Raw genomic sequence first — 144,179 nt, 5'->3', positions numbered from 1 at the left:
CTCAAGATCTATTTCCTCTAGAAGCATTTACTATTTAAACTGTATTACTTTGTGGCCATTCCAAATATTGTTTGAAACAACTTGTGGTAGAAAGTTTTAAAAAATCACCTGATATATGTATGTTCTCAATTCTGTTTGCATATATGTAAACCAATTATTTCAGATTAGAGTGCAGACGTATCTTACTATTCTTTTTTACCTTCTTAACAAATATAGACTTACTCTCTAAATAATTGAACACATAAAAATTAGCATAAGTATATAATACATGCACAGAAATGTTTTAGGTAAATTTCAGAAAAGTGATGTTCCTTCTAAATGACATTGAAAATCATTAAATATGAATTTATATTGAATTTGACATGTTGGAAGTCATACAGAGGAAAGCTAGGTGATATATAATATGTTTTTAATAGATTACTATTGCTATATATATGAATACATTGAGTTGAAAGAATAAAGGATTAAAGTAATGACAGTTATTTGATTCTCCACTTGATCCATTCCAATATTTAGAGTAGTATTCCATGGCATAATTGTATAAATTATTAAACTATTCCAGCAAGGTCATATAATTCTTTTCCACCCTCCCAAGCTCTCCTCCCACTCATACTTTTTCCCTTTTATGTACTTTAGCATATATATCATCAGCATATTTTTTAATAGTGGTAAATAGAGCTTGCAAAAACTATTATACCCCCCAAAAATGATAACATATAGAAGGAATGTGAGAAATGAAATGCGAAAGATGTGAGAAAAAAACATAATATTGAAAGATTAAAAAAAAAAATTTAATTAATCTTCCGCCGTAATGAGTCTCCTTTGAGCTTGCAAAACCTTTGTTTTCTTCTTTTGTTCTTGCTAGTGTTTCTTCCATTGCTCCTCCCTGGTCTGGAGATGAGTTTGTGTAAGTTTTCTTGTGGACGCTAACTCTGTTTACATGTTCATTCAGGGAATTTTCTTTAGATGGTCCCCATGGTTTCATCTTTCCTTTGTGCGTGGTTCATAGTTCAGGAAACTAGACAAACTTGCTTTGAGATCAAACACAGGTTTCCCATGGGAGACCAGAGTGTGCACTGCCTTGAATGTTTCAAAGATAGACTCAAATATAGATGCTCTCGATTGTCTACGTGATCTCTATTTCATCCTTCCTCTGCCACATTTGAATTCCTTTTTCTGTTTAAGTTCAATCTCTATCCCATGTGACTAATGGGAAAGTGATCTCCATTCCTAACCTCAGGGAGATTTTCTCATAAATCAAAGCTAATCCTACAAATCTCATTTTCTTAACCACTATGGTCTTACAATTGGACATTTTACCAAATTCTGGCCAATGACCTGCACGCAAAGTCGATGACGAATTCTGGGAATAGTTCCCTCTGTTTTTCCCTCTGGACTCATATCTGAATATGGTACCTGTAATGGCTGAAAATTCCCTAATATAGCCTGAAATAGCCCTCTGGTGAAGGGCAGAGCCAAGTAAACCACCACTCCTGGATACCACACTTCCTCTGGACTATTTTTACGCAAAAGACTATCCTTCTCACTCTTGAAGTCATATAAAAATAGTGTTTTTGTCTGTTACAAGCAGTAGAGGGCATTTTAACTGACACAAATGAACAACCTAGTAATTCCAAACCTATATAGTAAATTTTCAGAGTTTTTATTCTTATCCAAATCGTAGTGGCAAGAATTCCCAGGAATCTAATTTCTGAAAATTAGAACCTCTCAAAGTGTCCTTATTTTTTCTGGTTGTTCCCGAATAGCTTTCTCACATGATGGATTAACATGTCAGTCTTTCAACTACAGTCACGACACAGCCTTTGCTCAGGACTTATTCTTCTTCTCCCCTTTCTGCTTGTCTCATTCCTCTTCCTGCTAAGTTGCACAGAGAAGCATCCACATTGATGGTGCCCATCCGGAAATCAACAATATTCATGCAAAGCTTACCATCATTGAATGTTGCCAAAGTTTTCAATTCTCCAGCTGCATGCTGTGTTCCATACAGAGAGGCAAAAAATCATTCTCCTCCTCAATTCTGTAACATACTTGGTGTCCTTGTTCCCATGCAGTTCTGATTTTGCCCAGAATTATTCTACATGTTTCTGCCTTTAACTTCTCCCTCAATCAGGGCTCAAAAGCTGGCCACGTAGGGAAACAGAATGCATCACATCACTGCTGCCATGATCTCACTTCTCTACTTTCCTTATTCAAAAGGAAAAGTTGCAATGGATTCAAGCAGATACCATGAGGAGGGAAAGGGTGCTGATGCTGGCTGTTGGTTGTAGTAACTGTGAATAGATCCCATCCAAACATGCTCTGTTACAATCAAAAATTAGAAAAATAGTCTTCATGGCTGAGTGTTTTTCCCATTAAAATAGCTATTTGCTTTTAATACTGCTTGCATAAGTACCTTAAGGCAATTTCCAAATCTGTCTTGAATTTAATTAGATTTTTAAAACACTCAAAATAACAATACTCATGGAGATAATTTCAATTTTGGACACATTCTGAATTAAAAGCTGACCACAAACTTCATGTTTATAGACCTAAAATGGTCATAACAACTGAAATATAGTCATTTCACTCATCCTACTCAATTTCTCTTTATGCCCTAAGTCAATTATTGTCATCTCAACACAATGGCAGTTGAACATCAGAATATTTATGGACTAAATCCAGCTGAAAGTGTATATTGTCTAGGATGCCTGATGACAGGGAAGATGAACATACTATTTACAGGAGCTATGAAAATATGAGTGCACCATGTAGGGTGGCCTGGGAAAAAGTGATCTACTTGGTATAGGAAAGCATACGTCCTATCTAAAGGTGGCTACCACGTCTCAGCTCCAGCTCATAGCTGCTAGGGAGAACTGTTTATTATCACAACTTCTAGTTTTTCCAAAGAAGCTACAATCCTAGGTTTCCATGTAAAATCTTTAGATTTTTCAATGTTGGCTACTTTTTTAAATGTTTCAAAACATTATGTAGGAATGCAAGTCAAAACCACAATTAGATAAAACTTCAAATTCATTAGGATGGCTCTTATAAAAAAAAATACAGAAAATAACAAGTGGTATATACATACAATGGCATATTACTCAGTCTTAAAAAGGAATGAAATTCTGATACATGCTACAACATGGATGAACCTTGAAAACATTATGCTAATTGACATAACCCAAACACAAAAGGACAAATATTATATGATTTCACTTACATGAGGTATCTAGAGTAGTCAAATTCCTAGAGACAGAAAAGTAAATGGTGGTCTTCAGGGGCTGTGTTGGGGATAATGGGGAATTATTGTTTAATGGGTAGACTTCCCTTGTGGGATAATGAAAAAGTTTTGGAGATAGATAGTGGTGATGGTTGTACAACAATGTGAATATACCTAATACCAGTGAATAGTACATTTTAAAATGATCTAAATGGTAAACTGTATGTTGCTATGTGTATTTTACCACACAGAAAAAGTTATGTGTGCCTAACAAAACACATCTGCAAGTTGGATTTGGTCTAGGGTCTGTTCTTTTCAGAAACAGAATTGTAGCAAAAGATGTAACATACAACTATTTGTTTGTGGAAGATTAAACAGTGAAAGAATAATGAGGACATAAAGAACCAAATTGTCATATACCAAATATATGGAATATTTTCTCTGTAGAAAATTTGCTTTTTTAAGGTATTCAATACACATTTGCAGAAATTGACTCTCTAATAGTATTGGATCTTGGACAAAACTAGTTAAACTAGTTCAAAATCAGCTCCTAACTCTGATATAACATACTTGAGGTGATATATATCATATATATATATATCTCTCTCTCCTCTCTTGAAGGAAACGGAGATCTGATGTATGGAGCAGACTCCAACTTCTGATGTTAGGCTCAGAATGTGCAGGGATGGGAAATGAAACAGTAAGAGGATGGGACTCCAACTTCAAGGTAGTGCCGCTGTAGTTGGCACATCACTTCTTTCAACCTTTTCTGATGACGTAGGACCTGATCCTTTGACTTTCCTAGGGCAGGAGTCTTCATGGGGAACCCAAGAAGTTATGGTCTAAAAGGTGTTACTAATATTACATCTACAATATTAGTATCAGCTACATTGTTCCAGAGCTGGCATAATCAGAGAATCTCTTCTGGGAATCGGAAATTTGGAATCACTTACAAGCCACAGAGTGGATGAGTCAAAATCTAATTAAAGCTTTGACTGACTTTCAGAATGGCAAGTCTGAATATCTTGAGGCTGACTTATCAACAGCTTTCCTGTGTCTTGATTGTCCAAAACTCTGAATTCTGAGAGAGACTCTACTCAACCATTAAATTATGCATATCTTTTTTTTTTTCTATGAAACTCCTGTTTTTTTCCTTAAAATAGCTCAGTTCTGTTTTTGCTCCTTGGAACTGAAGAAAGACTGCTAACATTAAGTTAAAATAGAATTCTTAGCTGAATTGTTTTTCACCTTGACAATGACTTCAAATTTTATTAGGATTCAAAAAGGAGAAGTAGCATAATTTAGTATCTTTAATGTTACACAACTAAATACAATTGAGCCTCCACATCCATGGGTTCTGCATCCTCGAATTCAACCAACCACAGATCAAAAATAATTGGGAAAAAGAATCCAGAAAGTTTCAAAAGGCAAAAGTTGAATTTGCCATGTGTCAGCAACTATTTAATAGCATTTACATTGTATTAGGTATTGTAAGTAATCTAGAGATAATTTAAAGTATAAGGGGGGATATGTGTAGGTTATATGGAAATAATATGCCATTTTATATAAGGGACTTGAGCATTCTCAGATTTTGGTATCGTCAGGAGTCCTGGAATCTATCCCCCACAGACTCCAAGGGATGACTGTATTAACATTTGTTAGGTCACAGTAACTAAAACTTAAACAGATATTACAATTATTTTCAAATAGAATAAAAATATATGAAAATATAAATTTTATGATTAATCGGAGATACGAATATATGGTTTTTTCAAACATCTCAGACAGATGTCTAAACTTAGATATTTCATAGAATAAATTAAAATCAAGTAAAATGCCCTTTTTTTCCTATTACATTAACGAAGATTTAAAATACGATAATACAAATCCACACAAATGTTCAAGGAAAGAAACATACTCAAATATGTTGTAACCAGCAGAACCCTTTTGGAAGCAATTGAACAACTCCTACACAGATTCTTTTAAAATGTCTGTAACTTCTACCCATCATGTCAATTTTAAGAACTCTATCTTAAGGATATAATATAAAGTATGAAAAAAGCTGCATTCCCAAGTGTATTCATTCCCCAAACAATATAAAAATCATCAATAAGAAAACAATCTAACTAATCTCTTCCCAAAATGTGTTCCATGGTACGTTAATTAATGTTATTTGAACAAAGGGTTCTATGACCAAGAATATTTAACAGATTCTTTTAAACAGGCAACTTCACTCTAAGCCTTCTAAAACATTAAATGCTAATATGCACTATAAGTCCCCAAGGGAGACATGTCTTCAAAAATCTTATCCCTAGGGCATTAAAAAATGGTGTCTATGAAGAGTAACTAATTCTGTGGAAATTGCTTATAATTAATTTTCTATTGGAAAAAGGGATGATAGAGTTGGAAAGAGAAAATGTTAAAGGTAAGACAGGAATGTTTCAGTAAGATAATGTTTTTCTGTTTTTTGGACTTTCTGTGTTTACAAAGCTATCTGAAGAAAGCAATAAATAAAAAATTTAAATGAACCTTTATTATGAATTTTAATAAAAAATGATAATTACTTAAAATGATCCTTCAATATAATCTTAATTCTGGAAATGGCTGAAAAAACATTCCAAATGAAACAATGTTAACCAGCACTATTTTCTGTATATACCGTGTGTGTGTTTTGTGTATGTGTATTGTGTGTGTGTGTGTTCATGTAAGTGTGAAAGAGAGAGAAGGTAAAATATATTCATATGCATGTATCAACTAAATAAAGGAAGACATGTGATTTCCTGATCCTGACATATCAACCATTTTGATTCCTTCATGAGGCAGAAACTATTTGAATTTCATTAAGGATGGCAATGTACTATAATGAAAATAATGATTTTTTTTGCATCAAGATGTATGAAATTTACCACAATTTAGTCCTCTCCCCAGGAGAAAAGGTGTAAGACATTTCATATTTAAATAGATGCAAAGAAACATGTGTTCTGGAGTGCATGTGAGTAGACTGATTCTCAAACTGCTCATGAATCTAGACTCATTAATTTGCAGTCACACTTTCATGTTGTACTGATGACCCAGAGTTAGTTTTATCTTTTTGTTTTTGTCTCAGTTATAAACCCACTTTGTCTCAGACTGAGAAAGAAGGAGGTAAGTCACTGGAATAGAGGATATTTCAAACCACAAAGATTCCTCCTTCATCCATCTTTTAGGACAGTTGCAAGAGAAAAGCTGAGGTATCATTTGAACACATTAAAATTATTAAATTAATTGCTACATTAGTGAATCATTAATTGTTATTAATTATTTAATCATTAAATTAAATTAACCATTAAAACACATTAAAACCCATCAGGTTTCTTTTTAAGGTGATGAAACTGTTCTAAAATTGACTGTGGTGATAGTTGCAAATATCTGTGAATATACTAAAATCCATTGAGTTGTACACTGTAAATGGGTGGATTTTATCTGAAAAAAGCTGTTTGAAAGAAAAAACATGATTAGAGCATTGAATCTTGAGAGTCATTCCTGAAGTTTTGTGAACAGAAAAATCTCAACCTTGGAAACAAAGGCACAGCAGCATTAAAACTATTTATTTTACTCACTGGCTTGTTTACTGAGAAGCTAACTCTAAAATCACCCACCAGTGAGACATCTGCTCGGAGTGGTCCTAAACAGTTTTGTCCAAGTTTGTTGGTCTTTTATTTGAAACCAAAGAACAATTTTGTGGGTACATGTACGCAGTCTTTAAATAAAACTTTGTCTTCTGCTCATACTAAAGTAACTTTATTATATTAAGGCATGAGATACTTTAAAAATCACTTTTAAGGGAGATTGTTTAAATTTTATAATTGGCCTGTAGCATCATACTTCTCAGATACTTTTCTCTTATATCACATACCTAAAATGCTTCCAAAAATCTCATATTCTTAGTTATCTCATTTCATGTACAGCCTGCCCATCCAATCCTCAGCATACATGGAAACAGCTGCCCTGACAAATAAGTTATTATGTTGTTATCCTTCTTTTGTTATATTAAATATATCCATTTTATATATTTATTTTATATATATTTATTTACATATATATATATACATATTTATAAAATATAAAATTTATTTAAATATATATACATATTTATAAAATAAAATATATTTATTTTATATATATATAAATATATTTATATATATAAAAAATATATACATTTTTTTAACCTGTGTATTGATAATCTTATCAAGTAACAATTATGTACTTCTATTAGGAGAAATCAACTTCTTATTTGTAAGAAAACCACATTCTAAAATAAAGAAAATATATTTTATGATTTAAAAATATGAATCATAGTCTATAGTTTTTGAGACTCTGAGTATTCAAATCTACTTAATAGAGACAGTAGGCAGAAAATATGCTGAAATAAGGTAAGTATTTTGGTTAAGAGATAGTTTGACCTCTCTAAGTCTGTTACTCCATATCCTAAATTTTATGAAATTACTACATAAAATCCTGGATTTCATAGTAATTAAATCAATCAATATTAACTTTTTGTCAAAAGTAAGTGTCTTTATTAATAACTTGGTTCCCAAATTTAGCTGCATTTTACAACTTTTAGAAATCAAATCAATCATAGGGCAAAACCAATATATGAATGTATATTTTCAAAAGATTGTATGATTTAACACTGTTTTCTTAAAGAGATATATTCTGAATCTTTGCTAAAATAAAAAATATATATATAATTATTTATGATCTAACCTAGAGTTTTAAAATTACAGAAATGTGTGCTTTGCTGGTAGTAAAATGATTTTACAGCCAGAAGAATGTACAGCTGTCTTGATAATGGCAGTTCTCACCAAAGAAAACTTTGGGTCTCATAAATCCTAAGGAGTCATGATAGGTCTATTTCATGGAGCTTCAAATGATGACAAATTCAGCTTGTTAATAACTAGACTTAACTTGAGTGTTCTAGAGCCAGTCTATCCAGGGCTCACCCGTTCTTTCTGTGTCTACATTCTTAGGTGGTCTTCAGCCCTACTTAGAATTTCATGCACACTTAGAAAAAATCCATTCTATCAGCAAAAAGTGTAACCACCTGTGATGGTTAATTTTTATGTGTCAACTTGACTGGGCTAAGCGATGCCCAGATAGCTGGTAAACCATAATTTCTGGGCATTTCTGTGAAGGTGTTTCTGGAAGAGATTAACATTTGAATAGGTAGACTAAGAAATAAAGGTCAACTTCACCAATGAGATTTGCCATCACCCAATCTGTTGAGGGCACAAATAGAACAAAAAGATAAGGATGGGTGAATTTGTTCTCTTTGCTTGAGTTGGGACATCCATCTTCTCTTGCCCTCAGACATCAACACTCGTGGTTCCTGAGCTTTCAGACTCAGACTGAGACTTACATCATTGGCTTCCCTTGTTCTTAGGCCTTCAGGCTTGGACTGGAACTACACCACCAATTTTCCTGGGCCTCCAGCTTGCAGATGGTAGATTACATAATCTCAGCCTTCCATAACTGTGTGAGCCAATCCCTCATAATAAATCTCTATCTATCTTTATCTCTTTCTCTATCTCTTTATCCCTTTGCTTCTGTTTCTCTGGAGAACCCTGATTAATACAGCACCTAACAGATACAAGGCATGCTAGCAGTAAACATGACCAATAGGGCATCAGGAATCTTACATTCTAAGGTGGTGAAGCAAGGTGGACAAACAAGTAAACTAACACATGTACAACAGTGTGTCAGAAAACTTGAGGAAGTTATGTGTAGTGAACGAGGCTGTGTTTAGGTAAGGAAGGTTGCTTCAGCTAGGATGTCAGGGAAGACATTTCTGAATGAAGTAAAAGTGTTAAGTTAGGCAAGTCTGGGAGAATAGCTTTCCAAGCAAGAGGACAAACAGCAAAAGCTTTAAGGTAGCATTTTTTTAAGAATGAGAACTGCAATCCAGGCAGAGAATAGTGAGCTAAACAGAGAGAGTTTAGGGAATGAGGGGTATTATGGGCTGCATGTATCCTCCAAAATCCATATGTTGAAGTCCTAAACACTAGTACCACAAAATGTAATTGTTGTTGGCAGTAGAGTCTGAAAAGATAAGTAGTTAAAAGGAAGGAAACAAGGAAGGAAAGAAGGGAGAAAGGATAGAAGACAGGAAGGAAGAGAGAGAGAGAGAGAGGAAGGGAGGGAGAGAGGGCGGAAGGAAGGAAGGGAAAGAAAGAAGAAAAGAAAGAAAGATAAGAGGCAAAGCCATTAAAAGCATGACCTTCATACGTATTTTTATGTATATTTAAGACATTTCAGTTTATTTTAAGTGATCCTAAATTGGGAAATCATCTTCTACTCAGTGTTTGAAATTACTACTAGAGAAATATGAACAATCTTTCTTAAGTAGTATTTTATTTAAACCTTTTTAATGCCATTTTCATGGAAATAGATAGTTAGAGATTGTTTACAAACATTTACTAGGCATAAAAAAGCAAAATATGATTTTGTTATTTAATATGAGCTTTCATTAATAGGCAAATTTCTCAAAAATTACATAGAATTGGAAGTATTCTATTAAAATAAAATGACACTGAACAAAACATGCAAACAGAAGCTGATTTTATTTTGATACGTTGACAACAATAGGAGAGAAAGCGCAGATCAAGTTCGGATAGCCTGCTTTGTCTTGAGACAAAGAGCTTGGAGAGTTTTTGAGTTCTGGGCTGGGCTAATAGAAAAGTACTAGAGAACAGAGGTTGTTAGACGAGAGGATAATCAATAGGATATGTTGAGTACATTGAGTTATTCTTGAGTTTGCAAATATTTGGGGGGGGGGTCGGTGATCAGGCCATTTGTGTTTGCTAATTGGTGTGCATGGAAGTTAGGCTCCTCCCCTCTCAAAGACACCAGGAGATAGGGGCTCTCTCTTCCTTGATGATTACATTTCAAAGGAATGACTCCTAGGTCCTTGAGGAAGAGGTTTCTGGGTTATAAAACTGGCAAGAGTCTGGGAGAAGATATATATACATTTCAGAAAGGGTGGAGAAAGAGTTTACAATCACAAGTTTTCTAAAGTCAATATTCTAAGGAGAAGGAGGTCAGGGACATATAGTCAGTTAGAAACCTGTCTAAACTTAAGTCAAACTGATGGGAACATTAAGGCTGTCTTGGTCAATTGTAAGTTGAGTCAGATTAAGTGCTTTAATTGAGCTTATTATTTAAAATATTCTATATTTAATATTCTATAACTGTATAATTTTAGGTTATGGTATGTAATTTTCCTAAAATTAGATATATCTGATAATTCTATATGCTTCCCAATTCTTAATATAGAACTATTCGGAAGGGAGTATCTTCAGATAAGAGTCTTCAGGTAAGGGATTCATGGGCTTCAAAGCTCAGGCTGCTTGTGACCCAAATCTGACATTTAATAGCTATGTGACCTTAAGTGAATGACTTAGTTCTTTCTTGTAAAATGGAGATAAGAATAGCCACCTTCTACAGTCTTTAGATAGATCTGACAAGGTACTACTGTAAAACGCCTAACACAGTGACTAGCACACAGAAGACTGCCACCAAATACCAGTCCCCTCCTCTTAGTATCCATGAAACTATTGTAAATAAAGATTAGAATAGAAAATATAACAATTTTCTGACAAGGAAAAAACAGCTGTATTCTCCCCTCTTTTTCCCCTCAAACCCATATAATTATATCCTGTACAACTGAATGTTTAGAGCAAGGGCCTTGGGGTCATCAGTTTGGGAATTCCATGTCTTAGCACACTTCTGTGACTGTGACTTCTTGTGACAAATGACTCCTCCATTTGTCAATTAGATATAATGTTGGAAAACATCTCTCCTTCACAAGGGTGCTTTTAGCATTACTGAAAAAAAAGAATCTTTTTAAAGCACACAAAATGAAAGCACCGTTGTTATTAAATATGTGATGAATTGTTGATAATTCATAGTCTGTGATGTTGTAAGAGTCCGTAGCTTTAGGAAGCAAAGACTCTCTTGAGAATCTTAGCCAGAAGAAACTGTTTAATGGCAATTGAATTACCTGTAAAATTGGAAAAAATCATAGAGAAAACTCAGTATCCCTATGGAGAGAGAAGAAGCTATTATATTACACCTTAGTAGAATACATATAACACTGGAAGGGAATTCAGATACAATCTCATTTCTTGGCCATAAGCACTACACTGGGACATAGCCAAGACATTGCCTTGTCTGAGCAATACACTGTCAAAGAATATATTTTAAAAAGCATTTAATTTAGTGTTTGGAAAGTCAGGACCTTTACCCACATTAAGAAGTTAACACTTACTAATTAATTTGTGGCATGCATATTTTATACATTGATAACTTATGCAATCTATAAATGTTTTAAAATATACAAGTGGTCAACTGAATATTGAATAAAAGCTTTCCAACATTTACATGGTTCCCTTTTAAGCTATAAAATTTCAACTTGAGAAGATATGGACTTTTTGTCTAGGATGCAACAGGTTTTGATATGAAAATTCATGTTTTAAATAAGATCAATACTTACTGAAAAGAGAATGAAGTTTAAAATCTTTGTAGCAGGTTATAGTTGAAATACTGAAGGCATTAATTATAAATGATCCTTAAAAATTCTTCATGGTGTCATAAATTTTAAAAAGCTGGATACTTTCACCTAAAAGTGATAAGGACAGATTTTAATCTCACTTAAAAGTGATAAGGACAGATTTTAATCAGTAATAAATATTTCGATAGAGAAAAGAGTACAACAGGAACTGAACTCAACTTCTATTTGTACAGAGTTGACTGGGTGCTCTACAGGGAGAATGTTTCTACAGGAAAGGGGTTAAACAGAAATTTAGCAGAGTTAGGCCGATTCCCCCCTAATTTTTCACTTACCTATGTGAAACACATCTGGGTTTGCTAAGTGACATTTATTGAAGTTAGGCTCCTAACATCCCACAGAAATTGGGAGATAGGGGCCCTATCTTCAGATGTTGGCTGAAACCAACAGTTAAATTATGCTGGCAGCCTTGACTTTTCTCAGGCAAGCACCTTAAGGAGGATTAGGGGCATCCTATAGATTCAGCCTTGAGCTTTTAGATGTGGTTTTGCCTCTTGATCAAGGAGTCTACAGTCTAGATGAAAGTAAAAGCCATAAAGAAAGAGTTAAACTAATGTAGCTGCTATGATAGAAGTCTGTACAATGTAAAGTGCAAGCATAAATAGAAGTCAACTCTACCTGGGCAGTGAATATTAATAAAAGAGGTAATATTAGAGGTGAACTTTGATGATGAGGCAGGTGTTCTTCAGGTAGACAGGGACAGGAAGAGTAGTGCTTGTAAAGGAATCAGAATGAGAAAAACTACAGATGTATAAAACCTTCCAGCATATCTGAGAAATGAAAGTGGAAAAAAATAGAGTCCATGAGTGGAATGGAGGCTCAAAGGGAGGGGAGACAGTTTTTAAGTTAAGCAAATAAAAGTAGATGATGAAGAAAAAAATATGCCACTTGTGTCACAGTACCCAAACTGTGCACCAAGTCACCCCAGGGTGCCACAGAAAACTCACAGGAGTGTCATAGGACACTTTAAATTTCAGGAGGAAACACTGCAATATCTATATCATACCACACAGATTACCATTATTAAGTTGTCAGAATTAACTACTTAATAAATCATACTGTTGTATATTTATTTTACCTGAAGAGTGCTTTGAAGAAAATAACTGCGATATGAAGGGTTCCAAGAGTCAAGAAAGTTTAGGCAATAGCCATAATGACTTTTTTTTTAATTAATTAATTAATTTATTTATTTATTTTTGTCTGTGTTGGGTCTTCGTTTCTGTACGAGGGCTTTCTCTAGCTGTGGCGAGCGGGGGCCACTCTTCATCGCGGTGCGCGGGCCTCTCACTATCGCGGCCTCTCCTGTTGCGGAGCACAGGCTCCAGACGCGCAGGCTCAGCAGTTGTGGCTCATGGGCCCAGTTGCTCCGCGGCATGTGGGATCTTCCCAGACCAGGGCTCGAGCCCGTGTCCCCTGCATTGGCAGGCAGACTCTCAACCACTGCGCCACCAGGGAAGCCCCTGACTTTTAATTTTATTTTATAAGAAACAGAAAACTAGAAGAATTTTAAGGGGAACCAAATGGACAAACTTGTATTTTGGGAAGATTGTTCTAATAGCTGTGGGAAGCATACGTTAGAGAGTTGCCATTTTGGAGTCATGGAGACAATTTTGATATTATTGTAATTAGACAAGAAAGAGTCAGTGAGATGTCTAGTGAATGGGGGATCCATAACTAAAGGAATAACTACTATTACTTAGGCAATTGGCTCTTTGCTTCCTTGTTGTTCCTTTAAAATGCTAGAAGTCTTTGGCAACATTCTTGTAATCATTAAATTATATTAACTATTGCTTAGCTGTTCTTTTAGTCACATTTCTTTTTTATGTTTTTTTAAAATTTATATTTCATTCTCTGATAGATATTTGAACAAAATCATTTACAGTCTTACACAAAGCAGTGGTCTGACACAGAGGGACATTCTTACTTGCATGTCCTAGTAAATACGGTATATTTAAAATGCTTGGTTGACATCATACTACACCTTTAACTTACTTTACAAAGAAAGCTAATATTCTACTAATTAAGAACCACTGACCTTGGCTGATCAGCCAAATGGAAGCCAGTACCAGAAGTATTTCCTTAGTACATATGACTCATAAAATGTTTTCATTTCTGAGCACAATTCCTGGTTGCTTACACACTGAATCTTCCCTTCCCTCTGAGGACATTTTTTTGCAAGATCATTTTATGCCCTTAGTAACTTGAGTCCTATTTTAAAAGAGAGAGTTCAAAATATGTTATGGCTGGTATTTATTGAGTGCTTTCCATGATCCAGGCACACTTTTCAACACCTAACATGCATTATTTTACTTAATTCCTACACCGACCCTACGATGAAGGTGTCATCATTATTATCCCCAGTTTACACACGAGGAAACTGAAACATAGATTCAAGTGTGCCAGGTCACATGGGTATCATGGTGAATCTAAGATACAAACTTAGATTTTATGACTCCACAGTCTGTAGTCTTAACTACACTATAACTCTTCCATGTGGGAGCAATAATTACAGTTTTTGTTTCTTTGTATTGATTTTTAAAGAATATTTAGTTTTAGGTTCACAAGATAATTGAAGGGAAGGTAGAGTTTTACCACGTACCCCTGCCCTGTCCTATGCATAGATTCCTTCATTATAACATCCCCCACAAGAGTAGTACATTTGTTATATTTGATGACCCCACATTGACCCATCCTAACTACCCAAAGTTCATAGTTTACCTTAGAGTTCACTCCTGGTGTTGAACATTCTATAAGTTTGGACAAATGTAGTGATGTGTATTCACCATTAGTATCATACATAGTTTCACAACCCTAAAAATCCTCTGTGGTCCTCTTCTTCATCCTTCCCTCCCCCTAAGCCCTGGCGAACAGTAATCTTTTTATTGTCTCCATGGTTTTGCCTTTTCCAGAATGTCATATAGTTGGAATCATACAGCATGTAGCTTTTTCAAATGGGCTTTTTTTTCACTTAATAATATACATTTAAGGTTCCTCCATGTCTTTTCGTGGCTTGATAACTCATTTATTTCAGTTCTGAATGATACTCTATTGTCTGGGTATACCAAGGTTTATTTATTCATTCACCTATTGAAGGACATCTTGGTTGCTTCCAAGTTTTGGCACTTACTAATAAAGTGGCTATAAACATTCTTGTTCATGTTTTTTGTGGACATAAGTTTTCACCCCCTTTGGGTAAATACCAAGGAGCAGGATTGCTGGGTTTTATGGTTAGAGTATGGTCAGTTGTTTTTTTTTTTTTTTGGTCAGTTTTACAAAAAAATAAAAGCCAAACTCTCTTTCAAATTGGCTGTACCATTTTGAAATCCCACCAACAGTGTATGAGTGTTCTTGTTGCTCCTCATGCTCACCAAAATTTGGTGTCATCAGTGTTCTGGATTTTGACCATTCTAATAGATGTATAGCAGTATCTCATTGTTACTTTAATTTGTATTTCCCTGATGATATATGACGTGGAATATCTTTCCATATGCTTATTTGCCATCTGTATATCTTCTTTGGTGAGGTGTCTGTTAAGGTCTTTGGGCCCATTTTTTAATGGTGCTGTTTGTTTTCTTAGTCTTGAGTTTTAGAAATCTTCATATATTTTGGATAACAGTCCTTTATCAGATGTATCTTTGGCAAATGTTTTCTCCCCATCTTGTGATTTATCTTCTCATTCTCTTGAGTAATCATATATTTTAGCATCAAGTCATATGTATCAATTTACAAAGCTCTCTTTGGCCTAGGTTGATTGGATAAAACATTATTAGTTTTGTTTTAGAGAAAATATTGTTGTGACCGTGGAGAGATACATTAATAAAAACAAGCTTGATGACTGCAGTTAGAGGAAGATCACATGAGAAAGGCAGCCTCACTAGATGCAATGCTTTGGTGTCAGTTGCATAGTCCTTAGGTTTATGGATAAAAGAAACTTGAATTTCTCAGTTCTTTCATATTTATAATGTCCTATGGTTCTGACTGACATTAATAAAGTCATGAAACACTGATGTGAGCTTGGAATGTTACTGCATAGACACTGATATACTAACCTAGTCACCAGAACTCAAGTACCCACCATCTGGGTTCTTCTTTATTACATCAAGGTGCTCAGGACAAAGATTTGAAAAATAAATAAAAAATAAATTAGAAGATTACATGATGACCATATAATTAGATCGAAGAGAAACAGAGGGTCTTGGGATATAATTCATTCATGCCATGATAAGGCCTGAATAATTGTCACTGTCTTATAACAAAGTACATCCTTTAAGACTGAGGTGAACAGGGGTGGGGTGAGGTTCACGGGTAATTGTAAACAAAGGAGAAAATGTGGCAAATATTCAGGGATAAGAGAAAATTACTTCTTGGAAGTACAAGTATTTTAAAATATCTATCTAGCTATGGTTAGTAGGTATGCAAAGATTAGGAATGAGAAGTGTAAGAGAGGATGAAGCAGGGTCATTTAATGAATGGACGTCTCGCTAAAGAGTCTGGACGTTTTCCTGAAAACATCAATAGGTTTCATGTTTATTTAGCTTTATGACAGGATACAGGCCAGGAAATACAGAGCTATAGCATCTTCAACTCATCTTTTCTTTCAGCAACTCCATGTACATAGGTTCTTTTGTCTATCTCACCACAAGGATGTTTGGGTTCCACTAATGAGAGCCAAGGTGTATGTGGGTCTCCTTGTCACATAGAAGCTACAAGCTGTATTTTCTGCCAGTTCTTTATACTGTTTCATCCCTGGGCCCCAAACCTGCCTGGCAACATTTTGTTCTCCCACCCCAGGGCTGACTGACTTCACACAACAAACAGAAGTACCATTTCTCATTTTTCTCAGCTCCACTCCTTCCAAGGAAAGAGTGCTGTGGGAAACTGAGATCATTCTCTGAGAGGCTGCATCAGATCAGGCTGATGTTAAATTCTTTCTTGAATTTTCACCCCCATGATCTCAAGTCCATATTTTCACAAAACGTATTCCTTAAATGTTCTGTGATATTTTTTCTGACAGACACATCTAATGTTTTTATGCAGGAAAAAGCAAGCTAGCACATCTGCAGCCATCAAGATTTGTGCTATCCAATAAAGTGTAGGTACCATTTTCCTAAAACATGTTAGTCTTGAGCAATGTGCTTCATAAATCTTTAGATACTTTTTTATCAGTTACATGTTGCCCTCACGTTCACTAGCACTTGTATCTTTCAAAAATTGTTGGAGACATTTGTACGTGTGTTTAGTTTCTCTAAGGCCTAATTTACTATTTTGTCTGGACAATCAGTTTCCAAGGGGGTAATGTCAATTAAGGGTTTTAAACCAGTTTCCCAAAATATCTTTTTACCCTGGGGGTCATCATCAGTATCCATTTCATTTTCTTGGATTTCCATATGTGAGCCCATAAAATACTTTATTATGCCAAATAGCAGTAGATGAGGCATTAAAGTAATGTTTAGCACGCAAACCACTTGTTAATATTACACCAAATAGTAGTCGATAAGATATTACAGTAATACTTAGCACACCAAATATTTGTTTTTAACGCAGTGTAATTTCCCCAGCCTTCCCAGCAAAATCATCTCTTACCCATAGACTATATATTTTCAGTGACAGGGATGGTCACTAGAGTGTTCAATAAATTCAGGATTCCTTCTGGCCTGGAGACCTAATCATACTCAGCTGTGAAGGAATAGGTTTTTATTGACACTGATTCCCACATATTAATGTAGAGTACAACTCATTTACCCTATAGAGAGAATACAGTGTTGGTCTTTTATCTACTCAATACCCACTAACTGTATAGCAAGAAATGGCACCTCTTTTTAAATTCATGGTACACAGGCAACAAGGGAATGATAAAGAGCACGTGTTCCAGTGACATCCTACTATAATTTAGATGGCCTTTAGCATTTCAATAGGTGCAGCTCTCTGGCTTGGACTCTAAAACACCCTGACATTGCCCTTTAAACACAATAACCATCAATCACAGTATAGAGCCCTTCCTGGGTGAAGATACAGCCTCTTCCCAGAGTTGTTGCTACGCCTAACACCCCAAGTGGCTTTTTCTTCCCTTCAGGTAACAGTAGAACCTAACCAGGTCCTTCTTTCCCCATTCCTGGAAGTAGATGGTAGATTTGCAGAGATAAAAGATAACAGGTCAGTCTCTACTACTGGGCAATAAGGCTTTATTTAGGGTGAGTCTTAGCTTGGTCACATTAGGCAAATTGACCATCTAATCTAGGATTACCTTAGGAATAAATATAATTAAATTCAAAGGAATACAGTATCTTAAGGAGTAATGCTCCACTCACCTGGAAGGATAAATGCAATCCTAATCTAAACCAGTAGATCAGATAAGCCAAAAGAAAGGAAAGCCTTATGAGGTGTGAAAGACAAAGATTAGTGCCACAGCTTCATTTCCCACCACCTTATTCCCAGTACACAGTAACCTTCCCTAAGGCCGTTCTTCCCTCAATCCTTCTCATATTCCGATGAAGCGCATACCCACTGAGCTGCTAGCCATGCTTTCTCATCCTTCTTATCCTTTGCACCCTCTGTCATTCAAACCTAAATGTTTTAATTGCCTATTCTAATTTTCGATTAAGCCACTCCTGTGTAACGGATAGGAAAACATGTCCATTGTATATTGTACTTTTTGGCCCCATTTTGTTAAACTGGCTACGGTGAAGTGCATTCCCTATGAAACATATGAAGGGTACCCCAAACACTTATCTATTCCTGAAAGACTCATTGGAATACTCCAGGGGCCATGAGCAGCGTTCTATGTAATCCATTTGTCACTGACGCCCTTGATCCCATGGAATTCTCCCAATGCCATTTTGGACATTTCTTTTTCTCTTGCTATCATTTAGGACAGTCTGTCACCATACTAGTGACTTTTCTGGGTGACACTGGTATATGCCATTGTTTCATCCACCACGGCATTGCTTGAGCACTACTGTGCCCTGCTCAGCTCATGTACCCAACTGTTTTTCCCCAGGGGCAGACCAGGTCATCTGCCTTGGCTTTCCAGTGCCATAAATGGGTCCTCTTGGTGAGCATCTACAAAGGCAGTTCTCCCTAGGAGTTTCTGTAAGGTCATCCACAAATGCACCCTTTCACACCAGGCTTCTCTTATGCATGTGTTCATCAAGGAACCATTTGCCTGCCTGATTATGCAGTACAGCCCTGGGCTGTATATGCATCTGTATAGTCAAACATGTCTCTGAGGCCAAGAACCCAGTTTTTCCTGCACTGTCACATATACAACTCTCAATTCAGCCCACTGTGTATACTTATTCTGCAACTAGGACTTTTATAGACCACTCTCAGATAGCAACAGCCTTCCATACAAAGTTCCACCATTCAGTACGAGAACTCCCATCATTGAATCTGGCAGACGTTTTGCCTCAGCAGATTTCAGACCCTATGGCAATGAGTGGGTAGAGCTTCAGGAGCTCCACCGTAGAGGCAGAAATACTACCTGCTTGTGAATGTAATGCACTTTGTATATCCCAAATTGTATATCCCAAATATACCATTTATATATTATCAGGAAGCTTGTACAGCTCCTTCTTACTGGAATCTCTTTCTGATATCACCCATAGCATCATAGGTAACTCAAGCCTCAGTATAATCTGATGCTCTTCAGGTGTGAGGGCTGTTTCTGCTGGAGCCAAATAGTGTGCATTAGCTCATGTCTCTCACATGAGCTGGTTTTAGACATAGTATCAGGGAGTATGTTGGTCTGGAAGTCTAACAATCACCTTTAAGCAGCGTTCTAAGGCTTTTGTCAGGAACTCGAGTCTGTGTGTGTTTTAGTAGTGGCCTTCTCTAAAAATCCTGGCACTTGTTATGACAGGATTATAAATCCCAGAGGGGCAACTTGGGCTACCCTCTGCTCTGGACCACATTCAAACCCATTTCTTTCACTAGTCTCTTTGTATATCAAGGCCAACAGGATTCCCAAATATGGTATATGTGTCCTCCAGAATTCAAACAACGCTTTGAGGCTTTGCACCTCTCTCTGACTAGTAAAGACCAGAAGGGATAGCAGTTTGCTCTTTACTCTTTGTGAAATGCCTCTGGTAGTCCTAGCCCAGATCATTCCTAGAAAAAGGACTGACTGACCTGGGCCCTGAATCTTAGCCAGATTATTCAGGCATTCTCGGTGAGTCTCATCACAACTACAGCTTTTAAATTACCCTCCCTCCAGTCACAGCTTCCTTTCTGAGAAGGAAAATATACTATATTATCAACTTCATGAATCAACAGAGAGGGCAGTAACTGAATCCTGCAGAATGTGAGTAACCTTAAAGGAAGACAGTAAAAGTATATATAATGGAATCTCTCTGGTGGAGATACACACTGTGCTTGACATTTTTTTGGAGATTCTGAGTCCATGACCACATGCCATCACCATTGGCCTGCTTAACTTCCTGATAGTTTTTACCATGTCTGGCACAGTAGAAGCTTTGGGGAGAATTGTTTTCTTTATTTCTGGATTTTCTCACAGGCCAGACAGGACTAAGTTGGCAAGAACTGGTGTTCAGTAAGGACACTTGATTTTAAGACTTCTTTAATCAGGACAGAGACTTCCTGTTGCTCTCCTGGAAGATGGTACAGTTTAGCCTTTACTACAAAAGAAGGTTAGGGGCATTGTAAAGGCTCCCAATGAGCTGGTCCAAATAAAACCTGGCAAAGGGCAGATGTCCCCAACATTCAGCTATAGACCAGTAAGGGCAAGACCTCTGTTCATGTATCACATCCTTTCTATTTATAGATTCAAGCAAAGGGGATGGCACTACTGGATATCTCTTCCTTTATCATGTTCCTATGCGGAGTTTACCAGGACCATGGTACCTCCTATCACAGCATCTTCATCTCCCCTTAGCTTACTTTTTGGCCTCTTAATATTGTCCTCTTGCTCCCTGGAGATTGACAGTACATTATGTAGCAATGCCCACTTATCTCAGAAAGTTTTACCAACCCTAGGATATTCTCCTTTAACCAAAGCACATGGCCTTGGAAATTCCACTGGGGGTAGGGCAAATTGTCCTTGGCTTCAAGTCAATCCTCTCTGGTTTCTACTGCTTCAACCTACAGAGTACATTTAGCAGCATGAGTCAACACATTTTGTTATTGTTTCCTAACAGCATCATTGGATTTAAATTCATCCAGGCTCGGTTAAAGAGAGCATATCTCATGGGATTTATTAAGGAAGGCAGCTGCCAGGTATGGAGCAGATTTCCCTCTTTCCAAATACTGTTAATGAGCTAGTAAGTCTTTTGAAAGAATACCTTAAATTTCTTCACTTTTTATCCCTTATCCTAACTGCCACCTAATAATAGGTCTATCCAGTTTACCTTTCCTTAATTCTTTAGATGCTACTCTCTCAACCTGTCCCATTTTGCCTTTCTTGACTATTTTACCAGTAATCCAGGAGATAAATCTATGTAATTCAGCCACCCAGGCACCAAATTCTCAACAGAATCTCTTCCCCACTTGTACCCAGTTCTCTTTCCTGCATCACAGTGTTTTGACTCAAGGGTCTGAAAGCCAAACCTACTTCCAACACCATTCTCTAGCACCACAGTTGTGGTTGTGGGTATGAGTTGGCAACCAGACTCAAGAGACATAGGATTTAGCACAGTACCATGCTTGCTTGGTATTAAACAAGGAACTAAAGCAGCACATGCAGTAAGTTCAACATCTTTATCTCACGCTCACCTCATCTCAGCAGCTACTCAAGTACACAGAAGAAGGGGTTTCATCTGCAGCCTCAGCCACATGGACCTGCACAGGCAACAGATGTGAGCCAAGGTCCATGTGGGTCACCTTGACACAAGGAAACCTCAGCCTCTATTCCCACCAAACTTTAGATCATAGTTATCACATAGCCCTATACGAAATCATAGCCCCCCTAACTCAAGGCAGATGTGTGTTCCACACAACAAATGAGGCAGACAAAATATTCCTCATTTATCTTAACTCTACTGTTTCCAAGGAAACAGTGTTATGAGAATTAGAGATCTCTCTGAAACAGGCCTGATATTCAGGCCTGTTAGTAACCTTTATTCATAAAAATTACAAATATATATATGTATATATATATATATATAATACATACTTATATATAATATATTGTCAATGTGTTATTCATATTTTCCTATTTCTGTGCCTACATTTAGTTTTCATTTATTACATTCATTTTATTTAAACTTTTCTAATTTGTAAAATGTAATTATCATACAAAAATACATAAAATAATAATCCACACTATAATAGATAGCAGTTATATAGAAATACACATGCAACCACCTCCCAGATTGAGAAAACAAACACTGTCAGCACCTCAAAAGCCTCCAGATCATCACTTCCCAAACCAACCTTCCTCAGTATTTATTTCCTGGCCCCATTGACTTCTATGGTAGTTACAACCGTGGGTTTCCCTATGATTTTACCACTATGTATACATCACTAAACAGTACAGTTAAGATTTCCCTGTTTTAAGTTTTATATAAATAAATAAATGCTGTATGTATTGTGTCTTACCTTTTTGTGTGTGAAGGGGCTCAATACTATCTTTCTAAGATTCAATCATGTTGAAGTGTGCAGTTGTAGTTTCCTTATTTTCATTGCTATGTAGTCTATTACATGAAAATATCAATATTGCAATTTACTTAATTCAGTCTGTTATTAATGGTTGTTTGTGTTATTTTAAGTTGAGGATAATACAAAAAATGCTTCTCTTGTAATATTCTTTGCAATCCTCTAAGGTAAGCATGATCATTTTTGTTTTTCAGACTGAAAAATGATGGATAGAGAGAGGAAATGTAATTTAGCCAATATCATTCACCAGGGAGAATTGAGGTTCTACCCAGCTCTCTGTGACCCCGTAGTTCATGTTCTTCGTTTCTTAACTAGGCTCTTGTAATTAGAGATATGGGATTAAACTAAGAGTGGCAACTGAGATGAAATTGAACACATTCAACCAATTCTAAGAACACAGATTCACTATGATTGGGTGATTAATTTGAAGTGGTCACTGTAGGAGATGGAAAAATCAATGATAACATCAATTAGTTTGGATTTGAACCTACTCTTTTTGGTAACTGGCAAGATAGCCTAGTGATTAATAGTAATAGCTAACATTTATTGAGAACTTACAATATGCTAGGAACTGTTGTAAATTCTTTACATGCATTAACTCATTTAATTCCCACACAAATCTACGAGGTAGACCCTATCCTTGTATCCATTTTGCAGATGTGGAAACTTAAACAAAGAGAGAGATTCGGGGTGGTATTGTTGCAGGAAGGGGGCCCAAGATTGGGCTCTTATCTAACACTCAAAAATGAATTATCTGAGGAGACACAAGTGCTGACATAGCAAGAGACTTTATTGGGAAGGGGCACCCGGGCAGAGAGCAGTAGGGTAGGGGACCCAGGAGAACTGCTCTGCCACGTGGCTCGCAGTCTCAAGTTTTATGGTAATCGTGTTAGTTTCCGGGTTGTCTCTGGCCAATCACTCTGACTCAGGGTTCTTCCTGGTGGCTTGCACATTTCTTAGCCAAGATGGATTCCAGAGAGTAGGATTCTGGGAGGTTGGTAGGACGTATGGACTGGCGTCTCCTCTCTCCTTTTGACCTTTCCCGAATTCTTCCAGCTGGTGGTAGCTTGTTAGTTCCACTTTCCTTACCAGGACCTCATGTTTTAAGACAACACATGCAGGTGGTTGTTATCATGCCTGGCCAGGGTGGGCACTTTTGGTCAGTGGTTCCCTAACAGTATCCCAACATTACAAAGTGGCCAGGTGAGTCAAAGTACTTACATAAGCTGCTGCTTCCAGAGCTCATGTTCTTACACACAAAAATAAAATGTCTCCTGATAAAAGGATCCAGCCAATAGGCAGCTAATTATAGAGATTTGATGCTTAGGCAAGAGATCTGGGCTGGAAATATGAATCTGAAAACTGTCAGTATATGCATGCCCATGAATGCTTAGAAATGAATGAGTTAACCCTGGAGGAGTGGGTAGCATGACCAGGGTTATGGGCATCATATGGAACTCAGTGGGATATGAGGAAGAAAGAATGACATGTTAGAGCTGTCCAGACAGAATTAGGATGAGTGGGTGAGGCTTTACACTCTTAGGTCAGTATTTTTTAGCCAGAGGTAATTTTGCCCCCTCCTGGACCCCACCCGAGGACATTTGGCAGTGTCTGGAGACAGTTTTGATTACCATGACTGAGGATACTACTGGTGACTAGTGGGTAGAAACCAGGAATGCTGCTAAACATCCTACAAAGCACAGAACAGACCTCCATGATAAAGAATTATCTTGTCCAAAAGGTCAATAATACATACCAAGGTTAAAAAACTCTGTGCTGGATCACAGATCAGTCATTGGATGTGGGCCAGCCTAGAAAGGGAGAGCCATTCAGGTGAGGAAACTCTTCAGCTAAGAGGTGTCTGCTGGCAGCACTTCCAGTAGCTGGGATAAGTCATTTATTTCTAACTAGGAATGCAGCAGTGCATCACAGCATCTGCCATGGCTGTGGAAGGGAGATAAGGAAGCCTGTTTTTGAGCACCTGCTGGGATCAGCAGTGTATTACTCATGCCTTTTTATTTTTTGTAGTTCCAGTGCTTTGACATCTTAGAGTCTTGCTGACCCTGAAGAGATTGCCCTTTGTAGGTACTAGCCAGTTCTTAGAGATGGTAAATGATTAGCCCAGGAGCACACCTTTCATAAGCAAACCAACCAATCCAGAGCTCTCACACCTCACCACACCTCTTTCACTCTCAGGGACTATCCCCCAGCCCTAATCACCCCAAAGTTAAGTACTAGACAGTTTAGGATAGCCCCTACACAAAAGACCCTGCTGAAATTATTCAAACTAGTCAATCCTAAGCCTGTTTACCCTGCCATGCCCATTTCTTCCCACAGACACCACAGTAAAGGCTCTTGCCCAGGTTTTCCCCTTGTAACCTCTGCATCCAGACAAACCCTGGTGCTTCCCCATGTGGCCCTGTATGTCATGGCGTGTGCCCTCTTCTTGGGAACGGAGAGTAACAAACTATCTTTTCCATGGTAATCATCTCCTTTTCTGTTGACCTCAGCATAACTAAATAATAAAACCTACATTTTAAAACAAGCAGGTAATTAGAATGATTAATGTATTTTTATTCATTTTTTTTGGTGTATTTTCTTTCTTTTCCTGTTTTATTTATTTTTTTGTAGTGAAAGCATTTAAAAAACAACTTGGCTTTGGCCGCAAACAGAGTATTACAGTTTTTACTATACCCACGCACATTTTTCTCTTAAAATCTGCTTATTGTCCATGATAAAAGTATATTCACACCTGGTTTTTGGCCATAAATATTATAGTTGAATTGCCCTAGTGTTACTGACTGCCTATGTAGTTGCTAATACTTCCCATCTTCTGATTTTAAGCCAAAGAGTTTATGGACATAGAGCGTCTATCAAATATTTAATAACATATACTCATTAGTATTGCCTTGTAAACAATCAGTAATCCCCCTTGATACATATTAATGAGCCATGCATTGTTTTTTTCCAAATAATTAGTTTTCAACATTTGTTATTAATGGCTATTTTTGTATTGTGATCTAATATCATAATATGAACAATTTCAGCTTTTCTGTAATTTAACTTTTTTGTGGCCTATTATATGTCCAGTTTTTTGTAAGTGATACATTAGCTTTTAGAAGAAAGTGTATATGCTGCTTATTTGGAACATACTTGGTCTGTCATTTAAATAAATTATAAATTAAAGTGTTATGTAGCCTTTATATTTTAACCTTTTTTTTCTACATGGTTCTTTAAAACCTGGAAGCTGTTTCTCCAAAGCTGCATTATTTTTTTCTTTTCCAATTTTTCCTTATAAAGTTTTATTGCATAGTTTTTACTTTAAATATTTTGTAGCTATGTATTTGTCATATAAAAGTTTATGCCTCTAATATCTTCATGGTGAATGTATCATTTTCCAATATAAAATGGCAGTCAATTTTATCTGATCCTGTGATGATTTATTTGCCTCAAAATCTAATAGAGCTGATTTTAATATTATACTCTTTCTTTTGTTTGCCTTTATACAATATATCTAATATATCTTTGGCAGTTTTTTTTTTTCCATTGTTCTTGTCTTTTTATTATTATTATTTTTACTTTCCTAAGTCATATTCCCTGAGGTATGTCTTTTGGACATGACTTCTAATTGGACTTTGGACTTTGTCTTTAATAGGAGAGTTTAACCCATCCAACTTCAAAACTTTTAAGCCTGTTTTACCTGAAAAGTTTGTCCACTTGCCCTTTCAGTTTCAATTAGTTTTGTTTTTTTCTTTATCTTTCTCTCTCCTCCTTTTCTGATTCTTCAAGGACTATAATTTTATTACCCTTTTTGCAATTTTTTTGTAAAACATCTTAGTTTCAAATTGAACAGATACATACAAGTTAAAAAATAAATTCCAATAATCAATTTCATAAATAAAATAGTGTTTTGATACTACCCGATGTAATTCTGAATATTAGTATTATTTTACTTTGCTTCCTTCATCCCTCATTCACTTCTCAGCTGGATAATAGGGGATTGTTATAATCTGGAATTTGAGGCCTAGATTATTATTATTATTTTTACATGTTATATATTTTATTTCAATAATTACTTTTGTATGTTGTCTCATAACATATTTATAACATTTTATTCAACTTATTTTGTACCAATTTTTTTTTGTTTTTTTTAACATCTTTATTGGAGTATAATTGCTTTACATTGTTGTGTTAGTTGCTGCTGTATAACAAAGTGAATCAGCTTTAGTCTTTTATTTGAATTCATCTCAGCTGGATTTATGCATATCTTTGAATAATATTTTTTCATGGAGACTCTTTGTTATTGCATTTTTATTTTAAATTCTACTTTCCTACTTTCCTTTAAGTTAGCGTCCCTCCCTTGTCAATCTGTTGAATTTTCACCTCATATATATTTTTTTGCACCAGAGTCAATATTTTCTTAAGTTATATTAAGGACACAAAACAAATGCTTTAAAAGAAAGTGCTTTAAATTTCTAACAATAAACTTTTCCAAAAATACGTCCTTGCAGCTTAACTACTGTTATTTTTCTCTTATGTAGCATTTGTTACAATACCCACATATTTTTCTATCTGCTTATCCTGATAAGGAAACTGTATCCAAACATGGTATTTGTCCATGAACATTGTGAACCATCTGACTCTATTACAGTCTCCCCTCAGATGGGTTTTGAGCCAGAGGAATTATGTATGGGCAGAGCCAAGCCTCTATCAAAATTTCTTACGTCCAAAAGACATTTATCTTTTGTGGCTATCTTGTCTTTCGAAAAGGATCATTGAAAATATTCAATCTTCCCTTGGTAGACACAGTGCAAGCAACAACAACAACAGCATGCAGCGTACAATGCTCCATGGCTTCTGATCACAATTCCTCCCCACTGGTACTTCCATATCCCTGGAGGGCACCAGCACCTTCCATGTCTGCCACTGGCTGGCATGGAATAATAATCATGTTATTTCTAGAATGAACAGAGAGAAAGAAAATGGGAGAAATTGGAGGATTGAGTGGTCTTGTACGTTCTAGAAAGCAGCTCTTTCCTTCACATTACAGGAAAAGAAGTTTAGTGCTGTAGTTGGTACAGACATTGGGCATTGAGGACTAGAGGCTCTCTCTGGCAGAACAGCGAAGGCTAATGACCTTTAGGTTTCCATGTTAGTTATCCCTTGTGGTAGTTAATTATATGTGTCAACCTGCCTGGATCAGGGGATGCCCATTTATTTCTGGGTGTGTTTGTGAGGTTGTTTCCAGATATGATTAGCATTTGAATGTGTGAACTCAGTAGAGTAGATGGACTTCCCCACAGTGGGCATCATTCAATCCATAGAAGGCCTGAATAGAACATAAAATCGGAAAGAGAAATTTGCCCCTTCTTTTCTGCCTCAGTGCTTGAGCTGGGACATCTCATCTCATCTTTTCCTACTCTTGGATTGGGATTTACATCACCAGCTTCCCTTGAGTCTTAGGTCTTCAGACTTAGACCAAATTACACCACTTACTTTGCTGGGTCTCCACCTTGTAAGATGACTGATTGTGAGTTTTCTCCACCTTTGCAATCTCCTGAGTTTCCTACAATCAATCTATGTATCTACATCTATCTAACCTACTGGTTCTATTTCTCTGGAGAATACTTCCCTCAAAAGGCAAAGTATCACTCATTAATTATATTTCCTATTTCAGTTCAAAGAAACCTGTAATTTGTGTAGATAATACTGGTTGTCTTGATTTGGGGGGTTATGAATGCCCACATTTTAATATTTTTGTGGATATCATACTTGGAAGTTGGGAAGACTTGATCAAGTACTGCTAACAGAGGTGATTCTGATGCTTGTACTCATCACTTTTACGTGCAGCACAAATCCTAGGCATGTTTTAGGTTTCTATAGTAACACTCACTCCATAGTTCACATTGCACTATCATCATCCAGTGCTTTAAAATGGGATGTGTTTTTTACCTATTGGTACCTACCAGCTTCTGGTCCCTGTTTTCCCACAGCTGGTGTTCCTTAACCCCCACCCACAGCACAGCAGATTCTAGGACAAGCCGGATCTAATGAATTCTAGCCCAACCTTCTGACAGTAAGCTTTGTCACCTGTGCCACTGGTCTTGCTATAGTTTTGAAAAATTTGCCTTTGTTTCATTCTCACATGTGAGTTATGGCAACTGGGCCTCTGCCTTTTCCTCCGTGGCTTCAAATCCCTCTCTTGGTTACCTACCCAGTACTTTAAATCCTCTGGGTTTACTTATCTCCTAAAACAAGGAAGGGATTGTAATTCTGCTCTGTTCAAAGCCTGCTCCTTGGTCTAAGGAGGACATTCAGCTGCTGCCTGGTTGCCCCTCTTCCTCTGCCTTCCTGCTGGAACTTCTAAACCTGGCCCTCTCAGCAAGCTTCCTCTGACACCGCAGCATCTAAAACTACCGTCTATCATGATTTCTTTTCAACATTGTACTCTACTCCCAAAGTCCACTTTTCCTAATTTCTGGCAGCAAGCTCTATTTCAAGATTATGGTTAGACATGGGTCAAGGTCAAGATTTTTCCAGGATTATCCAAACCCTATTTCCTGGGCCATACCTGGTCATATTAAAAAATGAGAACATAAAAAAAATGAGAACATATGTGTCACATAAACAAGACATTCTTATCTCTGGGTTATGCTTGATGTTTCCTTCCGTCTCATTCCAACCAAATCCACAGCTAATCCATCCCTAACGTGGTGGTTGCACATCTAAAATATATTTCTAATTTCACTAGAAGACCATAGATGAAGTCACCATTACCTTCTACCTAGAATAAAATAGCCTCTAATGTGCTCCCCAAGTCTACTATTGTCTGTGCCCCCATATCTTCTCCAGGGAGCAGCCAAGAGGATCCAGTCACTCCCCTGCTTCAAACCCTTCAGGCCTCCCCCAGCCCATTGTTTTAGCATATGCTTCTAAGCCTTTGCTTTGACTCATGTCTTCAGCTTCAACTTCTTTGCCAGTTTCTCTCCCTCTCTCATTCATTACGTTCCAGCCATACTGGACTGCTTTCTAGATTTTGAAGATATGATTTATATCTCTGTCTGGAACTCTTTCACCTTCACTCTTGTGGACAAATGGCAGCAAATTTATCATTTAGGCAACAGTACCTCCTCAAATAGGATGCCCTCAAAGACATCCTTACTGACCTCCCTGTTAGATTACTGTTATATTCTCTGAGAGCATCCTGTGCTTTTTGTTGGTAGTATTTCTAACTTTAAAAAAATGTATTAGTTTAAATACTTATCTGATATTTGGTTCCTCCATTATCCTGTAAACTTCACGATGGTGTCTATTTGGTTCATCACTCCCTGACTAAGGCCTAGCAGTATCTTGTACAAGTAGAGACTCAAACGTATTTGGTCAATGAATGAAGAAAAATAGGTGAACATGAAATGTAAATGAAATATCAGCAATTTACCAATAATATTAACTATTTCTTATTAATAAATTATATGCTTAGTGACAATGCTAGGTTAAAATGTTAGTCCACAAGGAAGTCTAACAATATTTTCTTCATATACAGAAAGAAAGGGGGAGAGGGTTGGGGGTGCGATGTAGTTTAGAAACAATGATTTTTTTGAATTTTTTTTTTAACATCTCTATTGGAGTATAATTGCTTTACAATGGTGTGTTAGTTTCTGTTTTATAACAAAGTGACTCAGCTATACATATACGTGTATCCCCATATCTCCTCCTTCTTGTGTCTCCCTCCCACCCTCCCTATCTCACCCCTCTAGGTGGTCACAAAGCACTGAGCTGATCTCCCTGTGCTATGCGGCTTTTCCCACTAGCTATCTATTTTACATTTGGTAGTATATATAAGTCCATGCTACTCTCTCACTTCGTCCCAGCTTACCCTTCCCCCTCCCCGTGTCTTCAAGTCCATTCTCTACATCTGTGTCTTTGTTCCTGTCCTGCCTTCTTCATAACCATTTTTTTTTTTTAGATTCCATATACATGTGTTAGCATACAGTATTTGTTTTTCTCTTTCTGACTTACTTCACTCTGTATGACAGACTCTAGGTCCATCCACCTCACTACAGATAACTCAGTTTCGTTTCTTTTTATGGCTGAGTAATATTCTATTTTATATATGTGCCACGTCTTCTTTATCCATTCATCTGTCGATGGACACTTAGGGTGCTTCCATGTCCTGGCTATTGTAAATAGAGCTTCAATGAACATTGTGATACATGACTCTTTGAATTATGGTTTTCTCAGGATATATGCCCAGTAATGGGATTGCTGGGTCGTATGGTAGTTCAATTTTTAGTTTTTTAAGGAACCTCCTTGGGAAGCAGCCGCATAGCACAGGGAGATCAGCTCGGTGCTTTGTGACCACCTAGAGGGGTGAGATGGGGAGGGTGGGAGGGAGGGAGATGCAAGAGGGAAGAGAAATGGGAACATATTGTATATGTATAACTGATTCACTTTGTTATAAAGCAGAAGCTAACACACCATTGTAAGGCAATTATACTTCAATAAAGATGTTTAAAAAAAAAAAAAAAAAAGGAACCTCCATACTGTTCTCCATAGTGGCTATATCAATTTACATTCCCACCAACAGTGCAAGAGGGTTCCCTTTTCTCCACACCCTCTCCAGCATTTTTTGTTTGTAGATTTTTTGATGATGGCCATTCTGACTGGTGTGAGGTGATACCTCATTGCAGTTTTGATTTGCCTTTCTCTAATGATTAGTCATGTTGAGCATTCTTTCATGTGTTTGTTGGCTATCTGTATATCTTCTTTAGAGAAATGTCTATTTAGGTCTTCTGCCTAATTTTGGATTGGGTTGTTTGTTTTTTTGATATTGAGCTGCATGAGCTGCTTGTAAATTTTGGAGATTAATCCTTTGTCAGTTGCTTCATTTGCAAATATTTTCTCCCATTCTGAGGGCTGTCTTTTCATCTTGTTTGTAGTTTCCTTTGCTGTGCAAAAGCTTTTAAGTTTCATTAGGTCCCATTTGTTTATTTTTGTTTTTATTTCCATTTCTCTAGGAGGTGGGTCCAAAAGGATCTTGCTGTGATTTATGTAATAGAGTGTTCTGCCTATGTTTTCCTCTAAGAGTTTTATAGTGTTTGGCCTTACATTTATGTCTTGAATCCATTTTGAGTTTATTTTTGTGTATGGTGTTAGGGAGTGTTCTAATTTCATTCTTTTACATGTAGCTGTCCAGTTTTCTCAGCACCACTTATTGAAGAGGCTGTCTTTTCTCCATTGTATATTCTTGCCTCCTTTATCAATAATAAGGTGACCATGTGCGTGGGTTTATCTCTGAGCTTTCTATCCTGTTCCATTGGTCTATATTTCTGTTTTTGTGCCAGTACCATACTGTCTTGATTACTGTAGCTTTGTAGTATAGTCTGAAGTCAGGGAGCCTGATTCCTCCAGCTCCGTTTTTCTTTCTCAAGATTGCTTTGGCTATTCGGGGTCCTTTGTGTTTCCATGCAATTGAATGATAAGTAGTGGGCCTAGTTAAGAGAGTATCAGCTCTGTAGACATACCAAAGCTTCTTGAAACATTTAATTGTTCATATAAATGTTTTTCTGAGTTTGGAAGGGTGCAAACATCATTTTTATTCCTTTATACATGATGGTGAAATAGATGTAAAACCGTATTTTACCAAAATTCATATAGCAGGTAGGGAGATGCAGTTTCCAAAGAACCTATGGAACTATGCATCATGACTCATGAGACCTATAAATTCAGCTGCTCACAGAGAACCAACTAGTGACCCCTGTTTGGCTCCCTGTGCTTTTCCTTTTCCCCTACCATAGATTCTTGCTTCTCATCCTGTAAACACTGGTTGAGACTTCTTGAAGGTATTAGTATGGCTTTGTCAAAATGCAAATTCCTGGGTTTTACCTCAGAAATTTGGATTTGGTCATTCTGAACCAGGGCCTAAATATCTGAATTCTTACAAAAATCACAGCAGGTCCTCCTTATGCTGATGGCCTACAGAAAACACATTGAAGATTCATCAGCTACTTTTGTTGTTTTTCATCTGGCCACCTATTATCTGAAGTTAGCACAAGCATTCCTTTGCCTAAGGTCACCAGATTTTGTCACTGAAGCAGTTGCCTCTGTATAGTGTCAGCCTTATTTAAAAGAAACAATGTTTTCCACAAATTAGCATTCATTAATTTAGTATTACTTTTGAGAACTTCATAATATATGCATTTTTTATTTAATTTTTAAAAAGGCTTAAATTCTTTAATTATTTTATTTATTTAGCTATTAATTTAATGAATATAGACAATATGGATTCAATTTTTTGATTTTTATATAAATTTTTTATTCTACCACTTCGATAGTACAGGTTAAAATGCTTCCAAAGAATGAAAAGAAAACATGACTTAATAAACTTTAAATGAATTTGGCAAGAAAAGTAAATGTCCATTAATTTGTTCTTTAAAATGGTTTTAATAGTTCAAATATACAGATAAAATTAGCATTATGTTATCGTTTCATGGCCATATTGTGCTGGATTACCTCCAAGAATCCCCTTTCCAATCAAAAATGATGATAGAAATGTGGTTTTACATCAGCCACTTGACTAAAATATCTTTACTCATCAGACTTCTAAGAGCCAAACTGCAGGTGGTCCTGAATTTACTTTAGATGTCTGCTACTATTCTCCATTTGAAATCTCTTTCAAGCAAAACAACTTAAAGGAATATCAGGAAGCAATTTGTTGGAGATTATGTCTTTATTTTAATCAACATAGAGAATTAACTCAATGACTGTAATACATCATCTGGATTCAGCTACATTCTGTGTGTTTTCTTTTTAGATGAAAGATTGAAATTTTTGGCAGTTCATTATGTGGTATGTTTTATTCTGTTTTTAATTAAATTGAATCTAAATCAATTATTATTTTTCACATTAAGTGCTATTCTTTTCTCCAATTCAAGACATACAACCTTATGTTGTATCTCATAATCATGTACTGTCTGGTACAATTTTTCATACTTCTAAAAATCCTTATAAATTATTCTACATTTATGCTTTGCAAAAACAAAATTCAACCTATATTTCTTTAATTATCTATGTCAAAACTAAAGCAGTGTATATTTATTTACTTCCTTTCAAGATGAGGAAATAAATATAGTTTTGGCTCTACCTTCCAATTTTTAATTTTATAATCTGCATGTTTGGAACAACTTATAACTTTTAAACATTGTCTATCTTTTCTTTCAAAATGTTTTATGTCATTTTCCTTGTTTTACACCAAATTAGAATTATTTTTGCAGTTTATATTTAAATGCTTAATGATCCCAGACACAATTAAATGGCCTAATTCTTATTCATTTAAAATAAAATGTTTTTCTTGATTTTAATAGAACTAAAAGCTCATTGTTAAAAAAAAATCAAAAGATGTAATAACAAAATGAAAATTTTCTGTAATCCAGAGAAAAATATCTTTGTGTTTTTCTTTTCAGACTTTTTTTTTTTTACCATATATGTAAAAAGTGTTCTAGAGGTAACTGCAGCATTTCACTCCCTTTGTAGTTACATAGCCTGCTTTTCACTTAGCAATGAATCAAGGCTATCTTTCCAGATCATTATATATCCTTACATAGCATACAAATGTCTTTATATGTACATACAATATACCTAACATTCAATTAAAGCATAATATGCAATTATATAAATGTATCTTTCTGTTTATAATCAATAATTTTATGCACATTTAGATTTGCTGATGGTTTTTGCTATTATAACCAATACTGTGATAAACATCCTTAGTTTTACATATTGGTTCAATTAATTCCCATACCTTTAATTCTGGAGGAAAAATTGGACCAAAGTTATTCATTTTAAATTGTGGTATATGGCTCTAGAAAGTTTGCAAATGGTTGAAAAAGAATGTAGGAGAGTGCTGCTTCGTCTACACTATGGATGCTGTATGATATAAAGTTTTTTATCTTTTAAAATCTGAAAACAATTTTTTAATTTGGAGTTTGATTGGTATTTTGTTGATTATATGTGAAGATTAATTGGGATTGACTACATAATATGCAGGACTTGGTGCAGAATGAAAGTCCAGGGACTTTGTTGCAAAAAATATTAAGAATTTCAAGATTTTGACAGCAGAATATTATACCAAGCATGGTGCCTTTATAAGCTTGTGTGATTCAGACTTATGAATCTGGTCCCAGCCTTAGCTTTTTAAATGCATGTTAGCCCTTTTAATTTGATTTTTGACTACTGTTTATGAGTGGTTTTCACCCAGTTTTTAAAATTCTAGTATATCTTTTTAGTGATTTGTAAGAACTTTTTATAAAACCCCATGCCCAAATTATTGAAGCATTATCTAATTTTTCTTATGTGTTTATGATTTTTTGTTAACATTTAAATTACATTTAAATATTTAATCTTCTTATAATGTTTCTTAGTTCAGGTCAGATTTTAACTATTTTCTTTTCACCAAACTGGTTATTCAATTGAGTTGATATCATTTACCTTTTAATCGATTTTTTACCCAGTGATTAGACATGCCACATTTTTCATGTGCCAATAGGAACATAGGAACAAATTTCTAGATTTTCTATTCAGTTTCATTGATCTAACAGACTGTACTTTCCTCCAAACCACACCATGTTAATTACTGTGGCTCTATGATTCTTTTCATTTGTCTTCCTTCAAAAATTTTCTCCTATTTTCTTACTGGTTAATTTTCTAACCTGTATTTTTTAATTGTTTCATCAAGTGGGGAAATGGAACCATTGGGATTCTGATTGCAAAAACAATGAATATGTTGATCCAACTGAATAAATCAATGTTTTTAAACGTTAACTTTTCACACATGGAACAAGGTGTAGACCTCCATTTATTTAAGTCTTTATTCATGTAATTCAGTAAAAATGTATCTTTTTTCTTATGGGCCTGGCACACTCTTAAGTTTATTCTGCTTTTAGATTTGATCTTTTCAAAGGGGGAAAAAAAAAAAACAGGTTGTTTTGCCTTTTAATTTTGTCGGTGGTCACCATGCTGTTTGCTTCTGGAGGTCTGTTTTTCACCTTTACCCACACTATGCCAAATGGGAAAGTCCACTGTGGACCAAATCACGTTCCCTTGTATTCTGGCTGCCAGTTGAGTTCATAAGGAAAGGATAGCTTCCAGTACTTTGACAGCCCAGAGAGAATGTCATTTACAATTTGTAGATGAGTGACTTATCTGCTACAAGAATTTGGTTGAATTTTCCTTAAATCTTCTTCTATTTAGTGGGCCGCATTTGATCATTCACTCAGAACCTAAATTTAAGGGATTGGCAGTGTGTAAGGTTTTATTACCTATTCAATTGTTTAACTGCCTGAAGAGAGAGGAGGAGAGCTATACTCGAAGACCACCAGAGCCTAGGGAATTTTATTTTTAATATTACTTCATCTGGTACTGTATCCACTACCTACTGCAGAAATGTTTAATATAGGTTACTCTTTCATTTTGTTGTGAACTTGCCATATTGGTAAGAATTTTGAAAAGATTAAAAACAAAAACAAAAAACAAGACAAAACAAAAACCTCTCTGCTGGCTCTCTCTTTGTTGCATGGATGCATATTTTCTCTGCACTTGTACCTTTTTATCTGTAGGCCTTCATTTATGGACTCGGGTCTAAGCAATTTGGATGTACTCTTGCATTGAGGCTTTATATCCTTCTTCTAATGAAACTCCTTGCTATTAGCCAACTGCCAGATCAGAGAAGCATGACAAAGAGTGTCCCTTTGGGTACTTTCCTGTCTAGCTACTCTTAACTGTCTTAGGTCAGTAGTTTCTTGTTATTGACCTGTGGCAGGGAGTGAGGCCTCAATTATGACACACATCTTCAGCCCAAATCTTTGAAACTAAGAGATAGTAAAGAGAGTATTATAGGATTTGAAATTAGTATTTTGATTATCATTTTGTCTTATATTTTTTTACTTCAAGAGTCCATCTTAATTTTTTGATAGCATAAGACAGACACTTTTATTTTTAAATTTCATTTGACCAACAAATAGGGCATATTATTTTAATTAATTCCCTAATGTCAAACTATTATTCCACTGTGAAGATGAATCTAAATGTGTTGTAGTGTAATTTTTTTAGTGTACTAACGTGTTCTATTTGTGAATGTATTTATATTTATTTATCTATTTATCTATTTATTTACTTTACTGAGGTATAATTGACATATCATATTACATCAGTTTCAGGTGTATAACATAATGATTTGATATTTGTATATATTACAAAGTGATCACCACAAGTCCAGTTAACATCTGTCACACACAAAAAAATTAAAACAGAATTTCTTTCTCTTGTGGTGAGAACTTTCGTGAATAGCTTCTCACTGACAAACATAACCCTCATCAATTTTTATTTGTCTGGAGTCCTTAATGGACTTTTTACTCACCTTATTTCAGAAGCACTGTGCTTTCACCTAAAAATAGATACAGGCATTCCCTAATGTTTTATTTTTAGTTCTCGTCTTTTTCTCTATATTTCCTATATACAATTTCATCTAGTTTTGTGGCTTCAATCATCCCTACTTCGTGCGTAACTCCCAGATCTTACTATCTACTTTTGCATTTGCTATAGGCTCTGGTTCATGATGATGCTTTTAAGTCAAAGCAACATGTCCCAGACTGAGCTCATTATCTTTTACCTTCCCAAATCTACTTCTCTATTTGTTCATTCATCTGTTCATTTATACATTCATTCATTGTTGTATTTATTGAATACTTTCTTTGTATCAGGTCCTGTTGCTGGATGTATGTTAGTGAAAATGGCAGACAAGCTCACTCCTCTGAGGATGTTTTCACAGAATCAAGAAACACGCACACAGCAGCACACAAGTTAGCAGGTAAGTGTGGGATGGCATGATAAGTACCAAGTCATAATGAGTTTGGGATAGAATGAAAGAACAAAAGGAGCACCTAATCTTGATTTGGGTGTCAAGCAAAGCTTCTTAAAGAAAGTAACACCTAAGTTAAGTGCTAAAGCTTGAGTAGTAATTTAGCCATGTAAAAGAGAGAAGAAGAGAGTGTTCTGGGTAAAGAGGACAGTAAGTATAAAAGTAAGAAAGGTAGTGGCACACGAGCAAGCCTAGAAATAGAAAATAGTTTGTTATAGCTGGACTGCAGGGGGTATGAAGTAATGAGTTTTCACACTGGAAAGGTAATCAGGAGCCAAATCCTTAAGGGCTCTTTAAGTTGTGTTAAACAATTTGTACTTTATCCTGAAGGACAGAGAAAATATTGGAGGATTAAAAAGAAGAGAGTTATATGATCAAATTTGAACTTAGAAATATCATTTTGACTGCAGTGTGAAGGTTACATTGAAAGGCCAAAGGTAGAGGAAAGAACAAAATCTTTGATTGAAGTAGTGACAATAGAGATGGAGAAAAGTTAAGGATCTTAAAATATATTTTGAAGAACATGGTGATTTCATTAATTGGGGCTTTAGGGGGAGAAAACAAAGATTTCTGGCTTGAGTAATGGGATGTATAAGGATATCTTTATGTGTGTGTGTGTGTGTGTGTGTCTTCTTCTGACACTTCTTCTGACCAGCTGGGTGTCCTACAATTCAGTTAAATTCTTAATACTAACTACCCCGGAGGTAGAATCAGACTCCACAGGTTTAAGGGCTCAGTCCACAAATCTGCCCTCACTTCAGATTCCAGTTACAAGCACTGAGTCACTAGATTATCCACACTTCTGTCCCATTAAGCAGAAAGTCAGGGGTTTCCACAATATGCCCCCTTCCATTTTCCAGGCTCAATAATTTCCTAGAATAACTCACGAGGATCAGGAAAACACTTTACTCACTATTACTGCTTTATTATAAAGGATGAGACTCAGGAATAGCCAATGGAAGAAAGGCATAAGGCATAAGGCAAGCTTTAGGGGAAGGGACACATAACCTCTCCAGGTGTACCACCCTTCTAGCCCCTTGACATGTTCACCAACCCAGTAGCTCTCCAAACCCTTTGATGAGGGGGCTTTCTGAGGTTTCATCAGTCACTTCATTAGAATAAAAGATGCTCCTATAACCCTTATCACTCAGGAAATTTCAAGGATTTAAGGAGCTGTGTGTCAGGAATGGGGAACAAAGACCAAATATTTATTTTTTGTTATACTATAACCTTCTCCTGAGAAATGGAACAGAAGAAGAGGAGCAGGTTAGGGAGGAAATTTTGAGTTCAATCTTAGACATATTACATTTGAGTTTCCTAATGCATTTGTAAGCATAAACAATCAGTAGAAAGTTAATGGGTCTAGAGTTTAAGAGAAAAATCTGAACTGGAAACTTTGCCTTAGTGATCCTTAGCACAGTAATGGCTATTGAAGCCATGAAACTGAATGGAGAATGCCAACAGTGAGTACACTTCATGAGAAGAGAGAGGATCCAGATGTGTATTTAAGGGCTCAACCAAGAAAGGGAAACCTACAAAGAAGATGGTGGGATTATCAGAAGAGTAACAGGAAGAATCACAGGACTAAGCTAACATATTTTGAGCATGTGTGTTCACTGAGCATTGAGTGCAGTTAGCACTTTGTATGGACTGGTTTTATATAAAACTAGAGTGTGGAGTCAAGAAAGTCAAAAGAAGAAAATGTTCAACACAGATGAAACAAACTATAGAGCTGAATGCAACCAAGACATTAACTATGGTAGAGACTGAAGTGTGTTTATTGTATTTAGTGCAAGGAAGTCATGGAGAACTTGAGAAAAGCAATTTCTGAGGAGTATTGGGAGCAATAACCATACTACAGTAGGTCTAGGAAGTAATAATGGAAGGCAAGGAAATGTTTCTCATGACTATTGCTAGGAACCCCATTATTCCATGCATCCAGAATTGAAAACTTGACTTCATCTTGGATCTGTTTCTTTCGTCTTCTGATGTGAATTCTAATTGTACAAGGACTTTTGCTTCTCTCTTGCTTCTCCTTGTCATTGCCTCTAAGAGGGCCACTCTTGTTCAATCCTGGGCTCATACTCCTGCACCTCAAATCTAGTTCCTATTTAGGGAAAATCATACTATACCTATTATTTAAGGCCCAGTTCAATTGCTGCTTATTTGGTTAAATCTCCCAATAATTTCATACTCAAGCAATCTACTTTTCTCTAAACTCTTATAACACGTCATAGGTACCCTTTTATAATATTTATAACTTTCTGCCTTGAGTGTGACCACCCACATAATTGTCTTATCTTCCTTCCTACATGTTAACTTCATTAGAGCAGAAGTCATATTTATTTTTACTTTGTACATAGTTCCTAAAACAGAACATCTAAGTACTTATTTTGTTTCTGCATGATTTTGAGCTTTTGGACCTTGGGCAACTCCCATCTAGGTCTTCTGAATATTATTCCTTCCGAAAAGTGATGATAATATTATCTGTTCTGCCTATTTAATATTGTAGAATGATTTTCAGAATTTAAAAAAATTAATGTTTTTGAAAATGCTTTGAAAATGGTAGCATATATACCATTAAGATATAAACAATTTATTATTTACACTGTTATTACCAATGCAGTGTAATAGTGTTTTTATTATAGTAGTGATACTAATATGATTGTTCTATGCTAAAAATTGCTAGTCTATTTAGTTATGCAGCAATTCAGCCAATTAGTAGTTTAAAGTTTAATTTCTTCAATTCATGGCATATAACACCTGGGGTGAAGTGTCTGCCAATTTACTTTGATGAATAATTCAAGAAACAAATATTTTACTCAGAGACCATTTTTTTCCCTAGGTGTTTATATTAGGAGATAGCGCTGGTGATTTTAATCGTGTCTTAAGCCCCATTCATCAATTTATTGCTCTTTTACTTTTTTAAGTGCAAAATTAATGTGTGCTTATTGTACAAATGCAAACCATTCTTAAGAGTATACATAAAAACTAAAACTCCAATTCCCGGAAATAACCACTGTTAAAAATGTTTGGTATGTTTATTTCTAGAAATTTGTTCTACATGCACACATATTTTTATTATTGTCAATGTTATTCTCTCTATATCTCTCTCTTTCCTCACCCGTGCTTGTATATATGTATGTATGTGCATATGTATGTATATACACACAAAGGTGTGTATATATATATATGTGTTTGTGTGTGTGTGTATATATATATATATATATATATATATATATAAAGTGTACATATAGATTTTGTGGTAGGCATAATAAAGAGCCCCCAATGATGTCCCCACCCTATTCCTCAGAACATGTGATTATGTTACCTTACATGACAAAAGGGACTTTGCACATGCAATTAAGGTTAAGGATCTTGAGATGGGAAGATTTCCTGAATTATTTACTTGGGCCCAATACAATCTCATGAGTCTTTAAAAGTAGAAGAGGAAAGCAGAAAAGTTGGGTCTGTGGAATCTAAAAAATATTATGAATGAATTTATTACAAAACAGAAACAGACTCACAGATATAGAAAATAACTTATGGTTATCAAAGGGGAAAGGAAGGAGGGTAAATTAGAAGTGTGAGATTAACAGATACACACCACTATATAAATAGATAAACAATAAGTGTTCACTGTATAGCACAGGGAACTATATTCAATATATTGTAATAACTATAATGGAAAGAATCTGAAAAAATATATATGTATATAACTGAATCACTTTGCTGTATACCTGAAACTAACACAATCTTATAATCAACTATACTTCAATAGAAAAAAAAAAGTGAGTCAGATGAATGTGACATGAGAAGGACTTGACCCTGCCATTGCTGGCTTCAACGAGGGAGGAAGGGGGGCCATAATCCTAATAACGCCGTGGCCTCTAGAAACTGGAACCTGCCCTCAGTTTATAGCAGGAAAATGCAGATCTCAGTCATGCAAATGTGAGGCACTGAATTCTGCCAACAAATTGAATAAGCAGGGAAAGGGAATCTCCCCTAGAGCCTCCAGTAAGAAAGGAGCCCTGCTGATACTTTTGACCCTAACCTAAAGAGACCTAAGTATGACTTCTACAGAACTGTCAGATAATAGATTTGTGTTGCTAAAGACACTAAATTTGTGATAATTGATATGATAGTGATAGATGACACACAGATATAAATGTATTTCCGTAGCTATTTACATAGTTTTGCAACTTAATTTTTCTTAAAAAATATACACGGACACCTTTTTCATGTCATTTACAAAATGGCTCACTTATGTGCAGAGCTTTGCTCATATGGGTGTAATTTTGTAGAAGAAATTGCTAAACATAGAATAGCTCACACAAAGAGTGGATATACCCACTTTATCAGATGCAGCAATTTGCCCTTCAAAAAGGTTCTTTCCACTAACATTTCCACCAGTAATATGTGAGAGTGCCCATATTCCACATCTTAGCCCAAACTGGATATTATCAGTTATTTAATGCCATGGCCTTTACCTTTGCCAGGAATCAAAACTGCTTTTATGACTACTGAGTGTCATTATTCATTTCTTTGAATCTCACATGTATTCTAATGTGACACATTAGAGCAGTGGTCCCCAACCTTTTGGCACCAGGGACCAGTTTCATGGAAGACAATTTTCCACTGACTGGAGTGGGGGGATGGTTTGGGGATGATTCAAGCACATTACATTTATTGTGCACTTTATTTCTATTATTATTACATTGTAATATATAATGAAATAGTTATAAAACTCACCATAATGTTGACAGGGGGCGGAGCTCAGGTGGTAATGCGAGCGATGGGGAGCGGCTATAAGTACAGATGAAGCTTCGCTCACTCGCCTGCTGTTTACTTCCTGCTGTGTGGCCCATCTCCTAACAGGCCGTTGACTGGTACTGGTCTGTGGCCTGGGGGTTGGGGACCCCTGCGTTAGAGGGCCACACATGATTTTATGAGAATATCCTCTTGACCTAGTAGATTTTCTTGGTGTCTATGATGAATTAGCAGTAGAATATTAATTATTCACTCAGAAAATATTTAAATACAATTTTGAATAAAAGGTCCATATTTCTGAATCCCAAAGCTTTCTGCTAGGACTCAAGTGATGGGACAGCTAACTGTCCACATGCAATTGGATACTTCATGTACTACAGTTGATGATGTTACCTACACTTGCCCTGATTCCTATTCCACTCTCCAGCCTCTTCCTACCACCACTACCCTTCCCGTTCTGAGAGTATTAGTTCATAAGTAACTTAAATAAAAACATAAAAGGGCCTTGGTATATTTTATGAACACATAACAGCTAATACGCAGTGAGTTAAGGTAAGTCCGCAGTCAATAGAGGACTCACAAAATAGAATAGCTTTCACAAACAGTAGGTAAACTTTATGAGAGAAGCCTTTCATGGGGAATTTATTTAAAATTACATTTGCTTACCAGGTATCCCCAAATTTCTCCTTGATTCTTCTTAGGTTTTTAAAATCATGAAATATTTTGAAATCTACATTAAAATTTACTTTTGAAATATACTTTAAAATATGAAATACAAGTACCTACAATCCATTTAAAATTTAGTCATATTTGCCTGAGACTCTTTTTCATGTTTATGTGAATATTTTTTGGTACCTCTTCTAAAACAGTCTGTACTTAATGAGTTGTTGCTATTATTTATATTGTTGCCTTTGTTGTTTGGCTTTAAATTCTCTATTTGTTTTTGACACTTAAAGTTCTCTCTTTCTTTCAGCTCTGTTGCATATTAAAACCAAACAGTTTGCAATTACATTTTACTCAGCATCTCTGTGTGGGGCAAGGGGAGCTATCCACATTGGTTAGTTCACCCAGTGTTACATTCACCAGAAGTTTTCTCTTGAAATTTAAAGTAAGGTTGATGTGAAGAATTGGTGCTTTTCCTTTCCTCCTGATGATGGCATCTCAGGCTACACTGACAGAAGAGCACTTTCGAAAATAGAGTGTATTCTGCACTGGCAACTCAGTCCTTTATTCTGGATGCAAAGTCATACAGAGAATTTTTAAAGAGTTAAAAATACTCCTTTCTAAAAACTTGGAATGAAAATTAGAAACATATTCATTTATTTTTAGGGCTTTCTTGTAGAAGTGGGGTTATAGTGTTTTCTGGAGTTCCACAAAGACTTAGGACCAGTGTACGGAAGGAATAGGGAAACTCATGTGGGTGCAGTTTGAGGAAAGCTTTGCATCAATTTGTCCTGACTTTATGAGAATCATTTGCCTATTCTTGGCTGTTTCAGAGCAAAGTATAATAGCAACCACATGTCTGGAGTGGAAGAAGAGATTGTTCTACTAAGAGAAATCTTGTCCAGCCACACGCTAAAATCCTGAGTGGCCATAACCCCAACAAAGCCCCAGTAGATGCAAACCTGATATAATCAAAGGGAGAGTTAATGAGCCTAAGCCAGGTACCTCCAGTCAGTTAGCATATTCAGACCTGCAGATGAGTATAAGTAGGGGTTATCGCTGAGCTGTTCACAGTAGAAGCTGGAGGGAAAAGAAATCTCAGGTCAGGAGGCAGAGATAGAACTAGGAAGAGGAATTGTGTGGGGACTTTGAACATATGTAGGAAGAAATCAAAATCAAAAGAAATTTTGGAGAAAAGTTTGGGAGAAGCCAAAATCTTCTATTCCTTGGTAAACCCAATCTAAAATTTCCTCATTTTACTTTTTTAATGCAATAAATATCACTGATACTCATCTGAAAAATACTTTTGAAGTCAATACTTTCCCATTCTTTTGATACCTCTTTCTGTATTTTTCGTGAGCAAATTGTAGGGAATATAAAAGTTAATGTTGCAGAATGAAAATACTTCATATCTTGCAACACATTCTAAATCTATAAAAGCAGTTAAAATGTATGTATAAAGCTATGTTTTTAATACATCTTTTTGGGAGCACATTATATTTTTCTAATGAATCATAAAATATCATTGAGAGGTAGTACTTTACAGCATATATATGTATTTCTTTTCTCCTCTGTGAAATCATAAATGGTAATTTGATAAGTTCTGCTTTTATTGTTGCACTTTTCTCATTTCAAAAGATGATTAAACATACTCAGAGAATTTATTCTGAAAGAAGCAGGAGTAAAAAAATATTACCACCAAGTTACCACACGCATGAATAAACACACACACACACACACAGTGCTTTGTTTCTTATTCAGTCAATAAAGGATGAATTTTTGGCCACTAGATAATTCAATTAAATATATTTGAAGACTTGCTACATGAAATGTATTGAACTAGGTGCTATAAAAATACACAAGTGAGTGAAAAAAAAGCCTGCCTTATAGGAGCACAAACTCTTTTGAACCTATGGACCATAAAATATTATTGAAGTAACCCAAGCAGTGTTAAGTAGATAATTAATATAATTATTGACAGTGTATTGCTCTGTATCTCTTGGTAGATGGCAAGCTCCTAGAAGACAGACATTTCTCATGAATTGAAGTAGTCTGTAGAAGTCACCCCCACCCCAAATTTTGAATAAATGCATAATCAAATAAAACCAATTAGCATAAAACTAACATATGGAGCAATCTCAACAAACCAAAACCAACCAAAACAACCAGAATGAGATTTGGTAAATAAAAACACCTGGTTAAGTCAATGTAATTAGTTTTAACTCTGTGGATATATTTGAAGAATGCTGTTTCACATCCCAAGAACCTTTTCAGGTCTATATTGAAAAAGAATATACAATATATCTACGGTCTTTCTCTTCACACACTATTTTTAGATCAACCTGGGCATCTTATAATTAATGTAATGTTTACTGAATCCCTCCTGTTCATTGCTTCAGTTATCCAACACATTCATTGAACACTATATTAGTTTCCTATGACTGCTGGAACAAATTACTACCAACTTGGTAGTGTAAAAAACATACCTTTATTTTTCGGCAGTTCTGGAAATCAGAAGTCTGAAGTCAATTTCACTGGGCTGAAATCAAGGTGTTGGCATGGTCACTCTCCCTTCGGAGACTTAGGGGAGAATCTGTTTTCTTGCCTTTTCCAGTGTCCAGAGCTGCATTCCTTGCATCTCTTTACTTGTGGCCCCTTCCTCAATCTTCAAAGTCAGCAGCATAGCATTTTGCTTCAATGATCACACTGCCTTTTTCTCTGTCAAATCTCCTTCTGTCTGCCACTTATAAGGACAGTTGTCATGACAGTGAGGACCCACCCAGGTAATCCTTATCTCCAGATCCTTAATCACATCTGCAAAGTCCCCTTTGCCATATGAAGTAACATTCATAGGTTCAGGGGAGATTAGGACCTAGATATCTTTGGGGGCCATTATTCATCCTACTACAGGCACCTACTATGTGTTGCATGTAGGAGACACAGCTGTTAGTCAGACATCTCTGTACCTGCACTCATGGAGCTTGATATGATGGAAGGTAGAAAAGATGTACAAGGCACAGACCTGTTTTTTAATTGGGTTCTTTAACAGAAAAATGTTTTATCAGAGAATAAATGCATGTCTTTTCTTCTTTTCTTTTAAGAGAAATTGCCAGCTACTTCTTATAATAAGCAGGCACAGAAAATCCCCAGCTACTTCTTAGAATAAGCAGGCACAGAAGGATCACCTCACGGCAGATACTGTTGAGAAGAATTACTTGTGGACTCTCATATATAAACAGAGGATGAGTGGGCTCATCTATCTTAGGAAATAGCAGCCTTTTTTTTTTTTTTTCCAGTGACTTTGCAAACTGTTCCTTTTTATGTCAGGAGAGGGTGGTGTTATGGCAGAAGAAAGGTTGGGTCAATTTGGTTAAGGAACCTAAGGCATCTTGGAAAGGAAGAAACACAAACACTAATGCCTTAGGAAATGAATCTGTAAAACCTGGGTTTAAGTGGTGTAAAATTTTGAGTTTGGCAGATTAGGGTATGAAAGTAACACACTATCCCAATACATGACACTTCCTTCCCTCAAAACACCAAGAGGCTCTGGATCAACCTGTGGAGTAGTTTCCCCACTCAGGAAGTGCTGCATATCCCTGCTGGCACAGCTTTCAACTAAAGGCATGCATCTGTCTCAACTGCCACCATGCCTGTGAAAGGAACAGGGTGTCCCTCATGAGAGATAGCCCATACCAGTCACTGGTGCATTTACATCTAGCAGCGCCAGTCAACCAGAGGTGAACATCCTGCCACCTCTGTATGGAAAGGTATGACACTGGAACTCTCTCCCATCTCCATCACTCAGGAGTGCCGTGATCCGGGCAAGTGCTTGAATCAGAGAATGAAAAGAGCCTTTGTCAAGACATTTGGCCAGTTTAGTTGCTGTCTTAGTTTGTCCAGGGATGCTATAACCAAATACCATAGACCAGATGGCTTATAAACATCATTTATTTTTCACAGTTCTGGAGGCTGGAAGTCCAAGATTAAGGTGCCAGTATGGTGAGGTGAGGATCCTCTTCCGGGTCGCAGACTTCTAGTTTTATCCTCATATGGCAGAAATGGGCAAGTGATCTCTCTGAAGCCTCTTTTATGAAGGCACTAATCCCATTCATGAGAGCTCTGCTCTCATGGCCCCACCTTCTAATACCATCACCTGGGGAAGCTAAGGAGATACAGACATATAAACTGGGCTTAGCTAAGCAGATTATTCCAGCCCAAAATTTGAATCTTGAAGAAATGAGACAAATAAGGCAGGCAGAATTGAGAAATTATTCATGGTGGTATCAACAACTTTGAGGGTTCAGTACATCCCTGAAAGTATCAGTGTCCTAATCTGTACTGTTGTATGAAGCTCTGCTCCCAACTCCCAGCCCTTCTGGGTTCCTATCCATTGCCATTGCCTAAAGGACTAGCCTTCACCTTCATGCTGTACTCTATAGCTTTTCGCATAAAGCCTATCTGTGTTTTAGCTGCCAGATTCAGTTTCTATCTCCTGCAAAAGATAACTCTGACTGATGGGAGTGGAGAGGATGTGGACAGGACCTGAGAAGACATCTCAGGTGAGTGGAGAGAGAATGGCATGATTTACCTAGGAGACTCTAATAAAACTTCCAAGACTGGAGGGGAAAAAAAAAAGACTTGAAATACAGCCGGCCCTCTGTATCTGCAGGTTCCACATCTGAAAATTCAAACTCAGGTCGAAAATTATTTTAAAATAATTAAAATTCCAGAAAGTTCCAAAAAGCAAAACTTGAATTTGCTGCACTCCAACAACTATTTACATAGCACTTACATTATATTTACAACTATTTATATAGTGTTTACATTGAATTAGGTATTATAAATAATCTAGACATGATTTAAAGTATAAGGGAAGATGCTCCTGGGTTATATGCAAATCGTATGCCATCTTATATAAGTTTCTTGAGCAGCCACAGATTTTAGTATGGGATGTTGGTTCTGGAACCAATGAATCCCCTGCAGATACCAAGGGACAACTGTATTCAGGAGACAGAGAGTAAGGACAGTTTGGGGACTAGAACAAACATATAGGGAAGAGGGTTAAATAATGACTAAGTAACCTAACTTTTCACTCTATTATCACCCCAAAAAATTGTTTGTTGAATTCTGGTTACATGACAACAATTTTTGTTGGCTCCGGACACATAAAGATAAAAATGGCAAAATCTATGTTGTCAAGGAGACACTAGTCTTTTCCAGTGCAGTAGGGAATTTCAGGACACAAACTCCTTTCAGCTTTTAATTGACCATTTAGATAACTCTCTCTCTCTAGGGCAAATTATTGTCACCCATTTATCAGTTTTAAAAATTGATAGAAATAGAAATTGAGTAATGTTTCCAATATCATAGAATCCTAGAAGAATGAACGTAAGAGAGTGTGGGTCCTGAGGGCTATATTCTCTATTTTAAGAACACATACCTATTTGCTAGTTATGGTTAATTATAAATTTATAAGTTTACTGTGAAAAAATATAGTACAGAAAAGAGGGGGTTGAAAATCCATATATGATAACAGAAAGGCTGGTGCCGCCAAAATCTGTCCTGCTAGTTACCACTTGACCCAGCTACCCCTCGGCACATATCAACTTGGACTCTCAGAAAACCCTTCTTCCTGGAATACACAGGCCTGCATTAAACTTCTATTGCTACAATTCTAATATTCCTCTTGAAACTGTAATCAAATAGAATAGTGAGTTTAAAGCCTGAAGTGGTATAAACTCACTAGCCAATCAGAAAAGGAACATGACAAAATGTATCTCTCATGACCAAGAGGACACTGATATCTCACCTTTTTCCAAATCCCCTATTACTGCAAGAGAAGAAAAGAACTAGAAAGACATGCACTAAGTTATAAAACAAAACTACATGACGCAGAGCTGGGAAATAACACTAGTGCATGGAAGACCAACAGGGGCTTACTTACATAGAGCACTGATGAGATTGTCCAAACCTAGTCCTTACTCATAGATGGATGCCACAAATGGATGGTTTCCCAATCTGTCCACAAGCCACAGTGGCATACACTGGAGCCCCAGTTTCCTGAAGACTCTATATAGTGGTGTGTTGTGGTGAAGTGAAATTAATTAGCTAGGGAAGAGCTTCTCATCTAGGGTGCCACTAATGTGTTACAGGTATGCCAATGTATCACTCTCTTGAACCCTAGGATTTACCACATAGGGTCTGGGATAGTCAGAGTCGCAGATCCACCATGTTCACTGCGAGTAGGCTGTTTGCCTCAATGTTTCATGAAAATATTATTTTCTCTGTTTGACAAAATGTGAACAAGGATGGGAAGCACTTGGCAGAACCACCACTCACTAGCCTCTCTACACCAGTAAGTCTGGGCAAGTCTGGGGGCACAATTCAGTCAGTATCTACATTGACCTCAGTAGACCTCTGCCAATTCCATTCCAGTTAAATCCAAATAGGGTTTTTTTATGGATCTTGGCTGACTCATCTTAAAGTTTATATGGAAAAGTAAAGAGACAAGAATAGCTAAGGAAATTTTAGAGAAGAATCGTAAGGAAGAGGGACTCGCAGAATGTTTGGATACATAGAGTTGAGTGCATGGTTGTTCATTATGTTATCTGTACTTTTCTGTGTCTAAAATATTTTGTAATTAAGCGTTACAACTTTTAGAAGAAAATAAAAGAGAATAGCTTATGGCCTCTGGTTGGGAAGACCCTTGTAAACAAGAAAGCAAAAAGCCCAAAATTATAATCTAAAAAATTGTTAAATTCAACTAGCAGTACCTTACAATATACAGCTTTTGGTCAACAAAAGACACCGTAAAAAGTTGAAAGACAATCCACGAACTAAGAGAAGCTATTCATAACACATATAACTGACAAGAGAGAAGTACTTAAGCTTTAAAAATATATAAAGATTATCAACAAATTAATTTTCAAAAACAATCAAGCCAACAAAATGAGCCAAAATTGAGAACAGGCATTTCACAGAAACCCAAATAGCTACTAAGCATATAAAGATGTACAATCCTATTAGCAAGGGGGAAAACGCAAATTAAAAGAACAATCAGATGCTACCACCAGGCAAAAGTTTTCAAATCTAACAATAGCGTGGGTGTTATGGGTAATGATATGCCAGATTAGTCCATGTGAAATGGATTTGTGTGTAGTTGAATCTCAAAACCTGAATGTGCAGTGAAAAAAGAAGTTAGAGGAAAAGATGTAGTATAACTTACATAAAAATACACCAGGATAGCTATATTTTTAGGGACTTATACATATATAACTATTTTCCAAAAAGCAAGTAAAGGAGTAATATAAAACTTAGAATAATAATTATTTCTGTCTGGGAGGGAAAGAGACAATTTTAAAGAGGCCTCTTAGAAGGCTTCAAAAATGCTGGTACTTTTCTGAATCTTCAGGTATGTAGTGGGTACCTGGGTATTCTTTTTATTATTATTCTTTAAAATGTGCACATATGGGATACATTCACATATGTATATTTTACAATGAAAATTTGTTTAAAAAATCCAGTGAGATTTTAAGGAGAGCCCTTACAAAATTGTTCACATCAGCAACTTCTAGACTGTGAGGATTTCCTTATTACTATGTAACCAAACAAAATAGAGAATTCTCTTGGCTTCTGAGGCTAATGTAAGGTGAAAAACCTTCAGCTGTTAACCCCTATTTCAAAAGTTCTTGCTCTTCACAGCTGCCTCATTGTTCTCAATTATTTCTGTAAGTATTCCAACACACACGTGATTTTATAAATATGTTTGCAAATTAAAAATGTCATCTGTTTACTTTTTAGCTTCCAAGTAAAGTTTCATTTTTTTTTTAAAGGGCAAGCGGTTCCTTAATTTTAAAAGTTTGAAAATAGCCAGTGTCCTCCAGTTAAAAGCAACTTTTGGACACGTCACATCAAATACAGTTGTCCTTTATTAGTGAAAGCTTCCCAGCAGAACCTTAGACCAGTTTCTAAGAGAGGAATGAGTCATCTCTAGTTGGGAAAAGAGTATGCGAGTCCAGCCCAACTCTACTCTGCCCCTTTGCTCCACTCCTATGAGACGCTCAGAAAATGCTCTCCCTTCTCTCACCCACAGCCCTTCCCGTCCCTCACAGACCCCAGGGGGCTTCTGCCGGGAAACCAGAGACCCGCCCACTCAGTGAACCCCGCCCCATCCCGGCCCCGCCCCTCGGGGCCCCCGGAAAGCTCTGCGTGCGCCCGTCGGGAGGCGGGGCTGCTCGGGCTCGCAGCAGGGCAGGCGTGGGCTCTCAGTACTCCCAGCTTCAACGTCTCGGGCGGCCGAGTCTCTACTGGTGGCTGAATTCCTAGACCCTGGTGAGTGGCTGGAGGATTCTGGGCCCTGCAGATGAGGTTTTGGCCGGCACCAGGGCCAACCCCCAGCGCCTGCGCGCTCACCCGCCAGCCAATCTGCTCGCCTGCAGACGGCCTTTGACCTTGCGCCCCTCCGGCCCGCGGCTGGCGGCTTCAAGCTGCGAGCTTTGGGACCTCAGGACACCCTACTCTGTCACTCTTACCCCTTATTTTGTCTGGGTTAGTTTTATTGCCTTCTATATACTACTTTATCTCGACCCTGCTGGCGTCGTCTCTGCCACTTCTTTGGAGCGGAACGCCCTGTCGCCTCGGTTTTCCCTTCCCTCCCCAGCAAGCTGGGTATTTCGGGAGTGATGGAAGCCTTTCAGAGCCTTGTCCTTTTGTCCCCAAACTCGGCCTTGAGCCTTGGGGGCAAGTGGGAAGGCCGAGGCCTACCGGGCTTGGGCTATAGCAGGAAGGTGGCGGGCTCCGGTCTCCAGCCGCCCGGGTGTCGGGAGAGGAGAGCGAGGGTGGGGAGGCCGAGGCAGAAATGGGTTTTCCATTCACCTGTTCACACGTTTGGGCACTATCATCTTAGACTGTTCTCGTTTGCTGAATCGCAGGGTGCAACTCTGCTGGAATAGTATCTTTTCCCATTTTCTAAAGGAGCAAATTGAAATTTAGGCAGTTAGGATAGTTTGTTTTCGTTTCAATGTTGCAAGACCCTGCGGATAAGAGTTAAGGGAAAATGCGGAAGTGCTTAAAAAAATAAATAAAACAAGGGAGGAAAATGTTAATTATATGACCTTAAAGGCAAATAGGACTGGAATGGGTTGATTATGGTAAAGTATTTAGACAATAGTTTGAAAGAAAAATACAAAATAAAATCTAGGTATTGGTAATATTAAGTTACGTTGTTTGCACATCGTTTTCATGACAATGTGTTACTCCCTTCATGTTGAGCTATATGTAAACCATGAAAAAATAGTGTTGTGTAGTGAATCTTGCGGATTTTCAGGCTTTATGCATAAAACATTACCAGAGCTGTTGGCTGTTAGTCACACAATGAATAGTAAGTGTCTGATAAGATAATAAGCTTTCTTCAGATTAAATTTGGACTACAGTTTATGAGTAGGTAACAGATAATCCTTGTTTTCTAAATCCATAATCTTTAAATGAAAACATGACCACATGTCAGCAGTTTTCATCTGTCACAAGATTTATGGTGTTATATTCTCTAAACTTGATTTGTCTAAAATGTAGGAAGATGGAATAAGATGAGGACAAGAGCTTGAATTCTAGAGCCATACTTCTCTGCGCCTTGCTAGTTGCTTAACCTCAGACAGGTTGCTTAGCCATTTGTTAGCCCAGAGACTTGGAAAAAGTTACCAAATGCTTTGTACCTTAGTTCAGTCATCTGTAAAATGGTATTAAAAAGAAGTTATACATCATAGGTTGTTGGGAAGATTAAAATGGCAAGATGAGATTATGCTTAACTGAATTTCTGTTAAAGAAAGTGTACAGGTGTTTACATTAAAACCGACCTAAGCAAGGAACTCGTGGTACAGAAATGGATTTTGAAAGTTCCAGGTGTGTCTTCTAGTGTTAGTTGTATTTCTCTACAGTGGCTTCTTAGAAAATAATATTAGGAAACAGCTAGAAAAAGAAAAAAGCAACCAGAAATCTGTATAATAATAAATAATTAAAAAGTGAAATCTTTTTGGCTTTTCTGAGTAACAGGATAGGAGCTAATCCTTTTCGAAATCATAATTGATATCACACTAATTCTGAATCTCTTATATCTCACTAGACCTCCAAGTCAAAAACAATCATTTCAAAGATTAAAAGACCTCCAGATCACCAAACACAAAAATAGAAGTCATAGAGTTTCAAAAGAACGTATTATTTCTATGTATTATTATGTCGTAAACTGCCCTTTGAAGATACTAGATTTTCATTACCCAGTACCTTGAGTATTGAGTACATTGCTACTTTGGGAACCTTTACATCTGCAATTAACTTGGAATTTTTTTCTCTGAGGTGACTTCTGAAACTTCTTTCTTTTGTTGAAACCAAATAAGTAGTTCTACCACTCCTTTTCTACTAAAACTCGTTAGACCTGCTAGGCATCTCAAGTTTCATCGTTTTGCTAAGTTGGACATGATAATTTTTATTAAAATGGATTTTTGAAATTATTAGGTCTATCTATCTATGATTCTTCCTATATAATATGTTTAGTATAGACTGAAGAATCTGTTTATACACGTACTGCCCAAATAGACACCAATGTCAGAAACAAAAGGGCCAGACATTAAATTCTTTAAGCTGAACATTTAATGGCCACTGACTAAATGTAAAACATATTGGGTTCTACTAGAGTGTAAAGGTAAGGACTCCATTTCTGGACCTTATGGAACAATCTAGTAGGGGGTATAATACATTAAATAGCATGAAGCAATACATTAAAAAAGCCAATTTAAAAAGTAGGTAATGGTGTAATAATAGACTGTATGGGAAAGTGAGTACTTTTCACCCTGGAATCATTGGGAGAGGTATCAAGAAGAGGCAACAGTTCAGCCTTTTCTTGAAGGATTAGAGTAGTATTTCAAAAGTTAGCTATATGGAGGATAGGTATTTAGAGAGAGTAAACTATGTGTTGGTTATTGATTGCTTGCCAGAGACCCATCTTTAATAATAATCATCATGAGAATAAATAATTGTTCATATTTATTCAGTGTTACACTAAGCCAGAAATGATTCTAAGGGTTTTATAACATTAACTTATTTCATCCTCACAAAAATCCTCTGAGTGAGGTAGTAACTCATGAAGATGAGAAAAGAAGCAGGGAAAAGATCAAGCCACTTCTATAGGTGAAATGGCTAAAAAAAGGTCCAGCTAGAATTTGAACCCAGGCATTTGAACTGCAGAGCCCATACTTTTAATCACAGTGGTTTGCTGCCTTTATTTAGGTTGAGATGCCTTATTGTTCACTGGGATCAGGAGGTTGGGATAGAGCCAGTGGATCACCTATAATGATGTGATAAACATTTTAAGTGAATGAATTAAATAAAAGGAAAAGAGAAATTAGATTTAGAGGCAAAAGGGGGGGGGTGGAATTGTGGCTTTTATAAATAGATATTTTGTGTTTTGTGTTCATCCATAGCTCTGAGAAATGAATCTAACAAATAGAAAAATGTCTCAGAACTATTTGTTTCATATATTTCTTCACTTTTCTTTTTTTAAAATCCGATCAGTATTTACATTTGATTAAAACATTACCCTTTTACATTTTATTTCACATACGTTATCTTGCATGATTTACAGAACAACTTTGTCAGAAAACAGAACAGTTAATTTTTTTCTTTTAGGATGATTAAAAAAAACTCAGGGTCACACAATTAGGTCAGCATAGCTGATTTGAACTTAGATCTTCATATTTCAAAATCAATATTCTTTCCATTATGTATCCTGACTCTTCCATGCATTTCACCCATTCAGCTGATCAACATTTCAAAAATCAATGTCTTACTAATTTCTGAATCTAGTAGTCATTCCTCCCATTCTTTATGATTTGTCAATATGCATTACCATTGATTATTTCCTTATAAAATACCTACTCCAAACAAACTTTTCTTCCTTATGAAATATTATGTTCTAATTTTAGAAGACAGCATAAGAAAATATCACTGAGTAAATGATTACCCAGAGGTAATCATTTTACATGTTTCAGTACACTTCCTTCCTCTCTGTAGTTGAGATCATATTATATCCATAATTTTTTTTTCTACTTAATGGCTTGTCAAAATTCTTACCTTCTTTAAGTAAAGGGAAGGATTTGTTTTTATCTTGACAACTTGGAAATTTTAGGACGGCAAATCATAGAAGCAAGTCAAAATGGTTATCTCATCCCTTTATTCCTATGCACAACGCTGTCACATTTCATACATAGGAATATCACTCCCTGGAGTCCTGCAGTGCAAAGCTTAAGGACTGTATGAGTTGGTCCTTCCCCGAAATAAGCAGGTATTATGTTAAGAGTTCATGTCCTCCAGTTTGCTGGTGATAGTCTTTTTTTTTTCTTTTCCATTTTCAAATAATTTTAGACTTAAAGAAAAGATTCAAAAATAATACAAACAACTCGACAATCCCTGTATATTTTTCCTACAGCTTCACCAAATGGTAATATTTTGCCACATTTGCTTTATCATTACACACACACACATACACACTCGTATATTACATTGTATATAATTTTACATACATATTATATGTAATATGTGTACATATGCATATATGTATACATATATATATATGTAGGTACATATCTGTGTATGTGAGTATCTTAATATGTTGTCTGATGTATCTTTGTGATTAGATCCGGACTAATACTGACAGAAATACCACAGCAGTGATTCTGTGTTCTTCTTAGAGCATCCACTCTGTAGACTCAAGATATCTACTTATTCAAAATTAACTGCTAAAGTTAATTTTGATCACTTGTTTAAGGTGGTGTCTGCTAGGTTCTGCACTGTTAAGTTACTATGTCTCTCTTTGTAGTTAATTGGATATCTTTTGGGGGGGAGATGCTTTGCCAATATGTAGATATCCTGTTTCTCATAAACCCTGCTTCTTTTAACCCCTCATTTAATATCCATTAATGATTCTTCCTTGATACAGTTATGGTAGTAGCCAAATAGTGATAGTCCAATTTCATTATTCCATCTAAATTTATTAGTTGGTATTCTAAAATGTCTTCTTTATTCCATTTATTTATTTTTACATTTTAAAAATGTCAGTGTAGATTCATGAATTCTTATTTTAATGTCTATAACTTCTTATTCTTTGTCATTATTTTGATGCTGAAATTGTCCCAGATTTACTCAGTAGTTGCCCCTTCAAGCTGACTCCTGTGTCCTATGGACGTGTCTCTACACTTTTTGACTACTTCCTGACTTTCTGGCAAGATGTCCCAAGCTCATCTTGTACTTTCTCAGCCACGTTCTTGGAATCAACCTGGTTCTAACAAGTAGACAGGGGTACATACAATTCAGAGTCTTGTCATCAGATGTGTTTATTGCTGCCAGGATTTCCTTGGTTCTATACTCTCTCAGTGGACAGAGCTAGGAAATAAATTGCATGTATTTATATGTGTACACACCCACCTACCCACACACACACTCCTATTTATTGATCTTTTAAAAGCCGTACATCCATACTGATACTGACAATTACAATCTGACAACACAAGTTTTGTTTTAGCCTCCTACTTCCTACATTTGTAACTCACTTTTTTTTTTTGTCAGTGAAAAACCTGGGCCCCATTTCACAGCATATATTGCTTATTTTTACAATACACATTAAGTATTTTAAGAATTGCTAACCTGTTTCATAGCAAAAAATAACCCACTTACTAACTGGAGTTTAACATTAAATATTTTTCGTTTGTTTTGAATATGTGAAATATAATGTGGCTCAAAAAGACAAAACTGCATAAAATGTTATACTCAGAGAAGAGTTACTTCCATTCCCCACCCTTCTACCCCATTTTCATCTCCCCTTATTTTCCACCCAGTTTCTAACTCTGTAGATAATCAACCTTATTAGATTCTTGTTTTCTGTGTTTCTTTTGCTCACTTGAGAAAATGTATTTTTTCTTACTTGCATTTTGCTTTTTTCATTTAGCCAGTATATCCAGAAAATCACTTTCCGTCATCTCAAAGAGCTCTTTCTCATTTTTTTCTGAATACTCAACATTTTACAATTACAAACAATGCTGTATATGAACTTATGTATTTACTATTGGTTGTGTATTTTCAAGGTAAATTCCATGAAGTAGGATTGCTGAGTCAAAAGGAAAATGGATGTGTAATTTTGTTAGATATTGCCAGTTCCCAAAAAATGTTGTACAAATTTGTATTCACTAGCAATGCATAGGAGTGCTTCTCACTGTTTTGCCAACAGGATGTAGTTTCATACTTTTTATTTTTTGCCAATCTCATAGATAAGAAATGATACCTTTGTGAGGTTTTAATTTACATTTTTCTAGTTTTGAGTGACACAGAAGATCTTGCAAATATTTTCATTCAGTTTGTCAGTTGTCCTTTCACTTTATTTTATAGTGCTTTTCATATATATATTTAAAAATTAATGTAGTTAAGTTAATCTGTTTTTTATTTATTGCATCTGAATTTTGAGTCATAGGTATAGAAAGCCTTTCACTATACTAAGGATGCAGGGGAATTCAGGTGGGATTATATAAGTATTTGAATGATTCTAGCCCTAAAACTTAATTTTTCTTTGAGAGATTAGGGTAGGAAATAGGGGGGGTTATTTAAAACCTCTGATTCAAAAGTAGCTGCAGAGAAGCTGAGAATATAAGTAGAAAGTGGCGGCTGAGAAAATGAACAGAGCTTTTGGTACTTTCATGGCTCTTTGGGGACCAAAATTGGAATTCAGGGCCCTTCCAAAGCCCATCCTAGAGGAGGGATCTTGATAAATACCTGTGACTTTGATTTCAGAACCCATGAGTATAAAGGAGTAAAGATGAATCAGAAATACACCAAATCTTCGGAAGGACTTATACCTAGTTTTGAAGATTTCAGTCTGTGATTATATTAAGATAATCTTCCTCTACCCTAGAAGTCTTCAAGAAGCAAAAATAAGCTTTCTCTGAAGGAAAATAATATATAGAGCCTCACATTGTCTCTGAAAATTTTCATATGTGATGTCTGGCATTCAGTAAAAAAATAACCTAGCCTATAAAAAAAAGAGTTACTGTCCAGATATTAAGAGGAAAAAACCAAACAGGCAATAGAAACAGAATCCTAAGATTTCAGATTCAGGTTATTAGAGGTGGACTTTAAATAAATGGTATTAAAAAATTCAAGGAGTTAAAAAAGAAGATGGAAAATTTTAGCAGAGAACTGATATCTCTAAGAAGAGTCAAATGGAAATTCTAAGACTAAAATTATAACTGAAATTAATTAGTCACTGCTGAAGAGAATCAGGAAACTGAAAATAGTGCAGAAGTAAATACTCAGACAACTATGGAGAGACAAAAGGAGGAAAATTTTAAAGAATATTTAAGAAACACATGGGACATAAAATTCTGATGTGTGTAACGTATTCCATAATGAGAGATGAGAGAGCAATAATTGAGCAAAAGTGGTATTTGAAGAGATAATGTTCAAGAGTTTTACAAAACTAAGGAAAGATACCAACCCAGAGATTGAAGAGGCACTTTGAACCTCAAGCAAGATAAAAGTTAAGAGAACCGTACTCCTATATATTCCATAGGAAAACAGCTGAAAACCAAAGATGAAGAGAAAAAATATTAAAAGTAACCAGAGAAAAAGAAAATACATTATCCTTAAAGGAATAAAGAGAAAAAATAATAGTTGGATTTTCATCATAGACAAAGACAGAAGATAAGGGCGGTGCTGAAAGAAAATAATTATGAATATAGAAGTGTATACATAAAAAGTCCAAGTGAAGGCAAAATAAAGATACTTTCAAACAAACTAATATGAAAAGAGTATCAACAGACCAACACCAAAGACCCTATTAAAGGGAATTATTTCTTCATCCTAAGGGAGATTATTTTAAATGGAAGTATGGAGATGGAGCAAGTGAAGAACAAAGGAAAGGGTAAATATAATGAACATTGACTGTACAGAACAATATAATATCTGGAGGGGTATAAGGTATGTGTAAAAAAATAAAATATACCAAAATAGGAGCCAAAAGTTGGGGCAGGGATAAAGGAAACAAAATCTTCTAAGAGTGCTTTCATTGTTTAAGAAACAGTAAAGTTCTAATTCATACTGGATTTTGACAAGTGAGGGTACATGCTTGTAATCACTAAGATAACTAAATTAATAGCAAAGAGATTGTATGATTAACAAGGAAATAGGGAAGAATGAAACAATTAAAAAGAAAATAAGAGAGAAAATAGGGCCGGTAAGAAGGAATCCAAAAGGAAAGCAAGTAGAAGGGTAAGGGTAGATTTAAGGATAAAAGTAGGAAGCAGATTTAAAGCTATAGTATCGATATTTGTAGAATTGTAAATGTGCTGAATACTATAATTATTGGACAGAGACTATCAGATTAGATTAAAACCAACAATAACAAAGCAATGTCATATTTCAAAAAAAAAAACTAGTCATTTAAGGTGATGATGAGGTGATAAAAATGATATACTGTGCCAACATGAACCCAATAAAATAAGTTATAGCTATATTAATATTAGAGTGGAATTTAAGTCGAAACCCATCAGTAGAGAAGGGAAGGAACATTTCATTATAAAACAATATTTAATACTTTAGGAAAATATAACTCCTAAATTTGTCTCCACATAATAACATCAGTGACAATTATATAATGTAAACAGTTGTAGACATGGCATAATGATGGTGGGGGATTTTCAACACAAGTAGAAGAAAGATGAGTGAGAATATGAAAAATATAACCCACATGCTTAGTGTATTTGGTTTGGTAGACATATGTAGAACTCAGTAACCACTAGCTGCAGAATATATATTCCTTTCTGGTGCATATGGGATACTTAACAAAATTGTTCATAGGTTGAGCCTTAAAGCAAGTCTCAACATATTTCAAAGGATTGAAATCACACCGGGAATGTTTTCAGTTGACTCACACTAGAAATCAATAACAAAAAGATAAATTTATTTATTTATAAATTTTAAAAATAAATCTAAGTAGCTGAAACTCATTTTCAGGACAAAGCCTCATATTGAAGAGTAACTTCTGGAAATAACTTTCAAATTGAGCAGGTTAGGAACAAAATAAAAGTGAGGGAAATAACAAATTCCAGGTAAATGTGGGAATGGAGAAAACCCCAACTGATCTCGGAAGAAAATTCAAGGCCATATTAAAACTTCACAAAAACAACAGAAGAATGATTGCTGGAGTTGTGAAGCTAGAAAAATTATCATGATTGAACATTCATTTCAAACATTAAGGAAAAATTATTTCATGTAATATTTAGCAACAGAAAAAAGAATTTCAGTCAAATTCCATACAAAGTCACTATGGGCAAAAAAGTTAAACTTGTAAATATTTGAAGCATGCCAGAGAACCATGTTCATAAATATATAACAACTGTAACCTAATATTTAAATAGAAGTAAACAAAGTATGTGAGATGTGAATGAACAAGTAAATTACAATTATGAAAACTCAGAAATGAGAGAATATTAAAATAATTAAAATTGACAAAATTCATATTCCTAACTGAAGACTAGAAGACAAACATAACAGATAATGCTATATGAGAAATAGAGGGTAACAAGACACTTAAAAATCAAAATTAAATGAAGAAAGAGGTGAAAAAGAGAAGGTGCAGTTGTAAAAATTCAGCAAAGATTCAATAAAAGTAATAGCACTTCTTGAAGAAGGAAAGCAAAGCAGTGAAACAATACTAAAGTTAAAATTGGAAATATTTGCTGACATAAAACAGTAGATGTTACTAGGTTAATTTCTTAATAGGAAGATAAAGGATTTCTTATGTGATTGATTCTGTTTTCTCTACAAAGTATAAGACATGGCTATCTGAAGAGAATAAAGGAAATTGGTGATGTAGTAGCACGTTTGATGAAAAATGAGAAGGAATGAAATAATTCTTTTGAGGTTAGAAAAGTGAAAGTATTGGGGTATAGTAATAGGCTTGTTAAGCCATCTTGAATGTCCGAAATTTATGGTCATAAATTCAGAGTGAAAAGTCAACATGGTGTGTTTTTCTCCAATATCATTATGTAATTCTGGATCAAGGTCAAGCCAGGCATCATTTATTTGAGGTTCTACCAGATAAGTATTAAGGAAGGAGAGGAGTAAAGGAAGTTAAGGGTACAGTTGTCCTTTGGTATCCGTGAGGGGGCTGGGATTGGTTCCAGGACCCACGTGGATACCAAAATCTGTGGATGCTCAAATTCCTTATGTAAAGTGGCATAGTGCAGTTTGCCCTCTGTGGGTTCCTCATCCGTGGATTCAAACAACCTGTGGATATGGAGGGCCTACTGTTTTGCAAGTGAGGAATTTCAGTGCTGGACTATGGGCTATAAACTGCTTCACTAGAGACAAAACATAAAGAAAAAAAGTGATAGTGAAAAAGTGGTAGAGTCAGTGGATTAGACATCTCAAAAAGGTAAAGGAATTGACTGAGTGGGAGTACTAAAGTAGAGAGGCTCAAAGCATGGAAGGTTATGTGTAGAAAATGGAAAAAAATGAAATAACAATTTTGATTGAAAATGACGAGATCAAGATTATGAGTATGACACCTGAGTTGGTGAAATGCGGTGGAAGAACAGGTCATTAGAAGTGAGGTAGTCAAAGAATAAGTTTTTGAAATTCCATTTAATGACTAGGTTTTTAATATACTCATAAATATTTTGTTTTTAAATATGAACTTTTCATTTTATATTTATATTTAGAAAATTTTAGTCTCTCTATATGGAATGTTTCCTTTCTATAGTCAGTATATGTAAAATCTGTCCAAATGATGAAGAATGTATTCATTTTCTTAAATTCTTAAAATCTTTGTCTGACAAAAATGTAATTGTGATATTTCCAAATACATACTGCTGTTCAGTCTAGCCATGTGTAGATTCTTTTGTAGATATTAATATTTGATTATATAGTTAATGTCATAATGCACTTTAAAATTTTGCAGTGTAACACTTTATGGTTTTAGTTTTCCTTTTGAATATATTGGAAAATATTGTTAATACCACTTATTAATTACCGGTTTTCAATAAATTACAGCTAAACATTTACCATTTTGGAATTTAAAGTATGACATCATGGCAAAATTTCGAAGAAGGACTTGCATCACTTTGTCACTTTTTATTCTATTTATTTTCTCTCTGATGATGGGTTTAAAAATGCTGAGACCACATAAAGCTGCTTTTGGAGATCCTTTTGGACTTGACCTTCTTCCAGAAATTCGGCAACAAACTCCTCATTTGGTAAAAACTTTTGATTCCCAAAAGAGTGACAAAATCGACAGTGAAACAAACGTCAAGAATTTTAAAAGTGTTGAAATCACTGTGAAACCTTCCAAAGCCTCTGAACCTTACCTGGAAGGACTGCCACCTCGGAATTATTATTTACATATATTTTATTACAGCTGGTATGGAAATCCACAATTTGATGGTAAATATGTACATTGGAACCATCCAATCCTCTCGCATTGGGACCTTAGAATAGCCAAGAAATATCCACAAGGGAAACACAACCCCCCAGATGACATTGGCTCCAGCTTTTACCCTGAATTGGGAAGTTACAGCTCTCGGGATCCTTCTGTCATTGAAACTCACATGAAACAAATGTACTCAGCTTCAATTGGTAATTATTTTATGTGTGTGTTTAGATATGTGTGTGTATGTATGTGAGTGTGTATGTATATGTGAGTTTGTGTGTATAAATAATTTTTTGTAGAACATTAATTACTAATTAGTCTTCACATTGTTGTTAATTATAATTTTAAGCTTACACACCGTAAATTAAACTGTTGTTAAGCATCTTTTAGCATGTTAACACTAACATTTCTGGATATAATATTTTTATTCATTTCTAATTTAGTACTCCTTCTGAATTTTATTAAATTATGATTGACATAAGCTGCAATGAATTCTCTCACTTTGATGTACATCTGTTTAAATATCACCCCAATCGTGAAGTGAAATATTCTATAGCTTCCCTTATTCAGCCCTCCCTACATTCCAGGAAACTATGTATCTTATTTTTATCACTGTAGAGTAGTAGTTGTAAATGCTCTATTATTATATAAAAATAGAATCATCCAACACTTATGTGTGTGTGTGTGGGGTGGGGGGGAGTCTTTTGCTCAGTATGCTGTTTTGAAATTTACCCATGTTGTTAACTCTATCAGTAGTTTAGTCATTATTATTGCTTAATAGTATTCCATTGTATGATTATAGCAATTTGTTTCTGCATTCGTCTTGATGCACATTTGTGATATTTCATACTTTAGGCATGTAGCATAGAATTTGGTCTTTTTTTGTTTGTTTGTTTTTTAAACTAGTCTGACAAACTTATATTTTAACTCCTCTTTATTTCATTTATATTTAATGTAATACTGATATGGGTGATTTTAAATGTTTCATTTTGCTATTTGTTTTCTTTTTCTCTCTGTTCTATTCCTTTTCCTCCTTTTTTCTGCCTTGTATTGAAAATGTTTATTCCATCTTATATTCTCTTCTGGCTTATTAGCTATATTCCTTCATTTTATTTATTTTATGTTTGCTCTGATGTTTACAACATGCCTCTTTAACTTAATTGTTGGGAAGTCACAAATTATTCTTATTGTTGTCCCCACTTCCTCTCAACTTTCTCTTCCCTCTAACTTCTGGCACTCCAATTACACATATTTACATAGAGTCATGTTGTCCCACAAGTAAATAATATGAAAAAAATGTGTAATTGGGTGTCTAAAAATTCTTCAATTTATTAATATACCCTTTATAAAACTCTCCCTGTTTTGGTTCCCTCTGTCTTGTTAGTGTCTCTAGCACTAGGGCCACAAGAAGAAATTGGGTATTCTCACATTTTTCTGACTCTTCAGAAGGTGCCAACTCACTGTTGAGCTGATATGGGTATAGAAACATGCAAGACTTTTTCGTGAACAAAACAATATAGAGTTCTGTGAATCTATATCAACTATGTGCAAGATGACTTGTTTTTCTTTTGTGGAGTAATTGGTTACTTTTCAACTATTTTTTGAAAATCTAACATTCTAGTATATATTTATAGCTCTAGTTTCTATGTTGTATGACAAAATATGACACAAAATAGGATTAGTAAATTGAGAGAGCATTGACTGCTGTGTGTGTATGTATCCGCCTCTATTTACAATTTACTTTTGGAGGGAGAATCTTTCAAAAGACTTCTTTCCTATTTTCTACAAAGTATTTGTATCACATTCAAGTCATTTTTGTTATTTCAAGATTGATTTGTTTATGGCTATAAAAGTATACAAAGAGGGTTTTTTAAAATCTCAGATGTATAACTTACATATGTATATATACTCATAACATATAACTATTATATATAAATATATAAATGACATACTGCATATTTTATAATTTTAATTGTGATTAGGAAGTTTCAGTTCATATTTAGATTTATACCTAACATTTATAAAGATCTTCCCCATATATTATTTACTACTATATAATTTTTTGAACATGAAATGTTTCAGAACATTGTCAACAGTACAATTTTAATTTTAAGTGTTGGCAGTCACACTATTGATGCAAATATTTTATTTCTTTGGTTGATTTTCTACTGGGGAACACCTAACACTTGTGAGTAATAAAAGTGACATTACAGTCCATCTGTAAATAAATTATTTCCTTATCCGTTAAACATTGAATTATACTCATTGAGAAATAACTGACATATAATGTTATATAGGTTTAAGATGTGTAAGATATTGAATTTATATATTTATATTTCAGTATGATTGCCATTATAGCATTAGATAAAACCTCTATCACATCCCCTAATTATCATTTCTTTAGTGATGGGAATAATTAACACATAGGCTCTTAGCAGGTTTCATGTTTATGATTCAGTTTTGTTGTCTATAATCATTGTACTGGGTATTATATCTCCAGGTCTTAATTTATATACTAGTTGCAAGTGTGTACCTTAAACAGTATATCTCCCATTTCCCCACTCCTGATCCCCTAGTAACCACCCTTCCATTCTGTTTCCTTGTGTTCAATATTTTTTTTATATTCCACATATAAGAGATAATTTGTAATATTTGTCTTTCTGTGTCTGACTTATCTCACTTAGCATAAATCCTCACTATCCATCATGTTGTTGCAAATGGTAGGATTTCCTTTTTGCTTGTGGCTGAGTAGTATTCCATTTCCATATATATTTTATATATATACATATATATTTCATATATATAATGGAATATATATATACACACACACCACATTTATTCATTGGTGGACACTTAGGTTGTTTTTGTACGTTGGTTATTGTGAATAATGCTGCATTAAACTTGGTAGTGCACGTATCACTTTGATAACCTGTTTTCATTTCCTTTGGATATATGCCCAGAAGTCAGATTGCTACATCATGTGGTAGTTCTGTTTGTAATTTTTTGAGGAACTCCTATACTCTTCTCCGTAGTGGCTAAACTGTTTATAGTCCCAACAGCTGTGCACAAGAGTTCCCTTTTTTTCCCATATCTTCACCAACACTTGTCACTCTTTTTTTCTTGGTGATAGATCTCACTGTGGTTTTGATCTGATCTTTATGATTTCTTTCCTTCTGCTAACTTTGGGGTTTTTTTTGTTCTTCTTTCTCTAATTGCTTTAGGTGTAAGGTTAGGTTGTTTATTTGAGATGTTTCTTGTTTCTTGAGGTAGGATTGTATTGCTATAAACTTCCCTCCTAGAACTGCTTTTACTGCATCCCATAGGTTTTGGGTCATTGTGGTTTCATTGTCATTTGTTTCTAGGTATTTTTTGATGTTCTCTTTGATTTCTTCAGTGATCTCTTGGTTATTAAGTAGTGTATTGTTTAGCCTCCATGTGTTTGTATTTTTTCCTATAATTGATATCTAGTCTCATAGCGTTGTGGTCAGAAAAGATACTTGATACAATTTCAATTTTCTTACGTTTACCAAGGCTTGATTTGTGACCCAAGATATGATCTATCCTGGAGAATGTCCCATGAGCACTTGAGAAGAAAGTGTATTCTGTTGTTTTTGGATGGAATGTCCTATAAATATCAATTAAGTCCACTTGTTTAATGTATCATTTACAGTTTGTGTTTCTATTTATTTTCATTTTGGATGATCTGACCATCGGTGAAAGTGGGGTGTTAAAAGTTCCCTACTATTATTGTGTTACTGTCGATTTCCCCTTTTATGGCTGTTAGTATTTGCCTTATGTATTGAGGTGCTTCTATGTTGGGTTCATAAATATTTACAATTGTTATATCTTCTTCTTGGATTGATCCCTTGATTATTATGTAGTGTCCTTCTTTGTCTCTTGTAATAGTCTTTATTTTAAAGTTTATTTTGTCTGATATGAGAATTGCTACTCCAGCTTTCTTTTGATTTCCATTTGCATGGAATATCTTTTTCCATCCCCTCACTTTCAGTCTCTATGTGTCCCTAGGTCTGAAGTGGGTCTCTTGTAGACAGCATATAAGCCAGTCTTGTTTTTGTATCCATTCAGCCAGTCTGTGTCTTTTGGTTGGAGCAATTAATCCATTTACATTTAAGATAATTATCAATATGTATGTTCCTATTACCATTTTCTTAATTATTTTGGGTTTGTTATTGTAGGTCTTTTCCTTCTCTTGTGTTTCCTGCCTAGAGAAGTTCCTTTAGCATCTGTTGTAAAGCTGGTTTGGTGGTGCTGAATTCTCTTAGCTTTTGCTTGTCTGTAAAGGTTTTCATTTCTCTGTTGAATCTGAATGAGATCCTTGCTGGGTATAGTAATCTTGGTTGTAGGTTTTTTCCTTTCATCACTTTAAATATGTCCTGCCTCTCCCTTCTGGCTTGCAGAGTTCCTGCTGAAAGATCAGCTGTTAACCTTATGGGGATTTCCTTGTATATTATTTGTTGTTTTTCCCTTGCTGCTTTTAATATTTTTTCTTTGTATTTAATTTTTGATAGTTTGATTAATATGTGTCTTGGCATGTTTCTCCTTGGATTTATCCTGTATGGGACTCTCTGTGCTTCCTGGACTTGATTGACTATTTCCTTTTCCATATTAGGGAAGTTTTCAACTATAATCTCTTCAAATATTTTCTCAGTCCCTTTCTTTTCCTCTTCTTCTTCTGGGACCCCTATACTTCGAATGTTGGTACGTTTAATGTTGTCCCAGAGATCTCTAAGACTGCCTTCAATTCTTTTCATTCTTTTTTTCTTTTTTCTGCTCTGCAGTAGTTATTTCCACTATTTTATCCTCCAGGTCACTTATCCATTCTTCTGCCTTAGTTATTCTGCTATTGATTCCTTCTAGAGAATTTTTAATTTCATTTATTGTGTTGTTCATCATTGTTTGTTTGCTCTTTAGTTCTTTTAGGTCCTTGTTAAACGAGTCTTGTATTTTCTCCATTCTATTTCCAAGGTTTTGGATCATCTTTACTATCATTATTCTGAATTCTTTTTCAGGTAGACTGCCTATTTCCTCTTCATTTGTTAGGTCTGGTGGGTTTTTACCTTGCACCTTCATCTGCTGCGTGTTTCTCTGTCTTCTCATTTTGCTTCACTTACAGTGTTTGGGGTCTCCTTTTCACAGGCTGCAGGTTTGTAGTTCCTGTTGTTTTTGGTGTCTGCCCCCAGTGGCTAAGGCTGGTTCAGTGGGTTGTGTAGGCTTCCTGGTGCAGGGGACTAGTGCCTGTGTTCTGGTGGATGAGGCTGGATTTTGTCTTTCTGGTGGCAGGACCGTGTCCAGTGGTGTGTTTTGGGGTGTCTGTGACCTTATTATGATTTTAGTCAGCCTGTCTGCTAATGGGTGTGGTTGTGTTCCTGTCTTGCTAGTTGTTTGGCATAGGGTGTCCAGCACTGTAGCTTGCTGGTTGTTGAGTGGAGCTGTGTTTTATGTTGAGATGGAGATCTCTGGGAGAGCTTTTGCCTTTTGATTTTACGTGGAGCTGGGAGGTCTCCGGTGGACCAATGTCCTGAACTCGGCTCTCCCACCTCAGAGGCACAGGCCTGACACCTGGCTGGAGCACCATGATCCTGTCAGCCACAAGGCTGCTAGTGTTGGAGGGTCTCCTGCAGAGGCGGGGGGTGACTGTGGCTCACCGTGGGGACAAGGGCACTGGCAGCAGAAGTTCTGGGAAGTACTCCTTGGCGTGAGCCCTCCCAGCGTCTCCTCACTGTGGTTTTGATTTGTATTTTCCAGGTGATTCGTAATTTTTTCATGTACCTGTTGGCCATTTGCATGTCTTCCTTGGAAAAATGCCTCTTCGTTTCCTCTGCCCATTTTAAAATTGGATTATTTGCTTGTTTGTTTGGTTTTTTTTACTGAGTTATATGAATTTTTTGTAAATGATGGATATTAATCCCCTATTCATTACATGGTTTGCAAATAATTTCTCCCATTCTGTAGGTGCCTTTTAATTGTGCTATTGTTGCTTTTGCTGTGTAGAAGCTTTTAAGATTGATATAGTTCCACTTGTTGATTTTTTCTTTTGTTATTTGTGCTTTCAGTGTCATATGCAAAATATCAGTGCCAAGACCAATATCAAAGATCTTCCATCCTATGTTTATTTCAGGGCGTTTTATATCAGGTCTTATGTTTACTCTTTGATCCCTTTCAAGGTGATTTTTGTGAGTAGTGTAGGATAGGCCCAACTTTCTTTTCTGTGTATGGTTATCTAGTTTTCCCAGCATCACTTGTTGAAGAGACTGTCCTTTCCCCATAGACTGTACTTGGTTCTCTTGTCATGTATTGATTTCTCAAGGTGTAAAGTTAGATTGTTTCTTTGCAATTTTTCCCATTTCTTAATATCTGCATTTATTACTATAAACTTTCCTCTCATCTGCTTTTGCAGCATCCTATAGGTTTACATATGTTTTTATTTTCATTTGTTTTAAGATAATCTTTGATTCCCATTTTGATTTCTTCGTTCACCCATTGGTTGTTCATGAGTTTGTTGTTTAGTTTCCATATACTTGTAGATTTTCCAGCTATTTTGATTGTTATAAGTATAGCTGTCCCAGCTTCCTTTTGGTTTCCACTTGCATGGAATATCTTTTCATCTTTTCACTTTGAGTTTATGTGCATCCTTAAAGTTTTCTTGTTGGCACCATACAGTTGGGTCTTGTTTTTCATCCATCCAGCCACTTATGTGCCTTTTGATTGGTGAATTCAATCCATTTATATTTAGAGTAATTATTAATATGTGAGGACTTATTAATGCCACTTTATTAATTGCATTTTGGTTTTGTATTTCCATTATTTTTCTCTTTCTGCCTGCATTTGTATATTGGTTATTTTCCATGGTGGTATGCTCTTTTTCCCCCTTTTTTGTCTTTTGTGAATCTCCTCCAGATTTTTGTTTTATTGTTACCAAGGGGGTTATGTGTAAAACATCTTACACATAAAAAAGTCCAATTCAGGCTGAAAGCAACTTATTTTTACTCCCTAATGTGTCTACCATTTTGCTCCTCCCTTTATATTATTGATGTCACAATTTACCTCTTTTTTGTTGTATATTTATTAACAACTTATAGCATCTATAGTTACTTTTCCTTCTCTTTCATTTAGCCTTTATACTATTGTTGAATAGTTAACACACCATCCTACTACAGAGTTATAGTTTTCGAAGTCTGACTGTATATTTCTCAATTTGGCCAGTGTATTGTGTAATTTTGTATGTTTTCATTTGGCTGATTAGCCTGTTTTCATTTCAGCTTGAAGAACTCCTTTAAGCATTTCTTGCAAGGCAGATGTAGTCGTGGTGAACTCCCTTAGATTTTGTTTGTCTGGGAAAGCCTTTACTTTACTTCTCCTTCATATATGAAGGATAATTTTGCTAGATAAAGCATTCTTGGCTGACCATTTTTATCTTTCAGCCCTTCAAATATGTCCTTCTGTTGTCCCCTGGCCTGAAGAGTTTCTGCAAAGAAATCTGCTGATAGCCTAATGGCAGTCCATTGTAGATTTAATTCGTTTTTTATTTTTTCCCTGCCTGCCTTTAAAGTCTCAGAGAATGTCTTTTTGCATTGAGATAATAGGATTGTCTATTAGCTTTGTAGACTTGTATATCCAAGTATTTCCTCAGATTTTGGAAGTTCTCAGCTATTATTTCTTTAAATTAACTCCCTGTCCTCCCCCTTCTCTGTCTGGAACCCTGATTATTCTGATATTTGCCTTTTTGATGGATATTCATAGATCACGTTGGCTTTCTTTTCTCTTTTTTAATCTAAATTCCCTCTTCTGTCATTTCAAAATTCCTGTCCTCCAAGTTACATTTTTTTTTTCTTCCATATAGTCAGGCCTGCTGCAGATTTTCTCTATTGCGTAATACTTCAGGTCATTCATTGAATTTTCAGTTTCAGAATTTTGTTTGGTTCTTTATAATAATTTTAATAGTTTCCTTTTCTTTAGTAAAGAAAAGGAAATAAAGAAATCATTTTATTCCTGATTTCATTGAATTGTCTTTCTGAGTTTTCTTGTAACTTGTTGAGTTCCTTCAGAACAGCTAATTTGAATTCTTTATTAGTTAGATCATATATTCTGCACCTTGTAGCTTGGTTGCTGGAAAATACTGTTTTCTTTTTGTGATGCTGTATTTCCTTGGTTTTATTTATAGTTCTTGTGGATATGGGTTGATGCTGTCACATTTGAAGTAGTAGATACCTCCTTAACTCTGCTCATGCCCTCTGCATATGACATATTATCTTTATAGTGTTGATATTTGAGTTTTTTCCCCTGTGAAGCTATATCTGCTCCAGTATACTTCTTATCCCCTGTGGGCAGACTTTTAAGCTTTTATGTCTACTTGGCTTTTAACATTTCACCAGGTTGGCTGTTGGAAACCTCTTTTGTTTCTCAGAATGTGGCCACCATAGCTCAGATTTGTGGTTTCTCACTTACTGTGAGAAACCACTGACTGTGGTGGCTTGTTTTCTTAGTGGGCTCCCTGTTTACCGGCACACATTTCCGGAGGTCCACTCTGGAGTGAGCACAAGGAGCCAGCAGCACAGTGGGAGGAGGTGTGGGTGATAGCACTGAGGTGTATTGAGAGTGCCCACATACCTAGCTGAGCAGTCTCAGTGGGTGGTGTTCCGACAGGCTCATGGCTGGAGTGCTACCCCTTTAATGCTATTCGAAATTCCTTTCTTCTCTTTGCCATCATCCTCCCTTCCCTCAGTTGTGAAGCTCCCACCTTAGTACTCCAGGTGCTGGTGAAGAGAAATGGGTTTCTCCAGCCATATCCTGCCCAGCTGGGGTAGCCTGTTACCCCCTGCTTTCTTTTTCCCATGAAGGAGAGGTTACCTCCACTGGATAAATCAGCCTTGTTCAGTGTTTCCTTGGGGGAGGAGCAGCACCAGTAAAGTGTCTCATAATTCCTTCTGTTTGACCAAATTCAAGTCCTTTTGTGAAGGCTGGACTTCTGCAAGTTTTCTTTCATGCATGAGTGCCTGCCAGGGTTAGCACGTACTCAATTTTTGCCTGATAGCAGCCAGTGGGGGTCTAGGCAGATTTGCTGGCCCTGCTGGTTTGGCAGCCCTTAGAGAGGTTTGTCTGTTTCTTACTTGCTACACTGTTGGGGGAGATTCCTCACAGGTCCCTTGGAGTGAGGTGCTAGGTCCCAAAATACCCACAGAGGTGATTCATTTATGTAAGGATATCTAATTAAAAAGGGGGATATAAAGGAGGACCGTCTTATGCCACCATGTTGCTGATGTCACTTCCTATTATACTTATCATTATTAGGCAAAGAATAATTTAACTATAAAAATAGTGAACGCAAAACACTATTTTGGTCCATGGAACTATCATGCTGACCCTGGCATTTTTTTAATTGAAGAAGACAGTCAGTGAAGGCTATTTGAATTGCTATATGGTTGAATGTGCTTTGACTTCTTTAACCTTCATATTTTTCCTTTGATATAAATGGCCTCATTTTTATTTTTATTGAATTGCTCTGTGAGGTAATGATACTTTTGTATCTCACAGTACAAGCTGGGTAATTATTTGCTTTACCATTAAAGTGTCATGTATATAAATATTAGCAGTTTAACCTTTTTTTTCCTGGAAAAGAATGACGAAATTAAAATGAAGTATTAATGTTATATTTAAATTCCAACCATTATATTATAATAATGTGTCAGATAGCAGATAGAAGCCACTGATAGATATGTATCCTTTTCAAGTCTTTAAAGTATCACAGATGAGTACCTTTTTTTTAAATAAAATTTTCAAAAAACATAGTGGGGTATTCAGAATAATGGCCCCAAAGATGTACACATTCTAATGGCCAGAATCTCTGAATATATTGTCTTACAAGGCAAAAGGAATTAAGGATGCAGATGCATAATTAAGGTTGCTAATCAGTTCACCTTGAGGTGGGACTAATCTAATCATTGGAGTCCCTAGAAGTAGAAGAGGGAAAAGAGAGAGTCAGAGATAAGTGATCTTAAAAGGACTCAGCTTGCTCTGCCTGCTTTTGAAATGGGGTTAGAAAAGTCATGAGCCAAACAATGTGGTGTCTTCCACAAGCTCAGAACAGCAAGGAAACAGCTTCTTCCTTGGAGCCTCTAAAAAGGAATGTAGTTCAGTGCAACCCCTTGATATTAGCCTAGTGAGACCCATGTCAAATTCTGACCTATAAAACTGTAAGATAATACATTTTCATTGTGTTAAGCCATTAAATTTGTGTTCATTCGTTGTGGTAGTAATAGAAAACTAATACACTTAGCAAAACATAATTCATTCTATGTCTTTAAAATTATCTTCCCTTTCCTTCAGTTTAGCACTAAATACTTACTGCGTTTCTACCGTGTCCCAACCTTATGTTAGATTCTAGGGACAAGAAGAAGAAGAAGTCGCATATCTTGGACTTCCCTTTGTTTTCTTCACTGGTACTTCAAAAGCACTAGATGGAAACTAATATTAGAATATTTTCTGAAGGTGGAAATTATCAGTTTTTACAAGGCCATAATTATCTCTATATCTCCTGCCTTTAAAATTTGTACATAAAAGTAGAAGAAATAGAACTTACAGTAAGATGAATTAGATTTTTGACGTTTAAATTAACATCTAACACAATGTCATAAATTTTCCTGTTAGAGTAATTGTATTAAGTTTAAAATGCATATTTATAAATGCAGATTGGTGATAGTTTCATATTGCTATAGATAACTGAGTTTAGTTCTACTGATTGCTTTATCTCTTGGGAGTGTGCTGGGTTTTTCTTGTTTTTACGTATGCCTTGTAATTTTTTCTTGAAAGCTTGTTGTCTTTTGTAGGTCCATAGAGACTGTAGCATGTAGCTTTCATCTCTGGAAAATGGACATGCCTCTCTTTCTGCTAAGAACGTAATATGGGCATTTCTCACTTCATTTGTTAAGAAGACTGTACTATCGCCATTGACATGTTCTTCTACTTTTATCAAAAATCCAATGACTATGTATATTTGTTTGGGTTTATTTCAGGACTCTATTCTGATCTGTTGATTTAATATGTCTATCCTTTCATCAGTACCACCCTGTCTTGATTGCTTTAGCTTCCTGAAGTCAGGTAGTATGATTCCTCTTTGTTCTCTTTCAAAATTGCATTGGCTATTTAATTCCTTTGCCTATTCATATCAACTAGTCCGTATCTTTAAAATATCCTGGTGGAATTTAGAGTGGGATTGCCTTGAATATATAGATCAATTTGAGGAAAGTTGACATTTTAAAAATAATAAGTTACCACTATTGAACAATAACAAGTTAAATATTCCATTCCCTAAACGTGATGTATTTTTCCATTTATACAGGACTTTAAATTTTTTTTAACTTTCTTTAGATTTTTATAATTTTCAGTGTACAGATTCTGTACATATATTTTTACATTTATTTTAAGTATATTTTTGGGGGGTGTTATTATAAATGATACTATTTCTTAAATTTTTATTTTTTTGCCCATCAAAAGTGTATAGAAATACTATATATTTATATCTATATCTTGTATCTTGTGATTTTGATAAACTCAGCTTATTAACTCTAGGAGCATTTTTCTGGATTCTTTGTGTTTATAGACAATTGAATGCAAATAAAGACATGTTTGTATCTTCCTTTCTAATCTGTATACCTTTGTTTCTTTTTCTTGCCTTATGGCACTGGTTTGGACTTCCGATGTTATGTAGATATAAGTGGTAAGAGAAGAGGATATACTTGACTTGATTTTGATCTTAGGGGAAAAGAAGTCTTTCTTCATTAAGTATTATATGAGTTCTAGGGTTTTTTTAATGTCATTTATCAAGTCAAAAAAGTTCACTTCTATTACTAGTGCTGAGAGTTTTACCATGCTGAGTTTTATCAAATGCTTTCTTTCTGTACCCATTGATAAGATCTTAAAATTTTTTTTTTCAAATTCTTTTTATTCTGGTAAAATACACATAACATACAATTTACCATTTTAACCATATTTAAGTGTACAGTTCAGTGATATTAAATACATACATAACACTGTAAACCATCACCCCCATCCATCTTCATAACTCATGTTCATAACTGAAACTTTACCTATTAAATGATAACTCCCTATTCCCCTCCCCCCACCTTTGGCAACAATCATTATACTTTCTGTCTCTATTATTTTGTATCTAAGCACCTCATATAAGTAGAATCATACAGTATTTATCTTTCTGTGACTGTTTTATTTCACTTAGCATCATATGGGTTCATCCATGTTGTAGCATATTGCAGAATTTCATTCTTTTTAAAGATTGAATAATATTCCATTGTATGTAGATACCACATTTTGCTTATATATTCATCTGTTGATGGACACTTGAGTTGCTCCCACATTTTAGGCATGTGAATAATGCTACTATGAACATGTGTACAAATATAAATATCTCTTCAATAACCAGACTTCAACTTCAATTTTTTTAGTTATATACTTAGATTGGAATTACTAGATTACGTGGTAATCCTGTGTTTAATTTTTTGAGGAACTGCTCTACTGTGTTCCACAGCAACTGTACCTTTTTACAGACTTACCAACAGTGCACAAGGATTTCAATCTTTCCACATCCTTGCCAGCAATTGTTTTCTGGTATTGTTTTTTTTTTTTTAATAGGAGCAAGCCTTATGGGTGTGAGGTAGTATCTCATTATAATTTTGATTTGCATTTCCCTAATGATTAGTGATGTTGAACATCTTTTCATGTGCTCATTGGTCATTGAATATTTTCTTTGGAGAAATTTCTGTAAGTCCTTTGCTCATTTTTAGTCTGGTGGTTTATTTTTTTTTATTGTTGAGTTTTAAGAGCTCTCTCTATACTCTGGATGTATTAATCCCTTGTCAGATAAATGATTTGCAAATATTTTCTCCCATCCTGTGGGTTGCATTTTCACTCTGTTGATAGTGTCTTTTGATGCACAAAATTTTTAAATCTTCATAAAGTCCAGTTTATTTATTCTCTATTTTGTTACCTGTGCTTTTGGTGTCATATCCAAATAATCATTACCAAATCTGCTGTCAGGAAGATTTTCCCCTATGTTTTCTTCTAAGAGTTTTGTAGTTTTAGGTCTTACATTTAGATCTGTGGTCCATTTTGAGTTAATTTTTGTGTATGGTGTTAAATAAGGGTCCAACTTAATTCTTTTGCATGTGAACATCCAGTTTTCCCAGCACCGTTTGTTAAAAAGACCGTCCTTGCCCCATTGAATGGTCTTGGCATCTCTGTCAAAAAAGATTTGAACATATATGCAAGGGTGTATTTCTGGTCTTTATTTCTATTCCATTAGTCTATATGTCTTTATGCCAGTACCACACTATGTTGATTACTGTTGCTTTGTAATAAGTTTTGAAATCAAGAGGTATGAATCCTCCAATTTTGTCCTTTTTCAAGATTATTTTGGCTCTTCAGGATCACATGAAATTCCATATGAATTTCAGGATGGGTTTTTCTATTTATGCAAAAAATGTCATTGAGATTTTGATAGGGATCACATTGAATATGTAGATCACTTTGAATAGTCGTGACATTTTAACAAAATTAATTCTTTCAATCCATGAACATGGGACATGCTTGCATTTTTCGTGTTGTCTTTAATTTCTTTTAGCAATGTTTTGTAGTTTTCATTGTACAAGTCTTTCACCTCCTTAAGTTACTTCATAAGTATATTTTCCTTTTTGATGCTATTGTGTTTGAATTGTTTTTGAAATTTTCAGATTGTTTGTTGTTATTGTATAGAAATGAAACTAATTTCTGTGTGTTAATTTTGTATTCTGCAATTAGGATTAATTCACTTATTCTAATTATTTTGTGTATGTGGAATCTTTAGAGTTTTCTGCATATAAGATCATGTCATCTGCAGAGAAAATTTTACTTCTTTCTTTCCAGTTTGGATGCCTTTTATTTCTTTTTTTTTTCCTAATTGCTGTCTAGAACTTCCAGTACTGTGGTAAATGGAAGTGGTGAAAGTAGACATCATTGCCTTGTTCTTGATGTTAGAGGAAAAGCTTTTAGTCTTTCACTGTTGAGTATGCTGTTCACTGTAGCTGTTTCATCAAAAGCTTTTGTTATGTTGTGGTATTTTTTTTTCTATTCCTAGTTGTTGAGTGCTTTTATGAAAGAGTGTTGAATTTTGTCAGATGCTTTTTCTGCATCAATTGAGATGACCATTTATTTATTTTTCCCTTCATTCTGTTAATGTGGTATATTACATTGATCAACTTCCATTTGTTGTATCATCCTAACATTCCAGGAATAAACCCTACCTAGTCATGATGTGTAACCCTTTTAGTATGCTGCTAAATTCAATTCGCTAATATTTTTTTGAGGAGTTTTGCATCAGTATTCATAAGGGATAGTAGTTTGTACTTTTCTTTTGTCTTTGTCTGACTTTGGTATTAAGGTAGTGCTGACCTTATAGAATGAGTTGGGAAATATTCTCTTCTCTTTGGTTTTTGGAACAGTTTGAAAAGGATTGCTTCAGTTCTTCTTTAAATATTTGGTAGAATTCACCCATGAAGCCATCTGGTCTAGGGCTTTTTTTATGGTCAGGAGATGTTTGTTTATTGATTCAATTTCCTTAATAGTGATAAGTCTATTCAAATTGTTTATTTCTTCATAATTCAGTCTGGGTAGGTTTTGTGCTTCTAGGAATTTGTCCATTTCATCTAGGCTATCAAATTTGCTGTGTAAAATTGTTCCTAGTACTCTTTAGTTATCATTTTGCTTCTGTAGAATCAGTAGTAATATCCTCACTTTCATCTTTGATTTTAGTAATTTGTGTCTTCTCTCTTCTCCTCTTAGTTCATCCAGCTAAAGATTTGTTGATTTTGTGATCTCTTCCAAAAAACAAATTTTGATTTCATTGATTTTCTCTATTGTTTTTCTGTTTTGTGTTGCATTTATATCTGAGCTAATCTTTTATTATCTCTTTCCTCTGCTAGCTTTAGAATTAGTTTGTTCTTTTTCTAGTTCCTTAAGTTGTAAAGTTGTTTATTTGAGATTTTCCTTGTTTGTTAAATGTAAACATTTACAGCTATTTGTTTACCCTTTAGCATCACTTTGGCCACATCCCATAAGTTTTGGTATGTCATGTTTTTGTTTTATTCATCTCTTAAGTGTTTTCCAATTTCCCTTGTGATTTTTTCTTTGATCCATTGACTGTTTAATCTTTAGTGTTTAATATAGTTACTTATATGGATTGATTTTCAAATGTTGAATCTCATTTTTTATTCCTAGAATAAACCCCATTTGGTGATGATTTATTATCCTGCTTCTATATTGCTAAATCCTGTTTGCTCATCTTTTTAAAGGATTTTGTGTCCGTTTTCATGTGAGATGTTTGTCTGTGGTTTTTCTATTCTTGATGTCTTTGTCTTTTGTCCTCAGAGTAGGTTATGACCTCATAAAATTAGTCAAGATGTCTTCCCTCCTGCATTTTCTGGAAGAGATTGAGTAGAGTTGGTTTTTTTTTTTTTTCTTACCTATTTGATAGAATTCACCTGCGAAATCCTCTTGGGCTGGTGATTTCATTATTTTTTTAACTACAAAATAAATTTTATTAATAGACATAGGTCTGTTCATGTTATCTATTTATTCTAGAGTGAGTTTGGGTACTTTTATGTCTGAAAGAACTGGTCCATTTCATCTAATTTGTTAGTTTTTTGGGCAAAGAGCTGTGTGTATTATTTTTCTTATGCTTTTAAAGTATATGGCATCTATATAGATGCTGCCAAAAGATTTCTGTTTCTTTTCTCCTTTTTTTCCTGTCAGTATTTATAGAGTTTGATTATTATTGTTGACTCTTTCAGGGAACCAACTTTTGGTTTCATTGATTCTCTGGAAAAAGAATGTGTTCTGCTGCTGTTGAATGGGCTATCTTATAAATGTCAATTAGTTCAAGTTCTTGATAGTATTGTTCAGATCTTCTTTATCCTTTCTGATTTTCTACTTGTTTTATCAGTTACTGATAAAGCAGTTTTGAAGTCTCCAAGTAGAATTGTGGATTCATCTATTTCTCCTTTCAGGTTTGTCAGTTTTTGCTTCATATATTTTGAAGGTCTTTTTTTAAGTACATAGACATTTAGGACTATTATATCTTTGGGGATAACTGAGTCCTTTGTTATGAAATAATCCCTCTTTATTGCTGGTAATATTCTTTGTTTTGAAGTCTACGTTGTCTCACATTGCTATAACAACTCCAGCTCTCTTTGATTAATGTTTGCCTTGTATATCCTTTTTCATTCTTTTACCTTTAACTTATCTTTGTCTTTATACTTAAAGTGGTTTTCTTGGACACAACATATGGTTAGGTCTTGCTTTTTTAAAATCCAATCTGAAAATTCTGTCTTTAAATCAGTATGATTAGACTGTTTGCACCTAATATGATTTATTTATATAGTTGGATTGATTGAAATCTACTATCTTTTCAGTCTCTTCCTATTTCTTTTTTTTTTTTGATGAAAGTTCCTAATAATGCAATTGACAAGGAAATTTAGTTATTTCTGAGATATACATTTTAAAGTAATAACTAGAATTATGACTTATAACACTATACCAGAACATATAAGATTTCTAGGAATTTCATACTTTTTATGATTACATTTAGTGTCTACTATTTGCTTAGTATTTATTTTTTTTTTCTTTTTTAGTTGATAACCTAAGGTTTACAAAATATACCTTTATGTGTAATGAGTCTACTTGCAAATAATACATGCTTCATATGTAGTATAAGGACCTCACCACAGTATATTCCCAGTTCTTCCTTCCCATACTTTTTGCTAATGTTGTCATAATTCTTCTGTTAGAAAAGGCACTATACACTACTCCTATTATAGACCAGAGCTTGGCAAACATTTTCTGTGAAGGACCAGGTAACAATAAATATTTTTTATTTTTATGTACCACATTGTTTTTGCTACCGCTCAATTCTGCCACTGTAGTGTAAAGGTAGCCATAAGCAAAGTGTAAACAAAGGTGCAGAACACTTGCCTTGCAGAGGTCAAGATTTGGTTCATGGGCAATGTGTTGCTGACCACAGCTTCAAACATTTGGTCATGTTATAAAGCAATTAAAAGTAAAAGAAAAAGAGTGTTTATTTTACCTTCATTTATTACATTTCCAATGTTCCTCATTTTTTAGAGTAAATCCAAGTGGATGTTTGGTATCACATTCATTCTCCCTCAAAAATTTCCTTTACCATTTCTTGTAGTACTGATCTGCTTGCAATGAAGTTTTTTACATTTTGTTTGTATCTTTTATCTGAATGATACTTCATCTGCTACAGAATTCTCAATGGGCAGATTTGGGGATATTTTATTTGTTTTTTTTTTGGAACTTTAAAAATATTATGCCATTGTCTTCTGTCTTTCATGGTTTCTGATGAGAAGTATGCTGTAATTTTTAAACATCTTTTTATATCTTAATTTTCCTGCATGTATCTGTCTTTTTTCTCTGACTTTCTATGCAATGTTTTTTTCTTGGTTTTTGATTTTTAGCAGTTTTAATATATTTTTGGTTGTTTTTTGGTATTTAGCCTTCTTCATGTTCTCTGAGCTTCTTGAATTTCTTGCTTTGTGTCATTAACTTTGCAAAATTCTTAGCTGTTATTTCTCTTTATATACCTTTTACTTCTGAGCTTTCAATTACATGTATGTTAGAACTTTGATATTTATCCCAGAGGTATTGGATGCATTGTTTATTGTTTTTTGCCCCCAATCATTTTTTCTAATTACATTTCTGTTACGATAATTTCTTGTGACATACTTAATTACCTGACTCTTTCCTCAGCTCTGCTGTGTCTGTTCATAGTCTGTTGAAGGCATTCTTCATCTCTTTTAATGTTTTTTTCATTTCCAGCATTTCTATTTGATTCTTTTAGTTTTCATCTCTCTGCTGATACTTTCCACCTGACCTTACATGTTGACTATCTTTCCTATTAGATCTTTTAACATTTAATCATAATAGTAATTTTAAATTCCTTGTTTAGTGATTTCAACATCTATTTCAGATCTGAGTTGGGCTCTATTGATTGCTTTGAATGTGCATTATTTTTCTTGCTTTTTTATATGTCTTATAATTTATTTTGAAATTGTCATCCTGCGTAATTGTGTTTATGCCTGGAAATGGGCTTGCTTTCTTTCTATTAAATCTTTAGTTTGAAAGAATGTTTGAGATGTTTGAAAGAAGCACTAAGTTCCCTATATATAAAAGAAGCTATCACAAGCTCTGTTGAGGTAAACATAAACAAATTTACTTACTGTTTTACTGTCTTCTTGTTATTAAATGTCTTTTGTAATCACTTTTTGGGGGAGGTCTTACTCTGCATAATTCATTCTCTCGTGTATACTTTTTAAAACAGCCTTTTAGGTTATGAACTGAATTTATTCCCATTTTACAAATGTGAAAACTTAAGTAGACAAACTTACCTAAAGTTAAACATCTATTAGATGGCAGAATTGGGACTGGATTCTCCAGGTCTATCTGATTTCCTACCTGTGTTTTTAACTATTACCCTGTTCAAAAGCATTTAGCTTAACAAAAATATCATTGGGTATCAGTTATATTGAAGATCCTGTGGTAAGTGCTGTGGAGGGAGGATGTGATCATTATGAAGTGTTCTGCATTTAATATGCTAATATTCTAAGAATGGACTTTAAAGAGTATCCCTTTTCCCTTAGCAACTGGAGTGGTAGAAATACACAGTAATAGATTCTATTTATAAATGATACTTGGTTGACATATTTTAGAGAAACCTTTTGGGTTACTGTGAAGCATTCATTAACATTTAAATGGGCCAGTTCTCCTTAGGAGTAGGACCATCATTGGCTTGGTTCCCAGGCCATTACTTATTCAAAGCTCATGAGTGACACAGCCCAAAAGACACTGTACAAAGATAAATTGGATTGTAGAGCACAATATGGGGGTATAATTCAACATGTAGAAGTGACAATTGACTGAAACACAATAATAGGATAAGGAAGAACAGGGAACATTCTCCCCAAGCCTTAGAGTATACCTTCAGCAAGGATAGGGAGGAAGAAAAAATCACTGGATAAGAACAAGTTGGTAAGGTGTTTAGAGAATCAGAATACTGGCAATGCTGTACAATAGAACTTTCTGTGATAATGAAAATATTCTATATCTGTGCTTGCCAATACAGTAGGAAATATTACCCATCTTAAATTCACTTTCAAGCTAGAGGACTTCCCAAGCATTGTCCACCTGGGATTTAATCCACTGATTTTGAGGGCTGGTTTACTTCTAATTATGAGTAGGGCAGACTGACTTCCTTTCTCAGTTACTTCTCTGACTTCACATTTTCACTTTATTTTAGACAGGTAATTCTTTACTCTCTTCAGCTCTTTGGCTTTTGGAAGTTTTTTGTTCCCATATCTTATTTAAGAATTTGTTTTCGTTGGGAATGTTGGTCTAAGTAACCTAATCTACTATTAGAAACAGGAATCTTGTTTTTAATTTCCTCGAAGCATGCCGTGTTCATAATTTTCCTGAGCTCTATGGCATAATCTTTCTTTTGTATGTTTCTCCTTTATGTTTTCCCATGTTCTTTTTCACCATTTTTTTTTTGCAGGATTTTTTCTTAGGTCCCATGTTGAGAAAATTTTTATTGTCACTTTTCATTGGTGATGTTCTTCTTATAAGCTGGAGAAATAGGCAGCTTGAGTGTTTGATCAGTTGTCTTCAGACACTTTTCTCATCAACATTGTTTTTCCATATGACTGCTTTCTTAGGTAGCCAAAATCTCCCCTGAAGCCCCATATATTATAGATTCTTTTTTCTATCTCTTTGTGTTCTTGTTGCTATTTTTATTTTCAGATTGTGTAGGGGACAGATATCTTTTTTTTTTTTTCTGTTAACTTAACCTAGAAGTTCTGTTTTGTCTTTAGATGGGACTGCTGTTTGTACATGACATAGTTAACACAAAGTTTAAGTCTTAAAATTTAGTTCTCTGCCAGTTTCTAACCTTGCCTTTTCTGTATTTCCACATGCTTGTCTTTTGATAACATTGCATTTTCCTCCTTGTCTGAAAGAGTCTGTTAAATGATTTAGAAATTAGTACCATACTTTTAGTGGCCTCTTGCTGCTTTATGTATGTAATGAGGCTTTGGATTAGTTGATTTCAAAGATTTCCCTCTCCAGTTAGTAATTTCTTTGCAGGCTTATTGTTTCTAAAACTTTCTTTTTGTAGTTTATCAGTTTAAAAGTAAGTAGGTACTACAGGGATAAACTGTAATTTAAAAAATGTCTTGAATCTTCTGTTAAGTGATATTGATCCACACAAAAATCTGCACATAAATGTTTATAGCAGCTTTATTTATAATTGCCAAAAATTGTAAGAAACCAAGATGTCTTCAATAGGTAAGTGGACAAACTGTGGCACACTGATACAATGGAACATTATTCAGCAATAAAAAGAATGAGTTGTCAAGTCTTAAAAAGACGTGAATGAAACTTAAATGCATATTTCAGAGTATAAGAAATGTCTGAAAGTGTTACTTTATGATTCCACCTACATAACATTCTGGAAAAGGCAAAGTATATAGAGATAGTAAAAGGATCAGTTATTTTCTGGGTGATTGAGGAAGGAGAAGGAGGAGGGATTAACAAGAGGAGTACAAAGGGTTTTGAGGGCTGTAAAACTATTCTGTGTGATATTTAATAGTCGGTTCATGACATTATACATCTGGCAAAAGCCATAGAACTGTACAATACAAAGAGGGAACCCTAGTGTAAACTGTGGACTTTAGTTAATGATATATACCTACATTGGTTCATCAGTTGTAACAAATTTACCACACTAATGTAACATGTTAATACTAACAGAAACTATGTGGCATGGGAGGACGGTGAGTAGGAGAGGAGAAGATAGAAACTCTACTTTCTGTACAATTTTTCTGTAAATCTAAAACTTATTCTAGAAAGTAAAATCTACTAATTAATTAAAAGATACCGATGCCTGATAAAAAGTTTAAAGTATTGAGTATACAAAGTAATCAAATAACCATAAGTGGTATCTAAGTAAATAACAAAACAACATTATTTGAGAATATGTTTCTTTTTATTGTTAACAATTTGGTCCTTACTCTGCCGTATTGTTTTTTTTTAACAATACCTATATTTTTTACCAATACCTTTATTTTTTTAACAATACCTCATTTCTGTTCCTGTGTTTATTTTTCTTTTCTTTTTGGTTGTTTCTATTAGGTGTACTAGCCCTATCTTGGTACCCACCTGACTCAAATGATGAGAATGGAGAACCTACTGATAACTTGGTACCAGCTATTTTGGATAAAGCTCATAAATATAATCTGAAGGTATTTTATTTAATTTATTTTATTGAGATGTAATTGACATATAACATTAGATTGGTTTGTGTTCAACATAATGATTTGATATATGTATATATTGTGAAATGATTATCACAGTTAGTCTAGTTAACTTCCATCACCACACATAGTTACAATTTTTTTTCCTATGATGAGAATTTTTAAGTTCTGTTCTTTTAGCATCTTTTAAATATACAATACAGTATTATTAACTATAGTTATCAAGCTGTACTTTACATCCTGGAGGCTTACTTATTTTATAACTGGAAGTTTGTGCCTTTTTTAACTATCTTCACCCACTTCACCCACCCCCTATCTCAGGCAACTACAAATCTGTTCTCTGTATCTATGAATTGGTTGTTTTATGTTTTACTTTCTGTGGGGTTTTTTTGTTGTTGTTGCTTTGTTTTGTTTTTGATTCCATATATAAGTGAGATCATATGGTATTTGTCTTCCTCTGACAGACTTATTTCACTTAGCATAATGCCCTCAAGGTCCGTTCATGTTGTCACGAGTGTTTTGTTTTTTTTCCTGTTTTTGTTTTTTATTTTGTTTTTTGGCTGAGTAGTATTCTTGTGTGTGTGTGTGTGTATCCACCAGTTTTCTGTATTCATTCATCGTTATGGATACTTATGTTGTTTCCATTTCCTGGGTATCATAAATAATGATGCAGTGAACATTAGAGTGGGTATCCTTGAGTTGTTGCTGATCATGGAGGAAAAACAGTCGACTCTTCTCCCTTGAGTATGATTTTAGCTGGAGGCTTGTGATACATGGCCATTATTTTGTTGAAGTACTTTTTCTCTATACGCACTTTGTTGAGAGTTTGTATCATGAATGGGTGTTAAATTTTGTTGAATGCTTTTTTCTGCTTTTTTGAGATGATCACATGACTTTTATCCTTTATTTTGTGAATGTTGTGTATCACATTGATTGATTTGAGGGTGTTAAACCATCCTTGCACCCCTGGAATAAATTCCACTTGATAATAGCATATGATACTTTTGTTGTATTGTTGAATTCAGCTTATTAATATTTTGTTGAGGAGTTTTGCATTTCTGTTCATCAGGGATATTGGCCTGTAATTTACTGTGGTGTCTTGACTGGTTTTGGTGTCAGGGTAATGCTTGTCCCATAAAATGAGTTTGGACGTGTTCCCTTCTCTTCTAATTTTTGGAAGAATTTGAGAAGATTGGTATTAATTAATTCTTCTTTGAATATTTGGTAGAATTCACCAGTGAAGCTGTCTGATTCTGGATTTTGTTTGTTGGAGGTTTTTGATTACTGATTATCTCCTTTCTAGTAATCAGTCTGTTCAGATTTTGTTTCTTCATGATTCAGCCTTGGAAGGCTGTATGTTTCTAAGAATATATCCATTTGCGATGTCAGTGGAGTATTAAAGTTCCCTATTATTATTGTATGGCTGTTTTACCCTTTAGGTCTGTTAATATTTGCTTTTATATTTGGATGCTTCTATGTTGGGTGCATAAATATTTAAAAATGTCATATCCTCTTATTGTATTGATCCCTTTATCATTATGTAATGACCTACTTTGTTCTTTGTTTCTTATTACAGTCTTTGTTTTATGTTCTTCTTTGTCTTATGTAAGTATTGCCACCCCAGCTTTCTTTTGGTTTCCAAGAGCATGGGATATATTTTTCCATCGCTTCGTTTTCAGACTGTGTGTGTTTGTACATCTAAGTGAGACTCTTGTGGGTAAGATATAGATGACTTAAAAAATCTGTTTAGCTACTCTCTGGGTTTTTTGCTTGCTTGTTTGTTTGTTTTCCCAGAATTTGTCCATGTACACTTAATTATTGATAGATATGGAGTTATTTACATTTTGTTTATTGTTTTATAGCCGTTTTGTAATTTCTTTTTTCCTCTCTACTTCTCTTGATCTCCTACTTTGTGATTTGATGATTTTCTGTACTGGCAGTCAGATTCCATTGTCTTTATCTTTTGTGTACTTAATCTAGGTTTTTTCTCTGTAGTTACCATAATGCTGACATAAAACAATTTATATTTATAATAGTCTGTTTTAAGTCAATAACAAATTTGGTAACAGTCTAAAGCTCTACATTTTTACTTACCCCCATTTTATATTTTTGAAGTCACCATTTACATCATCTTATCTTGCATATTCTCTATCAAATTATTGCAGTTATAGTTATTTTTACTGTTTGTCTTTTAACCTTCATACTAGTGCTTTGTATAAGTGATTAATCTATCACGTTTACAACATTAGGTTTTTCTAAATTTTACCGTGTGTTAATTTTTACCAGGGAGATTTATATATTTGTATTTTTTTCCTGTTACTGACTAGCACCCTTTTGTTTCAGCTTAAAAAGTCCCTTTAACATTTCTTATAGGACTGGGCTATTGGTCATTACCCTATGTTTTATTTTTCTGGAAAACTCTTTATATCTCCTTTAATTCTGAAGGATAACTTTGCCATATAGAGTATTCTTGGTTGGCTGTTTAATTTTTTCAGAGCTTTAAATATATCATGCCACACCCTTCTACAATTTTTCTGCTGGAAAATATGCTAATAGTCTTTTGGGGATTCCCTTGTATATAAGAAGTTGTTTTTCTCTTGCTTCTTCTTACAGTCTGTCCTTGCCTTTAACTTTTGACGATTTATTTATATTATATATATAAATAAATCTGGATGCTGTTTCCTTCCCCTGATTAGGGAAGTATTCAGCCATTATTTCTTCACATAAATTTTCTGCCCTTTTTCTCTCCTCATTCCGGGAACCTGATGCGAATAATGGTCCTCTTGATGTTTTCCCATAAATTCCTTAAACTATCTTTGCTCTTTTTTATTCCTTTTTCTTTTTGCTGCTCTAATTGGAGGAGTTAAACTGCCCTGTCTTTGAGTTCACTGATCTTTTGTTTTGCTCTTAGTCTGCTTTTGAACCCTCATATTTGTCAGTACAGTTGTTGTATTCTTCAACTTCATCATTTCTGTAGGGTACTTTCCTTTATTTTTTGTTTGTTGAAATTCTCACTTTCATGTTTTTTTCTGACGTTGGTGAGCATATTTATTACTTATTTTGAATTTTTTGTCATGTAAATCATTTATCTCTTTTTCATTAAGTATTTTCCTGAAGTTTTTATCTTGTCCTTTTATTTGGAACATATTCCTTTGTTTCTTCAGTTTCCCTGACATTCTGTGTTGGTTTCTATGTATTAGATGAAACAGCCTCTTCTCCCAGTCTTGAAGGCGTTGCCTCATGTAGGAGATGAACCTTAATGTTTAACCCTGTCCTATTTCTTGGTTGTCTCTCATATCCTTGTGATTGTCCAAACAACCTACTTGGTTCTTAGTGGCTCCCAGCCGTTGAGGGTTTCCCAAGACCTGCCAGTGTCCTAAAAGGGAGAATCTCAGTCAGCACCTAAATTCAGGTTGATTGGAAGCCAGACTTTGGGCAGCAGCTTTTAAGTTATACATATATACCTCTTTCCATGGAAGCCTGGGAGATGGACATTTCATTCTGCTTCCTCTGTACTGAGCCCTGCATGATAGTTAAGAACCATGTCTTCCTTTGTGCCATCCCATTAGACCCATGAACACAATACCCACTAGCCACCAGAGCCAGGCTATCAAGGGTTATTTCTTGTGGGCAGCAACCACAAAAGCTGGTGCACCAAATGTGGGCAGAAGCTCCTTTCTCAAAGATTCCCACGACCTGGGGCTGGGTGGAGGGTGTTTTTGAAGTAGGTGCCCACTTCTTTCCCTGGTCTCTGCACAAGATTGCAGTTGGCCCCTAGATGTGTGTTTAATTTGATGTCTTCCCCTCAGGCCAAAGCTATGAAAATAGGATATTAGTCCTCTTTCACAGAAAGATTGGGTGCCTGTCTGTTACCTCTCTGCTTTGTCCTGTGGGTTGTTGCTGGTTACGAACTCTTTCTCTCTTTGTTTCGGTCCTATGGGACTCATAAAGGTCCACCACTCTGGCCACCAGAGCCAGGTGGTCGAGTTAGTGCCCCCTTACTTAGCAGCAGCCTCAAAAACCAGGCCATCAGATGTATATACAAGCTTCTTTCTGGAAGATAAGGTGACCTGGAGTGAGACGGGGGAGGCTCCTTGGTCTTTGGAGAGTATTAAGCTTCTAGGTATGCCTTACATTAGGTGCCTGCCACTTAAGCCAAAGCTTTAAGATAAGCATATAAGTCTCTTTTACAGAAAGACTAGGCATTTTAATTGGCTGCCTTTGTGCTGGGCCCTGGGGTGTAGGCATAGTGAATCCTCATGAGCCTTTTAAGTATGTTTCTCAGTTCACTATAGCCTTGTGTGTCTCATGGACACCAGCCCTGTTAACTTTCAAAAGTAAATGTTTTGGGTGCTTGTCTCTCAGGTGCAGGTCTTAAAAGTTGGGGTGCGAGATGTAGATTTCAAATCCTGTGCTCCTCAGGAAGAAGCTCAGAGTTGTGGGTTCCCTCCTGATTATGGGTCTCCATGCCAGGCTTGGAGTTTATGGTTAGATTGTGTCTCAGCCTCTCCTACCCATTTCAACATCAGTCTTTTTTTGTTTACCCAATATGTAGGAGTTTATTTCAGAGAAAATTGTTCCTTATGTAGTTGTAGATTTGGTGTGTCCCTGGGAGGAGGTAAGTTAAGGCTCCCCCTACATTGCCATCTTGAACTAGAACCTCTAAAGGTATTTTATTTTATTATCGATTATTGATAATAAAATAAAATACTCGTGAACTATTCTTTTGGGCATGAGGATAGTAATTACAATTTTTGGAATAGTCGTTTTCATTAAAACTTGATGTGAAAATGACTTAGAATCTTTTTTAATAATACATTTTTTCATAAAAAATTTATGTTCCAAACCTCATCTAGATCATAGCTTATTAAAGTTTCCTTACTATTATTCTGTATATGTTTTATATTCATATACTTACTGTTTTAGCAGAAAAGAAAGAGAATTGCAGTGTTCTTTTATGAAGATAATACAGTAATTAGTGAGATTAACATGTCTAAGTATCTTGGATGTCAAAGATTTACTAAAAACAAGTTTTGTTAACCATATGAATTTAAATATTTCTGAAGTAGTTAGAAAACAAACTGCTGCTTAAAAATTTGTCAAAATCTGTATTTCATTTAAACCTTGTATAACACATACACACACAAACACATACACACCCAGGTACATAAAAAATGCAGGTGAAAGTCTGAAGACAGTTGTAAGACCAAGTATATTCTACCCAGATAGTAAGGCGTGTTACAAATGTGGGAAATTTTCTCACAGTATAAAATTTTATTTATTTCTTTCAGAAATTAATGAATCATGGAAACAAATAGAAGTAATGATGAAAAGGATTTTGAATAGCACCGCAAAGGAAATTTTATAATGAATAGCAAGAGAATAAGAATCGTTTTTAAAATCCAAGGATACTTTTCAAAAATTGGTTATGTGGTAGTTAGCAACATTAATCTTAATAAATTCACAAAAAATATAACCATATGGTCTGCATTCTCTGACCATATTCAGTATAACTGAACATTAAAAATAAGGCCAAAATAAACATTTAAAAAGTATAAAATTGTCTAAAATTTTAATTATAACATTATAACTAAAAATAACACTTCTTTTAAGTAAAGATCAAAAGTGAAAATTTAGGAGGATTAAAAATAAATAGCACTGAGATTATCAATACCAGTAGGACATGGATAATGAAATAAACTAAAATTAGAAGGAGGGATTAATAAGGATGAAGTAAGCAGTTAATTAAATAAAATACAAAACCTTCAAAATCAGTAGCCTGGGTAAATTATTTTTCCATTGTGGGGAAGAAAAAAACAGACAAACCACTGGCAAGATTAAAAAAGAAAAACATAGAGAAGACATAATATCAAAAATTGGAAGGGAATAGATCTATAGGGATAGAAGAGCGTTCAAGATTTTATATCACCATATTTAAAATATATAAAAAATAGGCAGCATTCTTGGAAAATACAAAAAAGTTTTATTTTTTGTGCAGAGAGAAGTTTAAAAAATCTAAATTGACTTATATGCTAGAAAAAAATTCTGAAGTTTTATTGAGTGTATATCTTTCTCAAAGCACCAGATCTTACCTATCAGTTCTGTTCAACCTTTGAGAACTGGTTGATTTTTGTGAGAGTGAAATACAGTGGAAAGTTTACTCATTATCTATTTCTGTATAACATATTACCCCAAAACTTGGCAGTTTAACACAACAAACATTTTATATCTCATGCAAGTTCTAAAGGTCAGGAATCTGGAAGTGGTTTAGCCTGGTGAGTCTGGTTCAAGATTTCTCAGAAGGTTATAATCAAGTTGTTGGCTGGTACTATAGTCATCTGAAGCCTAGAGGATCCACTTCTAAGCATTCTTATGTGGTGGTTGTCAGACCTCAGTTTCTTTTAGCTGTTGGAATGGGACTTAGTACTTTTTTTTTTTTTAATTGAAGTATTGTTGATTTACAGTGTTTCAGATATACAGGACTTAGTTTGCAGGCAGCCTCTCCACAGGACTGTCTCCTTAATACATGGCAGCTGGCTTCCCTATAATGAATGATTAGAGAGAGTTCAGTATAGAAGGTGCAGTGTTTTGAACTAATTTAGGAAGTGACTGTCACTTATGCCCTATTTTATTGGTTTATCTGCTGGTAAACCAACCCTGGTACAATGTGGGAGGCAACTGCACAGGTTATGAATATCAGGAGATGGGGAGCATTGGTGGCCATCTCGGAGACTGGCTACCAGAGAAGACTTGCAACTTTATTCTATAATGATAACACAATTCTGATTCAAACACTAAAGAAGGATAGCACAAAAAGATTTATACATTAATATAAATATATTAATGAAAATATATGCAAAATTCCTAAAGAAAACTTATATGAGAAGTGTTTATTAGCAAGAATCTAAGAGGGGGTTCAAGAGTATGAAATCTGAATCCAAATCTCCCACATTCAGTCCTGGCTCAAGCACTTAGTAGCTGTATATTTAACTCTTATGCCTTAGTTTCCTCATCTCTCAATGGAGAAAGTAACAAAATCTACCTTACAGAATGGTTATAAAGATTACATGTGGTAATATATGTAAAGCCCTTAGTGTCTGGCACATGGTAAACACTATGTAAGTGTTAAGTAAATAAAACTTAATTGATTATTTAAAGGAGATAAAACATCATCTTGATACTAAACTTCTGAGGAAATAAAAACTCATTACTAATAAAACTCTTAATAAAACATGTTCTTTAACTTGATAGAGGGTATCTTTTATTTTTATTTTGTTGATTTTTCTATTAATTTTTATTGGAGTGTAGATGCTTTACAATGTTGAGTTAGTTTCTGCTGTACAGTAAAGTGAATCAGTTATACAGATACATATATCCATTCTTTTTTAGATTTCCTTCCCATTTAGGTCACCACAGAGCATTGAGTAGAATTCCCTGTGCTATACAGTAGGTTCTTGTTACTTATCTATTTTATATACAGTAGCGTATATATTTCAATCCCAGTCTCCCAATTCATCCCACCCCCTCCTTCCCCTTGGTAACCATAAGTTTGTTTTCTACATCTGTGACTTTATTTCTGCTTTGCAAATAAGTTCATCTATACCATTTTTCTAGATTCCAAATATAAGCGCTATTATACGATATTTGTCTTTCTCCTTCTGACTTACTTCACTCTGTATGACAATCTCTAGGTCCATCCATGTCTCTGCAAATGGCATTATTTCATTCCTTTTTATGGCTGAGTAATATTCCACTGTATATATGTACCACGTCTTCTTTATCCATTCCTCTGTTGATGGACATTTGGATTGCTTACATTTCCTGGCTATTGTAAATAGTGCTGCAGTGAACATTGAGATGCATGCATCCACTCGAATTACGGTTTTCTCCAGGTATGTGCCCAGTAGTGGGATTGCTGGGTCATATGGTAGCTGTATTTTTAGTTTTTTAAGGAATCTCCATACTGTTCTCCATAGTGGCTGTACCAATTTACATTCCCACCAACAGTGTAGGAGGGTTCCCTTTTCTCCACACCCTATCCAGCATTTATTGTTTGTAGATTTCTGATGATGGCCATTCTGACTGGTGTGAGGTGATACCTCATTGTAGTTTTGATTTACATTTCTCTAATAATTAGTGATGTTGAGCATCTTTTCATGTGTTTTTTGTTCACCTGTATGTCTTCTTTAGAGAAATGTCTATTTAGATCTTCTGTCCATTTTTTCATTGGGGTTTTTTTTTTTGTTATTGAGCTGCATGAGCTGTTTGTATATTTTGGAGATTAATCCCTTGTCAGTTGCTTCATTTGCAAATGTTTTCTGCCATTCTGAGAGTTGTCTTTTCGTTTTGTTTATAGTTTCCTTTGCTGTGCAAAAGCTTTTAAGTTTCATTAGGTCCCATTTGTTTATATTTTCATTACTCTAGGAGGTGGATCAAAAAAGATATTGCTGTGATGTATGTCAAAGAGTGTTCTGCCTGTGTTTTCCTCTAAGAGTTTTATAGTGTCCGGTCTTACATTTAGGTCTTTAATCCATTTTGAGTATATTTTTGTGTTTGGTGTTACGGAGTGTTGTAATTTCATTCTTTTACGTGTACCTGTTCAGTTTTCCTAGCATCACTTGTTGAAGAGACTGTCTTTTCTTCATTGTATATTCTTGCCTCCTTTGTCATAGATTAGGTGGCCATAGGTGTGTGGGTTTATCTCTGGACTTTGTATCCTAATCCATTGATTTGTATTTCTGGTTTTGTGCCAGTACCATACTGTTTTGGTTACTGTAGCTTTGTACTTAGTCTGAAGTCAGGGAGCTTTATCCTCCAGCTCCGCTCTTCTTTCTCAAGATTGCTTGTGCTCTTCGGGGTCTTTTGTGTTTCCATACAAACTGTAAAATTTTTTTGTTCTAATTCTATGAAAAATGCCCTTGGTAATTTGATAGGGATTGCATTGAATATGTAGATTGCTTTGAGTAGTGTAGTCATTTTCACAATATTGGTTCTTCTGATCCAAGAACATGGTATATCTCTCCATCTGTTTGTGTCATCTTTGATTTCTTTTATCAGCATCTGATAGTTTTCTGAGTTCAGGTCTTTTGCCTCCTTAGGTAGGTTTATTCCTAGGTATTTCATTCTTTTTGATGCAATGGTAAATGGGATTGTTTCCTTAATATCTCTTTCTGATCTTTCTTTGTTAACATATAGGAATGCAAGAGATTTCTATGTATTGATTTTGTATCCTGCAACTTTACCAACTTCCTTGATGAGCTCTAGTGGTTTTCTGGTAGCATCTTTAGGAATCTCAGTATATAGTATCATGTCATCTGCAAACAGTGACAGTTTTACTTCTTCTTTTCCAATTTGGATTACTTTCATTTTTTTTTCTTCTCTGATAGCCATGACTAGGACTTCCAATAGTATGTTGAATAAAAGTGGTGAGAGTAGACATCCTTGTCTTGTACCTGATCTTAGAGGAAATGTTTCAGATCTTCACCATTGAGTATGATGTTTGCTGTAGGTTTGTCAGATATGGCCTTTATTATGTTGAGGTAGATTCTCTCTATGCCCACTTTCTGGAGAGTTTTTATCATAAATGTGTTGAACTTTGTCAGAAGCTTTTTCTGCATCTATTGAGATGATCATATGGTTTTTAGTCTTCAATTTGTTAATGTGCTGTATCACATTGATTGATTTGCATATACTGTATTGAAGAATCCTTGCCTCCCTGGGATAAATCCCACTTGATCAGGGTGTATAATCCTTTTAATGTGTTGTTGGATTCGGTTTGCTAGTATTTTGTTGAGAAATTTTGTGTCTGTGTTCATCAGTGATATTCGCCTGTAATTTTCTTTTTTTTTTTGTGATATCTTTGTCTGGTTTTGGTATCAGGGTGATGTTGGCCTCATAGAATGAGCTTGGAAGTGTTCCTTCCTCTGCAATTTTTGGGAAGAGTTTCATAAGGGTAGGTGTCAGCTCTTCTCTAAATGTTTGATAGAATTCACCTGTGAAGCCATCTGGTCCTGGACTTTTGTTTTTGGGGAGTTTTTTAATCCACTTTCAATTTCAGTACTTGTGATTGGTCTGTTCATATTTTCTATCTCTTCCTGGTTCAGTCTTGGAAGGTTGTACGTTTCTAGGAATTTGTCCATTTCTTCAAGGTTGTACATTTTATTGGCATATAGTTGACTGTAGTAGTCTCTTATGATCCTTTGTATTTCCGTGGTGTCCATTGTAACTTCTCCTTTTTCATTTCTAATTTTATTGAGTCAAGTCCTCTCCCTTTATGTCTTAGTGAGTCTGGCTAAAGGTTTATCAATTTTGTTTATCCTCTCAAAGAACCAGCTTTTAGTTTCATTGATCTTTTGATCAATCTTTTGATTGTTTTCTTTGTTTCTATTTCATTTATTTCTGCTCTTTCTTTCCTTCTACTAAGTCTGGGTTTTCTTCTTCTTTCTCTAGTTGTTTTAGGTATAACTTTAGGTTATTTGAGATTTTTCTTGTTTCTTGAGTAAGATTGTGTTGCTGTAAACTTCCCTCTTAGAACTGCTTTTGCTGCATTCCATAGTTTTTGGATCAGCCTGTTTTTGTTCTCATTTGTCTCTAGGTATTTTTGATTTCCTCTTTGATTTCTTCAGTGACCTTTTGGTTATTTAGTAACATATTGTTTAGCATCCATGTGTATTTTACAGTTTTTTTCCTGTAATTGATTTCTAATCTCATAGCATTGTGGTCAGAAAAGATGCTTGATATGATTTCAATTTTCTTAAATTTATCAAGGCTTGACTTGTGACCCAAGATGTGATCTATCCTGGAGAATGTTCCGTGTGCACTTGAGAAGAAAGTGTATTCTGCTGCTTTCCGATGGAATTCCTTATAAATATCAATTAAGTCTATTTGGACTAATGTGTCCTTTAAAGCTTGTGTTGCCTTATTAATTTTCTGTCTGGGTTATCTGTCCATTGTTGTAAGTGGGGTGTTAAAGTCCCCCACTATTATTTCCCATTTTATGGCTCTCAGCATTTGCTTTATATATTGAGGTGCTCCTATCTTGGCTGCATATATATTTACAATTGTTATATCATCTTCTTATACTGATCCCTTGATCATTATGTGGTGACCTTCCTTGTTTCTTGTAACAGTCTTTATTTTAAAGTCTATTTTGTCTGATTGAATATTGCCACTCCAGCTTTCTTTTGATTTCCATTTGCATGGAACATTTTTTTCCATTCCCTCACTTTCAGTTTGTATGTGTCCCTAGGTCTGAAGTGGTTCTCTTATAGACAGCATATACACAGGTCTTGTTTTGTATCTATTCAGCCATTCTGTGTCTATTGGTTGGAGCATTTACTCCATTTAATCCATTTACATTTTAGGTAATTATTGATATGTATGTTCCTATTGATATGTATGTTACCATTTTCTTAATTGTTTTGAGTTTGTTTTTGTAGGTCTTTTTTCTTCCCTTCCTCTTTTTTTCTCTTCTCTTGTGTTTCCTGCCTAGAGAAGTTCCTTTAGCATTTGTCATAAAGCTGGTTTGGTGGTGCTAAATCCTCTTAGCTTTTGTTTGTCTGTAAAGCTTTTGATTTCTCCATCAAGTCTAAATGAGAGCCTTGCTAGGTAGAGTATTCTTGGTTGTAGGTTTTTCCCTTTTATTACTTTAAGTATATCATGCCACTCCCTTCTTGCCTGCAAAGTTTCTGCTAAAAAATCAGCTGATAACCTATGGATTCCCTTGTATGTTTTTTGTTGTTTTTGCCTTGTTGCTTGTAATATTTTTTCTTTGTATTTAATTTTTATTAGTTTGATTAACATGTGTCTTGGTGTGTTCCTCCTTGTGTTTATCCTGTATGGGACTCTCTGCACTTCCTGGCCTAGGTGACTATTTCCTTTACCATGTTAGGGAAGTTTGAGACTGTTATCTCGTCAAATATTTTCTCAGGCCCTTTCTCTCTCTTTTCTTCTTCTGGGACCCTTATAATTCGAATGTTGGTATGTTTAATGTTGTCCCAGAAGCCTCTGAGACTGTCTTCATTTCTTTTCATTCTTTTTTCTTTATTCTGTTCCACGGCAGTGATTTCCACCATTCTGTCTTCCAGCTCATTTATCCATTCTTCTGCCTCAGTTATTCTGTTACTGATTCCTTCTAGAGTATTTTTCATTTCAGTTATTGTATTGTTCATCTCTGTTTGTTCTTTAGTTCTTCTAGGTCTTTGTTAATCATCTCTTGCATCTTCTCAATCCATGCCTCCATTCTTTTTCTGAGATCTCAGATCATCTTTACTATCATTATTCTGATTCTTTTTCATTATTTCTTCATTTAGTTGTTCTTGTAGGTTTTTATCTTGCTCCTTCATCTGCAGCAGATTCCTCTGTCATCTCATTTTGGCTAACTTATTGTGTTTGTGGTCTCCTTTATGCAGGCTGCAGGATCGTAGCTCCTCTTGCTTCTGATGTCTGTGTGTGAGTTGGATATTGAGTGGGGCCTCCCCTTTGCTCTGTGGTTGTCACTGCCCTGTCAGGGGCATGGTATCCTCCTTAGTTGTTGAAGTAGAGGCCCAAAGATCTGTTTCTTAGCTGTGTTTCTGATCTGCAGTGAGAGGTAGGCGGGACTGAAGCACTTCCACTTGGAGAGAAGCCTCTGAGTATTCCTCCTCTGGAGATGTTCACCTGTGAGTGTGCTCTGTAATGTCACCTTTTGCCCATTGTGCGGGCTCACAAAGTACACTGTTGTTGGCACTGCTCTCGGTCCCATCATAACTGTGGGTATGCCAGCAAATGGCCCTGGTGACTCTCAGGTGTAGTTTTCACCAGACCATTGGTGCAGATCCACTGAGGTCAGGTCCCAGCACGTGCAGTAGTTGTTCACCTGGACCTGCTGTGGGAGCTATGGAGGCTGCTCAGACTCTGGCCTGGCCCAACCCTCATGTGAATGTGCCCACAAAGCCCACAGCTGCTAAAGCCAGACCTGTCTCAGTTGCAGGAGCACTTGTCCGTTTGGATGTTCCATAGGTGCTGCATTTAGGAAGCCATCAGCACAGGTGTATTCACCGTTTTGTTCCACTACCTTCTGCTGTTTTTCAGGCAACTTCATAATTCCATCTTCCCAAGTCTTTTTATCTTCTTGAGCAAAGAACTGTTCCAGGTGCCTTTTACAGTCTTCCAGGGAATTGGAATTTTTTCCATTAAGAGAATTTTATTACTGTAGGTTTGTAGTATAGTTTGAAGTTGGGGAGCCTGATTCCTCCAGCTCCATTTTTCTTTCTCAAGACTGCTTTGGCTATTCAGAGTCTTTCGTGTTTCCATACAAATTGTAAAATTTTTTGTTCTAATTCTGTGAAGACTGCCGTTGGTAGTTTGATAGGGATTGCATTGAATCTGTAGATTGCTTTGGGTAATATAGTCATTTTCACAATATTGATTCTTCCAATCCAAGAACATGGTATATTTCTCTATCTGCTTATGTCAGCTTTGATTTCTTTCATCGGTGTTTTATAGTTTTCTGAGTACAAGTCTTTCACCTCCTTAGGTAGGTTTATTCCTAGGTATTTTATTCTTTTTGTTGTGATGGTAAATGGGATTGTTTCCTTAATTTTTCTTTCTGATTTTTCATTGTTAGTGTTAGAGGAATGCCAGAGATTTCTGTGCATTAATTTTGTATCCTACAACCCTACTTCAAACTATACTACAAAGCTACAAAAATCAAGACAATATGGCACTGGCACAAAAACAGAAATATAGATCAATGGAACAGGATAGAAAGCCCAGAGACAAACCCACACACGTATGGTCACCTAATTTACGACAAAGGAGGCAAGAACATACAATGGTGAAAAGACAGTCTCTTCAATAAGTGGTGCTGGGAAAACTGGACAGCTACATGTAAAAGAATGAAATTAGAACACTCCCTAACACCATACACAAAAATAAACTCAAAATGGATTAAAGACCTAAATGTAAGCCTGGACACTATACCTAGAGGGGTGGGATAGGGAGGGTGGGAGGGAGATGCAAGAGGGAGGAGATATGGGGATATATGTATATGTATAGCTGATTCACTTTGTTATAAAGCAGAAACTAACACACCATTCTAAAGCAATTATACTCCAATAAAGATGTTAAAAAAAAAAAGACCTTTAGAGGAAAACATAGGCAGATCACTCTTTGACATAAAACACAGCAAGATCTCTTTCAATCCACCTCCTAGAGTAATGAAAATAAAAAGAAAAAATAAACAAATGGGACCTAATTAAACTTAAAGCTTTTGCACAGCAAAGGAAACCATAAACAAGACTAAAAGACAACCCTCAGAATGGGAGAAAATATTTGCAAATGAAACAATGGATAAAGGATTAATCTCCAGAATATACAAACAGCTCATGGAGTTCAATATCAAAAAAAAAAAACCCAATTAAAAAATGGGCCGAAAACCTAAATAGACATTTCACCAAAGAAGACATATAGGTGGCCAAGAGGCACATGAAAATCTGCTCTACATCACTAATTATTAGAGAAATGCAAATCAAAACTTGCATGAGGTATCACTTCACACTGGTCAGAATGGCCATTATCAAAAAATCTAGAAACAAATGCTGGAGGGGGTGTGTGAAAAGGGAACCCTCCTGCACTGTTGGTGGGAATGTAAACTGATACAGCCACTATGGAGAACAGTATGGAGGTTCCTTAAAATACTAAAAATAGAACTACCATATGACCCAGCAATCCCACTACTGAGCATATACCCTGAGAAAACCATAATTCAAAAAGAGACATGTACCACAATGTTCATTGCAGCACTATTTACAATAGTCAGGACATGGAAGCAACCTAAATGTCCATCAACAGATGAATGGATAAAGAAGATGTGGCACACATATACAATGGAATATTACTCAACTATAAAAAGAAACAAACGAAACTCAGTTATTTGTAGTGAGGTGGGTGGACCTAGAGTCTGTCATACAAAGTGAGGTTAGTCAGAAAAAGGAAAACAAATACTGTGTGCTAATGCATATATATGGAATCTAATAAAAATGGTACTGATGAACCTAGTGGCAGGGCAGGAATAAAGACGCAGACATAGAGAATGGACTTGAGGACATGGGGGTGAGGGGAAGGGGAATATGGAGCGAAGTGAGAGTAAAGTTGACATATATACACTACAAAATGTAAAATAGATAGCTAGTGGGAAGCAGCAGCATAGCATAGGGAGGTCAGCTCGGTGCTTTGTGACGACCTAGAATTGTGGGATGGGGTGGGGGTAGGGAGGCTCAGGAGGGAGGCGATATGGGGATATATGTATGCACATGGCTGATTTACTTTGTTGTACAACAGAAACTAACACAACATTGTGAAGCAATTATACTCCAATAAAAATGTATTTTAAAAAAAGAATTTTATAAAGACCAAAATAAATGGAAATCTGAAGGTGCAATGTCTGGTGAATATGGCGGGTGAATCAGAACTTCCCAGCCAAGCTGTAACAGTTTTTGCCTGGTCATCAAAGAAACATATGGTCCTGTGTTATCCTGATGGAAGATTATGTGTTTTCTATTGCCTAATTCTGGACGCTTTTCGTGAGTGCTGCTTTCAGTTGGTTTAATTGAGGGCAGTACTTGTTGGAATTAATTGTTTGGTTTTCCAGAAGAAGCTCATAATAGAGGACTCCCTTCAAATCCCACCATATACACAACATCAGCTTCTTTGGATGAAGACCAGCCTTTGGTGTGGTTGGTGGTGGTTCATTTCACTTGCCCCACGATCTCTTCCATTCCACATTATTGTACAGTATCCACTTTTCATTGCCCATCACAATAGCTTTTAAAAACGGACTGTTTTGGTTATGTTTAAGTAGAGAATTGTGTGCGGAAATATGATCAAGAAGGTGTTTTTTGCTTAACTTATGTGGAACCCAAACATCAAAGCGATTAACATAACCAAGCTGGTGCAAATCATTTTCAACACTTGATTTGGATATTTTGAGTATGTCAGCTGTCTCCCACATGATGTAACATTGATTGTTCTCAATTAATGTCTTGCTTTGATCACTTTCAACTTCAACTGGTCTACCCACCTGTGGAGCATCATCCAACAAGAAATCTCTAGCACGAAACTTCACAGACCACTTTTGACACGTTGGATCAGTCACAGCACCTTCTCCATACACTGCACAAGTCTTTTTTTGCGTTTCAGTTGTGTTTTTACCGTTCTTGAAATAGTAAAGCATAATGTGCTGAAAATGTTGCTTTTTTTCTTGCATCTTCAATATTAAAATGGCTACACAAAAATTCACCAATTTTTATACTTTTTTTTTAATGCACATTGATATGACAGCTGTCGCAACACAATCTAACAAAATTATTTCGAATGAAGTTAAAGACAACTAATCACTACTAGAGCCATCTTTCGGAAAAAACTGAACGAACCTTTTGCCCAACCCAATATATAAGCCAATAGGATTCCTATATTACAAGAGAAAATATGGGAAAAACTACATTGAAAATAACATTAGCAGTAGATACAGGGATATCTTTGGCATTTTATTGAAGGAAATGAAAGACTTACATAAATGGAGAAACATGAATTTTATGGGAAGATCCAAAATTGCACAAGTGGCCATTCTCTAATATTTGTATTTTATTTTCAATATACTTTATAAATTTAATGCAATCCCAGTTAAAAGTTTCAGTGAAGTTTTAAATGAAGAATTTGACAGGCTATCCCTAAAGTTTATAAATGTGTAAGAAAAACAGACTTTTTAAAAAATGTTTATTAAACATTTAAAACGTGTCTTCGCAGATACTAAGATGTATTTAAAAATGGCAGATATTAAGAGTATCGCATTAGCATCAGTATCCACAAAGAGATCAGTGAAACATAATACAGAGTCTAGAAACAAGGCACTTTATGTGAGAATCTAATATGTAATACAAGAATCATTTAGAGTGAAGTGTAAAAGGAATGTTTATTCATGATCTTCGCTTCATGATACTGGTTTAGTTTTTCGCATTATCCACTCTGCTGTTCTGTGTCCTTGCACATTAATTTTCATGTCTAATAATTCTACTTCTCAGATTGTTCATTCTTCTTCAAGTTTATTCTTTTTCAATGCAAATGTGTTTTCAAATCTTATTGAAAACATGAATTAGAGTATCTTTTAACTAGAGACTATTTACCCTGAGTTCTCAGGTTGCTATCACTTTTAAAAATTGCTGAAGGTTTTCATTTACTCTGAGACTTCTTGCAGTTTGTATAGCCTAATGGAATTTGTCCAGTACAAGCAACTGAGTAAGCTTTTTAAGAGATAATGTGGATCACAGTTGAAATATTTATTTCCAAATAAAAATATGAAAAATTAGTTTTATCTTAATATTCCTTTTGCAGCTTAAAGACTCTGTAGTTATTGGGGAATAGAAATGGGACTCTAGGGAAAGAGAAATAGCTAAATACGCAAGAATTGTTTTTGTTTTTTTTTTTATTCCTGTCAATGAAGCCTTTTCCTTCTACTTTACAATCCTGAAGCTAAGGCAGCATCTCTTAAATTAGCTGACTGGCAAGAGCTGTCATCTGCCATGTCCCTCAGTTTCATTCAGTGAGCTCTTATTGGTACTTGAAATCTGCAAGTAGACAAACCTGCAGGTTCTGGCATCAGGTCTGAGACTGGATAAATACGATTTATTTTCCACAGAACAGGTCCAAAGGCCACTCTTTTGTCCAGGGCCTACTATAATCCTGGAAGATGGGAAGTAAGAGGCCTTCACAACTCAGGAGAACTGGCAATTTTAGTACTTTCAGGAGGTTTTTTAAAGGTAAAGTAAAATGTTCTGATGCAGGAAGATAGCTTGGTTGTTCTGCTTAAAGCTTCTGTATAGAAGGAGAATGTGGCCAAGAGGTCTAGTCACCAACTTACTTGATCTCTCTGTGCTTCAGATTGTATACATGATGATCAGAAAAATTTGGAACCAGACAGAGTAATAGTTTCCAAAATTTTTAGAACAATTTCTTGGCCTTGTGCTAAAAAAAATAGACCAGGAACCATGAGACTGGAGTTCTTGTCCCAGTTGAGTAGCTCTGGAATCTTATATTAACTACTTCATCTTCTTGGTTTATCTGCTTCATTTATAGAATTACAGGATGAAACCGTAAGATGGTTTTATTTATAGTATTTTTGTGTGATTTCTGTTGTATTGATGTTCTGCATCGATTTTTTTTATAATTAGATGAAGTATAATAAATTCTGTTTTTGTAAAGAATGGAAAACTTTGTTTCCTAATATAAGGATAAGTTAATGTTTAATTAATGATATTTACTAGAATTAGTGAAACTTTTAAGGCAGTGTGATATAAATAGGTGAATAATAGTATTGTGAGTTCTATGCTGATAAACTGGAGTCTGTAGTGTACATAACTGATCACACCTGAAACCTTAAATGTAAAATAAGTGGGTCCATTATTAACAACTCTTTTTGCTTGCTAATCTTCAAACCAAGGAAATAATCTGCGCTTTTCCCCAATTTGATTAGTATAGATTTACTTAGCCCCTTTCCCCAAAAACAGTCCTTCAATTTATTGATGATTTTACTTTTAAAATATTCTAATGATTATAATTATTAATTCTATTTCATTCTTGATTAATGTGTTTCTCATTCTTTGCTTGGGTTTGTTTTTTCTTTCTACTTTTTGAGGTGAAAATGTTTTTTATTTTCATTCTTTTTTTAGGAATAGAGAGTTTTTAAGGAATTAATTTGTCTCACGGTTAAGCTTTTTTCATAGCTCATTAGTTTTGATTACATAATGTTTTAACTAATATTCATTACTAAGTACGTTGTAATTATGATTTTGATTTATTAACTTCAACTAAAAGTCATTTAGGTGGGTGCTTTTTAAGTCATAAACAAACATGCAGGAATAACAAAAACGTTTGACACTTTAGTTACTTGTTCTACATTATCTTTAGCAAATGTAATTTTTTTTTTTTTGGAAAAGTAAAACTAAAATGTAAGTCATTTTTCAAAAAGATTTAAATATTTGCTCTTTTATACATATACTTGTCTGCATATTCACTAGAGCAAACACTGTAGCACTTTTGACTGTCATTGAGTAGGCTGGTTTTGTAGAGACTATAAATATCAGAGCTGGATATTTACCACTATATCATTAATAACAGCAGAGAAATAATTTTTTGTGTGAAACATGATAGATATGTTTTGATAGATTGTATCATTTTTAGCAAATATTCCTGTTTTCCTTCCCCTCTATGGAAAGAGCAAGTATACCTCATGCCCCATTGTTGTCGGGCTTGGCCTCATGGCTTGCTTTGACTAATGAGATGTAAGAAAATGTCATGTCTGAAAACTGTAAGAAAACCATGTCTGAGCAGAAATATTATATGTGCTTCAATGGTTGTGTTCCTCTTCCATGAGAACAGCATGCCCCAGGTGCTCCTTCTGTCTAGGACCCAGACTGACAGACATGCGGAGCAGAATTGAACTTGATCCACAGTCGAGCAGAGCCAGCATAGCCAGTCCATAGACCTGTGTCCAATAAACAAGTGTTTGTCTTTGAAAGCCACTCAGATTGTGGATTACTGTAAAACATCATCACATCAAACCTGACTGAATTAAACCATCCATCTAGGTTAAAGAAAATCAGGATTTTAAGGGAAAGAACTAACTCAGTCACTGGTGGTATTCTTGCACTTTAACAAGTTTAGTATCATATTTTAAAAGAGCAAGTTTTTTCTACTTTATATATAAATCACATTTCTCGTAGTATTGATTTCACCAGCCATTATTTATTTGGCCTATTGCTCTAGAGTCATAATATCTGCTTCTCAGGCTTCTGCAGATTTTCGACCATGTGAAATTTGCATGTAGTATGTCTGTGGTTCTTTTCTAAATGATCTTTCAGCTCCATTTGAAAAAATGTTTTACTGTCTATGAGCTCTTTTTTTTTCCTTTTTGCCTTATTGTTCTTAAATTAATAATATGAATTTATGGTGAAAACTTGGTGAATATTACCTAAATGAGGTATATAAATGGCAGACCTAGAGTTTAATTTGACTGTTACCTATTGCATGGAAATCATTCATTCACTCCTGCATGCATTCAGGGTCTGCTATGTGGCAGGTACTGTTGGAGATGCTGGTAGTACTAAGAAGGATAAGATATTTTCTATGCACTTGAGACCTTGCAATCTACTGGAGGTCAGAGACAAACGCAAGTATTTGCAGGAGGAGTATGATGGCACCACCTAGGAAGATGGTAGGTAGGAAGATCTGCCTCAGTCTAATTGTAGTGGGGAATGGAGGGTGTGCAGGAGTGAAGGAGTGAGTGGAGGACTTTGAGAAGGAGAAAAGCATCATCAGATTTTTGCTTAATTTTTCATTTTATTGAAGTATAATTGACATAAATTATGTAAGTTTAATGTATATAACATGGATTTGATACATTTATATTGCAATATTACTGTCATTGATAGCTAATACCTCTATCATGATACACAATTACCATTTCTTCTAGTGATGGGTACAGTTAAGATACAGTTTATTAGCAAATTTAATGTAATACAGTTTTGTTGTTTATAATCACTGTTAGATTAGATCTAGATCTCCGTAACTTATTTATCTACTAGTTGCAAGTATATATTCTTAAACAACATCTCTTTCATTTCCCTACCTCCTAGACTTTGGTAACCACCATTCCTTTCTGTTTTTTCAAGTTCATTTTATTTTGGATTCCACTATAAGAGATATCATACAATATTTGTCTTTCATTGTCCGATCCATCTCACTTGGCATAATGACCTCAAGGTCCATCCATGTTATAAACAAATGGCAGCATTTCCTTTTTTCTCATGACTGAATAGCTTTTCATCGTGTGTGTGTGTATGCGCCACATTTTCTTTATCCATAGATGACTCTTAACATTGTTTCCATGTATTGGCTATTGTAAATAATGCTGCAATGAACATGGGGTGCAGGTGATTTCATTTCTTTGAAGGAACTACTCAAGGCAAGAAAAGGGGTTGCCTTTTCTCCATATCCTCGCCCAACACTTATTTCTTATCTTTTTGATGATAGCATCTCACATCTGTTATTATGACTATGTCATTTTAGTTTTGATTTGCATTTCCCTTATGATTAGTGATGTTGAGCCCCTTTTCATGTAACTGTTGGCCATTTTGTTGTCTTTTTTGGAAAAAAATGTCTCTACAGGTCCTCTGCCCATTTTTTAATCAGATTTTTAAAAAGTGAGTTGTATGAGTTCTTTATAAATTTTGGACATTAACCGCTATCCAACACATGGTTTGCAAATATTTTCTACCATTCTGTAGTTGCCTTTTCATTTCGTTAGTTGTTTCATTAGCATTGCAGAAGCTTTGGGGTTTGATCTAGTTCCACTTACTGATTTTTAATTTTGTTGTTTGTGCTTTGAGTGTCATATGCAAAATATCATTAATAAGACCAATGTCATGGAGCTGTTTTCTTCTAAGAGTTTTGCAGTTTCAGGTCTTATGTTTAAATCTTTAACCTATTTCGAGGCAATTTTTGTGAGTAGTGTAAGGGTAGGGGTCCAGTTTTCTTTTTCTCCATGTGGTTATCCAGTTTTCCCAACACCATTTATTGAAGAGACTGTCCTTTACTCATTATATATTGTTGGTTCCTTTGTCATAGAATAATTGACCATCTGTGTTGGTTTATTTCAGGGCTCTCTACTTCGTTTCATTGATCTCTGTGTCTGTTTTTATGTCAATACCATACAGTTTTGATTACAATAGATTTGTAATATAGTTTGAAAATGGAGTGTGATGCCTCCAGCTTTGTCCTTTTGTCTCAAGATTACTCTGGCTATTCAAGGTCTTTTGTGGTTCCATACAAGTCTGAGGATTGTTTTTTCTATTTCTATGAAAAATGCCATTGGATTTTGATAGAGATTGTGTTGAATCTATAATTGGCTTTGGGCAGTTAATTTTAACAATATTAACTCTTCCAATTCATGAATATGGCATTTCTTTACATTATATTGTGTCATCTTTGATTTCTTTAGGCAAAGTCTTGTAGCTTTCATTGTACAGGTCTTTCACTTCCTTGGTTAAATTTATTACTAAGTATTTTATCGTTTTTGAAGCTACTGTGAATGCAATAGTGTTTTTTTTTTTTAATTTTTCAGATGTTTCATTTTTAGTGTAATAGAAATGCAACTGATTTCTGTGTACTGATTTTATGTCCTGTAACGTTGAGTCTTTGGGATTTTCAATATGTAAGATCATATTATCTGACAATAGTGACTTCCTTTACTATTTGGATGCCTTTTATTTCTTTGGCCTGATTGCTCTAGATAGGATACTTAAGTACTAGGGTTGAATAAGAATAGTAAAAGTGAGCACCTTGTTCCTGATCTTAGAGGAAAAGCTTTCACTTTTTCTTCACTGAGTACAATATTAGCTGTGGGTTTAGTGTATATTGCTTTCAATATAATTAGCTGTGTTTCTTCTACACAATCTGTTGAGTTTTTATCAAGAAAGAATGCTGTGTTTTGTCAGACGCTGTTTCTGCATTTATTGAGATGATCATATGATTTTAATCTTTCATTCTGTTAATGTGCTGTATCATTTATTGATTTGCATATGTCGAACCATCCTTGAATCCCAGTAATAAATCCAACTTGGTCATGGTACATAATCCTTTTAATGAATTCTTGAATTTGCTAGTATTTTGTTGAGAATTTTTGCATCTATGTTTTATAGGGATATTGGTCTATAGTTTTCTATTTTTGTAGGGTTCTTTTCTGGCTTTGGTATCAGGGTAATACTGGCATATAGAATGAGTTCAGAAGTATTCCCTCCTCTCCAGTTTTTGAGAGAAGTGAAAAAGATTGGCATTAATTCTTCTTGAAATGTTTGGTAGAATTCACCAGTGAAGCCATCTGGTCTTGGGGTTTTCAGGGTTGGGATGCTTTTGATTACTGATTCAATCTCCTTAAATGTTATTGGTCTGTTCTTACTTTCCATTTCCTGGTTCAGTCTTGGATGGTTAAATTATTCTAGGAAAATATCCATTTCTTCTAGGTTATCTAATTTTTTGGCTTATAATTGTTCATAGTAGTTTTTTATCATCACATATATTTCTGTAGTGTCAGTTGTAATTTCTTCTCTTTCATTTCTGACTTTATTTCAGTCTTTTGTTTTCTTAGTTATGCTTGAGGCTTTTCCTTTTCCTTTTTTTTTTTTCCTGAAAAACCACCTCTTGATCTTTTATATAATTTTTCTGGTCTCTATTTATTTCTGCTAGGATCTTTATTATTCCCTTCCTTCTGCTAACTTTGGGACTAGTTTGCTACTTTTCTAGCTCCTTGAGGTGCAAAGTTAGGTTGTTTATTTGTGATCTTTTTCATTTCTTAATATATGCATTTTTCACTCTCAGAACTGCTTTTGTAACACCATAGGATTGTGTGTTGTTTCCATTTTCATTTGAGATATTCTTTAATTTTTTTACTTTTTTAAAAATTAAAGTATAATTGACATGTAACGTATTAGTTTAAGGTATACAAGGTAAAGATATGACATTTAAGTATACTGTGAAATGATTAACCACAATGAATCTAGTACACATCCATCACCATATATGGTTCCAAATTTTTTTTTCTTGTGATGAGAACTTTTAAGATCTACTCTCTCAAGGACTTTCAAATATGCAATACAGTATTATGAATTATAGCCATTATTCAGTACATTACATCCCCATGCTATATTTATCTTTTTTTTTTTGTGCTTCAAAAAACAATATTGTTTTATTACTACCAGCAGGAGTGGCCTGCATGGGGTGGTGGGTGCACTGGGCTCAGGGTATGTGTGGGCTGTGAGGGGTAGATGATAATTGGGAGGCTGAAGGAAAGGGAGTGGGGCTGGAGGCCAGGCCCAAAGGCTCCTCCGATTTACTTGTGGGAAGAGGTAGACTTCTTAATAAAGGAGTCATGGCAAGCTAGGGCCAGGCCGCCAATAAGATTAAGAAATTCTTGGAAATCTAGCTGTCCATCACAGTCAAGGTCCAGCTTCTTCATCATGCGGTCAAGGACACCAGGGTCCTTCTGGTTCTTTGTGAAGGCACCCAGCTCTGTATTCATGAAGATAAGGAACTCGGCCTTGGAGAGTTTGCAGTTGTCACCGTCCCTTCCAGCATGCTTTTGGAAAACAGCAATCAGAGACTCGATGCACCGTTCAGTCTCTGTAGGGCTGGATGTTTTTGCCATGTTCAGAGAGGAGCGAAGCACAGGGCTGCGAGCGAGGAGCGGCGAGGCATGAACTGAGCGGCGGGCCGGGTCCGCTGCCTCCCGGGTCCGTATATTTATCTTTTAACTGGAAATTTGTATGTTTTGCGCACATTCCACCTCCATGCTCTGGCAACCACCAATCTGTTCTCTGTATCTATGAGCTTGGTTTTTTTGTTGTTGTTTTGTCTTTTCCACATATAATTGAGATCGTATGGTATTTGTATTTCTCTGACTTACTTCAGTTAGCATAATGCCCTCAAGGTTAATTCATGTTGTTGCAAATGGCAAGATTTCATTCATTTTTATGGTGGGATATATTTTATATACATACACATCCTTTTTTTAATCCATTCATACATTGGTGGACATTGGGTTGTTTCCTTTCCTTATCTTGGCTATGTAAATAATGCTGCAGTGACCATGAGGGTGCATGTATCTTTTTGACGTAGTGTTTTTGTCTTTCTCAAATACCCAGTAATGGAATTGCCTGACCATATGATAGTTCGATTTTTAACTTTTTAAGTAACTCCCTACTGTTTTCCATAGTGGCTGTACCAATTTACATTCCCAAAAATAAATAGTGCACAAGGGTTTCCTTTTCTCTACATGCATGCCAACACTTTTTATTTCTTTTTGATAATAGTCATTCTGATATGCATGCAGTGGTATCTTATCGTGGTTTTAGTTTGCATTGTCCTGATGAGTAGTGATTTTGAGCATCTTTTTGTGTGTTTGTTGGTCCTCTGTATGTCTTCTTTGGAAAAATATCCTTTCAGAACCTTTGCCCATTTTTTAATAGGTTTTTTTGTTGTTGTTGTTATTGTTGTTTGCTTTTTGCTACTGAGTTGGAGGACTTTATATATTTTGGATAATAACCCCTTATCAGATACATGATATGCAAATATTTTCTTCCATTGCCTCTTTATTTGTTGATATTTTCCTCTCCCGTACAGAAACTTTTTAGTTTGATGTAGTCCCACTTGTTTATTTTTGCTTTTGTTGCCTTTGGTTTTGGTGTCAAATCCAAAAAATTGCAGCCAAGACCTATGTCATTGAGCTTACTGCCTATATTTTCTTCTAGTTTTATGGTTTCCATTCTTACATTCAAGTTAATCCACTTTTAGTTCTTTTTTCTATATGATGTAAGGTAGTGATCCAGTTTTCCTAACACCATTTATTGAAGAGGCTGTCCTTTACCCATTGTATATTTTGGCTCCTTTATCATAGATTACTTGACTATATATGTGTGGGTTCTTATGTTTAATTTTGACATTTTTAAGTATAATATGTCTAGGTGTGGTTCTCTTCGGGTTCATTTTATTTGGCACTCTCTGGGCTTCCTTGATCTGGATGTATTTTCTTCCTTAGGTTAGGGAATTTTTCAGTCACTGCTTCTCCCAATAAGTTTACTGCCCCTTTCTCTCTCTCTGCTTCTTATAGGACAACATCAAGCCAACTAACTTTCACACAAGTGTCCCAGAAGTCCCTTAATTTATCTTCACTGTTTTTCATTCTTTTTGCTGCTCGGATTAGGTGAGTGTCTCTTGCCCTGTCTTCAAGTTCAGTGATCCTTTCTTCTGCTTCTTCTAGTCTGATATTGAACATCCCTAGTGTATTTTTCAGCTCTGTGACCTCTTTGTTACATTTTCTCTTTGTTGACATTTTCACTGTGTTCAACCATTCTCTCCTTGAATTTGGTTACATCTTTATTACCATTACTTTTCAACTCTTATCAGGTTACTTACTTATCTCTGTTTCTTTAAGGGTTTTTCCCCCTGAGGTTTTATCTTGTTCTTTCATTTGGAACATATTCCTCTATTTCTTCATTTTGCTTGACTCTCTGTGTTGGTTTCTATGCATTTGATGATACATTCACCTCTCTCTGTCTTAAAGCATTGGCCTTGCATATGAGATGAACTTTATCATTCAGCCCTTCCCTAGCTCTTGGTTGTCTCAAACCTTTGTAGTTGTCTAAGCAGCCTATTTTATTTTTAATAGCGTCTAGTAGTTGAAGATGTGCTGAGACCAGTCACTGTCCTTAAGGAGAGGATTTCAGGTAGCACCTAGATTCAGGCTGATGAGAATTTAGACCCTCAGCCAGCAGATTTTAACAAGTGCAAATATATTCAGTCCTGTAGGACCACAGTGTAAGCCCTGCTGGCCACCAGAGCCAGGTGATCTGGGGGTGTTTGCTGGGTGGCAGTCATAAAAATTGGGGCTCCAGTTAAGTGTCTGTTCTTTTCTGGGCGATAACAGTGAGCTATAGCGAGGTAGAGGGAGAGCAAAAAGATGGCATTCTCTGACCTCCATACCCTGAGCACCTCTGTAGATTCTGGAACTGTGCCAAACCTGAAGCTCCCCCTGACCACCAGAGCCAAGTGATATAGAGACGTCCCCTGGCAAGCTGCAAAAATCAGGGCACCAGCCAAGGATATAAGAATATAACTCCTTTTCTGAAGATAACAGTGATCTGGAGCAAGGCAGAGAGTGCAAAGATTGTGCCCACTGTCTCCATTCCCTGAGAGTACCTCTATAGGCTCTTATAAGTGTGCAAAACCAGAAGCCTGCCCCACAGGCCAAAGGTGCTACAGAAGGAAATAGGTGTGTTTCTCAGAAAGACTGTGGGTATGTTTCAGTTGGATATCTGTGCAATGCCGTAGGAGTGGTACTCTACCAAAAACTGTCTGTTGTTACAGTGCCATGGGACCCAGGACACACGCTCCCCTGGCCTCCAGGTCCAGGTGATCAAGAGGTGTCCCTTCGTGGCAGCTGCAAAATCTAGGTCACCAGACATGTAGACGCTCCCCTCTGGGAAATACTGGTGCTCTGGAGCATGACAGAGGGAGAGCTCAACGGTGACACCCACTACATGGAGTGAGGCAGATGGGGAGTGCAGGGACAGCACCTGCTGAAAGAAGAAAAAGATAAAAAGGAAAAGAAAGTAAAAAAATGGCACCTGCTGGCTTTAGCAAGCAGAGGGTGAACAGGAAGATAGAGCCCTCCAGCCTCTTTCCCCATAGAATATCCCAGCAGACCCTTGCCTCTCAGACCAATGCTTTTAAAACTAGCAAATGAGTTTCTTTTACGTAAAATTTGGGTGCTTTTTGAAGGGCTGCTTCTGCACTGGTCCCTGGGATGGATGAGTCTGCATCCAAGCTCTTTAAGAGCTACATCCCTTTGGCTATTCAAAGCCAGATATTTTGGGGACTCATCTTTCAGGGGCTGGTCTTAGAAACTGGTATGCCAGATGTGGAATACAAACTATTTGTTCTTCAGGGAGAAGCTCTGGGTTTTGAGTTCTCTCCTGATTGTATGGCACTGCTGGGATGGGGTTTATGGTGAGATCGTATCTCAGCCTTTCCTACCTGCTTTGATGTGGTTTCCCTCTTGTTTGCCAGATGTGATGGGGTCACTCCACCAGGTTCTTTTTGGAGGAGATTGTGCCATGTTTAGCTGTAGATTTGGTGTGTCTATGGGAGGAGGTAAGTTCAGGATCTTCCTACATCACCCTTATCACCAGAACCATTTATTTTTCCTACTAGAACAGAGATATATTTATGTCAATAAAATTATAAAGTAAAACTACAAAGAAAAATATTTGACAATCGCTGAGACACAATTTTGTAAAGAAAGTTAACAGTAATCAGCTTAAGTACAGTGAATTATAAAGATCTGTTGATATGGAGGAAAATAACCAGAAGAAACACAAAAATAATTGTCACAGCACATGGAAACATTTCCATAAAAAGTTAGCTTCTACTTGGTCATTTAATTTTTCAGCCCTGTTTAAATTTACATTCTGAAATTTATGTTCCACTGCAGTTTCTACCTGCATGTAATATCTTTTCCACCCCTTCACTTTGAGTCTGTGTGCATCCTTAAAGCTTAATGGGATCTCTTAAGAACACCATACAGTTTGGTCTTGTTTCTTTATCCATCCAGTCACTATGTGCCTTTTCATTGGTGAATTCAATCCATTTACATTCAGAGCAATTATTAATATGTAATCTTATCAACTACAGTCTGGTTTTGTATTTCCATTATTTCTTTTTCTCTCTTTCTGCCTAGATTTGTAAATTGGTTATTTTTCATGGTGGTATGCTCTTTTTCCCCCTCTTTTGTGCGTCTGCTCTAGATTTGTGCTTTGTGGTTATCAAGGGGGGGGTTCCATAAAACATCTCATAGATAAAACAGTCCATTTTAGGTTTATAGAAACTTATCTTTAACCCCCTAAGTTATCCATTATTTTGCTCCTCCCTTTTGCATATTGATGCCACAATTTATCTTTTTTATTGTATATTTATTAACTTATAGTAGGTATAGTTATTTTTCCTACTTTCATTTAACCTTTATACTACAGTTGAGTAGTTAACACACCATCCTCCTACAGAATTATAGTTCTCTAAGTCTGGCTGTATATTTCTCATCTTTACCAGAGTATTTTGTAATTTTGTATGTCTTCGTTTCAGCTTGAAGAACTCCTTTCAGCATTTCTTGCAAGGCAGATCTAATAGTGGTGAACCCCCTCAGATTTTGTTTGTCTGGGAGAGGCTTTACTTCTTCATATCTAAAGGATAACTTTGCTAGATAAAGTAGTCTTGGCTGGCCATTTTTATCTTTCAACTCTTCAAATATGTCAGTCCTCTGGCCTATTGAATTTCTACAGAGAAATCTGCTGATAGCCTATTGGCAGTCCTTTGTAAATTCTCTTCTTTTTTTTTCCTTGCCTGCCTTTAATGTCTTGGAGAATGTCTTTTTGCATTGAGATACTAGGATGATCTACTAGCTTTGTGGACTTGTATGTCCAAGTCTTTCCTCAGATTTTGGAAGTTCTCAGCTATTATTCTTTAAGTTAACTTCCTGCCCCTGCCTTCTGTCTGGAATTCTGACATTTGTCAGGATATATGGATATCCATAGATCATGTAGGAATTCTTTGCTCTTTTTCTAAGTTCCCTCTTCTTTTGTGTTATTTCAAAATTTCTATCCTCCAAGTCAGTTTTTCTATCTTCATATGCTCTGCCTTGCTGCATATTCTCTGCATTGCCTGCTATCCAGCTCCAGAATTTTTGTTTGGTTCTTTCTTAAAATGTCTTCCTCTTTAATAAAGGGTCATTTTGTTCGCATATTTTATTCCTGATTTTATTGAATTGTCTTTCTGAGTTTTCTTGTAACCTATTGAGTTTCTTCATAACATCTATTTTCAACTCTTTATCAGATAGGTTGCAATATTCTGTGCCTTTGAGTTTGATTGCTAGAAATAGATAATTTTTATGTGATGGTATGTTTCCTTGATGTTTCATAATCCCTTTAGATTTGCATTGTTGTTTTTGCATATGAAGTAGTAGATACCTTCTTAACTCTTTTCTTGTTGCCTTCAGCAGATGGTATGTTATATTCTGTAGTGTTGATATTATCCAAGTTTTTACTCTGTTTTTGTGAATTTATACCTGCTCCAGTCTTCTTGTTCCCTCTTTTGGGTGAGTTTTTAAACATTTATGCCCTCTCTGTTTCTTACAGTTCACCAGGCTGGCTATTGGAAACCTCTCTTGTTTTCCAAAAGGTTGCTATAGCTCAAGTTCATGGTTTCTGAGCATGCTCTCGGTCTACTGGAGCTTTCTCTTGCAGTGGCACTTGGGAGCCCACACAAGGAGCCAACATAGAGTGGGGGGAAAGTGTGGGTTGTACACTGGGGGCACCTGCAGATCCAGTAGGGTGATCCCAGTGGCTCCTAGGTGGACTTCTGCTAAGAATAATCCCTTTCCCACCAATTGAAGTTCTAATTTGCATCGTTCCTAATATCCTCCATACCCCCGGTTATAAAGCTCCCATCTTAGTACTCCAGTTGCTGGTGGAGAAATGATTTTTCCAGCCACTTCCAGTCTAGCTGGGATAGCTGGGTACTCACTCACTGCTTTCCTTTTCCCCTTTCAGTGTTTCTTTGGGCAGAGGCATGGTGCCAGGAAAGCTTCTCTACTGCCTTCTGTTGCAACCAAACTAGTTTTTTTTTTTTTGTCTCCAGTTATGTGCTGGAGTCTCCCGTTGGGAGGACTAGACTTCTGCAAGTTCTCTGTCTCATATGTGAGTGCCTGCCTGGGTCTTTATTGACACAGTTTTTGCCTGGCAAGAACAAAAGGGGTCTAGGCAGTTTGGCTGGCTCCTCTGGTTCCCCAGCTCGAACAGACATTTGTCTCTTACCATCTTTGTGGTGGGTGAGACAACTCCTGGGTTCCTTGGAATAAGACACTAGGTCCCAGAACACCACAAAGGCACTTTTGCTCATGTATGAATGTCCAATTTGTTGATTTTAAAAGGACTATATAGTAGGAAGATTTTATGTCATCATGTTGCTAATATCACTCTCCAGGATCATCAGATTTTCACTTTAGAAAGTTCACTTTGGGTGCATGGTCAAAATTAGAAGCATGAAATGAGGGAACATTTATAGGACCCTTACTTCCCCATCTAAAGATAATGCAAACGTTTGATTTTATATATAGCATTCTATCATTTTTAAAGTCATTGTAGTATTGGTCTAATAGATTTTTCCAAATGGAACAGTGGAATGGTGATACATCACATTATTTATTCACTAAACCTACAAGGTAATATTATTGCAATTAATATTTTCCCTCGTATTTCTAACTTATTAAGTATTGTATAAAATAATGGCTTTTTGAATTACTATAAATGTATTGATCTGCACTTTACAAAAAAGAAGGAAGCTATGTAGAGTTTGCAACTTTAAAAGCAAATTCATTATAATATAGGATATTTGCTTAAATTTGGTGTCCTTTATATATAAAATGGAAACTTACTTAGGAAATGTTACAGCTAAAGGGAGATTACCCAAGGTTACATTATATAAGAGTATGAAAATACCTATACCCTTGCCACTTTTCTTTCAATTGAAGTTAAAAAGCACATACATACCAGAGCTACTGCAAAATCTAACTACCCTCGCCATACTTACAATATACTGCACAAATGAAATTGACCTTTGTTACTAATAAAAACTTTCTTTGTATAATATTACTGAAATCTTATTTTATTAAAAGTAGAGAATTATAGTTTCACTAAATGCTGTTTGACTTTATAATTATGTGAAAACTAGTAGCACTGATTAATGTAAAATATATTTCACTTGAATTAGGTGGTTGAAAACAAAGGCATCTTATATTGCAGTAGCATAGAAGTCTCTAATTCCATACATGCTTCATAGAAACCAAACTAAAAATATTGTCAATAAGTTTATTATATTGCCATAAAGTACTCATAGTTGTTTTTGCAGATCATAAGTAGACAGTACACATGATATTTCCCTTAATCTACTCCACTAGTTATAAATGACATATAAAATGGTTTTGGTAGCCATAATTTTTTAGTTTTTCTTGATTTATATATAACTAACCTTTTTTGGTTACTGCTTTCTGCTATCATGGTAGAAATATATAAATGACATCAATAACAAGCATTCTGAAAATTATTGTCCATCATAGTACTAGTTTTTGATGTTTTAAAGTAATTTTGTTATAAATTATTTGAATAAGAGTACACATTAAATGTAGATTATTTTGTAAAATGCTATTTCAATGGTATAGGAGAATCTGTCATTTTTGCACAGCAAAGGAAACCATAAACAAAACGAAAAGACAGGACTTCACTGGTGGCGCAGTGGTTAGGAATACACCTGCCAATGCAGGGGACACGGGTTCAAACCCTGGCCTGGGAAGATCCCACATATGGCAGAGCAACTAAGCCTGTGCAGCACAACTACTGAGCCTGTGCTCTAGAGCCCACAAGCCACAACTACTGAAGCCCGTGCTCTGCAACAAGAGAAGCCACCACAGTGAGAAGCCCACACACCACAACGAAGAGTAGCCCCTGCTTGCCAAGAAAGCCCACACACAGCAACAAAGACCCAATGCAGCCATAAATAAATAAATAAATTTATAAAAAAAATAAAGACAACCTAAAGAATGGGAGAACATATTTGCAAACAATGCAACTGACAAGTGCTTAATTTCCAAAATACACAGACAGCTCATACAACTCAACAAGAAAAACAAACAACCCAATCCAAAAATGGGCAGAAGACCTAAGTAGACATTTCTCCAAAGAAGAAATACAGCTGGCCAGTAGGCACATGAAAAGATGCTCAGCATCGCTAATTATTAGAGAAATGCAAATCAAAACTACAATGAGGTACCACTTCACACCTGTCAGAATGGCAATCATTAAAAAGTCTACAAATAACAAATGCTGGAGAGGGTGTGGAGAAAAGGGAACCCTCCTACACTGTTGGTGGGAATGTAAGTTGGTGCAGCCACTTTTGAAAACACTATGGAGGTTCCTCAGAAAACTAAAAATAGAATTACCATATGATCCAGCAGTCCCATTCCTGGGCATATATCCAGACAAAACTATAATTCAAAAAGATACATGCACCCCAATGTTCATAGCAGCACTAGTCACAATAGTCAAGACATGGAAGCAACCTAAATGTCTATCAACAGATGAATGGATAAAGATGTGGTACATATATACAATGGAATACTACTCAGCCATTAAAAAAAAGAATGAAATAATGCCAGTTGCAGCAACATGGATGCAGCTAGAGATTATCATACTAAATGAAGTCAGAAAGACAAATATCATATGATATCACATGTGGAATCTAAAATACAACACAAATGAACCTATCTATGAAACAGAATCACGGACTGGTAGTTGCCAGGGGAGGGGTTGGTAGATGTAAGCTTTTATATACAGAATGGATAAACAACAAAGTATTACTGTAGAGCACAGGGAAGTATATTCAATATCCTATGATAAACCATAATGGAAAAGAATATGAATATAAAAAAAGAATGTGTATATATGTATAACTGAATCACTTCACTGTACGGCAGTAATTAACACAACACTGTAAATCAACTATACTTCAATTGAAAAAGCATTCATCTTAAATTAAGGTTATTAAGTCAGTTTATTAAAAATATGGGATATGATTTCCTTTTTATTTTTACATCATAATTTTTTCTCTAATCAATATTTTTTGTTTTAGGTCACTTTTCACATTGAACCATATAAGAATCGAGATGATAAAAACATGTACCGAAATGTCAAATACATTATAGACAAGTGAGTTTCTTCTGTCCTATAATTACTGTTATATGATCCAATGATAATTACTGTTATAAGAAAAGTATATTTAAATTATATTTGAGAGATTTGAATGACTTATATATAGTATGACATATTATTAGTTTAAACTAATTTTGTAATGAATACTGCAATCATTTTAAAGAACATTTCTGAATTTCCTTATAATTCACTTTCTGTATGAATAGTTACAGGTTCCTGTTTTTACTGTTTTATGTGTATATTAGACTATGATTTCTGTCATCTGACATTTAAATTGGTATTCTGTAAATCTTATGAATATAGAGTTGTCTTTTTAAAAGAAAGTTCAGAGTATGAAATGTGAATTGTTTTTTGCAATTTTGAATTGCTATTAGATATGGTAGATCCACATCTAATATTTTCATTTAGTATGATTACAAGGAAAGAATTTATTAATACAGTTTCATTTTGTTTAAGGGTTTACTGATAATAGTCTGTGACAGATGCCATACTCTTACAAAATCATGTCAGCAACAGTGGGACATATATCACTTATACAAAAAAAAACAAAAAGTATTTTCATGTAGAAAATGGGCTTTTTATTGTGTTAGTCATCATTTCTAAACCTCAGTATAATTTCTTGTTTGTTAATGTCTTAATGTATCCAGTATCTCATTTTTCAATGTGTAAAATTAAAAATGCATTTTTAATGTTTACACTTACATAGCTAATTCCCCAAAGGTGAACAATGTGCTTAAACTGCACTGATTACCTTCATTTCCAATACATAAACAATTATTGTCTATTGCAAATGAGTTATGAATATTCATTTTGCTTTCATATATGTTTGTATTCTAGATATGGAAATCATCCTGCCTTTTACAGGTACAAGACTAAGAACGGCAGTGCTCTTCCAATGTTTTATGTCTATGATTCCTATATCACAACAGCTGAAAAATGGGCCAATCTGTTAACCAGCTCAGGGTCTCAGAGCATTCGCAACTCTCCTTATGATGCATTGTTTATTGCACTTCTAGTAGAAAAAAAACATAGATATGAAATTCTTCGAGGTGGTTTTGATGGAATTTATACGTATTTTGCCACAAATGGCTTTACTTATGGCTCATCCTATGAGAACTGGGCTAAGCTAAAATTTTTTTGTGATCAGTTCGACCTAATGTTCATCCCAAGTGTGGGCCCAGGATACATAGATACCAGCATCCGTCCATGGAACACTCAAAACACTCGCAACCGAGTCAATGGGAAATATTATGAGGAGGCTCTGAGTGCTGCACTCCAAGCCCACCCCAGTATAATTTCCATCACCTCTTTTAATGAGTGGCATGAAGGAACTCAGATTGAAAAAGCTATTCCCAAAAGAACCAGTAATACCGTGTACCTGGATTACCGGCCTCATAAACCAAGTCTTTATCTAGATCTAACTCGTAAGTGGTCTGAAAAATACAGTAAGGAAAGAGCAACTTATGCATTAGATCATCAGCTACCTGTTTCTTAATGCATTGATTAAAGTTTAATAATTATAGAAATCACCTAATTTCAATACATTCCTTTTGTTTTGAGTTATGGAAAGAAAACTGTCAAAGTCAGTATGTACTATTATCTCTAATAAAAATAATTTGTACATTTTTAAAGGTAGTAACATTATCATTGCCACCTTTCACGATGGTGATGTTGCACTGAGAAAAGTTGTGCAAATAACATTCCTTGTGGCATAATTTGCTGAATTTCTGACTGGAATTGAAATCCTGCTTTATAGCTATTTTTGTTTCACAATAGGTAATTGCTTGTGTTATATAGAGTAGTTAGCACACAATTAAATCCTACTTGTATTACGGGCCCAAAGAAATAGGACTGTGTATATATTTGATATGTCTATTGAAGAACAAAGACCTAAAAGATAATGTACATGGTTCCTTTTTCATTTTTTTTAATGATCCAGTCAACTTCGTCATATTAGCATTTAGACTGGATAACTCTCCAATAACAATTCTTCAGAAAAAAATCATATGCCTTAAGCCTTACTGTGAACCATATTGTGTTAGGAAGGTCTGCTTTCTACAGCACAATATGTATCATCATTTGCAGATTTTTGCTTTCCTAGAGCTTGCTAGGTGTTTTGCATGTCTAATGTTTCTACATTATAATGCTGAATTTCAGGCTTTAGAAGTAAGGAAAATCTTTTCATAAAGGTTAAGGATTGCTTCTCAGTTATTAAAAAAAAATAGCTGCTCTACAATTATTATGAAAATACAATGCCTCAAATGCTATTTTAGGATACCTTGTCAATCTTTAACTTATTTTATTATTCATATTTTTAAATTTAATGTTAATCAGAGACCAACTGTTAGATAAGAAAAAGTTGATACTATCATTGGATTGCCTTCTTTTAAGATTTTAAGCTATTTTTACTAAAACTAATAGAGAAAATTTACTTACCATTTCAGATTTTAAGGATATGGAGATGAAAGTTCATTACTAAGTTTGACTTTTTATTAGGTATAATACTTAATGATGGAAATATTTAAGACTTTATTGTCTATAATATAACATCCCCATCTAAAAACATTATACTTTTATGTTACCTAACAGGTTAAAGAGTTGTGATCAATTGTCATATTGTGACAAATTAATCATCTGTAAAAATGAATCTCTTTATTTTAAAAACTAGAGAATAAAATACATTCTATTATTATAGTTAATATTTGTAACTAGAACTATAGTAAAAAATCTAATATATATGCTATTACATGAATTTTTTTTTAGATATTTAATTTATTAAATGTAAGCAATAGGGAAATACTAAACAACAATACATATAAATATTCTGAATATATGGACATTCATTCAGAAACAAATTAGCAGTGGAATTTATCATAAAATAACTCATTAGACAAATTTAATTTTAAGCCGTGCTTTTGAAGTTAACTATCATGTCTTTGAAAAGAAGCATGATTAATGTTAAACTTATTTATAACTGAGAATTTGCCATTTCTCAGAATGTTCAGACCATGGGAAATCAGTATAATAGTAATTAGTATTTCACCTTCTAGAGGAAATTACAAGAATAAATCACTATAATGTTACAACTAAGCATCTTCATAGGAACACTCATACAGATATAACCTGTGGATTTTTTTTTTCTTACATCCAGTTAGCCACTATATGTTATCTTAAGGATAACTCTAAATATGTTATACCTAATAATATTTATAACATACCATATTTTATTAAAGTTTAGTTAGATCTCTAACACACAGGAATTTTTGTCATTGCTTATGTTGTATGTTTGAACCCATAATGACAGACAATTTTATGAAATAGTTCTGAGATTAAGAGAAAGTGTATAAAAACAAGGTCAGCAAATCCTCAACACGGACACCACCATTTCTCTCCTGCTCCCATTGCAGACATATAGATAGATCATCTAGGACTGCAGAATTTCCCTCTGAGCTTTGTTCTAATGCACTACCCCAACCAGCCACTGACAGTCGGTTTCAAAGTAAGATAAAATAGATTCTGTCTTCATTGCAGAAAGCTAATTAATTCTCAAGGGAAGAATGTTTGGAATCAGCTCTAATGATAGTTTACTGATTTATAACTAACTATTTATAAAACTATTTATTTTTTATGAATATCGTGTTTCTTTTCTCCTGTTCTTAAAAAAAACAGTTATTAGAAGGAATTATCTCTAATAATTTTGTTATTCTTACGGAAGAACGCTTTCAAAATCTTCCTCAGGTATTCATTACAGCTGCCTTTACCATTTGACTTATAACAAGTTTAGATTGCATAATCACAAGAAATCAATTCTTTGCTTTTATTTAATTCAATAAACTAAAGTAACTGTTAAAGAAAAAAACAGTGTAATATATGCAATGCATGAATCAAAATGAATTATTTTATGGTTTAATCAGTCTAATTGTTTTGACTGTATAGAAACCAAATCTTTCTTTTACTACTCTCTTTAAGGACTGATATTGTCAAAAACTGCTGTAATTAATGTTGATCTCAGCTGTATATTAACTTTTTTGTTTTAAGAGTAATTTAAAAATGACTATTTTGTTACATGAAGTAGTTAACTTTCACCTAATAAAAGCATACACGGAATAAATTGTACATTAGATATAAAAATCTGTTTCTTTTTTTATGAAATGTTTTATTTAATTTCTGATTAACTGTTCAAAAGTAGTATTCAGTTGCCACTCTATATATCTTCTCTATTTGAAATATACAGCATTTAAAAAGTAGATATTTTAACTGTACTTTTAAAATCTGTGAATTTGTGTTATACACACAAAAATATGAATTTTTTAAATTTGGAAGATGGGTTCTTGTTTTTTTATTCTTTGGGCATAATCATATATGAGCTCCAACATCCTTCAGAAAATTGATCTTCCCCTAAGACAGCAAAAGTAACAAGCCACTAGAGAACCTACCAAGTTCATAACCAAGCCCTTTTTGAAACTGATCACAGTTATTCAATTTAAACACAGTGACTGCTCCTAAACTCTATAGTGCCTACAGAAGCAGTCTTTATCTAAATTTTGAATTAAGGTCGAACACCCTCATGTCCCATAGTGTAGAAGCAATACTTTATTTACGACCAGCAAAATTTAAGTTATTTTTATAAATATTTACAATTTCAAAAGGAAAAATTGAGCCAAAAAGAGTTTTTTGGCTCAGCTATTCCTTTTTTTTAAAAAAAGTACTGTAAATTTAAATGTACTTTAAATTTAAATTATATACTGACTGTTATATATCCACATAAAGGCTAAACGTTATAGTATGCTTAATATAGGATTATTATCCTTGAGAATGCAGGTACTACTTTCGCTTACTTACAGAGTCATCCTTAGTCAAGTCAAAGAACTTAGCGGTAGTGCTATTATATTCCAACTATCACTGAAGGGGGGAACATTTTTCAATGTTATTAGATTTTGTTGTTATAATTACCATTTATTATATCAAAAGACAAAATAATTTAAGACCTAATAAGCAAATAGTCATAGATCTAAAATTTACTGAAGTCAAAACATAGTGGCAGTATGTTCTAAACTTCATTTAAAGCATCTTATATATTGAAGTTCAAATTTCTCATTTATATAACCTTAAATGTAACCATAAAGTTAAAAAGCCTTTTAGAGTCTATCTTATTGAAATAATTATTTCATGAAACAAAGTAATGATGTACCATGGTAGTGATAATTCTGTATACAATTCAACTTATAGTATATGATTGTATTGTCATGCTTTTGTGTTTTTACTTTAGATTTTTTTAATTAATTTTTATTGGAGTATGGTTGCTTTACAATGTTGTGTTAGCCTCCACTGCACAACAGAATGAATCAGCCATACATATACAGATATCTCCTACTTCAGATTTTTAACCTATTCTTTTAAAAAGTCAAAACAACAATCATTATAAACAACACAAAGTGGCAGTCTTCTGCTACTCAGTAGCATTTAAAATACATTAATTATGTCCATGCATAAAAGTATTTTTCAGTACGTTTTATAAAAGCCATTTTCAAAGCACTATATATCACCATGTTAATTTGATTATAGTATCTAACAATGTGACTTTTATACGGATCTTGAAAATATCATATGCAAAAGAGAAAAATACTTAGAAGAAATTCAATTGTAATATATGCAGTACATTTTAGAAATGTATATGTTTGAACACAGTCACCTAAGAATAGCAGCCACACTTTTTTTAGTTTATATATACTAAATTTATATTTGAGTACTGCCGTTCTATATATCGTTTTTAATTACCCAAACATATTATCTATATGGCAGACTATTAAGCCATTACTATTAAAATTGTGTAGTCCAATCTGACTTCATGTAAAAAGTCAACTGCAAATCTGATAGCTAAATTCTTACTTGAAAATTTGCTGCATTGTTATATTTAAAGTGCGTTCTTGAAAATTATGCTCTTGGCTTTTTAGGTTCTTGGAAGAACAATATTTAGTGACAGTCATTATATGAACAGTAGTTGAGCTGAAATTCTGTTTTATTTTTCCTCATGAGTGTTTGTAGCTAAAGGCTTAATTTAATCCTCAAATAAAATATTCCATTAATGCACATTATTTTCTCATTTCATTTTTTTTACTTGAGTCATTCTTAAATAAAATTTAGGTAGTGTTTCCTCCTATAAGAATATGTGCATGCTGATTCTTTGCAAAAAGGATTTGACATATTTTTCATAAGAAACTGTTACAAAATTAATATATATAAACAAATGACGGAATTTTAAAAAGGAACATACATATATGATACTAGCATATATGGTTGACTACACATTTGGTATTGAGAGCTTCTGAGTAGTTAATGCAAGATGTTATATGGCTCTTGTTGCCAGAAAAGAAGCACCTCCTTTCATATGCAAGGCAAACTTTGCCTTGTCAATACATTTTAAAATACATTTCTCAAATAGGCATCAGGTTTAAACCCTATAGAGTCATAGTTTAAAACCTATAGGGGACTGGTAGGCAATATAAATGCATCAGGTTTAAACCCTGTAGAGTCATAGCGACTGTGGACAACTGTCATCTAATAAGAGTAGTTGCTAACAGCTCCTGTCAGCATTGCCCCTTCTGTAGCTGTGGGTCCCTAAAACGAGGAAGTATGTATGCCTGCGTGTTTGTAAATTTTTCTAATTATGACATGCTGGCAGATACTGCAAAAGATTTTTAAAATATTCGCTGGTTGGCTCTAGTTCATTGGTCACTAGTTTGTGACTGCTGATGTAAAGAATGTAAAACTGGATTATGAAAAAATGTCCTGAACGTTTTTTAACACTCAAGGGGATTTCTTTCATATGACTAGTTATTGTGATGATTATTGGATATATTCCAAGTATAAAACAATAAAACACAAGTCAGTGAAAGTGAATCCATGTGGCTCTGATGATGTGATGATAGCTTTCCCCAGGTCTTATCTCATCAGAAATTAAAGCACCAAAAAAGTGAGTTAGGTGCATATCTCTCAGCCAATCTTCTCTATTATTCCTCCTAATTTGACTTTTGAATAGCTGATTTGAATTAATACTCACTGAGAGGGACTTGGAATGCTTTTTATTCTGTTGCTTTTTAAATATGGATCCATTGTTGAAGCCTGGCAAGTAGGTAGAAAAAAAACTGTAGGTAATTGTGTTTAATTCTAGTCTCCACTTCTGCAACCTACTTTCTGTCCTTTTGCTGCCTGCCTGCCTGCCTCTGCCTACCTGCCCGCTATTCAGCCTTCCTATCTTTCTTAGTCTCAACTCACCTGCCTTTCTTATCTGCTTTGTTTCAAAAAGGATGTTAGTGATTTGTTAGAATACATAACATGTAACAATATAGTCTCAAAAGGAGAGCAAGAATAAAAATACACTTATTGAGCCCAGCATTAAATAAAAACTGAATAATGTGGTAAATACACTGCTAAACTGGTGGTCACAAATTTAACTCCAAGCTTTGAGTAGCCAGTATGAAAAAGAACATCTCTTCATGTACACATTGTGCATTGTCCATAGTATAAGATAGAAATTAATTTCTCAAGAAAAGTATAGTTGCTTTGCTATTAAGAGAGGAATTTCTTCTGAGGAGTCTCATAAAGAGGATACTAATAATATAATACAATAAAGATTATATTAATCTTAATAATGAGTGTAGTGGTGAAGGGGATATACACTTAAGTCAGGTGCTAGCTTCTTTCAAGATACTTACACTTTTTAACTAATAAAGCATTATGTTTTAGGTGATGCAGTTTACATTTTTGGATTCCTTATGTCTAATCAGCTATATCCATGACAGAGCTTTTCTCATAAATAATCAAAATGAAAGGCAACTGAGTCAAATATAGATTAGTTCCAGAAGGGAAAATGAAATTAACTATATAGCTCAGAATTTTATATAGAAAAAGATTTATATTCGCTGAATTGGTAGTGTATTAACCATAGCTCACCATTCATTAACAAAAAAATAAACCAAAACGTTTACTATAAACTGATCTGTCCAGTTTCTGTATCTTTAAAAGGAGGGGATTGGGTTGGATGATGGCTCAGATTGCTAATCAGCACTAAAATTATTTTTATATTAATGTTATTAACAGCATCAAAAGAAAAAAGTCTGCATTTCTATAATTAAGACAAAAATCTGCCGGGGTGGGGGGGGAGAATTCTGTAAGATTATACCAACCTTAAAATTAACATTTGTCATCCAATCTATATTTTATTACTCTAATCTTTTCCTTTCATATAACATTGTTGTGGATATTAAATATGTTCATACAAATAAAGTGCCTAAAACAGCCCTGAAACATGGTAATGTTCAACAAATGTTGGCCATTACTGTCACTTTTATACTCAAAAGAGGAAAAACCCAAATGTCCTTCAGTGGGTAAAAGGATAAATTAACCTGGTACATTCATACAGTATTGCTTGGCAATAATAAGTAACAAAACACTGATACATACAACCACATGGATGAATCTCAAATGCATTATGTTAAGTAAAAGAAGTCAGCCTCCAAGGATTATGTACTTTATGATTCTATTTATATGACATTCTGGAAAAGACAGAACTACAGACAGATTAGTAGCCACTAAGGTTTAGGAGTGAGGGAACTATTCTGTATCCTGACTGAGGTAGTGATTACCTGAGTCTGTACATCTCCCAAAATTCAAAGCTATACAACTCCCCCACCAGCATACCCAAAACAACAAATGAATTTTCTGTATATTAATATTTTTAAAAACCCACAATGTGGTATTACTATACACTGATACAAATGGCTAAAATTAAAAGGGCTGACAATGCTAAAGCTCTCATACTTTTCTGGTGTTAGTACAAAACATTTCACCTACTTTCAAAAACCATTTGACATTTTCTTATTAAGTTAATCACTATCTTTACCATATGACCAACAACTCCTCTTCCACTAGTAGTAGACTTTCTCATCTTCCCTCCTCATTCTCTCCATTCATGACACTCATTCATGCCACACAACCAGAAACCTAGGGTCATTCTTTACCTTATCACACTTTCTCATGCTCTAAATTCCATCAACCATTAAGTACTACTTCCTTTTTTCCCTAGCTATTTCCTAAATATTTATGCTATTCTGTGTGCTGTTTCTGATCATATCCAGGACATCATCATTTTTCATGTGGCCATTATATCTTCTCAATTAGTTTATATACCTACTGTCTAACTCAAATCAACCTCTAGACTCAGAGTCTAGGCCATTCTCTTGCTTCAAATTATGTAAGTGACTCCCAATTGCCTGCCTATGGAAGAAAGCACAAACTTCTTCACAAGGTATACAAGATGTCCCATTAATGTCCTATACCTACAATGACAGTCTTCTCTCCTCTTTTTTTTCCCTCAGAATTTCTGCTACAGTAATATTATCCCTCAGATTATACTTCAGAGGGATAACCAAAACTTATAACCTCATGAAGACTGGGGTTTTTGTGGTTTTTTTTTTTTTTCAAGTGATGTCTTTCCCATTGTTCCTTACTTAGTTTACTCCTACTGGAAAGAGGATGAGAATGGGACAGAAAAGTAAAGGAAAAAAAGGAAATAAATATTTCTAACAAGAATCTAATGTGTATCAAACACTGTGTTAAGTGCTGTCCATGTTATTTCCGGAATACTCATCCAACATTCTGAGGTAACTTTTGTTTATTTTACAGTTAAGAAAACTATATGTACCGAAATTGCCAGTGTCCCACAGTTGAGTAGAAACAGAGCTGAGAAAACTATGCCATTCTACTATAGTGTCAACTTATGTGGTAATATTTCCCTACACCCAAGGTTTTTCCTACACTCATACAGGTTAGGCAGAGTACACTTCTATTCTAGCACCTGCTACTTTGTTTTGAGATAAGTTTCATACATGAGTATCTTTCTACTATAAGCACATTGAGGGTAGGAAATATGTTTGTTTTAATTTCTTTTAAGAACATAAAATACATATAGAAAAGAGAACATAATATAGACGTTTCTTTAAAAAATACAGTCATAGATCCAACACTAAATTTAATGAAATGCAGCATTCCCTGGAACTTTGAAACCTGGCCCTAATTAGTGAGTGTGTCTTTTCCACCTTTATATTCCCAGTGCCCAGCACAGAGTAGGTGCGAATTAAACATTTGTTGAACTGAAGATAGATTCATATGAAGCTTTGCATATACAAAACAATGTGTTACACAAGATTTCTGTTCATGAACATTTCTTATTGTTATTCTATTCCCCTTGGGCTACTTGCAAGAAAACTGTAGACGTCTTCCATGATTTCATGGTTGTAGCCAAATAATATTGGCATATATAATTTCATTTTATCCGCATTAACTAACGTTAAAAATGCAGCTGTAGGAGACCTTCAAGATGGCAGAGGAGTAAGACGTGGAGATCACCTCTCTCCCCACAAACACATCAGAAATACATCTACATGCAGAACACCTCCTACAGAACACTTTCTGAGTGCTGGCAGAAGACCTCAGACTTCCCAAAAGGCAAGAAACTCCCAATGTACCTGGCCGTGTGGCTGACAGAGTCTTGGTGCTCCAGCTGGGTGTCAGGCCTGAGCCTCTGAGGTGAGAGAGTGAGTTCAGGACATTGGTCCACCAGAAACCACCCAGCTCCACATAATGTCAAATGGCAAAAGATCTCCCAGAGATCTCCATCTCAACGCCAAGACCCAGCTCCACTCAACGACCAGCAAGCTACAGTGCTGGACACCCTGTGCCAAACAACTAGCAAGACAGGAACACAACCACACCCATTAGCAGAGAGGCTGCCTAAAATCATACTAAGTTCACAGACACCCCAAAACACACCACCGGATGCGGTCCTACCCAACAGAAAGATGAGATCCAGCCTCATCCACCAGAACACAGGCACCAGTCCCCTCCACCAGGAAGCCTACACAACCCACTGAACCAAACTTACTCACTGGGGGCAGGCAACAAAAACAATGGAAACTACGAACCTGCAGCCTGTGAAAAGGAGACCCCAAATACAGTAAGTTAAGCAAAATGAGAAAACAGAGAAATACACAGCAGATGAAGGAGCAAGGTAAAAACCCACCAGACCAAACAACTGAAGAGGAAATAGGGAGTCTACCTGAAAAAGAATTCAGAATAATGGTAGTAAAAATGATCCAAAATCTTGGAAGTAGAATGGAGAAGATACAAGAAACTTTTAACAAGGACCCAGAAGAACTAAAGAGCAAACAAACAATGATGAACAACACAATAAATGAAATTAAAAATTCTCTAGAAGGAATCAATAGCAGAATATCTGAGGCAGGAAGAATGGATAAGTGACCTGGAAGATAAAATAGTGGAAATAACTACCACAGAGCAGAATAAAGAAAAAAGAATGAAAAGAATTGAAGATACTCTTAGAGACCTCTAGGACAACATTAAACACACTAACATTCGAATTATAGGGGTCACAGAAGAAGAAGAGAAAAAGAAAGGGACTGAGAAAATATTTGAAGAGATTATAGTTGAAAATTTCCATAATATGGGAAAGGAAATAGTCAATCAAGTCCAGGAAGCACACAGAGTCCCATACAGGATAAATCCAAGGAGAAAAACACCAAGACACATGCTAATCAAGCTATCAAAAATTAAATACAAAGGAAAAATTTTAAAAGCAGCAAGGGAAAAGCAGCAAATAACATACAAAGGAATTCCCGTAAGGTTAACAGCTGATCTTTCATCAGAAACTCTGCAAGCCAGAAGGGAGTGGCAGGACATATTTAATGTGATGAAAGAGAAAAACCTACAACCAAGATTACTCTACCCAGCAAGGATCTCATTCAGATTCGACGGAGAAATTAAAACCTTTACAGACAAGCAAAAGCTAAGAGAATTCAGCACCACCAAACCAGCTTTACAACAAATGCTAAAGGAACTTCTCTAGGCAGAAAACGTAAGAGAAGGAAAAGACCTACAATAACAAACCCCCCAAAATTAAGAAAATTGTAATAGGAACATACATATCAATAATTACCTTAAATGTAAATGGATTAAATGCTCCCACCAAAAGACACAGACTGGCTGAATGGATACAAAAATAAGACCCATATATATGCTGTCTACAGGAGACCCATTTCAGACCTAGGCACACATACAGACTGAAAGTGAGGGAATGGAAAAAGCTATTCCTTGCAAATGGAAATCAAATGAAAGCTGGAGTAGCAATTCTCATATCAGACAAAATGGACTTTAAAATAAAGACTATTACAAGAGACAAAGAAGGACACTACATAATGACCAAGGGATCCATCCAAGAAGAAGATATAACAATTGTAAATATTTATGCACCCAACATAGGAGCACCTCAATACATAAGGCAAATGCTAACAGCCATAAAAGGGGAAATCAACAGCAACACAATCATAGTAGGGGATGTTAACACCCCACTTTCACCAATGGACAGATTATCCAAAATGAAAATAAATAAGGAAACACAAGCTTTAAATGACACATTAAACAAGACGGACTTAATTGATATGTATAGGACATTCCATCCAAAAACAACAGAATACACTTTCTTCTCAAGTGATCATGGAACATTCTCCATGACAGATCATATCTTGGGTCACAAATCAAGTCTTGGTAAATTTAAGAAAACTGAAATCAAATCAAGTATCTTTTCTGACCATAATGCTATGAGACTAGATATTATAGGAAAAAAACTGTAAAAAATACAAACACATTGAGGCTAAACAATACACTACTTAATAACCAAGAGATCACTGAAGAAATCAAAGGGGAAATCAAAAAATACCTAGAAACAAATGACAATGAAAACAGGATGACCCAAAACCTATGGGATGCAGCAAAAGCAGTTCTAGGAGGGAAGTTTACAGCAATACAATCCTACTTCAAGAAACAAGAAAAATCTCAAATAAACAACATAACCTTACACCTAAAGCAATTAGAGAAAGAAGAACAAAAAAACCCCAAAGTTAGCAGAAGGGAAGAAATCATAAAGATCAGATCAGAAATAAATGGAAAAGAAATGAAGGAAACAATAGAAAAGATCAATAAAACTAAAAGCTGGTTCTTTGAGAAGATAAACAAAATTGACAAACCATTAGCCAGACTCATCAAGAGAAAAAGGGAGAAGACTCAAATCAATAGAATTAGAAATGAAAAAGGAGAAGTAACAACTGACACTGCAGAAATACAAAGGATCATGAGAGATTACTACAAGCAACTATATGCCAATACAATGGACAACCTGGAAGAAATGGACAAATTCTTAGAAAAGCACAACCTTCTGAGACTGAACCAGGAAGAAATAGAAAATATAAACAGACCAATCACAAGCACTGAAATTGAAACTGTGATTAAAAATCTTCCAACAAACAAAAGCCCAGGTCCAGATGGCTTCACAGGCAATTCTATCAAACATTTAGAGAAGACAAACATTTAGAGAAGAGCTAACACCTATCCTTCTCAAACTCTTCCAAGATATAGCAGAGGGAGGAACACTCCCAAACTCATTCTATGAGGCCACCATCACCCTGATACCAAAACCAGACAAAGATGTCACAAAGAAAGAAAACTACAGGCCAATATCACTGATGAACACAGATGCAAAAATCCTCAAAAAAATACTAGTAAACAGAATCCAACAGCACATTAAAAGGATCATACCCCATGTTCAAGTGGGGTTTATCCCAGGAATGCAAGGATTCTTCAATATATGCAAATCCATCAATGTGATACACCATATTAACAAACTGAAGGAGAAAAAACATATGATCATCTCAATAGATGCAGAAAAAACTTTTGACAAAATTGAACACCCATTTCTGATAAAAACCTTGCAGAAAGTAGGCATACAGTGAACTTACCTCAACATAATAAAGGCCACATAGGACAAACCCACAGCCAACATTGTTCTCAATCGTGAAAAATTGAAACCATTTCCTCTAAGATCAAGAACAAGACAATGATGTCCTCTCTCACCAGTATTATTCAACATACTGGTGGGAGTTTTAGACCCAGCAATCAGAGAAGAAAAAGAAATAAAAGGAATCCAAATTGGAAAAGAAGAAGTAAAGCTGTCACTGTTTTCAGATGACATCATACTATACATAGAGAATCCTAAAGATGCTACCAGAAAACGACTAGAACTAATCAATGAATTTGGTAAAGTAGCAGGATACAAAATTAATGCACAGAAATCTCTTGCATTCCTATACACTAATGATGAAAATTCTGAAAGGGAAATTAAGGGAACACTCCCATTTACCACTGCAACAAAAAGAATAAAATACCTAGGAATAAACCTACCTAAGGAGACAAAAGGCCTGTATGCAGAAAACTATAAGACACTGATGAAAGAAATTAAAGGTGATACAAACGGATGGAGAGATATACCATGTTCTTGGATTGGAAGAATCAACATTGTGAAAATGACTACACTACCCAAAGCAATCTATAGATTCAATGCAATCCCTATCAAAATACCACTGGCATTTTTCACAGAACTAGTACAAAACATTTCACAATTTGTATGGAAACACAAAAGATCCCAAATAGCCAAAGCAGTCTTGAGAAAGAAAAACGGAGCTGGAGGAATCAGGCTCCTAGACTTCAGACTATACCTCAAAGCTACAATAATCAAGACAGTATGGTACTGGCACAAAAACAGAAATATAGATCAATGGAACAGGATAGAAAGCCCAGAGATAAACCCACGCACGTATGGTCACCTTATTTTTGATAAAGGAGGCAAGAATATACAATAAGTGGTGCTGGGAAAACTGGACAGCTACATGTAAAAGAATGAAATTAGAACACTCCCTCACACCATACACATAAATAAACTGAAAATGGATTAAAGACCTAAATGTAAGGCCAGACACTATAAAACTCTTAGAGGAAAACATAGGCAGAACACTCTATGACATAAATCACAGCAAGATCCTTTTTGACCCACCTCCTAGAGAAATGAAAGTAAAAACAATAATAAACAAATGGGACCTAATGAAATTTAAAAGCTTTTGCACAGCAAAGGAAACCATAAACAAGACGAAAAGGCAACACTCAGATTGGGAGAAAATATTTGCAAATGAAGCAACTGACAAAGGATTAATCTCCAAAATTTACAAGCGGCTCATGCAGCTCAATATCAAAAAAACAAACAACCCAATCCAAAAATGGGCAGAAGACCTAAATAGACATTTCTCCAAAGAAGATATACAGATTGCCAACAGACACATGAAAGGATGCTCAACATCACTGATCATTAGAGAAATTCAAATCAAAACTACAATGAGGTATCACCTCACACCGGTCTGTCAGAATGGCCATCATCAAACAGTCTACAAATAATAAATGCTGAAGAGGGTGTGGAGAAAAGGGAACCCTCATACACTGTTGGTGGGAATGTAAATTGATACAGGCACTATGGAGAACAGTATGGAGGTTCCTTTAAAATCTAAAAATAGAACTACCATATGATCCAGCATTCCCACTACTGGGCATATACCCTAAGAAAATCATAATTCGAAAAGAGTCATGTACCACAATGTTCATTGCAGCTCTATTTACAATAGCCAGGACATGGAAGCAACCCAAGTGTCCATCGACAGATGAATGGATAAAGAAGATGTGGCACATATATACAATGGAATAGTACCCAGCCATAACAAGAAACGAAATTGAGTTATTTGTAGTGAGGTGTATGGACCTAGAGACTGTCATACAGTGTGAAGTAAGTCAGAAAGAGAAAAACAAATACCGTATGCTAACACATATATATGGAATTAAAATTTAAAAAAGGTTCTGAAAAACCTAGGGCCAGGATAGGAATAAAGACGCAGATGTAGAGAATGGACTTGAGGGCACGGGGAGGGGGAAGGGTAAGCTGGTACGAAGTGAGAGAGTGGCATGGACTTATATATACTAACAAATGTAAAATAGATAGCTAGTGGGAAGCAACCACATAGCACATGGAGATCATCTCGGTGCTTTGTGACCACCTAGAGGGGTGGGATAGGGAGGGTGGGAGGGAGATGCAAGAGGGAGGCAATATGGGGATATATGTATATGTATAGCTGATTCACTTTGTTATAAAGCAGAAACTAACACACCATTGTAAAGCAATTATACTCCAATAAAGATGTTAAAAAAAATAAAAATAAAATGAAAAAAAAAAAAAAGACTCTCCAGTAAGACAAAAAAAAAAAAAAAGAATGGGTTAAAAAGTAAAGTAGGGGCTTCCCTGGTGGCGCAGTGGTTGGGAGTCTGCCTGTCGATGCAGGGGACACGGGTTCGAGCCCTGGTCTGGGAAGATCCCATGTGCCGTGGAGCGGCTGGGCCCGTGAGCCATGACTGCTGAGCCTGCACGTCTGGAGCCTGTGTTCCGCGGCGGGAGAGGCCGCGACGGTGGGAGGCCCGCGAACCGCGATGAGGAGTGGCCCCTGCTTGCCGCGGCTGGAGAGGGCCCTCGCACAGAAACGGGGACCCAACACAGCCATAAATAAATAAATAAATTTATTTAAAAAAAAAAAAAAAAAAGTAAAATAGGTAGCTATTGGGAAGCAGATAGGGAGATCAGCTCAGTGCTTTGTGTCCACCTAGAGGGGGGAGGGAAGCGCAAGAGGGAGGAGATATGGGGATGTATGTATCTGTATAGCTGATTCACTTTGTTATACAGCAGAAATTAACACACCATTGTAAAGCAATTATACAGCAATAAAGATGTTAAAAAAGAAAAAATACAGCTGTAGCTCTATTTCTTAAGTTATTATTTTTAATGAGCCTTTTATACAAAGTCAATTTTAGGGAAGTTCTGTAAAGCAAACAAAAACACTAAACAAACAAAGAAAAAAGAAACTCCATTGCTTACATAATAGACTCTTGTGTTGATTTAACATATTAGTGGCAGAAATTCTAGAAGTGTCCCAGTTTAACAGACTTTTAATCAGTCATTTATTCTCACAGTATAATGCTTGAGAGAGTCATAACTTCTAAGTTATTTGCATAATCCCTGTGCTTTTTCCACTAAATGTTTTGCTAAGTTTAACACAGCTATTAAAACAGAGCATGAACCACAAATTTTTAAATGTAAATATCAACATGCTTTTCAATCAATATTCAGATTTAGAAGATCATGAGTTAACTATTAACCTCATTTCTCCATTAATTATAATTCCTCATAGATCAATAAATCTTAAGAAGGACAGTAGAATTAATTCTTACTATTTGTGACAAAGCCCCACAAATATCTTTTGGAATATCTGGTAATTGTCTAGTGTAAGAATTGGGTTGAGCAGTTATCCTAGGAGAACACATGCTGGAGAAACCCTACAAATCTTGAAGAGATTGTTCAGAGTCAAAATGTACACTCATTCTTAGATACATTTCATCCTTTCCCATTTCCTCAAACTTCCACTACCTTCTCTTCTGTCCAAACAATTTGTGATTTCGCTTACTACTTAACTAAGGAAGTAGAAGCCATTGAAGATGATGCCCAGTGAGCCATGCCCTTAGAGAATCCCTTTCCCTTGTGTATGGGCAAGATCTATAATTTACCTCTAACAGAATAAGGCAAAGTTAATGGGCTATCATTCCTGTGATTATTAAATGGCAAAGGTGAAGGGATTTTTGAGGATGTAATTGAGAATCCTAATCAGTTGACTTTAAGTTAATTGAAAGGTAGCAATCCTCAGTGGACTGACCTATTCAGGTGAGCCCTTTAAGAGAGGTCAAGAGGTTAAAGATAGAAGACAGAGATATTTTCTTGCTGGCCTGAAGAAGCAAACCACTGTAAGTCTATAGGTTCTAGGAAATGAAATTCCCCAACAACCAAGTGAGCTGAGGACTCTGAACTTTATGTGTCTTCAGCACCAGCTGACACCTCGATTATAGCCCTGTAAGACCCTGAGCAGAGAAGCAGGTTAAGCCATGCCAGGTATCCTAACTCATGAAAACTGTGAGATAATAAAATATATGTTGTCTTCAGTTGCTAAATTTGTGATCATCTGTTACGCAGCAATAGAAAAGTAATACACAATCAAAAGAAAACATGCCCAATCTTCTAACACTGCACTCTCTTGCATGTATCATCTGTGCTCATAAGCTCTGTCAGCCCTTCTTTTAACTATTTGTAAACTGTCCTTGTTTTCATCTAAGGCTAATCTCTCCTTCTGGGTTCTAAACCCTATTTCCTCTTATTTGCTCAAAGACATTCCTCTGACAATGGTCCTCTTTCACTCCTACATCATTAAATCTACCCCTTTCTAGTGAATCATTCCTATCAGCAAACAGGATCTGTTTTCTTCCAACTTCCAAAAGCATGCTCCCTCTGTGGTATTCTTTCCAACTATATAACCCCAGTCTAGTCATGAGAAAACACATCAGATGCACTCTAATTGAGGGGCATTCTGAAAAATACCTAACCAAAACTCCACAAAACTGTCAAAGATGGGCTTCCCTGGTGGCGCAGTGATTGAGAATCTGCCTGCCAATGCAGGGGACGCGGGTTCGAGCCCTGGTCTGGGAGGATCCCACATGCCACGGAGCAACTAGGCCCGTGAGCCACAACTACTGAGCCTGCGCGTCTGGAGCCTGTGCTCCGCAACAAGAGAGGCCGCGATAGTGAGAGGCCCGCGCTCTGCGATGAAGAGTGGCCCCCGCTTGCCACAACTAGAGAAAGTCCTCGCACAGAAACGAAGACCCAACACAGCCATAAATAAATAAATAAATAAATAAAAATTTTAAAAATAATACAGACATACACTTAAAAAAAAAAAAAACTGTCAAGGACATGAAACAAGGGAAGACTGAGAAACTGTCATAGACCAGGGGAGACTAAGACAACATAGAAACGAAATGCAAATGGTATCTGGGACTGGATCCTGGAACGGTAAAAGGACATTAAGGGAACAACTGCTGAAATCTGAATGAAGTCAGAAGTAATCCATGTTACTTCTTAGCTTTGATACATATACCATGGTGGTTCCTCAACTTCTTGAGGTGTTTGCTCAAATATCATCTTCCCAGTGAGGCCTTCTTTGACTACTCTATTTTATTTTAGATTACACCCCCTATTTCCATTTAACAGACACATATAGTATGCTTACTTTTAGATAATGAGGAAATTATCTAAGTGTAATATATCCATGTACAAGGAGTTCACAGATTAAAAGCAAAAGAATAATTTCTTCACAAGATATCAGTTGTTTCTGATTGCCCAGTGTCCTTTAACTCTCACTGATAAAAATTCCATGCTTTATATTTAAAGATCAACCCCGTATGGCCCTCATGGCATTATTATTATTTTTTTTGTGTGTGTGTGTGTGGTTTTTTTTATAGCTACTTTATTTATTTTTGGCTGTGTTGGGTCTTCGTTTCTGTGCGAGGGCTTTCTCCAGTTGCGGCAAGCGGGGGCCACTCTTCATCGCGGTGCGCGGGCCTTTCACTATCGCGGCCCCTCCCGTTGCGGGGCACAGGCTCCAGACGCGCAGGCTCAGTAGTTGTGGCTCACGGGCCCAGCCGCTCCGCGGCATGTGGGATCCTCCCAGACCAGGGCTCGAACCCGTGTCCCCTGCATTAGCAGGCAGACTCCCAACCACTGCGCCACCAGGGAAGCCCCCCTCATGGCATTATTAATCTCTGTATTTTGGGGTTGGACATACGGTATCAACCGGCAAATGACTTTCCTCCCTTTGCTCCAGGGCTAGGCATGTGAACTAGAGCTAGCCTAGAGCTCAGCTGAGCTCTAATAATATAGACTTGGAACACTTCATAGATATATTTTGTCTAACGTGGAAAGCTTCTGTCTGAAAAAAAAAAAAAAATGGCAACACATGGAAGGAAACAGCAAGAGGTTAAGAAACAGAGCCTTGATGGTGTATTTCGAACCTTCAGATTCTACCCTGAACCATGCCTGCCTTTTGGCTCCACTCCATTAGCCAGTAAACCTTTTCAATAAAGTTAATTTTAGTTGGATTTATTTCATGGAACTGAGAGAGTCCTGCTTAATACAACTGCATATAGTGTTATGTTTCAAAATTGAGGTAGATATGAAGAAGGCATTAGGAAGAGAAAGTCAGTCGTCTCTGAAGGGTTACAGAAACATTTACAGAGGAGTCACTCTTAAGGTTTAAAGTCTAAGGGCTCAACATACGGGCAAACAAGGGAAACACCTCACTGAATATCTGAGTTCTGTGCGCCAAGCATTATCTTAAATACATTACATACATTATGAAATAGATTCTAGTATTGTCACCAGTTTCCTAATTGAGGAAGAAAGCAATACCTTGCCCAAGTTTACATCTGATAATTGAATCATCAGCTGAATTCCACACTATGCCTTTCTTTTCTTTTTTTTTTTTTTAGGAAAACAAGTTTTATTATACATAGGTTTTGAAATGTTTGCCATGTGTTCTGAGAACTCAAACTAATACACAATTTATTTATTGTGGATTGGATTTCCTTACAAAGGGGTATAATTTGAGGCCTGACATCATCTAACTTTGGTTTAATTAAGATGAACAATATACTAGAGACCAATGGGTAAAACAGAAATGTGGCTTAAGAAGATAAAAGTAACTCTGAGTTTATTTTTATAAAATCTTATTTTATAAGACTTTAAGTCTACTACCTGTGGGCTGCTAACTCCTGAGTGGAGCAGTGATTGCTGAGTACATATAGTTATGTACAATTTCTTCTGGGAATCAAGTATTTCCACTACTGTGGCTGAAACACTGAATCAGATAGTACTGGTGACAACTTCTTGGATAGGTTAGTGGATGGCCTCTCCATGAATACAACATAGGCAAAAAAAAAAAATTTTGAGGCACATTAGTGTGATGCTTTTCAAATGTTTTATTTCTGAGTAGAAGTAGGGTATTTTTACAAAAAATATATATTAATTTCTATGGGGAAAAGTAAATATTTTTGAGGATGGATGAATAGTCCTATAAGAGCTGACAGTTTTAAGAGAACTTCAGATTTATTTGCTCACAAAATCTAGTAACATCTAACACCAACTGATATAGATTTTTTCTATATGCTACAGCTTCTTAAACTTTTCCTCTCATAAATATCCCTTATAAAATATTCATTTTATTCAAATAATATCTGCTTTTCTGCAGACGTGATTATAGGGCCATGTAGATGGATCTCAGTCATCTCTTTATCATTAATGAAACACCCAAAATTTTTCTTTAATTAAGATATCTCTCACTAATTGACACCGTTCTTTTGTTGCTTAGCATTTTGGCATCATACATTATTAAGATAGCTGAGAAAATACTGATTTTCTTTAATGATGCCCTGTAACACTTCAGTCTTTTTGAATTTTTAACTTCTGTAGGCATAAATCCAAGCATTTATAAGCTGAAATATTTCTTCTTTATTGTGCACAGATTTCCAAAAACTCTAGAAAATATGTTTTTATTCACCATTTAGAAGCATCAAGCCTTCTTAATGGTAATTACTGTGCTCTAGGAAATGTTATTATCTACTATGAATATGAAAAACCTATTTTACCTAACTAGCTTCAAGTGAGCTAACAATTCATTAGTGGCACTTTCACTAAAAAAATTGATAAGCATTTTGGAAATAAGCTTAAATGCATTTTCAAACTCTAAAAATTTTCTCTTTTTATCTTTTACTTTCTTTCTCTTCATTCTTTCCTTGCTTTCTGCTTTATCCCCTTCTTTCCTCTTCTTCCCTTCCTAGTTTCCTTCCTTCCTTTATTAAAGGAAAAAAAAAAAAAAAAAGCTTAGTGTTATAAATGACATTTCTCCAGATCAGATTTCTTACAGACAGAACTATCAGGATCCAAAGTAGGATGCCGTCAGAACTACAATGAGGTACCACCTCACACAGGTTAAAATGGCCATCATTAAAAAAGTCTACAAATAACAAATGCTGCAGAGGTTGTGGAGAAAAGGGAACCCTCCTATACTGTTGGTGGGAATTTAAGTTGGTGCAGCTACTATGGAAAACAGTATGGAGGTTCCTCAAAAAACTAAAAATAGAGTTGCCATATGATCTAGCAGTACCACTCCCAGGCATATATCTGGACAAAACTGTAATTCAAAAATATACCTGCACCCCTATGTTCATAGCAGCACTATTCACAATAGCCAAGACATGGAAGCAACCTAAATGTCCATTGACAGATGAATGGATAAAGAAGATGTGGTACATATACAATGGAATACTACTCAGCCATAAAAAAGAATGTAATAATGCCATTTACAGCAACAGGCACAGACCTAGAGATTATCATACTGAGTGAAGTTAAGTCAGAAAGAGGAAGACAAATATCATATGATATCACTTATATGTGGTATCTAAAAAAAAAATACAAAAGAGCTTATCTACAAAACAGAAACAGACTCACAGACAGAACAGAGTTGTGGTTGCCATGGGGGAGGGGGAGGAGGGGAGGGATGGATTGGGAGTTTGGGGTTAGCAGATGCAAACTATTATATATAGAATGGATAAACAACAAGGTCCCACTGTGGAGCACAGGGAACTATATTCAATATCCTGTGATAAACCATAATGGAAAAGAATATAAAAAATAATGTATATATGTGTATAACTAAATCACTTTGCTGTACAGAAGAAATTAACACAACATTGTAAATCAACTATGCTTCAATAAAAAAGTAGGATGACGTATCTTTTAAAATTTTCTTTTCAATTCTTAAATTCTAAACACCAAAATAATTTTTACATTTTACATTTTAATAATCTGCCTTGAACTTTATGGGCTACGAATGGTCTATTACATATTTTCATGAATTACAAACTCTAAATAAGGTAATAGTTGAAATTGCATCACTCCCTACATATATTTTGATTATAGCATGTCAACTTATCATAGATAAGGGTGACATTTCTGGCTAAAATTTTCTGAGTATCTATGGTTGTACTTTAACTTTGTTGTCTCATTAACCTTCAGAACATCCTGTGGGGTAAGGGAGCTATCTTTAGCTCCATTTTTAGTTTCTTCATCCATAAAATGCAAATAATAGTAGCACATACCTCCTGGAGTTATATGCTATTAGTTGATAAGTGATACACAATAACCTACTTAGGGTTGCAAAGCTAACCAGGGATAGGACCAGGATTTAAACCCAGACCTGTATAACTTTAGACCTTGTGTATTTAATTGTGCTATAATGCCATACTGAAAGCTAACTGCTGCTGGAAAGAACACCTTCCCCTAGCTCCTGTACTGCTCCCTCTCAACTGGACTGTGAGGAGGATGACAGAGCTTGGCTTACTTTCACTATGACTATGACTTCCCATGCTCCAATCACCCCACCTTACGTTAAACCAAATCCAAGAAGGGTCTACATTTCAACTTAATCATCCATCTCTCCATAAGATAACATCATTACCACTAATACTGTGTCCTATATCCCTGTTTATGTTAGTCCCCCTGATAAGAAGTCCAAACCCCATATCCTTTCTCAATTTAGCTCCATATGGCACTGAACTTTTCTTATTCAAGCTCCCATTCTTTCCTGTAGCTGACAGACTCTAAGACAACCCTAGTTTTCCCAGCCTCCTGGTACTCAAGTTCTTGTGTAATCTGTTCCCCTGAGTGTGGGTGGGGCCTGTGACTTGATTCTAACCAATAGAATACTACAAAAACAACTAGACCTAGACATCACATCTGTGCTTATGATATACAAGACTGTAGTGTCTGTTTTGCTAGAAGACGCTCTCTCTTGCTGGTTTTGATGAAGCAAGCTGCCTCATTTGGAATATGTGGCAAAGAACTGAGGGTGACCTCCAGCTAACAGCCAGCAAGAAACTAAGGCTCTGAATCCATCATTCTGTAAGTCTGAAATCTGCCAAGTCACATGAGTTTGGAAGGGAATCCTTCCCCGGTCACCCGGTCAAGTCTTAAGAACATAGCTTTGCCTGACACCTTGATTGCAACCTTTCAGAGGGCCAGATTAACCATGTTTAGACTCCTGACCCACAGAAATCGGGAGATGATAAATCATTGCTTTAAGCTGCTACATTGTGATGTTGTTACCCAACAATATGCACCTAATACACCCTTGAATTCCCAACTCTTTGTATGTGGCCTCTGGAATTCACTGAGGAAATAGAGGCCATCAGAAGAGAATTTCTACATCCATCAGCAAGTATTCCAATCTACCTACCTTTCTTTCTTGATTATTCAGCTGTCTCTCCTATTAAAATGGATGAACTTTCCATGCCCCTAAGATCTTCTGACTTGTGCATTTGATTCAATTCCCTCTATCTCAAAGACTTTTCTCCTGTAATGATTTTTCCCTCACCATCATTAATTTTTTTCCCTTTCTATTGGCTAGTTCACATTTGCAAAGAAGTCCATGTATGATACTACCATCATAAAACCACAACAAAAACTGCCCTGGACTTCATCTCTCATTAGTTACAGACCCTTGTTCCCTGATACAGGAAATATTTCAGAAGAGTTGTTTATACTCTCTTACCTACTTCTCCTGCTATTCTCTTTTGGATCCAATTAGTCTTTCTTTCCTACCACTCCACTAAAAGTGCTCCTATTTGGGTCCCTAATGACCTCCAAATTGACAAATTTCAGAGGTAATTCCCAGTCTCCATCTTATTCAAACCCTCTGCAGTGACACAGTTGATTTTCCTCCTCCTTGAAGCACTTTCTTCTAGTTTTGGTGATATCTCCCACTTCCGGTTTTCCTTCTAACAATGACTGTTCCTTTTCAACACCTTGCTGTATCCTTCCGCCTTTCTTAACCACTAAATCTTACAATGCTCTGAGCTTTGTCCTTGCACATTTTCTCTTCTCTATCCACATCCCGTTCCTAGGCAACCTTGTCTAGTTCCATGGTTCTAAGTCTCATGGATATGCGTGTCACTTCCCAAACTATATCTATAGCCCTGACTTTTCATCTGAACTCTAGGCTCATATATCTAATCTGCACTTGGATTTCTAACAGGTAACTCAAGTTTAACTTTTAAAAAATTGAACTCTTACTTTCCTGCATCCTGCAAACATTTGCTTTCCCAGGAAGTGACATCAGCATACTTCCTGTTCCTCATGCCAAAATCCTTGGAATCAATCTTGATTCCTCTCTTTATTTCCCATCCCACACTCCTTTGCAGAGAATCTGCCAATTCTATCTCCAAAATGTGTTCTTAATATGAAACTTTCTCATTCCATTCACTAAGACCACTTTGGCTCTAGCCACCATCTTTTTCTTCCCTGGCAGTACCTTCTCACTCCTTGTTTTTTTTTTTTGGAAATTTACAGCTTATCCACCCCTTTGTAGCTGACTGAGTGATCCTTTATAACATGTTAAAGTACATTATGATATTTTATTTCTTAAAACCATCCAGTGGCTCCTTTCAACACTAGGAATAAAATCCAAAGTATACACAGTAGGCATGTAAGACTGCATGATCTAGCCCTCCCTTCTGCCCTGACCATTCTTCCTTCACTCTTCCCTTGTGCGCTCCACCTCAACCACACAGACCTCTCACTGTCTCTGGAGCACTCTGTACACTGCTGTACACTGCTGGTGGGAATGTAAGTTGGTGCATACCTCAGGTTCCTCTTTCCTTGGTCCCTGCTGTTTCCCCTTCCTTGAATGATGCTCCACAAGATATCTACAAGGCTCACTGCTACCCTCATTTTAAAAGACAAATATCAGGGGCTTCCCTGGTGGCACAGTGGTTGAGAATCTGCCTGCCAATACAGGGGACACGGGTTCGAGCCCTGGTCTGGGAAGATCCCACATGCCGCGGAGCAACTAGGCCCGTGAGCCACAACTACTGAGCCTGCGCATCTGGAGCCTGTGCTCCGCAGCAAGAGAGGCCGCGATAGTGAGAGGCCCGCGCACCGCGATTAAGAGTGGCCCCCGCTTGCCGCAACTAGAGAAAGCCCTCGCACAGAAACGAAGACCCAACACAGCCAAAAATAAATAAATAAATTAAAAAAAAGAAAGACAAATATCATCTGATACCACGGACGTGTAAAGTTTAAAAATGGATGCAAATGAACGTACTTCCAAAACCGAAACAGACCCACAGACATAGAAAACACACTTATGGTTACCAAAGGGGAAAGGTGGCAGGGAGGGGTAAATTAGGAGTTTGGGATTAACATATACACACTAACATATATATATATAAAAGAGATAATCAACCAGGACCCTCTGTAGAGCACAGGAAACTCGACTCAACACTGTCAGTCATAACCTATATGGGAAAGGAATCCGAAAAAGAATAGATATATGTATATGTATAACCGAATTACATAGCTGTACACCTAAAACAAACACAACATTGAAAATAAACTATACTCCCATATAAAATGAAAATCGAATTAAAAAAAAAAAACAGAAAAGAAATGTCTTCTATATTCTCCTCAGGCCTCGGGGACCTAGTCTGTGGTCACATCCCTGGAGCCTGAGCAGGCTGGGTCCCAAGGCTGGACCGTCACGGGGCTGAGGGAGCTGGGGAGGACATGCCAGCGCATGAGACCCCCCTTGGACCTGGAGTGCCTCGTCCCCTCTGGATGGCACCACAATCTCCAGATCCAGGCGGGCCCTCCTATGGCTAAAGCAGGCCGAGTACACCCAAGGATGGTGGACCCCCTGGGCTGGAAGAGCTTTGAAAAGTCCCCTGGTGTCCCCGTCTCCTGGTGGTGGGCTTCCCACCTCCAGCCTTTTTCCTTAGAGTCACTGCCCCACCTATGTCTGACAGGACCCTCAGGATCGAGGTGTTGCAGGTGTTGGGATGCATCTGGGGGTGGTGAAGTGTAACGGGGGGGCAAGTAATGAGACACAAATGTTTGGATGTCTGTGCTGGCATATTCCACCCTAATTTCCAACCCAGGAGCACCACTTCGGCTAAGGCTCTGGTTGCTCCAGGAACCAAATCTGGGCATGAAGAAATGCTGCTGCCCTGTGGCCACGTCCCATAATGACAAGTTTAAAACCGGTGCTTATGGGCACTTCATATTCACAAGGCCTCAAGAAATGTCCTGGGGTGGGTAATCGCAAACGAATTCAAAACAGGGCCGACTTTCAAGACACCAGTTTCCACAGGTACATTTCATGCGCCCCCTGTGTCCAAAAATGAACATAAAAACATCGCTAATTATTAGAGAAATGC

General features: G+C 35.6%; 2 protein-coding genes across 3 annotated transcripts; one reads left to right on the top strand and one right to left on the bottom strand.

Moving 5' to 3' along the window:
* Nucleotides 1-51,002: 51,002 nt before the first annotated feature.
* MANEA (mannosidase endo-alpha) lies at nucleotides 51,003-123,122 on the top strand. Of its 2 annotated transcripts, none has more exons than XM_036871894.1 (5): nucleotides 51,003-51,111; nucleotides 61,867-62,448; nucleotides 83,510-83,619; nucleotides 116,953-117,029; nucleotides 117,870-123,122. In XM_036871894.1, exons 2-5 carry the CDS (start codon nucleotides 61,905-61,907, stop codon nucleotides 118,525-118,527), a joined length of 1,389 nt encoding a protein of 462 aa, XP_036727789.1. In that variant the 5' UTR covers nucleotides 51,003-51,111; nucleotides 61,867-61,904; the 3' UTR covers nucleotides 118,528-123,122. The 2 variants fall into 2 exon arrangements, with proteins under 2 accessions (XP_036727789.1, XP_036727790.1); XM_036871895.1 differs by lacking the exon at nucleotides 51,003-51,111 and adding an exon at nucleotides 51,266-51,327 and having other exon boundaries at nucleotides 117,870-119,740.
* Nucleotides 107,386-107,947, bottom strand: LOC118905288 (protein S100-A11-like). Its single transcript, XM_036871896.1, has one exon. The coding sequence runs from the start codon at nucleotides 107,864-107,866 to the stop codon at nucleotides 107,552-107,554; it is 315 nt and encodes a 104-aa protein (XP_036727791.1). The 5' UTR covers nucleotides 107,867-107,947; the 3' UTR covers nucleotides 107,386-107,551.
* Nucleotides 123,123-144,179: the final 21,057 nt, after the last annotated feature.

This window comes from Balaenoptera musculus, chromosome 12, assembly GCF_009873245.2.
Source record: "Balaenoptera musculus isolate JJ_BM4_2016_0621 chromosome 12, mBalMus1.pri.v3, whole genome shotgun sequence".
Lineage (NCBI taxonomy): Eukaryota > Metazoa > Chordata > Mammalia > Artiodactyla > Balaenopteridae > Balaenoptera > Balaenoptera musculus.
Note: the sequence above shows the minus strand (reverse complement) of the source record. Positions and strands in the feature narration are given on the sequence as shown.

Excerpts from the sequence above, each read along its gene's own strand:
- MANEA (XM_036871894.1), top strand. The coding sequence starts at position 61,905 with ATGGCAAAATTTCGAAGAAGGACTTGCATCACTTTGTCACTTTTTATT. Across the intron at positions 62,449-83,509 it reads AATGTACTCAGCTTCAATTG|GTGTACTAGCCCTATCTTGG; the intron begins GTAATTATTTTA and ends TGTTTCTATTAG. Across the intron at positions 117,030-117,869 it reads GTCAAATACATTATAGACAA|ATATGGAAATCATCCTGCCT; the intron begins GTGAGTTTCTTC and ends TTTGTATTCTAG.
- LOC118905288 (XM_036871896.1), bottom strand. The coding sequence starts at position 107,866 with ATGGCAAAAACATCCAGCCCTACAGAGACTGAACGGTGCATCGAGTCT.